The sequence below is a fragment of the Engraulis encrasicolus genome, chromosome 24 (assembly GCF_034702125.1).
Source record: "Engraulis encrasicolus isolate BLACKSEA-1 chromosome 24, IST_EnEncr_1.0, whole genome shotgun sequence".
Classification (NCBI taxonomy): domain Eukaryota; kingdom Metazoa; phylum Chordata; class Actinopteri; order Clupeiformes; family Engraulidae; genus Engraulis; species Engraulis encrasicolus.
In genome coordinates this window covers 14617954-14762132 of record NC_085880.1, presented here as the reverse complement: position 1 = coordinate 14762132, position 144179 = coordinate 14617954, and the positions used below count along the sequence as shown (strand labels likewise).

The following is a 144179-nucleotide window of genomic DNA, read 5'->3' as shown; positions in this document are numbered from 1 at the left end:
ATTGTAACACCATTGACGGTAACATGGTTGACATTTCAGCCATTTTTATGGTGTTGTGCTAACTGAGGACCTCAGAAGTTCCACCACAACACCTTAATCAATTCATGTATCTGTATGCTTTATCTGTGTTTTTCTACATGTGATTTCTAATTCAGATTCTTATGAATATGTTGATAACACAGTTGACAAGCAATTTTCCCGCTATGAGAACATGAAAAAGAATGGATTAAATTATGGAAGGATGGAGCTCAAAACTTACCAAAAACTCTTCCACTATCCTGCCAAAGAGGTTATGACATCAGGTGATGTTATTCGTATGGCCTAAGACCAAACCATTACTGATTTATGGAGGGGGTTTCAGACCGTGACACGGTTAACACAGTTTTCGTGGACACACACAAAATGGCAAATTTCATGTATAATGGAAAGGACAGTGGTCTCTCTGACAGTTTTGTCATATTGTGATGATTACAGTGAATCAACATTTGCAATCGTCCTGGGCAAAACAAGTTTCTTTACATGCTAATATGAAGACTGAATCTGACATTTGGAAAACAGGACGGCATGAAAACGCCAAATCACGGTAGAATTAAACCTCTACTCTCCTGTTTCCACCAGAACGGTCCATTGAGAGCTCCAAAGGGTCAATACAGACGGCCGGTACCCAAATATCCCTTTCAGACAGCTTTCTCTTTCTCTTGCCCAATACAGACTTCTTTATGGATATCTGAATTGACAATTATGGGTAGTAGGACAAGTGTAGTTGCAGATATCTTGAGGACCCTCTCGAAAACAAGATTTAATCTTGAGAGGCTATCCTTTAATAAAGAAATTTGAAGAAAAAAAAGAGATATCTGAAATAATAATTTTGACTACGCAAAACTGAATTGCAGATATCTGCCTGGCTATTAAATATTAAAATTATTTGGAGACTATCTGATTTGAATAACTTTATTTGTCAAAGTTACCCCCACATAAGTTTAAATTTGGTTGGATTTGAATTGGCGCGAGCTGGTAAAGGACGGTAGATGCAGAAATTACACATTCATAGTGTTAAAGAACTGAAAAAGATTGTGGGCAAGAGCGGGCTCTACATCATACCTTGAGCCACTATTGTGCAGGTATGTTTAATTCAATACACGTGGTTTTGTTGTAGCACAGTCATATAAATGTGGCGTCTGTCATGACTATACCATTATTTTGTTCCCTGTGTACTCTCAGGCAACATACATCACCACCCCCTGCTGTAGTCCACAACTATTTGCCACCAACAGAAGATGATCAGGTCAATATTTACATGAATGTATGTGATTATGCAACAACAGGAGACCATGCCAGTGGCTGAGAGTGGTTACAAATCAGGTAGCCAATTTTGATATAACAGGTATTTATTAATTTTGTGTATCATTGGATGTTTGTGAGAAATGCCATTTTTTAATGTATGACTACAGGCCCTTAGAGAGTGGAGACAAGTATGTGCCCAGTGAGATGAGGAATATCATGCAAGTTTGTTGATGGATCAGGAGAAGGTAATGATTCCTTTTATCCCCCTTCGTGCAACTGACATTCTCCTACAGAATGCATACATATCTTAATTTAATTGTATACTTGTAATAGGAGTTGAAGTCACAAGCTTATGAGGCCTGTGAGGAAATACGTCCAAAGGTTTGTGTGGAAAGTTAGTTTGAACTGACTGTGTGTTTGTGCTTATGTGTAACTTCTATTGAGTGAAATCACATTTCAGGTTTTTGAGGCAAGACAGCGAGTGTCTGCATGAGGAACTCTCCGATGGCACATTGATCAATTAAATATCCTGATGGAAACATCCTTATGAGGGAATTCATCTCGTCAGAGCCAGTTCATTATCAGGTAATGTGTGTTAATCATGAAAGAATACCACTGATTCTTGAGAAAGTGGCTAAAACAGGTTGTAATCTTGAAAGAAAAAAACGAAGTGAATTACAAAATAATATGGTATATCCTTGTAGACAAAGATCTTGACTTTTCAGAAATGCACAAGGCCAATCTCCCCATTTTGAATTCTTTTCAGAAATCAGGTTTTTCTCCGATCATACCTTGTTTTTTGTCAACACCGTCAGACACAATTAAAAGCAATAAAAAGTGTATTGATTTGGTTGTGTATCTGGAGTTTTTTTAGTGATTGTGTGTGTTTTTTGGTTCATACATACGCCTTTAAATGTTGAAAATTCACTTTCATTCTATTTTAATACTGCTTCATGTGTTCTTCATGTGCTGTCAGACAATGTTTACTTAATGCCTAAATAGATCAAACAATTTTTTGTAATTTCACAAATATTCGTGTAGGCTTAAATTTGCTCACTGCATGAAAAGAGGAATTTGTGGATGAGTTTTGCACCTTAAATTGCCTCATACCTCAAGCCACAGCATTTGCGGCTCCCCCATGCCCCCCTCCCATCCCCTTCTTAGAAGAGCCTTTAATATGTAAATGCCAGTGATCAGGTCGGGAGCTGCCCCAGTCAATTTCAAGTGGGGTGGGGTGGGATGAGGTCAGGTGGGTGGGAGGGAGTGGGGGGTCGGCAGGCCTGTTTCTAGGATTTTGGGGTCCCTAGGCAACGGGATTGTTGGGGGCCCTAGGGCATTTTTTGGCCTTTTACTAAAATCTGTGTGTCTGTGTGTGTATGTTTTTTCACGTTGCCCAGTGGTGTTTTTCAGAATCACTAACCATTAAACCAGGGGTAGGGAACCTATGTCTCGAGGGCCCTTGAGGCCGTTTTATCCGGCCCCTGATATCATTATAATGTTTTGCAACTTCACATGAAATAGGCCTATGACATATTTTGCAGGCCTAAAGGAATCTTAGAAATTACATTTCCAGGGATTAAAGTTTTCCGTCGCTATGACGGATTTCCGTCAACTGGATTTTCGTTTGGACGGATTTCCGTCTTTATAATTCATGTCAATTAATTTACAATTTTTACTTTCCAACTGAACTCAAATCGAGAGCACTCCTGGTCATGAGAAGGGAAGGAGAGGTGTGTTTGGTGTAGGGCCTACGGATTTAGTTATACACGCGCCATCACCGGTGGTGTCATACAACAGATTCACTCAGTAGTTTTGAGCCATCCCCTTTTCTTCCGTGTTCCAAAAAAAAAAAAAAAAAAGTACACGAGCGGTCAGCAATTCGGTTGCGGCGCAGCGCGAGAGATTAAAAAAACAAATAGCCAACATTGTTGCTGATGGCAGAAAAGAAAATAAGTGTAATACTATGTTTAAAGTGCCATGAAATGACAATCATTAAATGAGTTGGACTGATATTCCAATATGGGCTAATAATGCATATGCATGGAATGCATAGCTTGAAGAAGGTAGGACACGGTTTCCATTATCATTGCACCTGCCGTGGCGGATAGTTAGAAAAAAATGAATAGTTTACTTCGACTGCGCATGATGTCCTTTTCATGAAGGGGTTGCCTTTTAAGCATTGTGACTTTTACTAACATTATTCATAGCTCTAATGGGACGGCTATCATTGGCAGCTAGCTAGGATATGCCATGCGTAATACCATGCCTTTCATCCTCAAAGTTTAGCGCGTTTGACTGGCTACGTGTAGAACTAGCTCTAGTTGTCTTTCTGACAACGGATAATGTACAGTCTCATTTGTAATCATAGCATATTAACTTTGTTGTTGCCGATATATATTTAAGAAATAAGTTAAAAATGGGTTGCATTTTACAGGGGTCACGGAGGATATCCCTGGCAGAGCCAATATTTTATGCCACGTCTTGCTCTGGGAAACAGTGTTCTGATGGGTGGACTCATGGTCAATAAATGCCGTTTCGGTGTTTCTTTCACTTTCAAGGCTTGTTCTAGGCTACTGTGTGATGCTATTTTTGCTAACTGGAGTAGTGTGCAGCAACAGTTGTGTGTGTGCTTGTTTTTGAGTGGCTAAACGTCTGTGCCCATTATCGGACTATACGCTTCGTATGAGTTCAGTTATTTGCGCAATGCGCACTCAGGACTGATGGGTGGGTGGATTGTCTTGATTCGAGTGGAAAGTTGCGCGACAAGCTTGGGAAAGTGTGTTACTTTTGTTAAACGATAGACGTATGTTTGTGACTGTGTCGTGTCCGCTTGTAGGAGAGAACACGAGTGCGTGTAGGAATCGGGGACGTTTTTTAAATCAATGGTAAGCGTGTGCCCGGCACCGCACATCGAGAAGCAAAAAAGTACCGGTAGCCATAGGTTTTCAAAACGGTAGAACACAAGACTACAGGATGAATAGTGAAAAACATACAAAATAACCAACAACTACTTTTCTCCCTCTGATTGCCATGACCAGTGCATTATTTTTTTAAATGTCAGAAATACTGCAAGCAATGCGCACCAGTGCTTTCACCAGAACAGTGTTTGCCCATTCTGATGGGAAAGAAAAATATAGCCTACTACTAAAAAAAACCCATAATGGGATCACTGTATCAACGCATTGCAATTCCAACTCAATAATTCTATGATATCAGCTAGACCATTTTGAAGCAACACTCATTGTGAATCCATTCTGCATAATGTTGTGAACAATTCATAAATAATGGGTAGATATAAGAGGAAATAACCAAAACATGAACCAAATTGCAGTTCAATGTTTGCAGTCTGATATAGTATCCATTATCCCTCCATTCTCGGCCATTTCTAGTCAATCTGGTGGCCTAGGCCTGCCCCTTTCCCTCTTTCCTTTTTCTTGTATTTAGAAATTGGCATCTGTAAACATAGCATTGTAGGCCTACATCTGATTGAGCTCATCTGATCTAGTACCTACAGGTACATTCATACTGAGTGTGTATATAGGCCTACTGAGTGTATAATGAATATTCATTGTTAATGTGAAGTGTAAAGTTTTATGTTGGTTGAAGTTCTGATTTTGTGGCACTTTTTGGTATTAACTGGCGCCCTCAAGACATAGGCCTATTCCGCTCTAGGCGACTGCCCTGTCTGCCTATGCCTAGTGTTGGCTCTGGCACCGTTCCTTGCATAAAACCAGTGTATGTTTCGTTATGAGGGCAGAGCCAAGCTACATTGGTTTTCGTTGGGTTACGGAGTGATACTCGATCGGGTGCCTAACCGGTAAAAAAAGTTCAGTCAGATGACTTTTTTTTGCTTTAATCCCTGCATTTCCAATGCAATTAAGTTATATTCAGGGGACCTAGAAAAGGTGGGGACTGTTTTAAAGGTGTCTACCTTTAAAGATGTCTATATGTCTATATAGGCCTAAAGGTGTCTATATAGGCCTAAATTTTATGGGGAAATCCTGATTTGTGTTCATAGTACGGCCCCCGGAGGATTTTATGACCATGGTAGGAATTTGAAGTGGCCCCTCGAATGAAAAAGGTTCCCCACCCCTGCATTAAACCTTTCTACTAGCCACAGCTTTGCTGTCAGTACATGTTATTATGATACTATAAGCTCAGAAATTAAGTTGATCAAACAATTCGATCTGTGCTATGAACATTTAAATGAACCTACAGAATAGGCTATCAAAATAGAATCATCTGAATGATCTTTCTTGGACATACATTTTGAAGTGACCCTTCGAATTAAAAAGGTTCCTCAGCTGCTTTTGAGGAAAAACATCAATGTGCTTGGCCACTCTGGTTTTTAAATGGTATTCTGAACTAAAGCAAGGATTGTTCAAGTTAGTTGAAAATAGACCGTCTCTGGTTAAATTAGTTCTACACCAAGCCTTTAGGTGGCAGTAAAACTAATTGGCACAATGCGAATTCCACATACAAGCCACAAGAAGCCATCAGTCGCGGTCAACAACACCCTCCTGATTGAACAGAACCACGCGCTGTCTGTGTGGTTTACAAGTTTCTTGGCGATATGGGGGAAAAGTTCCTCACATACCAACGGAAAATGGGCTTCACATACATGTAAGTACATTTTACTCAACTGTGGTTTAAAGTTTCAGTACTCAAGAGCGATTGAATAGCTCCTCTGAACACAGATCCGCCATTGCTAAGTTATGGCCAAAGAGACTTGAGACAAGAGGGCTTACTCACGTCATAACAGCGTAGTAGGAAATGATGGCGAGGGGAGTACGGAAATCAAAGAAAATGGAATCTTGTACAAGAACGACAACTAGCTGGTGTGGCCAGGAGTGGCACTGCAGCTATGTTATCGCAGCCAAGTAAATAATGAATGGGTGCCAATGGGGCTGTACGCTTCTCATAGAACTATCTGCCCGTGTGATTTTTTCCCTGGAAACAATGAAGTCGCGTTCGATAGATATGAGTAAGTGAAAGCATTTGCCGACACGTTTGCATCTTGTCAAGTGTTAGATTCGTGAAAATGACCCTTATTTCAACTATAGCAATGACATAACACGTGACAATCGACTTTACGGCACTACGCCATTTGTTTTGTAGTTTTAAGTCTGTCTTCAGATGTCGATTTGTTTAAAGTTATGTTAGGATTGTTGCGGACACCTGTTATTTATTGCATTTAAGGTGGTGGAAAAGCGGCATGTGTACATGTGACCGTAGATGTCTCTGCTAGGAGGATCAGTCAGAGTACGTCTCTCGTCAGCTCTGGTCGTGAATAGTCGCAGAGATTCCTCAGCCAGCAGGTATTAGCCGAATGCTAGCGTGTTGCAGGACAAAACTAACACGTCTTTGGGAGAACAAAGCCATGTCAGGAACCTTTAACTTCACTTCTAATACAACTTCAATGATAAGGTACAGAATGTGCACACATCTTTACAAACCAGAGAACAGAATCGTCACAAATCCCTGCTGAGCCATTTAGCCCAATAGGCTCCCATTCATCTTTTACTTGGCTGCGTGCGCCAACGGGGCTATAATGGGAGCCAATGACAGATGCCTATCTCATAGCTTAGAACATTTCTGACGGAAATGTTATTCACTGTGGAACAGGTCATAGGACAGCGTGAATGTCTGTCAGCTGTCCTTAATTACCCCCAGCAATTACTGCTGACCAATAGCTGCCGTTACTTGGCCACAAATTATCCATCATGGTGTCGCCCCCACTGACCATGTGCAAGGGAGTACGAAAATGGCATCCATCGCACCCACTGACCAATGACCATGCACAAGGGAGTTAATTTTCCATCCACTCGTGTCCTCAGGCAACGCCCCCGTACTACACCGTGGCCAATGCATTCCCCGCCAAGAGACTGTTCTTTCTCTTGAGTTTCTTTGGTTATGGCACAGCCGCTTTACATAGCTGGTAGCTCAAGTCCCCTCAATGTGACTACACTAGTTGCTGCTGTACGCTAGTAAATTCTGATGACTTGCGAGCATCGTAATGACAAAATGCTGTGGTGAAACAGTGAATATGTTAAGTATACTTGTTGATGGTAAATTGTTTGACATTGCTCGTTCTCAGTTGCCTTTCCCCTGCCTAAAGATAGACAAAGGCTACCGTTAGCATGCTATTGCATTAGCTCATCAACTAGATGCTGGGCACTGCTCATTTTTCACGTCTGCCCGGCATTTCGCTGATGAACTAACGCTTAGACGCCTTGCCAATGTATTTTACAGCGGCAAAAATGCATCTAGGCGACGTTGGCAAGACTGGTGTGCCGTCTGGGTATGTTGGTTTTCAGTGCTGGGCAGTAGCGAAGCGACTAGTTTAATTACATTCTCTAGTAGCTTGGTCGTAGCGTCACTACTATGTATCGAGTAGCTAACATCCCTGTAGTTAAGCTATTTTTCCTCAAGTAGCGACGTAGTCTACAAAAGCTACAATTTGTCCCCCATCGATTTTACTCAATGATTTTTGTTTTACTTTCTCTATCCTGAAACCTAGGCAGTCACACAGGGGTTCCAAGACCCACCTGCGTAAAATGAAGTCAAAGGTGGGATATATTTAGTTCCATGCTACTTTGAAACACCTTGCCCTTTCACCAAACCGACCGATTCTTCCTTGTTGCGTTCTATATTATGAAAGCTAACCGTGAGTAGTTCTGGCGGCAGCTCTCAGTAACGCAAGCCCAATGTATCAGCGCGAGCTCAATGTCGACCAGAGTGGTCAAGTTGAGCACGCCACCCCGAAATCAAAGTGAAATACCCTGCCATTTGCAACAGTAGGCAACCTGTCCTTAAAAAGTATGGGTCCTCAAAACAGCACTTGTTGCACAAATAAGTGTAGATGGCCTCTTCAAGAAATTGAAATTATGTATGGTCACTTTTTCTTATTGTTTCACGTGGAGGTCTACTGACCTTGTCTAAATAATGTAGGCTAGTTTATGTCCATGTATTATATTAGGACCCAAGGTTAATGGGTTATTCTATTTACCAATGTTTTCACAGGCTGCTGTCTCATAATATGGGAAGACGAGTCACCTGAAGGCCTAACTCGCCATAGAAGACTGAAAGAATGTAAGATTAACTTCTTTGTGACCAATATGACTTGCTCATTGATACATTTGCTATGTCAATATGAGGTGCATGGCAAAGTATTTAATTTATTTGTCTCGCTTCTAGGAGCTGTAGAAACAACAGGGTGTTCTTTTTCAGGGTATTCTTTTTTATAGAACTGGACAGGTCATTTATTCGTTCCCCTTGTTTTTTGAAGTGTCCTGCAGGATGCTGTGTCCTGCAATCCTGTGTGCTGTGCTACAGACGCGTGTGGAGGTCAACCCAAAATGGGCACAGTCTCACCACAGAAGAGTGAAAGAGGGTAAGCTTAACCTACAGCCTACGTCAGGGTCGGGGAACGTTTCTCATTCGAAGGGCCGCTTCAAATTCATCCGAGGGGCCGTAAAAGTCCTCCAAGGGCCGTACTATGAACACAAACCAGGATTTTCCCTTTCACTTTAGGCCTATATTGAAGGCAGCCACATTTAAACAAACACCACCTTCTTCAGGTTCCCTGAATATAACTTAATTGTATTGCAAATGTATTTTCTAAGATTCCTTTACAAAATATGTCATATTTCATGTGAAGCTGAATAGCATTAAAATTATATCGGGGGGCCAGATAAAACTGCCTCAAGGGTCGCAAACGGCCCTAGAGACATAGGTTCCCCACCCCTGGCCTACATTGTCAATATGACTTGTGCTACTTTATAGATAAGTAATCAATGCTGTGCATTGCTATGTTTTTATTTATTTTCTTACATCCTACAGATCCTGGTAGGGAGACGGTAGTGTCCTGCAGAATGGTGATGGGACAATCTTACAAGAGACCACAGAAAACTGATATAGTGTAAGATTATCCCTGTTGGGCTCAATAGGTCTTGCTTATTGACATATTTGCTATGTCAATATGAGGTGCATGGCGAAGTATTTATTTATTTGTCTCGCTTCTAGGAACTATAGAAACAACAGAGTGCCTGCTGCAGTATGACGAGGACACCCTGAGCAGAGAGCTCCAATAGACCAAGGTCTAGTGTCTTGGCAGGGTGAAATGGCACTGATATGGGTATGTACTGATGTCAGTTAAAATGAATGAATGAATGAATTCTCATATCTGAATAATGTGAACACTGGATTTACCACACACACACACACCCTAGGCCTAGATCAGGGGTGTCAAGCTCATTTTGGTCCGGGGGCCGCATACAACCCATGTGGACCTCAAGCGGGCTGCATTAGTAACATCATCGCCAAAAAAAAAAAAAAAAAAAAACGTAAAGCAGAGGATTAGTGTTCAGTACTATCACGTTTTAAGTGTGTTGAATATGTAGAAAGCATTGCAATACTGATAATCCTATGCAAAATTTCCTTGACTTCATTCATTCATTGGCAACCGTCAATTAATTAAATATGTGACAGTTCATTTTGGAAGGAGTTCTGGGGGTTTACCCCCAGAAAAAAATGTATTTCTTATATGTAATTTCCTGCATTTTCACGCATTCTAACATCCCGTTTCCAGTTTGAGCTTAATAGGAACCAATACAAATCCTATTACATTTATTATTTAATTACAACCAATACCAATACAATACGAATAAGAAGTATTAACACATTGAGTACCGACGACGTAATAATGCGTTTTTCACGCCCATGCGTTGTATACCAAAACGTAAAAATACGTTTTTGCATTTAAATATCATATTTTGAATCTACACCCTTCAATGGACAATATATGTGATTTTGGTAGCTCTGTGATGGACATAAATGACAACATTTGCAGTCCAAAGTTGTTTGATTGTTATGATGTTTGAGTGTTATGATTTGGATATTTTAATTTAACTTACCAAGATGTCTGGATGCCAACCCATGTCGCCTATCGCGCTGCCTGCATTGATTTCCCTAGTACGGTCACTGTAGCATGTGTTGTCTCTGACTTCACGCAATAGGTAAACACCATTGTATATCGTGCCTGGAGTATCTTGAACTTTCTGGACTTGCTAGACCTTTACCAGATCCTTGGATCCAAATGGCACCCGATATGTGATTGGAGTAATGCGCTCCGATTTGGACGTTTGATCGCCAAAAAGATAAGTTTCTGTGTCTTCCTGTATGTGAGAAGCCAGAAGCTAGCATGGCTACATATCATGATTCCCTGATTGTCGCTCCCAACGCAGGACGCTCCCATGTCGGCTCGCCCACACTAGCCAGACTATCGATCCCACCGCTATATAACGGAGCTAGTTATCTTTTTGATGTTAGTTTTTTGTTTCTAACCCTAACCTAACCCTAACCTTAAATTGCTTGTATGTGGCAGTGTATGATAATACGTGAAATATAATCGGGTGGGACTACACGTCCGGGAGTGATAGAAACACCTGGGACTACACGTCCGGGAGCGATCCCAGTTGGGAGTGTCCATCTGCCACCGCATATGATTCGGATCGGATGGGCTAGGCTACATCTAAGCATCATATCATTTGGATTTGTTGTCAATGTTGGGCTATTATTTCGGGAGTCATCGGGAGCTATTTTAGCAAATGTCTCACCCTCTGCATGTGTGCAAAGAGTTTGTGTTCAGTCCATGTGAAAAACGGGGATTTCAAAGGGCATCGATTGCTGGTGTCGTAGTGTGACAGAGCAGGAGGTGTGCTGCCGTATTCGTGAATCGTGCTATGTTGTTGTTTCCCTAGTAGCCTACGATCGGTAGCGTGTATTGTGTCTGACTTCACGCAATAGGTAAACACAGAGACCATTGTATATCGTGCCAGGAGTATCTTGAACTTTCTGGGCTTGCTACCTAGACCTTTACCAGATCCTTGGATCAAAATGGCACCCGAATTGTAATTGGAGTAATGCGCTCCGATTTGGAAGTTTGATCGCCAACCAGATAAGTTTATTTGATTATTCACCCCCATGTTGAACTGTCTTCCTGTATGTGAAAAGCCAGAAGCTAGCATAGATGGCTACATATGGATCGGATGGGCTACATCTAAGTATCATATCATTGGCATTTGTTGTCAATGTTGGGCTATTATTTCGGGAGTCATCGGGAACTATTTTAGCAAATGTCCGACCTTCTGCATGTGTGCAAAGAGCTTGTGTTCAGTCTGTGTGAAAAACGTGGATTTCGAAGGGCATTGATTGCCGGTGTCGTAGTGGTTTAGAGCAGGAGGTGTGTCTTGACGAGCAGGAAGATGTGTGTCAGAGCTAACCTTGCACCAAATTGTGATTAAAACCAACTCATCCCCTTTCAAACTCGTCACATTCTGAAGAAGCGCACCCTTCACAAAAACCTCAATATCTCCGATTGTAGCCCGCTTCGGTTTAGCGTGGGTTTACTCGGCAATAAAAGCTCGTAGAGACACACAGTTTTCACCTACTAAGAGGGCAGCGTCTCCACTTTCGAACGAGTCATAACATATTTCAGTGGCCCTATCACATAATAAGCTGTGAGTCTACAAAAAAACGTCAAAAAAGGGCTTAGAACGCTGGTATTCTACGACATAATTCCGTGAGCACCGCCGGTATTCAATGTGTTAACATTTTATCTCTATATATGAGGTCTATAATATATGAGCTTTATGAAATGCCTGTTACAGTACAAATTCACTATTTATAATAGAAGTGTGATGTGCACTTTACTACATATATACAGTGTAACAGAGGGACCATTGGGTTAATGTCATGCAGGTTTCGATTTTGCCCCGAGGGCCGTAATTGCGCATTTCGGTTATTTCATTAAAAAAAAAAAATTATTATTTTTTTTTATTTTTTTTTACATCCGGGCCGGATGGTATGTTTGACACCCCTGGCCTAGATGATTTGGACCCAAGGTTACTTTTACCACAGCTCTGGCACATCAATTTTCATTTGTTTAATAACTGGTCAGGTAATTTATTCATTCCCCTTGTTTTTTTGTTTTTTTTTGTAGTGTCCTGCAATCCTGTGTGCTGTGCTACAGACGCGTGTGGAGGTCAACCCAAAATGGGCACAGTCTCACCACAGAAGAGTGAAAGAGGGTAAGCTTAACCTATAGCCTACGTCAGTGGTGGGGAACCTTTCTCATTCGAAGGGCCAATTCAAATTCATCCGAGGGGCCGTAAAAGTCCTCCAAGGGCCGTACTATGAACACAAACCAGGATTTTCCCCTTCACTTTAGACCTATATTGAAGGCAGCCACATTTAAACAAACACCACCTTCTTCAGCTTCCCTGAATATAACTTAATTGTATTGCAAATGTATTTTCTAAGGTTCCTTTACAAAATATGTCATATTTTATGTGAAGCTGAATAACATTAAAATTATATCGGGGACCAGATAAAACGGCCTCAAGGGTCGCAAACAGCCCTCAAGACATAGGTTCCCCACCCCTGGCCTACATTGGCAATATGACTTGTGCTACTTTATAGATAAGTTCTCAATGCTGTGTATTGCTATGTTTTGATTTATTTTCTTACATCCTACATATCCTGGCAGGGAGACATAGTGCATGAGACCATAGAAGACTGAAATAGTGTAAGATTATCCCTGTTGGGCTCAATATGACTTGCTTATTGATATATTTGCTATGTCAATATGAGGTGCATGGTGAAGTATTAATTTATTTGTTGTTTCTACAGCTCCCAGAAGTGAGACTGAGTGCCTGTTGCAGTATGACGAGGACACAGTGACCAGAGACCTTCAGTAGACCCTGCTGGCATGATTGGCGGCTGAAGAACATGAAATCAACAGCAATGTTTATAATGTTGTACATACCTGTATAGTCTGTATTAAAAGGCAGTACCTGTAGTATTTTTCCTCTTACTTTCATATTTACCACATATTTACTATGAATTGACAACTTTTACTAAAATCCATTTTTGTATGTGCCCTGACTAAAACTATCCTTAAACCTAACCTGTCAGAGATGTAACAACAACCTGCTCTTAGCAATGTGGCAGCAGTCTACTTGGATGCAGCGGGGAACATAGAACCCTTTTTTGAAAAAGCATTGTATGTTTCTGAGTTTTATGAATTGTGCCCTTCCCAAACATCATGCATAGGCTAAGCGTATCTATGACACACTGATTTGGACTCACTATCGCGTGTGTCCAATACGCATTTTCAAGTTAAGTCGTGCTCCACAACGCCCTGTGACAGGTTAGGTTTAGGGATGGTTTTGGTTTAGGCACAATTTAGGTAGAAATTCGCCTAATCTCGCTGTTCTTGGCAAAAGTAAAGCAGCAGAAACATTACTTCACTGACAGGTTAGGTTTAGGGGTGGTTTTGGTTAGGGCACAGCAAAGCATATTTGCGTTTAGTAACAGAAATGCGCTGTGACAAAACAAAATCGCAGACACGGCGGGAAAACTGCGCAAACCTCGTCACGTGTCAAAAGTGCATGAAAGCGCTTTACCGTTGCGTTGAGGAGCACGCTTTAAATTCAAAATGCGTTGCACCATGCACTAGCGTGCGATACGTACGCTAAAGCATGATGACAGCCTGCCCAAACTTAACCTGTCGGTAATGAAATGTTTCCTAGTTGTACATTTGTGACCTGAGTGCTGTGTACATCACTGCATATAGAGTATATTGTTTGCAGGGTATGTGTGTAGTTGCATGGTTCTTGTCAAAGTGTGTGTACATTGTTTGGTGTGATATTAAAAGCGTTTAAAAAAAAATCATTTTCATTTCATTCATTTTCATTTTATCAATAAATTCACATCATGCATGCTAAAGCCCCATCACAGTGCAGCCTATAATGATGTGAATATACAAAGTAAAATCAACCTAGGTATATTAGTAATAATAATTTTTGCATAATTATACGGACCTACTGTATACGGTCTGCATAAATTAATCCAACATGACCAATAGAAGGTCGTAGCTGCTGAGTCACGTGTCTTTTTCGTCCAATAAGAGCAAGGCTAGTCCGCGTTCCGGGCTGGCTGTCATTGCCTTTCATGTGGTAATCGTTGGGCCATTAACACCCTGCTGTGAGACCTGTCCGCGGCTCGCGATTCGCTTCCGGGCGAGTTAAGTGTCATCAAAATTGTTAGTTTTGATTCTCTCAAGCGCTCAAAATCAGACGAAAGTTAGGCAAGTCCGTGGACGATTAGGGACGAGTTCATTGTCACAAATCCCCCTTTTCGTGCTGTGGTATTACTTTGATAATTCAACAACTCCAAAGGAAAATTTTGTCAAGGACATCTAGCATAAACACTTTATTTTTGTGTGTGCACAGTATGTTTGTGCATGTGTTTTTTCTTCATTTGTTAGATACTCTAGGAAGTAGGCCTAGATTATTGAAGATGTGGCATAAACAGGTTGTAAGTTGTTCAAATCCAAAATATAGAGGTGTAGTATCATAGATGAAGGTCTTGGCTGTGCAGTGAATGTATTGGCCAAGCTCCCCATGTTTTACATTTTTCATAAAATGGGCTCTTTCTTTGTTTTGTCACCAGCGTCAGACAGAATTAGAAGTTAAAAAATATGTTTACTGTATTTAAGTGAATTACTTTTGCAATTCAACATAATTGTAGATACTTATTGGAAGCATATTCTTAAAACTTGTCAAAAACATGTAAAACACATGCTTTTTTGTGAACTACATCAGATGTCACCACCGTCACGTTTTGTGACAAAAAACCCTCCAAATGCACCTCAGTGGAGGCTGAAGTATAAGTTTGGCTCACAATTATTACTAACATGTCTGGTAATGTTTCATTAACCAACACAATTTAGTAAAATATGAAACAAGATGATGAGCGGAACAAAATCTGACGGTGGTGACATCTCACGGTGTGAAACAAAAAAACACTCTTTTACATATTATGCATTTTTTGCTCACATTAGCCACTTCGTTTTCGCTCCGTTTCTTAGGGTCTTCATGCCGCTTCTGAAAAAGTATATATAATTAACATTAATGTAACATAATACTATTAAAACCCCCGACCATGTTGACAGTTTATGGTTGGGACAGTACCAGTGTCCAAACAAATTAACAAATTGAGGAGAAATTAGTAAACTTACAGGAGCTTCAGTGACGGTGAAGTATTCAGTAGAGCTAAAGGTTTGAAAAGGGGTCCTAAGTAAGTACAATGACCTTGTGCATACCTGATTTTATTGTCTTTTTAAAAAAATCTGACGGTGGTGACTAATATGCTGGACACACTTTGAGCAATCAGAAAATAGTAGTAAATATTGCTTTACATGCACTATGTGCATATCTGCAGAACCACTTCAATATGGACTTTCACATCATGGTGATATTATTCAATAATATCAGTGATTTTTACATTTTAAGTCAATTGAAATGATGATGTCTGTCCTTGGGACAGCTTTTTTTACCGGGTGTGAGCAGGTTTATAGCCATGAAAAGTAATATAAATTACACTTAAATATTTCAAACGACTGTACATTTGTGTAACAGACCCCTGGGTCTTTACCTGGACTCATTTTGTTCATGAAAATGGAGTTTATTTTCAACAGAATTGGCAGTTTATTGCTGAGACATGTTTTAGCCGCTTTCTCAAGAATCAGTGATACTTTTAGATGTTTGGCTTTGTGGGACAAGATGAAACCATTTCATCAAAATCCATTGAGAGCCGTTCCACATTTCAACTACAAAAAGAGGCCCTGGGCAGCTGCACCACTGTTTAATTAATCGACTCCTGCGTAGGAGAGCTGAGAGAAATATGCACTGACCAGTCCGTCGAGCATCTGGTCAAAATTGGGCAGGATCTGGCAAAGAGATGCAAGTCTGACATTAACTCTGCAGTGCTGAGCACGCAGAAATGAAAGCAGTTCCAAGATGAACTGGCAGAGGATGACATGATACAGGACCCCTAAATGTGCTTTAAAGTCGAGTTCTTCTTTCACATATTTGGACATTGTTCATTTTGAGGATTCTCACCAAATTGCCAAGCTGTTTTCAGTGCTGAACCCTCAACATTTTTGCACATCTGAGGCATCAGACCACATCCTCACCCTTTTACGAGGGGGATGTGTCTTCATCGGAAGCTGTTCTGGATGAGTTTTTTTTTGCATTTCGCGCCATATGCAAAGACATAGACATCACAACTTTACCTCCCTTTCATGGTCTGCCACGACATGGTGGAAGGCATTCCCCAACATTGGATTTTTTTATACCAAATTTACAAACCCTCCCTGTCAGTAGAGCAAATGCAGAACATTGCTTCAATTACCTGAAACTCATTAAAAAATATCTCCATAACTGCATAACGGAGGCCAGGCTGCCACACCTCACCTTACTGTCAATAAAGATATTTGTCAAAGACAAAGTGGCTGTTTTAAATGCACTACATTTTTTTTGTTAAGGGTTACAATGCTTAGTTGGCCAGGATCTTTCTAAAAATCAGACTACATTTTCATAGTTTGATGTTAACCATCATGTTTTTTTGAGCCATCCTATACATGGGTTCTAATTTTTTGTTTTCTCCTGACTGCGCGAAACTAGCTGCCCACAAGTCGTGTGGCATGGAGCCTTCGTAAGCCAGTCCCACTAGGAAATCGCGGGCATTTTCTCAAAAAATCACTGAATTGCCAGATGGTGCATGAGGATTTCCAGAAAATCGCGATAAAAGTTGCGGAGCTTCTTACTGTGTTGTTGCGATTTTGTTGCGGCATGAAGTGAAAGGTGCGATTTTTGTTGCGATTTTTAATATGTATGTATATTATTTTCAGTGGTCATTTTGGTATTTTTGAGGTAGGCTTAACTAGGTAGTAACCTCATAAGCTGCGTTGCGGGCTTTCAAACAATAAAATAATGGCAGGCCTATTTATTTGGGTCGAGAATCGAGAAAAAAAAAGAAAAAGACGTGCGTTTGCTGACTGAAGGACTCTTACCGTCATCCTTTGAAAACATGTAAATTCCGCCGACGTATCATAAAGAGTTCAATAGGCCTACTTATTTACTGTGGCCTTCCATCTACAGCACGAGGGGGGCGCAATCGCTAGAAAATGCGGTCGAGCGTACTGTACACCTCTGAACATCCAGCAGCACGTTCACTGGAAGAGGGAGTCTGTGCGTCCGTGACGTGAAATATTTCTCATTCCCTTCCCCCCTTCCATTCTCGAGGCACGCCAAAATAAACCCCACTGAAGAACAGTTGTTTGATAGTTGGGCTGCATTAGTTAGCAATTGACATTGTTGACAGACAGTATTCCGATTCAGATGGCTACAGGGGTGTTTTTTCTTCCTTTTTTTTTTTTCTTCGGAAAAGTTTGTTTTCCAAATCCGAAGCAACTCCATATGAAACGACCCCCAAATAGTTGCAGATTATAGTGTAGTGAGCCAGATAAAATCGCCTCAGCTAAGAGTACCATGTTTACTTCGCTTGTTAGCTTATTATTATTAGCGTTAGAGATATTGAAATAACCTGCCATTGTTGACACTGACATTGGCTAACAGCTGGGTAGCTTACCTCGCAAAAGGTTCCGCTGGCAAAATCGCAAATTGAGACGCAAATTGATGTGACATTATTCCCAAATAGTTGCAGATGACAGTCCATGTTTACAAAACCATCAACAATTGCAGATTTACAGTGTCAATGATTTATTGATAAATGTCCCAATGCCCACTCCTGAAATGCACGAGATGCGTGGCTTCGAGTTAATTTAATGAAACCCTGCAGTAGTTTTCATTTGTCACTTGACACAGCAAGATTTTTTTATGTGTGGTCTGCATTTTATATGAATGTCAATGTAGATTTTGAGACTGGCTCGATTGACAGGACTATTCTAAATTCGAAAGAATAACGAGCACATCCCTAATACAAACGCTGTTCGGTGAACACACGCCTCTGGTCAGGCTATAATAGTGAATGATACATATTTTCCTCCTCACGGCATGTTCACGTACTAAGTTTTGAATCGGCCCAAGACAATTTAAGTGATGAGTGATTCATTTTACACTAACGCTTCTTTGATAACTTGGACAGCTAGATGTGAAGCGAAGAGAGGCGAAATCCAACCGTCATCAGGTCGTCGCGGCGAATCAAATGGAATGGAACAGTTATGTTGTTGATTTGATTGGGCCGCGGCAGGCGAATTCGCTCCTCATTTGCATAACATTAAACTTTCTTTAAAGATCGCCTCTCAACGTTATTTCATTAATACTGCCGTGTTCCCCAATGTTATTGAATGTGTTACGCGTTGGTCCTGTTTTAAAAAACGCACTGGTTGCTTTGTTTCAAGACGTTTTTGCAAGCTGGCAAGGTGGCTTGTGGAGAAACGAGAGAGTGTTCCGTGTTTCTCGTGGAAATGCGTCTCTGATTGGCTCACTCCTCCTGCTCTCGAAGAAACGCGTCTCTGATTGGCTCAGTCCTCTAGTTCTTGGAGGGAATGTAATGGCAAACAGAGTCGCCACTTCCCCGGGTGGTACTGCACTATAGGGGCGCCAGCGGAGGCGTGCAGGCTCCATTCAGGGCTGTGCTCTTTCGACAGCGACCCCTAGGCTTGCTGCAGGCATGGAGCAACCAGAGTGAGTTGGCTTTATATATGAGGCTTTGTGCTGTGTGTGTACCTGAGAGTAGCAACCAGCTGATAGCTAAGCTAAGCTATGTTTCGGGCCACCAGACGTTGCTTGTTTTGAAAACAAGCAGAAAAAAAATACTCGACATGTTTTTAGATAAATGGGTCGATATAAACCTTTGTGGGCAACGCCTTCTTTCGACGTGACGAAACACAGAAAGGCTTTCGTGATTCGCTCGTTTCTCTGCATTATTAATGTAAATTGGGAAACACCGGGAAACACAGCCAGGAGAGTTGACGCACCGCTATGAGAGCCTTGCAAGTGAGTTTAACTTGGGGTGACCGTCCGATCTTCGAAAGGAGTGAGTAAAACTGAGTTTTATCGGAAGTTGGCCTTTAATAATTTCGCTTCGCTTCGCTTCGCTCGCCATCGCCTCTCTCATAGGAATGAATGGCAAAGTTTGCAAATTCGTGTGTATGTGTCCCTACCGTCAGACTGCCAAACATTTTTTTTTCTGTGCTCCCAATGTCACACCCATAGTCTAGCTCAGTGCTCCAATGATGTAGGCTACAATAGAGACGTCAGTGAAATCAGGGCAACACGTTACGGACATGGATTGGTTCAAAGTTGCGGGAAATCGCGGTGATTGGTTTAAGTTGTGCTGATGTGCAGAATTCGCTGGAATTCATTGAAGTTGCGACATCGCGAATTCCTGGAGGGACTGGTAAACCTCCCTCCTGAAGCCTCGTACAGTATCGTAGCGCGTTGCCCCAATTTGGCACTTGCACGACTTTTTGGGAGTCGGGCCGATTTCTTGCTCAATCGCAGGTCAATCGTGAGTCTCGCATCGTGCAGTGTACATGGGGTAACGACAAGCGATTTCACCTCACGATCGTGCAATCACAGGGTGGCAAGAAAATCAAAACTGTTTGAAATCCTGGTCGTGGCTCGTGCATAAATCGCACAGTTAAAGCAGTGCTACGACCCAGTTTGACACTTCACATGCACAAATGAATAGGGCCGTGCGATTCGCTGTTGAGCGCGACCTCATCTCCACCTCAGGTGCGCATGTTCCCTCCTCTGCAGTCCGGGGAAACATGCCAGTCGCGTCGCACAGTGGAAGCATTTGGCTCGCATCCGACTGTCGGCTCGTGTAGTGAGTCGTGAGATGTGAACTTTTAAATAGTGAAATTCCATCGTCCAGTGTGAGCAGGAGCTTAATACTCACAAGTGAAAATATCGCACAGTGTATGCCCGGCTTTAGAAAGAAAGATATGTTAAAACCATATGCAAAGGAGTGTGCTCAAAATTCGGTCTCCTAAGGGGGCGTTGTCCCTTCTTCTTCTCTTTTCGTGGTGTTTTCACAAGACGTGCGCTACCACCATCTACAGCACTAAGGGGACTCTGTTTATTCTCAACCTCAATACTCCGAAGGTCTCCAAAAGGTTCACCCGACGTCAAGTAGATACTGGAAAAGATTCCGCCTGATTTATCTCTCTCATAAACAATTCTCTGATGTCGTGTTACAGGGTGGCCATTCCGACACACCGCCAATCCGACTAGGCTAACGTGATTGCGACGCCTCCTCTGATGTCCCCACCTTGTCTGCCTTGTGCCACAGTGGGTTTACATACAGTGTCCAATCTCACCCTCCCACCCGTGCCTGCAGTTCACCTAGGGAGCGCTGTCGAGACAGCAGAGCCCATAAGGCTGGCGCTAATAACTGACAATTGTGCTCGCTGTCGTTTGAAACTTGACAATAAGTTCTGAGAAACCAATGTGGATTTAAATGAAATGTACAATAACCTGGGAGTTATGTCCTTCTGATTTCTTACACCTTTGGCATTTATGAGTCAGGCTCCGCTAGCATCTTCCTAACAAAATTGCTTTACGGCCGCCGTGATCACAGCAATGCAGCCGGCCGACCAATCCAAACGCAGTGTGTGAAGGCACTCGTGACATCATATTGACAATAAAGACGTATTTTACAAAGATCCAGCGAGTTTAAACATTCAAACTAAGTGCTGTTTGAAAGGATAATTTATCCTGCCTTTGGGAAAAATAAAATGAAACGATGATACCAATTATCTCCCAAAGCAATGACAGCATCTGTGGTTGAGCTCCATGGGACCCCATTCATTCTAACAGCCTCTGCGGTCCTTGGCGCTCCTCTGCACTGTCTGGATGGCGCCACCAGAGACGGTCTTATACGAGACGAATCACTCATGAAACCTTCCATAGGAATGAACGAGAGCATTTGGCTACGCGAACATGGCGTTTGCCGGCGTCACTCCCACCTGTCCGGTAACGAGAGCCAATTGCTTGCTGAGCTGCGCTGTCACTTATCCAATCGTCTCGACGCAAGTGCAAACGTAAACCTTTACGACTGCTCGTACCTAATCGGTTTGTTTGCTGGCGTGGAAACTTCATTGTGAATTGGGCAGAGAGCGCAACTCGACCATTAATCACCTTTCTGCGGCCATCCAAAATGCAGGTGCGAGACAAAGGGACAGATATAATCACGGAAACAAAAGCGGCCGTGTGCATACATGTGCACACCCGTTGTGGTTTTTCTTATGGTTGAAAACAAATAAGTAAATAAAAGCAAAACGGGAGCAAGTCAGACATTCAACTTTGATCAGTTTAGCTTTTTTTCTTATATTTTTCACCGTTGGTCATAGCTATTATCAGTTTAGGCAACAACATGATGTCACAGTTTAAAACACCAATTTTGAGGCAGGCTGGCCTACATCATTAATTTATTCAATAGCCTATTTTTTTTTATTACTGATGAGCAGGGACGACCATTGTGCTTACTGCTTTAGCTATCAGAAAATAAATCCAGTGTCTTTTCTGTACGATGACCGGAGAATGCATGGATGCCCGTTTGACAGCCGGCCGGAAGAGGTGAAGTCCACGCAACTTGCTCCCACCTGCCGCAAAACAGAACGTCGTCGTGGAATGTGGCGCATGCGCAGATCAAAAATAGCATAAAGAAAAACGCTGTTTTAAAGTGTTACTTTCATGTTTCGGTCATTCTAAGACTGCCATTAAACCCAGTTTTTCATTGTGATTCCAACCATATGAGTTGTGCATCGCTGTGTTATCCCACTGTCACACAACATTATTCCCCCCATTCATTGTCATATACCCCATCACTGACTAATCTCAAATAGTCAGTTTGAGGCGTAGCCAAGATGGCCGCAGAGTGATGATGGGACTTATGGGAACAGACTTTGGCGCCACTTAGTGGACAGTACCACCTGGAAAAAGTTATGAGATTCCTCTCTCGTATTACCCATTGATCCTCTCTGCTTGTGCTATTGTTTTTGGTCAGTGGCTTGACCTCATCTGTCTAATCAAGTCTGCCACGCCCCAATTAGTATTGAAAAATAAAATAGACTAATGGCTCCCAAAGGAAACTAAGCCCCGCCCCCACTCAGCTGTATCCTTCTCAACGCACCACTAGAGCTCCCCAACGCCCCCTGGGGGGCTGTAACGCCCCTGTTGAGAAACACTATATTAGGTTATATAAGGGGGTGTTCACTCACGGAACTAGCTACTAGCCACAACTGGCTAACCCTAATCCTACCTAAGTGCAAAATGAATGGGTGTCAATGGAGTTTTCTACTATTCAAATTTTTGTGATTTTTTAAAAATATTTTTTGGCCTTGAAATATTAATATTCAGTTCGAATCGAGACATAATAAGACCTCGTTTGAGTAGCGTTTCAATTATTTTGTGCCACTAGATTATTATATACTGGGTCACAAAGCTCAATTTATGAGTGGTCAAACCCATAAACATTAGCGGGATGCTAGCGAGTACAGGTCGAAATCTTCTTCCCTGCTGTAAAACTAGACACCTGACAGATTTGACAATACAGCCTATCATTAAACACCATCAATAATGCTTACCAGGAATATTTTGTTGATGACATTTGTAACTGGAAACTGGAGTAGCAATGTATTTAGCATATGGGCTCCTTTTTGCATTCCATACATTTTTCCACACGAAAGACTTACCAACGCTCGCCAACTAGTGGACACTCAATAGGAACTGCAGTATGCTAACTGGCTACAATGGGAACCAATCAGTGTGAACTTTCTCCCTATATTCTAATTTCTCTGGTTATAAGTAACCCCTCTTTAGCGTGTTTTGTTTAACAAACACTCGTACATCATCCTTCATGTCTTTTTGACATTGTTCCAAGCAAAGAGGCTTGAGACAAGAGGGCTTACTCACGTCATAACAGCGTAGTACAAAATTATGGCGAGGGGAGTACGGAAATGTTCTTCTTCTTCTAGGTCAGTATTGGAAGCATCAGGGCATGCAATGACACTTCCGCAAGGAACAGGTCATAGGACAGCGAGAATGTTTGTCAGCTGTCCTTAATTACCCCAGCAATTACTGCTGACCAACAGCTGCCGTTAATTTGGCCACAAATGATCCATCATGGTGTCGCCCCCACTGACCATGCGCAAGGGAGTACGGAAATTGTATCCATCGCACCCAATGACCATGTGCAAGGGAGTTCATTTTCCATCCACTCGTGTCCTCAGGCAACGCCCCCGTACTACACCGTGGCCAATGCATTTCCCCCCCGAGAGATTGTTCTTCAGTTGAGTTTCTTTGGTTGTAAGTGTTTACAAGTGTGAACTAACCCACGTCAATGGCGGTATGTAACCTTCGTTCAAGGTACAAATTGGCAATGGTAGCTACTGTTTGGAGATTAAAGCTAATCTGCAGCCCTACCTGCTTAACCGTGGGAAACGCTTCCGATGGCGGCGCAGAGTTACAATTATGTTGAAAAACAATTATTTTGTCATTGAAAATGCACATTTTCAAAAGTCGCCAGATGCACCACATAAAACCCAGATAAAGTCGATGGATGAGGTTTTTAGTTGCTAAATTGGCAAAACTGCATGGCGGAGAGAAAGGCACGTCCTCTTAGGGCCGATATTTGAATAAATTCTTAAAAATATGGGAGCAGGAATACGCACATACAGACATCCGGGTATTTTGCTCGTAAATGTGCGTTACACCTCTTTATGGGGGAAAACAATCTGAATGTCTCATTAACTTGCTACATCGGCTAGCCAAATTAAACACAGTCCATGCTTTAGCCGCGGCTATTTGGCTATATATTATTATAACAGCCGGCAACACAAAAATGGTTCCTGCTATAAAAAATGTAGGAATGGCGGGGTGTAAGCTAGCTGTGGGAGCAGTGGGGACACCCGGCCATTTCGACATACCGCCATTCCAACAGTTTTTGATTGTCATTCCGAGTCATTTGAACATTGTTGCAAGTACGTAAAGGCACGTGAACAACGTTCTAACTCATTGACATTTGCACCAATGTTGCTACATGAGCGGAAGTGGAGAGAGTGACAGCTCAATTATAGGGTTAGGGTATAATTTAGTGTCTTATTTTGTCACGGTCCAAATGCCCTTACAGGTAGGGTCTGAAAACAGTTCCTGCAAGCTGGGTTTTTTTTTTTTTGCAATAAAAAGTCAATGTCGGAATGGCGGTATGTAAGCAGAACAGCTGACCCCAATTTTTACAGTGATGAATCTTGGAGCGGTGTTTTCTGTGGCAAGACTCCTGTGATATCTTGATGTCTCGTGGGGGATCATTTTCCTGGTAGCAGTGTTGCCAATTCAACAGGGGTTTTTCCGGCTAGGTTTAGTGACTTTTGGCCATCCCTGGCGACTTAAGCTGGGCTTACACTGTGCGACTTTTGCCCCGATTTTGCCCCAATTTGGCACTCGCACGACTTTTTGAGAGTCGGGCCGATTTCTTGCTCAATCGCAGGTCAATCGTGAGTCTCTCATCGTGCAGTGTACATGGGGTAAGGACAAGCGATTTCGCCTCAAGGTCGTGCAATCGCAGGGTCGCAAGAAAATCAAAACGGTTTGAAATTCTGGTCATGGCTCGTGCGTAAATCGCACAGTTAAAGCAGTGCTACGACCCGATTTGACACTTCACATGTGCAAATAAATAGGGCCGTGCGATTCGCTGTTGAGCGCGACCTCATCTCCACCTCAGGTGCGCATGTTACCTCCTCTGCAGACCGGGGAAACATGCCTGTCGCGTCGTACGGTGGAAGCATTTCGCTCGCATCCGACTGTCGGCTCGTATAGTGTGAGGACGTGAGTCGTGAGTTGTGAACTTTTAAACAGTGAAATTCCATCGTGCAGTGTGAGCAGAAGCTTAAGACCCACGAGTGAAAATATCGCACAGTGTATGCCCGGCTTTAATGTCTTTTAGGTTAATCTGGCGACTTTGAAAAACGTGCCTTTTTAGTGACTAAACCATTGGTTTCTAAAATAATTGTAACTCTGTGCTGCCCTCAAAATAATTTTCCACGGATGAGGTCGGCTGTAGATTAGCTCTGATCTCCAAAAAGCTAGCACTGCCCATTAGAAGTATGAATGTGGGCACGCTTCCCAGAGAGAAGCGTGCCTTGCGTGATGCTTTGATGTCATCTAGCGACTTTTCAGCGAGCCAATAGCAACTTTTGACAAGTTTTGTTTTGCAACACTGCCTGGCAGTCAGGAGTAGTTGTACTTTTCATTTATAGNCAAGGTCATTTTTCCAAAAAGTTGACACCTGAAGGCAAATCATGTTAATTTTCGGCATACAACTGATTTAGGGGTATTCAAGGGTGCTGAATCCAAATCTGCCGTATGCCGGACGCAAAAATGTACCGAAATGCCTCAAACGGGCAAAATCCAATATGGCCGCCGCCACCGTGTTAAAATCCTGCAATCACTTTTCTTTTGGACTAAATAAGGTATGAATTTGAAAATAGCACTTATTTTTATGTTTTCAGACATGGGGAAAGCCCTTATGTCATCAGATGTAAGCTCAGCTTGGAAGAAAATGCTTATGCCATTGGCTGGCAGCCATTTTAAAAGCAGAGAGCCTCATATTGTCAGCGATTTTTAAAATTTTGACTAATCTTTCAAGATTCACAGAAAAAAATGCTCTTTGTCTCTGTGAACACAAATACTACAGAAAACTACACTGAACTGTCTACTTTCACCTGAAAAAAGAAGTTTGTGTCTACCTTTTTCCATTCTTTAGTTATGGGCAGTAGAACATGGGATGACACCACAAAAAAAAACAATACTGCACTTCTCTCTGCCCATATCTTTAAGGACATATTGTCTTTGATAGTGTTCATGTTTGATGTGCAACATTTTCAGGGGGGTTGAAGGGTGCTTAATGCCAATATGATGTATAAATAAATGTATATTCCCATAGTACATCAAAATGAAGGAATCCAATATGGTCACCGTCACCAGTCTACAGTGTACGTTTCTTTGATTACACAAGGTAAACTCTTAAGTACATTATGTAGCATTAGGTTTTCATACAGGGATAATTAATTTCCATACTCAGATTTAAGATAGATATCAAAGGAAATTATTTCAATGTAGTCTGAATGCATGATTGCAACAGGAACATAGGGTGACACCACAAAAAAACAATATTTTTTGACCCCAAAATACTGCACTTGTCTCATCTCCCACATTTTTGCTTTAAGGACAAAGTGTCTTTGATAGTGTTCATGTTTGATATGCAGCATTTTCAGGGGTTTTGAAGGGTGCTTAATTCAAATATTCAAATATACTGTGTATTACAGTAGGCTCAAAACCTCTCTAATAGGCCTACCTCAAAATGAATTAATCGAATATGGACGCCATCACCAGACATGGTGGACTCTTAATTACATTGTAGCTATAGGTTGTCATACATGGAGAATTCATCTCCATACTCAGATTTAAGATTAGAATCAAAGGACATGATTTCATAGGTTGAATTCATGTTTACAAGTGACAGTTGACTTTCATGTCAATACGCTGTTCTTTTGAATGAAAATGTTTTCTCTACTTCCACTTTTATTTTAATGCTTATTATAACATGATGCAATATGTCCACCTCAATCCACCTCTTCCATTATGAGACATATTTACACACATAAGTCTGAATGTGCCTAAATATAATATGCACATCTACATTTTGTGCAGGAATTCATTGTTTGCCGATTTTATTGCGGTGCTTACATTATATCTTTCGATGGTGGAAAGGTGAAACGTGGATCAAAACAGTTTATGTTATTGTGAGGAATTTACTTGATATATGCTAACTCCTTCCCAACAATTAGGCCTATCAACCTCCTCCTCTCCAGTGATTTGGTAGGACACACAATATCATGCACTGCATGGCACTTTTGCTGCAAATGCAACAAAAGCAAAGTATGGCGTTTTGCAATGATCAGTCCTATCTAATTCAGATGTCACATGGTTACATAAAATGCCCCACATTATCAAATCTCTATATTGAGTCAGGCACACATACCCCTTCCTATCCTCCTGCCAGTCACCGAAGTGGGATGGGTGGTATTGAACAGGGCTTTAGTCCCACTGCTCCTGTATCTGCCACTTATACATGGGTTCTCATTGTTTATTAACACAATGTTATGAAGAGGGGCAAGACACTGGCAGCCAACCACGTGAGCTTTTTTTTTTTTTGACAGACAGCGGTTTCCAACAATCAGAGGCTGAGTTGTGCGCGGCTAGGTTCGCAGTCAGGTTATAAACAAAATTTAGAACCCATGTATTCTCAAGGCACACAAAGACATCACAACTTGTGCTTGCCTCATCCAACACTGCATCTGCAAGAAGTGGCATGGCGTACATGGAGTCAAGCAGTTGCTGCAATTCAGCAACTCCAGGAGGGGTGATTAGGAATAGGTTAACTTAGTATACCAAGTAAACAATTTTGGTTAGAGTAGAGGAGGGTGACTGTATGTGCATATATAGGATTTGGTATATATATAAACTGGTATCAGAAGTAGTGTGGAGTCAAGTCTCTTGGCGGAAATACGTAGGATGGTGCGCAAGGCTAATAGAAATGGGCACCCTCGTCTTTCTCACAGCACATGAACACAATATTCAAAAATGGACATTCCAAGTCAGCAAGGACATTCTGATTTTTGATACCTCCTCCTCGTATAACTTAACCCATTGTGTCCTGGAAACACAAATAGGTTTTTCAGGATCTTGAGATTTTAGCTGTTTTATTAACTATGTGGGTATGTTAGAGCTGAATGAACACATTACAATGCAAGGGGAGGGTATTGGTTTTTAAATGTAACTCATTTTATGTTTGTATGTGCTTCGGAGGCTGAGACATTGCAGATTTAATAGGAAGAGGGCACCCTTTCCCAAAAAGGGCTTAGGACAAAATGGGTTAATTAGCAGTCCATTTTTGAATATTGTGTTCATGTGAGAAAGACAGGGAAGTGCCCATTTCTGTGCCTCGGCACCTTAAAACTACCACTTGCTCTTCTGCCTGCCATTGGCTCTCTCTCTCTCCAGCTGAGCATCGTTATTGATACACTGCAGATGTACATTCCAGTATATTTTAACTAGGCCAATTTAAAGTCTATACTTGCACAATTCTACCAACAGAAGATAACAGACTGACTCTCTTTTCCTCCTGCTCCCCTGTTCAGCAGGGCTGGATCCCCACATGGCTGCATGCTGAGCCCCCCATCTAAAGTCTATCTGTCCATGACTGCAGCATGACCAGCAAAAGGGACTGAAGGTGGCAGCCTGGTGTACAGAGACCGAGACAAATTTCTCTAACTCTGAATAAGGGCAGTCATGGGTGAGCGGTTAGGGCGTCAGACTTGCATCCCAGAGGTTGCCGGTTCCACTCCCGACCCGCCAGGTTGGTGGGGGGAGTAATCAACCAGACAGTGCTCTCTCCCCCATCCTCCTTCATGACTGAGGTACCCTGAGCATGGTACCGTCCCACCGCACTGCTTCCCATGGGGCGCCACTGAGGGCTGCCCCCTTGCACGGGTGAGGCATAAATGCAATTTCGTAGTGTGCAGTGTTCACTTGTGTGCTGTGGAGTGCTGTGTCACAATGACAATGGGAGTTGGAGTTTCCCAATGGGCTTTCACTTTTCACTTTCACTTTCAATGAAAAGAAAACCAAAGAGATTATTGCTGCATTCAGGAGGCACACCTATAGCGAGAATAGACCTAGCCCTCTCTGAACTTCCCACTGTCACAGAGCTAAAACATTGTCTTGGACATTATCCTGGTTCTGAGTTCTTGGGTCTGTACAGATGTATCATTGGCACTACAGATGTATCATCAAAGTAAGGACCAAAGACTAAAACCACATTTCACACACATGGACTGTCTGACTGTTCATTACAATCTCTTGTTCCCCTGATCTCCTTCCATCCTCCGGTTGTTGTGCAATAATTGATACAGTGCAATGTGTTGAGCTGAATTCTTGCCGTACTACAGAACAAAGACCAGCCTTGTAATTAATGGTTATAATTGTCACAGAGTGGCCATCTCAGCTGAAATATGTACATTAAGCAAGACAATCTATGCAATAACTTTGGATGACTGATGTGCAATACCAGCCTGAGTATGTCCTTTATGTATATATTCACACACACACACACACACACACACACACACACACACACACAATGCCACTCCCTTATCTGTACACTCTATTCTATTCTATTCTATTCTATTCTATATATTATTCACATCAGTCTGCCTCTTGATCCCCTTTATAGGCCTAGATATACACTGATCTGAGCACAGCAATTAAACCGGCAAACATGAAGTAATTCCCATTGTACAAAGGATAATATTAGAAAATATTCGATTTAGGGACTTTCAGACTCTTGTGTGCATTTATTTTTTATGGGTGAAGAGGTGTGGAAACATTGTGAGGTGGTTTGAGGTGGAAACATTTTTCATGGTATAATGCATTAAAAGTGTAATTGAAATAGGGAGAGATTTAAATACAAATGGTCAATTTATGGAAAAGGTAATCTGCTGTTGCAAACATGAATTCAGTCTACACTGAAATAATTTCCTTTGATATCTATCTTAAATCTGAGTATGGAAATTAATTATCCTTGTATGAAAACCTGATGCTACATAATGTACTTAAGAGTTTACCTTGTGTAATCAAAGAAATGTACACTGTAGACTGGTGACGGCGGCCATATTGGATTCCTTCATTTTGATGTACTATGGAAATTAAAGCCATTAAGCACCCTTCAAACCCCCTGAAAATGTTGTATATCAAACATGAACACTATCAAAGACAATATGTCCTTAAAGCAAAAATATGGGCAGTGAGAAGTGCAGTATTTTGGGGTCAAAAATCAGTGTTTTTTTGTGGTGTCATCCCATGTTCTACTGCCCATAACTAAAGAATGGAAAAAGGTAGACACAAACTTCTTTTTTCAGGTGAAAGTAGACAGTTCAGTGTAGTTTTCTGTAGTATTTGTGTTCACAGAGACAAAGAGCATTTTTTTCTGTGGATCTTGAAAGATTAGTAAAAATGTTAAAAATCGTTGACAATATGAGGCTCTCTGCTTTTAAAATGGCTGCCAGCCAATGACATAAGCATTTTCCTCCAATCTGAGCTTAAATCTGATGACATAATGGCTTTCCCCATGTCTGAAAACATAAAAATAAGTGCTATTTTCAAATTCATACCTTATTTAGTCCAAAAGAAAAGTGATTGCAGGATTTTAAAACTGTGGCGGCGGCCATATTGGATTTTGCCCGTTTTGAGGCATTTCGGTACATTTTTGCGTCCGGCATACGGCAGATTTGGATTCAGCACCCTTGAATACCCCTAAATCAGTTGTATGCCGAAAATTAACATGATTTGCCTTCAGGACCTTAAATAAGCACCTTTTCAGAAATCCTGCCTAGACTATTATTAAAGACATCTACCAAGCAAGTGGCATTTTCATGATTGGCCACCACCATGGAAATTCCTCTTGGTCCTCCAGCTGTAAACAAATCCACCACTTCCATTGTTGTCAAGTTTGCAACTTTGTTGCTACATTTAACAAGTTTTTGCCATCCCTGGCGACTAAAAACGAGCCTTTTCATTGACAAAATCATTGTGTTTCAACATAATTGTAAAGCTGCACCGCCGTCAGAGGCATTTTTCACGGTGAAGCACTGCTGCAGATTAGCTCTGATCTCCTAAAAGTAGCTAGCACTACCCATTTGAATTATGAATGTATGTATGTGGGCTAGCCTAGTAAACCAGCCCCACCCGCTGGACGGCATTTTTTTGTTTTTGTTTTAATAACACATCCAATCTCGCATTAAGGCTGGCAATAAGGTCACGTGTGGGCACGTTTTCTACAGATCAGCACAGCGTGCATGATGCTGTGACGTCACACGTAACATGAAGATGACGTCATCTACCGTCTTTTCAGCGAGCCAATAGCAACTTTGGCTGTTTTTTTGGCAACACTGCTGCTCTTCTTGCTATTGTTGTTGGTTGGCACCAAGCCTATCAGTGTTCTCTCGGGAGGACTCGCTTATGATGTACAGTACAAAAAGCTGCTTGTATGCTGCTCTAACACGTGCCAATTAGCTACCAGAGGTGGATATATAAAATCACCCCAGCATCTTCACACAGGGGAGAAGCCATACCACTGCAGATCATCAAAGTGATGGTTTAAATATAGTACAGATAATGCCGTTACATAGTATAGGCTACTGTATACAAATATGTTGTCTAGGTAGGGAGGACTCGCTTGTGATGTACAAAACAGCTTTTTGTATGCTGCTCAAACACTGGCCAATTAGCTACCAAAGGTGGATATATAAACTCACCCCAGCATCTTCATTTTTTTTACCCCAGCATTTTCACACAGGGGAGAAGCCATACCACTGCAGATCATCAAAGTGATGGTTTAAATATAGTACAGACAATGCTGTTACATATAGGCTACTGTATACAAATATGTTCTGTCCCTGTGGGTCTCCAAATTGACCACACAGATGAAAGGCCTTATGACAGCTGATTCTTCAGGGGGAAGTAGTCTAGCTTCTTTGTCTTCTTCTTTTTCTTGCTTTCCCCCAAATATTGCTCAGCTAATCCAAACTGAATAATATGTTGATTTAAAATATGACGGGCATATATAAATCTGATCTGCACTTGCTGGCCACTATATCTGAACAACCCCATTAGCTTTACACAGGTGAGAAGTCCTACCACTGCAGATCATTAAAAGGGGGGTTGAAATTCTGAACACTCAGTTAGTCGCTCTCGCAAGACATTCAAAGTAACCCCAGCGGCTTCACACAGGGGAGAGGCCCTACCACTACAGATCCCTCAACCAGTGTTGCCCAAAATTAAATCACAGAAAGTCGTTATTGGCTCTCATCGGCCAGAAGTCGCCAGAGCACGACTCGCTGATCTCCATAAAATATGTCGACTTTCATAAAGCAAAGGGGCAGTGCTAGCTTCTTTTTAGAGCTCATCCAATCTGCAGCACTGCTTAACCTGAGACAAGCTTCTAGTCAGTGGCAGCGAAGATTTACTGCTGTGCTGTCATTGTAAGTTGCCAGATGCACACAAAAAATTGCTGAAGTCGCTAGATGAGCTTTTAAGTTGCTGGAGCCTGCCAAAGGTCGCTAAATCAACATAATTTAAATAGGGTGGTGATAATGGCGTTACACATGTACCATATGAGGACCCCATCAACTTCACACAGGTGAGAGGCCCTACAACTGCAGGTCATTAGTGTTCGGGAGATTGGTTTAAATATGGTAGTAAGAAGATGAACAATCCCTCTGCATTTGTTGGCCACGGGGAAAAAAAAGACTTGTCCACCATTGCCAGAAATGACCCCACCAGCTCCACACAGGTGAGAAGCCCTATCAATGCAAATCATTAAATGTTAATAAAGATAAACAGACACACACGTGATTTGCTACCCTTTCATGATGTGTGTAATGAACTCACAGGTGAGAGTTCCTATCACAGTCAAAAAGTCGCAGAAATTGCTAGATGAGGTTTTTAGTTGCCAGAGACTGCTGAATGTCAGTAAATCGACATCATATTGTGGTGGTAATGGTGTTCAACAAATTAAATTAAGACCCTAACAACTTCACACAGGTGAGAGGCCGTACAACTGCAGGTCATTAGTGTAATGGTTTTTATTAGCTGCTTAGGGTCATTTCAGAAATGCCCACAATTGCCAAAAAATGACCCCACTAGCTTCACACAGGTGAGAAGCCCAATCACTGCAAATCAAAAAATGGTTTTAAAAAAAGATGAACAGACTATTAATTTGCTACCCTTTCGTGTTGGTTATTACCCCACAGGTGAGAGAGTTCCTATCACAGTCTACTGTTTGTTTTGTGCTATGTGGCTGTTTGTCCTAAGGGTACAGTAATGTGGGGGTCAACCGCCATTCCGACATACCGCTATTCCGACAGTATTTGATGGTCATTCTGAGTCATTTGAACATTGTTGCAGGTTCTTAAAGGCTCGTGAACAACGTTCTAACTCAATGGACATTTGTAACCATTTTTGCTACATGAGCGGAAGTGAAGAGAGTGACAGCTAGTGATGGGATTTTCGGCTCTTCTTTGAGAACACACAAAACAATGCATTTGGAAGTTTGTACACAGTCCAGGAGTTTATTATTATCAACACAATCCTTATAGCTTCTCTTCTGCTAAAGCTGCGTTGACGTCATTTCCGTGATCTGGGACGAGCCGTAAAAGTCCACATTGAAACTCATAATATGTCCAAGGAAAAGTGAATACAGCATCAATATTGCTAACTAAAATAGATATGGGCGTCCTTCGAAGTTGAGCCACTCATCATCGCGTTCGAAGCTAACATACTCTTCTGTCTTCTCTGGTTTCTCCTGTCATCTTGTGTAGTCTCTTCCGGCAATATATGCCATGCTGTGGGCAGGATATCGCAAAATCACCCGATGTTGCAGGGGAAGTTTATATTTTTTTGAAAATGTTAAGAATTATTATTATCTTGTAATTGTTGAAAAATGGTACTGCACACAAAATATAACTTCATTCTTGCAGATTGGCGTTATTAGAATGCATGCTTTCTGCTAGATTTTGGGGATACTCAATGAGGACTTGTGTGTTCGTGCTCGTCCCAGATCACGGAGGGTACGTTGGTCGAAAGTTGTGGTTAAGCTGCACTCTTAAGCCATAAAAGGTCATTGAAAAATATTGAAAAAGAAGGTGAATTCTTGTAATAACTTCATTTGGGCAACACATGGTGAAACGATGACAAAACATTTTATTGAAAAGCAACCATATTTCAATTGCTGTCCCTCTGTAACGAAAATACCCTGTCCCACTTTACCGGTGGTGAAGTGACTGGCAAAGTGGGACAATGGAAAATGCAGCACTAATTGTTTGTTATTATTATTTTTTTAATGAACAAAAATGGAATCTTAACTACCTGATACTTAACAGTCACCTTTCATATGAAGAAAATTATTTAGGCCTTATGTTTATATTTAAGACATTGGGCCCTTTAATATTATTTTTGTTTGTTACTGTATGTCATTTGCATACAGCAAGACATCACAACCACACTTAATATTTAAAATCTTACATCCTAGAGAAAAAAATGACCAAAAGGTGTAAGGTGCTTAAGTTTGGCAACAAAACTGAGCTGTCCCACTTAACTGTTGTTCCACTTAACCGTTTTTCATCCTAAACAAGTCATGATATTCAGAGGGTCAAAGAATGAGGTAAATGTCAGCCATACTTAAAAATAAAATACTGCTTTAAGTCAATTGTGTTAAAATGGTGTAATCTCTCATGTTTAGAAATGACACATCATTCATTGGGCTATGATGAGTCAGGACATGTAATATCCCCTTATAACTGTAAGGGGTATGGGGGGTGCTGTGGAGCAGTGCACTAATGCATCTTTACTATGTAGCCCAGTGGTTCCCAACCTTTTTCCCCAGGGACCCATATTTTTACCATTGTGAGCTTTGGTGACCCAGCACCCGCATGACATTGAGTCGCGTGATAGGCTCTGTTTCCTGCGAAAACTCATTTTAGTTATCATTTTGTTCCTCAATTCGTCTTTGTTCAAAAACAGAATAAATGTTTAATGTAGCACTTAAATTTTGTTGCTTCTATGCAATTGTCATTCATTAAACATGGGCTACATATGGTATTAAAATGAAACCCCTTAAAATCAAGAGGGCTTCGCGACCCCCCGTGGATCTTTGGTGACCCATAGGTTGGGTCGCGACCCATAGGTTGGGAACCACTGATGTAGCCTACTGTACGGCCTACAGTTGTCTTTCTTAACTGGTGGGTCTGGACCAAAAAGTGGGTCACACAGGGATCCTGGGTGGGTCGCGGAGCTGTGGTACTGAAAAATGTATTAATTTTATTGCCAGTCTCAAAATAGAATCAAGATGCCGTAATGATCTGGATGCAGTTTAGATGAAGGCAAAGGCGCTAAAGGTGGAATGATGGATATACTATATGTACTAGGCTCTATCTGGCATCATGGCGGTATCATTGGAGCCTTGTCGGAGGTGGTCTCTGAGTCCACATAGACATACTCCTCCATCTCAGTCTCCTGTGCCCCTTCCTCTGTCAAGGGGCCCCCAAAACAGCCACCACGGCCTGATGAACCGAACCCCCTCCTACTGCCACTGCTTCTGGTCCTTGGGGAGGGGGAGGGCTGAGCCTGCAAATAGACCATGAATATCATAATATCATATAATGTAGGATAGTCTAATACAGGCTAATATATCATATATTACTATGGGTAAACAGGTAAAGTTGTTGAATAACATGCTCATTCTGAATGAATATGAATGGTAACAGGCGAGGCCTCATGGTAACAGGCGAGGCCTACCTGCAGGTCTGCACAGACGGTAGGCGGGGGCGCCTGGAGGCGGCTGTTGCTTGGCAGAAATCCACGGGGGGAGAGGGACAGGGTGGGTCGCGAGCCCATGATGACGTGGAAGAAGGAGAAGGTCTGCTCGGTGCTGCCCTCCTCTGTCAGGGCGGTGTCGGTGCGGGAGGGGTCGCAGTACGTGTGTGTGGCCTCGCTGGAGGGGCCACCGTCAGGCTCCGCCTTCTTACGCTTGCTCAACAGGAAGTTCAGGAGGCCGGTGGCCAGCAGCATGCAGCCTGCACACACACTCATGCACACACACACACACACACACAGTGATCAACAGCATTCAGCCTACATACACACACAGTAATCAGCGGTACTATTCAGCCTACACACACACATACACTGTATAATGTTGCCTATATTGGACTGTACACACAGTGAAAAGTGGAATGCCTCCTGGCACACATACACACACACACCTCATGGGCTGTATACTGTATACACAGTTATTAGTGGAATGACGCAGTAGATGCACTCATACACTGAATAGACAAACACACATAGCGATGCAACAGCCTAGTAAAGAATGACACACGTTGTACACTAGAGCTGTGTATTGATTCAAGTTTCAGACTCGTTTTTTTTTCGACTCGCTCAAATTCGATCTGATTTCCTATTCAATCTGATTTCAATTCGATATGGGAGTTAATGTTATTAAAAACATAGGCAATTTGAGCTGTTTCCTTCATTTCATGACTGTAGAAAAGCAATATTATATCGATATTACTGTAAACAGGAAATCTTACAAGTATTGGTAGTTACTGATGGCTGGAAGGCTGATGAAAAGGTCAACCGTGGGGGAAAATATTAATAATAATAATAATAATAAATATATAATAATTATTTTAAAAATCGATCTTTGGACGTACGAATTGATAATCGGAAATTAATTTGTGAATCCATTTAAAATCGGAAAATCTCTTTTTTCAACACAGCTCTATTGTACACATAAGTGAAATGCCACCTAGCAGAAGCACACACACACACACACACACCTGGTATAAGAGCGTGCCAGAGCATGAGGGGGTGGAGGAAGCAGAGTAATGACATCATGGTGTAGTACATGAACTTCTGGAAGCTGCTGACATGAGCCATCCTCTTCCATAGCACCATAGCCTTGCAGTCTGGAGGACAACTACGCACAGACACACACACACACAGACATGAGCCATCCTCTTCCATAGCACCAGAGCCTTGCAGTCTGGAGGACAACTACGCACACACACAGACATGAGCCATCCTCTTCCATAACACCAGAGCCTTGCAGTTAGGAGGACAACTACGCACAGAGAGAGAGATGAGCAATCCTTTTCCATAACACTTATACTTGTTACAATCAGGAGGACAACCACACACACACACAGACATGAGCCATCCTCTTCCATAGAAACAGAGCCTTGCAGTTAGGAGGACAACTACACACACACACACACACAGATGAGCAATCCTTTGCCATAGCACCAGAACCTTACAGGCAGGAGGACAACCACACACACACACACACGTCATCCTCTTCCCTAACACTAGAGCCTTGCAGCTAGGAGGACAACAACAAGAGACATGAGCTATTGCTTTCCACAACACCAGAACCTTGCAGTCAGGTGGAAACAACTACTCAACACACATACTACTGAGCCATCATCTCCCACACAACATGTCATCATGCATAGGCGTATCTATGTCATGCTGATTTGAACCCACTATTGCGTGTCTCCAATACACATTTCCAAGTTAAAGCGTGCTCCACAACTGCGCAAACCTCGTCACGTGTCAAAAGTGCATGAAAGCGCTTCACCGTTGCGTTGAGGAGCACGCTTTACCTTCAAAATGCGTCGCACCAACACGCTGAATGCACTAGCGTGCGATACATACGCTAAAGCATGATGACAGCCTGCTCCCACAATACCACAAGCATACAGTCCGGCAGACAACCAGAGAAAGGGATTAGTATAGTGGAGAGGAGAGGAAAGGGAAGAGAGGATGGAGAGATAATAGGAGAGGCCAGAGAAGGGAAGAATGGAGAGGAGAGGAGGGAGAGAGGGGTATAGGGGAAAGAGTGGAGGAAAAAGTGAGCGATGAACAGGGTTTGGGGAGGTGTAAAAAAGAAATAATAATAATAATAATAATTGTATTTGTATAGCACTGTGTCATACAAGGCATGTAACTCAAAGTGCTTAACAAATGGGAAAAAAAACATTGTTAGAGATAGATTTAAAAGGAGAGGTATAGAGGAGAGGCAGAAAAAGCAGGAAGGCAGAGGAAGAAGAGATAGACAGAGAATGTAGAGTCATAAGGTCAACGTAGGTTAGGACCAGGATTCTTAGATGTGTAAGGTCCATAGTGGCTGGGCCTATCATAAGTCATAGATAGTCACACAGAGATTGGGCGCTCAGGTGCGGCCCCTGGCATCGTTTGTAAGGGGGGGGAAAAAAGCTCAGTGAGGTCTGAGAAAAAAGACCCCCTGTAGTCAGGAAGAAACCTCAGGCAGAGACCAGCGGCCACCTAGGGGAGCCCCCTGCCAGGGCTGGATTGCGAGTAGTAAGGGCGCTGCGGCAGCTGGGACACTATGACGCCTTGGCAGCTAGGAGTTGGCAAGGATGAAGAGGTGGGTCTTCAGCTGCTTCTTAAAGGAGTCGACGGAGGTGGCTGATCGGATCTCGATGGGGAGGGCGTTCCATCTCTTGGGCGCATAGCAGGCAAACGCGGCGTCGCCGATCTTCTTCTGCGGGGGGGTGGGGGTCCTTAGCAGCTTGGCATCAGTGGACCTGAGAGCTCGAGCAGGGGCATAAAAAGAGAGTATGTCTGAGATATAGCTAGGGGCAAGTCCATTTAATGCTTTAAATACTGTGAGCAGAATCTTAAAGTCGATTCTGTATGAGACAGGTAACCAGTGCAGGTCTGCCAAGACAGGAGAGATGTGCTCTCTCATTCTGGTTCTTGTTAGGATTCTTGCCGCAGAATTTTGAATGAGTTGCAATTTGTCAATTAATTTTTTTGGGAGACCAGAGAAGAGAGCATTGCAGTAGTCTATCCTACTGGTGACAAAGGCATGAATAAGTTTCTCAGCGTCTTGTCGGGGGGCCAAGCCGCGCACTTTGTTGACATTTCTAAGATGGAAAAAAGCAGATTGATAGATAGAACTTTTTCTAGTACCTTGCTTATAAAGGGGAGGTTTGATATAGGTCTGTAGTTGTTTAAAGAATTCTGATCTAAATTTGTCTTTTTTAGGAGTGGCTTTACCATGGCTGTTTTGAATGAGCTTGGAAAAATGCCTGTAAGCATAGAGGTGTTAACAATTTGCAGTAAAGGTGCTGCTAAGCAACCAAGTATGTTTTTTAGCAGATATGTGGGGATCGCGTCAAGGCTGCAGGTAGACTGCTTACTTTCCCTGACTATTTTACAGAGGTCGTCCTCTGTAATTGGACAAAACTTTTGGAAGCTCTCAGGTCTCCTAGGGGGGTTTAACCCTCCCCTCGGTGTATCGCCTGAGTGGGCGACAGAGGTTGCTGCGTTTCCACCTTGGATGAGGACAGAGAGGAAACAAGCTAGGTGTGTGTATGTCAGGGCTTGACACTGGCACCTGCCAACCAGCCAAATGCTTCTTAAAACTTGGCTGTGGCTGGTAACAATTTCAGTGTCACTAGCCAATTTGACAGGTAGCTTATTCTATGGTATGACATATGAGAATAGTGTATATTCTGCACGTTGCCCCCTGTGTATCAATTGTTCGTATTGAAGTTAAAAAAAGATCAGTTACTCAGTTTCTATTTGTTTGCTTTATTTCAATGTAGAAACCCATGCACTCATCTTCTTGCTTTAAGCACCTCATCTTCTGAGGTTAGATACAGCATGATGATAAAAAAATAATGAATTTTTGGCTGGATGGCTAGTGACTCAGGAAAACCACTAGCCACAGTGGCCGGCAAGCGAGAAAGTTAATGTCAAGCCTTGGTTTATGTGTGTGTGTCTCTTACGGGAGGCAGATCTCCAATAGTGTGTCGACGAAGAAGGCCATCTCAAACAGCATCATGCCTGCAGAGGACACTCTGACACATACACACACACACACACACACACACACACACACACACACACACACACACACACACACACACACACACAGGCCTGCTGAAGAACACACACTAGAGCTCAAAGCCATACAGATGATCACAGTGTGTTTGCAAGTGTGTGTGTGTACATATGTATGTAAATACCCACACACATATATACACACAACCAGGATGTGTGTGCGTGTGCGAACTTACAGCAGGTAGACGGCAAGACTGTGGTGTTCCCCGAGTCCAAGTGTCTCTATGCCCACCCCACACAGCACTACACACACAAACACACACACACACATATACACACAAATGATTACAAACACAAGCACACAGAATGTGGTGTTCCTCTACACTGTATCATTACTATACTGTACAGGTGAGAGGTCATTATAGCAGAGATGGTTTCAAAGAAGCAACAATCTCTGATTATAGTGTGTATGTGTGGCAAGAGTTTTTGTGGGCGTGGGTGTGTGAGGGTATGTGGGGCTTATTTCTGAGGAAAAGGGCTGAGGGAATGTGAAGTGAACGGATTTAGGTCAGTTTTGCATATTCCGCGGAATTAGCCTGAGCCATTGTGCACTTAAACACACACACACACCCCAACTAACATACACACACAAGCACACTTTATAGAACCACATGTGTGGTACACATCCACACACACAGTCAACATAATTGTATTTTTATATACCCACAGAAATAACAATATTAGCGCACACACACATAACACTCGTTAGTGTACACGCATAACAGTTATTGCCATTCACACACACACACACACACACACACCTAACAATACTACCTATACAACTGACATCAGCAACACTGATACACTGATGGTAGCACTTCTACAAAGTGTGTGTGTTTGGTGTGTACCTGCTGCTGTACAGATGCCCATGACTCGACAGGCGCACTCGACTGCTCCCCACAAGGACTCCAAAGTTCCCATGGCGACAGTGTCAACACGAAGAGCCAAGTAGAACTCCAGGTAGAGGAACACACACACTCTCACTCTCACCTCATCTATCGCACACACACACACACACACACACTCAGTTCCCCACTGTCAATAAAAAACACAAAGCTCCTCAACCCAAGTGTGTGCGTGTGTATGTGTCTGTGCGTCTGTGTATGCACACGCAGTCCAGTTCAAAAATATTCCAGTCCAAGAGTCTGGCAGTTTCCAAGTCCTGATAAAGGGAGACCATCCAGCTCTCACATGGCGGAGAGAAAGATGAGGAACCGTAGTAAAGACAGAAAAGAAGAAAGGTGGATTGAAGGGGAGGAGAGAAGGAACGAAGAGACTGCAGTATGTAGTAGACTGTAAGAGGGCAGTGAAAGAGAAGAGGAATGGAGAGAAAAGAGAAGAAAAAACTGCAGAGTGGACTAGAGCTTATGAGAGAAGGAGAGCACATGCTGGTTTTATCCAGATTAAATCTGCCCAACGTAAGCATACACACACACACACACACATTCTTATCTGCACACATGCTCGCACACACACACACACATTCTTGTCTGCACGCGTGCACACAAACATTCACACAGACGGACTTTTCTACATTATTGGGCATTTATTTATGTGTATATCATTCCCCCACATACAGCAAAACTGGTTTGCTCAAATGGAAATCTCACTTTGGGTGTAACCCATTGACTTTTACAAAGATTTTTAGATTAAGTGGGGATGTATTTGTGTCTGTTATGTAAACTAAAAGAGTTTGCAATGGGAGTGAGGGCAGGGAGATCAGTATCAGAATGGTGGCTGAAGGTGGCTGGTTGTGCAGGAGTCAAGGCTGCAGTGCCTCTTCCCAGAGGGCAGGGGGAGCTGATGAGATTGTGTGCGAGGTGGCTTGCATCCCTCACTGACCTTTTCTCAAAGTGAAGTGTGCTGCTATCCTGAGTGCCACAGCCTTGAAGTCGTGCACTGGCAAGAGGAGGCTCATAGCATCACAATCATCTCAAACGATTATGAACATGGAACATGCTTGGAAGCTAGAGAAGTTCTGTTTTGGCCACTAGTAGTTGCTGATGGACTGGCCCAGGACACACTTGTTTTTAACTGATTTTAAACACACAATCTTTTGGCTGTATTTCTGTAGTGGTGTAAGTTGAAAAGTACAGCAAACTACTAGAATGTTAATATCAATTCATAACAGTCCACAAATTGTCCGCAGACAGAAGCTGCGAAACGCAACACAAATAAAACGTAATGAGCACAAACAATGGCCAAGTTGTTTCTCTCTCTCTCTCCACCATGACCAAGTTGTGTTGAGCTATTTTAAGCTATCTACATCGCGCAAACAACAACATACCATATAGTGCGTATACATGTATGGCTTTACAACACCTGTAATAAAAAGCCTAGCAAGAGTATGGAGACTGAAGGATTCTGGGTGTTTTCTCACGGCAAGGATGTGGCAAGTGCAGCCTTGGAAATTCTATGAATTTAAAGTGTAGAACTTGGTAGATTTTGAAGCATACTTCACTTTGGAACAGTACTTGGTGAGTCGCAATGATTTGAAATCTTGAAGCTCTAAATAATACAAAATTAAATAGCAAGGCCAGGACACTTCACATTGAGAAACAGAGACTATTGTGACAGCTTTGCTGGTGAGGCAAGTGGTGTCATAAAGGTAGAACATTAGACAAGAAGACTAGTTCATTGAACTAGTTTAGCTACAACGCTGCTGGTGGATATATTCATGCAAGGGAGTATATTAGTGCGAGTATGTGTCCGTCCGTGTTTCTGTATCTACGTTTTTAGAGTCGAGGGCACGGTGTGCCATGAGTGTGCAGCAAGGAAGTAGCTCAATTATTCCAGAGAGGACCAATCACAGAGCACATATGATACGTTTACGACAATCCAAAAGTCCAGCCGTAAATCCAGCAAATGACCAAGGCTAGAAAGGCAGTCTACATGTGCAATAATAAGATGGCAATCTGTCATACAGGGCATTTTCCTGGTGGGCTGACAGTCCTCAGGGTCCGATGCTGTTGGTTTTTTTTGTTTGTTTTTGTTTTGTTGTTGATGTTGTTTTTTTTTTTTTAGTCTTGCCCACCAAAGATGAGGCGGCCCAATTGTCTATCTTTAATACATGTATAGACAATGAACTGAGGCAAGCATAATTTTGTAGAAAAGCGTCTGTGTGTGGGACTGGTCTACGCCAAAAAGCCCTGGGCCTAACTTAATGGGGAATGCTGGCTGTTGCCTCTCCAGCCATAAGCATTTTATTCATTTATGAATTAAACTTATTGTTACTAAGTTTGTTACATGTCCTGTCTTTTGTCTGTGTAATGAATCTGATAAATCGATATTTAATATTCGTTTTTGCGCCTCAAGAATAACTAATAAATAGGTTTGTGTGCGTGTGTGTGTGACGTGCGTGCATACTGTGTGTGTGTGTGTGTGTGTGTGTGTGTAGAGTAGAGTAGAGTAGAGTATCGTTTATTGATCCCAGGGGGAAATTAAGGTGTCAAGTAGCATACACACATACATAAAAGAAGACATTGTCCACAAGACGTAACACACATATTACACATAAAATAATCATCATATATAGCTCACTGTTACATATATTTGCCAAGGCATCTCTCTCTCTCTCTCTCTCTCTCTCTCTCACACACACACACACACACACACACACACACACACACACACACACACACACACACACACACACACACACACACACACACACACACCAAAAATAAAGTGTAAAGTGTCCACAGTGTTCACATGTGCCTTAGCTGAGTGGCACATAGAAGCCAAGACGAAGTGGCCATAAAGTGTCCAGGAGTGTCCATAGTCTCTCTGCCTAGTACAATGTCCATTGTATTCCTTGGAAAAAGAGATGAGATGGGGGGGGTTTAACACAAGTCGCCCCCCTGTCTCACTACACACACACACACACACACACACACACACACACACACACACACACACACACACACACACACACACACACACACACACACACACACACACACCAAAAATAAAGTGTACATAGTGTCACCTGTGCTGGGTGGCCAAAAACAAAGTGTCCAGGAGTATCAGTAGTCCAGGGGGTTACACAAGTCGCCAACTGTGTCTCTACACACACACACACACACACACACACACACACACACACTGTGTGTGTGTGTGTGTGTGTGTGTGTAATTGTGTTCCCAAATGTGGCAATACTGTTTTGTCCAGTCAAACTCATAAGGAAGTGTTTCCCGTATTTCACCACCAGGTCACATGACTGACATCCCTTTTTCACCCCATTGGCTGTTTGGGTCTCTCTTGATAAAAACCCCTCCGATAAAAACACACTGTTGCACTCCAGAGCAGCACAGAGACACGTGTTTGTGTGTGACTAACTGTGTATTTGACCTTCTGGGCCTGAATCTGGGACACTAGTCAGCTAGAGTGTGTGTAAGTGCAAGTGTGTCATGATGAAGACAAAAACTCCTGTAGCTGTGCCGCTGCCGCTGTGCTGGTGCGTGTGTTTGTGTGTCGGGGGGGTCGCAGCCGAGAGTGGAGGGGAGGCATCAACAGGACAGGAGTGTGTGCCTGATGTCCACACCGTGCTGAGAGAGATGAGTGCACATATTGCAGAGCAGAAACTGGAGCTCACACACACCAAGACACAACTGGAGAAGGAAATAGAGGAGCTGAAGAGAGAGAATGAAGGTAACACCTGTGTGTGTGTGTGTGTGTGTTAGGGCTGCACGACATCAGAAAAAAAAATCGATATTCGATAACAGCATGCAATACCTCAATATCGATATTGAAACGATATTTAGAAATATACTTGTAGGAGTGTTTTTCTTGTAACTAATTTGTCGGTCTGTGTGGGGAGCGTTTCTTTGGTCATGGAGGGGCTTCATGCGCATTTGTTGACATTCAGCAAGTGGTTGGACTGCGCAGAAGTAATCGCACATGATCACAATAATTAAATCATTTTCGCAATACACATATTGCCACTCTTGATATCGCGATTTCGATACATTTGCAATATATTGTTCAGCTCTTGTGTGTTTGTGTGTGTGTGACAGACAGAGAGTGAGAAAGAGATAGTGTGTGTGACAGAGAGAGAATGTGTGTTTATGTGAGAGTTTTGGTGTGTGACAGAGAGAGAATGTGTGTGTGTGTGTTTACATGAGAGTTTGTGTGTGTGGTAAGAGCAAACATACTGTATATACATGGACTTTTGAGCTGTGCTTGACTTCAACAGGGAAATACAAATGTGTTTCCGTGTGTCCTAGCTTTAGCAGACAGGCTGAGTGCTGCTGAGGCTAGGCTGGCAGCCAATGAGAAGCGAGTTGAAGAGCAGAGCGTCCAATCAGAGCAGCTTGAGGCCTCCAACACAGAACTGAACAACACCCTACTCCAGATTACCAGCAATACAGAAGGTACACATACACACACCTACAACAGTAGAGGACTGTGTGTGTGTGTGTGTGTGTGTGTGTGTGTGTGTGTGTGTGTGTGTGTGTGTGTGTGTGTGTGTGTGTGTGTGTGTGAGAGAGAGAGAGAGAGAGAGAGAGAGAGAGAGAGAGAGAGAGAGAGAGAGAGAGAGAGAGAGTGAGAGAGATAGAAAATAAGGTGGTGTTGTGTATTATTTACCAAATAACCCTCTCTGTCTGCCACACACAGACACACTCAAAATATGAATAAGACATAAGGTGGGCTATAGCCAGCTGCGCAATGGATGATGGTTTCGGTTGTAATTATCATTAACCAATTAACCCAATTATTAATACATGTATCTCATCACATAAAAACGCACGCGCACACACACACACACTGACCTGTTGTTTCTCCTCTGCAGTGAGTAAGGTGGCATTCTCAGCCTCGTTCTCAGTGACGTCTAACAAACACATCGGCCCCTTTGACACAACCATCACCCTTGTCTACGACCATGTTTTCACCAACATAGGCAACGCCTACAACAAACACACAGGTGAGGATGTACAGAGGCACCTACAAACGAGCACACACACACACACACACACACAGGTGAGTACGAACACTCAATAGTTTTTGTATGGCTTTATTTGGACAGGGTTTGACTTTTGTTGATCTTTTGTTGTTGCCTTCAGGGATCTTCACGGCCCCGGTGAGAGGAGTGTACCGTTTCAGCTACCACATCTTTGCAGGTGGCTCTCATGGTGCTGGCGCCACCCTGTGGCATAACAGTGTACACGTGGCTGCAGCCTACAACCACAAAGCCCCCCACGACATCAACACGTCCCAGGGGGTCACCTTGGTGCTGCAGCCCGGGGACACAGTCTACCTGCGCCTGGGGGCCGGGGCTTGGGTCTCTGCCTACACTGGACACTACACCACATTCAGTGGACAACTGCTGTTCCTTATATGATACGAAGACAGGCACATGCACACATGTGCACACACACTCCTGATTGTCATATGATATTTTTCTATGACCAGAACTTGTGTCAAATACATGTATTTGTGGCTTCTTTTTTGTGGTATAACCTAGTGATATTCAAAGTGTGGGATAAGGACCCGTTGAGGGCAGTGAGGTTGTGCTAGGGGGGCCACCATGGGAAATTGGCAGGAAAGGTAGGGGCCTATAGCAAAACACATTTCATCGTAATGATCAGAATTGTGCCTTAGGTTTTACTTCTTTTCCAGTTGTTTTAAAAACTTTTTGGGGGACTATTTTTCATTCACCATCCCGATTCCAAATAAGTAAAAGACATTTTTGTGGCACTTTTGTGAGATATTGAAATTCACTTCTGTCATCAGTGACATCATGAGACCAAAAGCTGGCAAGGGAGGACGGGAGTCAGGATATTAGCAGAGAGGGTTCATGGGTATTACAAGAGACAAAAGTCCTGACTTTTTCCGCGTGGTACTGTCCACCAGAGTTGCCAGATGAGGCTGATGATTCCAGCCCAAAATATGCTCAAAACCCGCCTATAAGCACAAAATACCGCCCAATTCTATTGATTTCTATGGCAAAAATTGGGCGGGTTTTTCAGCTAAATGTCATTTTTACCCGCCCAGCCCATCTTTACCCGCCCAGCCCAATTGGACGGGAAACAGCCCAATCTGGCAAGACTGCTGACCACTAAGTGGCGCCAATCAAGGAGCGCAGATGCTGTCATGCCGTGTCCAGACCAAGAGCGAACGAAGCGACGGAAGTCATTATTTCTCTATGGAAGGCACACGACCAGTGCTACCAAAGCAAATTCGCCAGGAGCGAAGCGAACTGAGCGACCAAAGCGAATTTTAACGATTAAAAGTCATCTTATCTTATGGTAATGAGCTATGACGCAATTTGGCGAAAACCAATTGGAACTTTTATATCTCTGAATGTCCCAGGCTGTCAAGCCAGAGCCGTTATGCGATTAGCAAGGTGAAACTTCTTCTGCTACCCACGCTGCCAGGCAGCTCCGTTCGCTCTTGGTCTGGACACGTCATTAGAATGAATGGGGTCCTATGGAGCTCAACCACAGATGCTGCCGTTGCTTGGGAGAGAATCATATTTTCTAAAGGCAGGATAAATTATCCTTTCAAACAGCACTTAGTTTGAATTTTTAAACTTGCGTGATCTTTGTAAAACATTGCTGTGATCACGACTGCCGTAAAGAAATTTCGTTAGCAAGAAGCTAGCGGAGGCTGACTCATAAATGCCAAACCTATAAGAAATCAGAAGGATAACTCCCAGGTTATTGTACATTTGATTTAAATCCACATCAGTTTCTCAGAACCCACAGTAATATTGTCAGGTTTCAGCCGACAGCGAGCACAATTGTGTGTGAATAGCGCCAGCCTTATGGGCTCCTAGGTGAACTGCAGGCACGGGTTGGATGGCGAGTTTGGACACTGTATGTAAACCCACTGTGGTATATACATGTGTGTCTCAGTGTTTATCAACACAATGTTATGAGTAGGGGCAAGACACTGGCAGCCAACCACATAAGCTAATTTTTTGACCAACAGCGGTTTCCAACAATCATAGGTTGAGTTGTGCGTAGCTAGGTTCGTGCAGTCAGGTTATAATTAACAAAATTTAGAACATGTATTAGAGAGAGCCTGTCGAGTTTTCCTGTGACATTGCCTGCCCCACCCCTCATTTGTCTCACCTGTCGCAATTGATCCCATTTTAGTTATATTAGGCTCGTTCGTGACGAAGCAGTGCTGCTTTTGCTAAGCAGTGAGCATGCCCACTGCCTAGCAAAAGCAGCACTGCTTCGTCACGAACGAGCCCATTGGTTTCCGGTTTGACCAGTTTTTGTCTACTTACCAGTACTGATTTCACCTGTGCTCAATCTGCTTAACTTGTGTCCCCACTTTTGTTAATGACATTATTTCCCTCACCTGTGTTCTTGTCTGCCCTGGTACCTCGTTATCTTGTCTGCCTTTAATTATAAGTGAATTGATCATGCACTTTTGAGTAAAAGCATGAAAATTGGTACACATATACCTCTTCCTATACTTATTAATATAAGCGTTGGAGGCGTCGCAAAAAATGAAGAATTTTCAAGATGGCCGCCAAATCCAATATGGCCAACCCAAATTAATGAAACTACCTGACACGTTGTTGTAAAAGCATGGAAATTGGTATATATATCCTTCTTGATATGCTGATTAATATTAGCATTGGAGGCGTAGCGAAAAATTATGAATTTTCAAGATGGCCGCCAAATCCAATATGGCCAACCCATATTAACGAAACTACCTGACACTTTGTAGTAAAGGCCTGAAAATTGGTACACATGTCCTTCTTAATATGCTGATCAATGTTATTGTTGGAGGCGCCACGAAAAATGCTGTATTTTCAAGATGGCCGCCAAATCCAATATGGCCAACCCATATTAGTGAGAAACCATCATGCACTCCGTCATAAATGCCTGAAATTTGGTAAATACATACTCTATGATGTACCTATTAATGTTAGAAATGCAATTGTTGCGTAAAACCAAAATTGAAATGTTCAAAATGGCCACCAAATGAAATATGGCCGACCCATATAACAGGAATTGTATAGCAGATGAGTGAATCCATTATGCACGTAGTAAAAGCATGAAAATATACATTTCCTTCTTTTCAGCTGATTATTAAATGTGAAAAACACAGAATTTTCAAAATGGCCGCCAAATCCAATATGGCCAACCCATATTAACTACCGGGCACTTTGTGGTAAAAGCATCATAATTGGTAGCCTACACAGTTACATCTTTATGTGCAGATTAATATTAGGAATGGAGGTATGAAAAAAATTCTGAATTTTCCAGACAAATCAAACATGTTTGACCCATATTAGTGAAACCACCATGCACTTTGTAGCAGGAGCATGCAATCAGCACACATATACTTTGTATAATAATGTATTGATATATATTGATATGTATAATAATGTAGAAGGGTTCACGTGAGAAGTGCGTGAACGCACACAGACACACACACACAAGTAATAGTCCTAAAAAAGATTACTCTGGAAGTGATCCTAACATAGCCTAATTTCGAAACATCAAACCCTACCCTACTAATGTTATATATAGATATGTAGTGTTACATATTGTGTTACAGTACATTAGTGAAACCAGGGCACAATTTGCTGCGAAAGCATGAAAACACATGTATCTTTTTATTGTGTTAACATCATCAAAACATCAAAAGAATTTTCAAGATGGCCCCACTTCAAATATGGCCAACCCATAGATGTATAAATGGGCATAAAATATCCTATATTTATCTCAGTATAAATTTCTCTGTACTTGTAGTAGAAACATATTTGTAGTCTTTGATGAGTCAATAAATATTTTAGTCACATTTTCAATGGATTTGAGCCATTTATCATTGAAATAAATGTGCACAACCTTCATTCAAGTACTGTAGGTAACAAAACAAAATCTTGTCCCCCCTCAACATGGGGGTTACATCAAATCTTATCAACTTCACCATGCTTATGTTGTAGTTTGCATATTACCTTGAACTACAAATACAGAAATGGGGGTTCACCATAAGCCAAATCTTGCACACCATTATTATAGCCAAAAAAATGAATCCTAATACTGTACAGGTAAACTTTCACTCAAGGTTACTCAAATTTACATACCCAGAGTTGACTTTGCACCAACTGTACCATTCACCATTTATTCAAAGTTTGTGTGTATCTTTTAATTAGGCATTGTTGGCAGTTTGATTGATGTTGGCCATGGGATATATTACAACCTGGGGAATCCCATGCTGCTTTGCACACTTTCTGATCTGAAAGACAGCATGGATTCCATCCCTCAGAAATTGCATATGTAACCTTCAGAGTATCTCACTTGTGAGATCAACTGGTGTTAACCAGGCAAGACATACCCATACAACATGCATGGGACAGGATTGCAGTTTGTTTGAAAACCTTGAAGTACAGCTAGAAATAGTAATTAATTATTGGTTTCTTTTCTTAACCATGTTTTAACCATGTCCATGAATTGACAAATCTTGACCCTTTTGAATTTGTGGTCATGAGAGGCATATTAAACACAAGGCCTATGAAGTCGTCACTAACTGCTAGAGGTACTGTATATCCCACAATGTGCCTGGAGGATTAATGTATATGGGTTGGCTACATTTGATTTGGCGGCCATCTTGAAAATTTGGGTTTTATTTGCTATGCCTCCATTTCAAATATTAATCAGCATATCAAGAGGTAAATGTGTACCATTTTTCATGCTTTTACTACAAAGTGGGTGTTAAATTCATCAATGGTTCCATTAATATGGGTTGGCTAGATTTGATTTGGCGGCCATTTTGAAAATTAAACTTTCTTTGCAATGCCTCCATTTCTTTTATTAATCAGAATATAAATTATATATATAAATTTCATGGGCTTACAACAAAGTTTCAGGTACAGTAGCTTCATTAATATGGGTTGGCCATATTGGATGTGACGGCCATCTTGAAAATACAGCATTTTTCGTGGCGCCTCCAACAATAACATTGATCAGCATATTAAGAAGGACATGTGTACCAATTTTCAGGCCTTTACTACAAAGTGTCAGGTAGTTTCATTAATATGGGTTGGCCATATTGGATTTGGCGGCCATCTTGAAAATTCATAATTTTTCGCGGTGCCTGCAATGCTAATATTAATTAGCATATCAAGAAGAATATATGTACCAATTTTCATGCTTTTACATCAACGTGTCAGGTAGTTTCATTAATTTGGGTTGGCCATATTGGATTTGGCGGCCATCTTGAAAATTCTTTTTTCGCGACGCCTCCAACGCTAATATTAATCAGCATATCGAGAAGGATATGTGTACCAATTTTCATGCTTTTACTCAAAAGTGCATGATTAGGCCCTTTTGTGTGTCTAATCCGCCGGACTAACTCGGACAATCAAGAATAACTCAATAAATTACCATAGCTATGCGGATGACACCCAACTCTACTTATCTATGTCCCTCAATGACTACGCCCCTTTCAAATAACTCATTGCACTGACCAAATTAACAATTGGATTCCCTCCAGCTGAACACAGAGAAAACTGAAGTCATTATATTTGGGAAAAGGGAGGAAAGGGTCAAGATTGCTACTGTCCTTGAAACTAAGGGTCTGAAAGCAACTGATACAGTCAAAAACCTTGGTGTCCTTATTGATACCAACCTAAACTTGAATAATCACATGGAAGCCGTTACTAACTCTGTATTTTACCACCTAAAAACATTTCTAAACTCATGATCAAAACATGATCTGGAGTAATTGGGCACAATTGTGATGAAGCAGTGCTACTTTTTACAGGCCTCCCCAAAAAGACCATCACACAGCAAGGGTTCTTTCGAAAACAAAGATTGACCACATGACTCCAATTCAATGCATTGGCTCCCAGTGCTACATAATCGGTTTTAATACATTACTTCTTGTGTTTAAATAATTAAAGGTAATGTTTCAGCGGTATGCACCAACTAGGTCCCTAAGATTACATTACATTACATTGCATTGCATTTGTCAAACAAGAGCAATGGAGAAGAGAAGAACTTGCTGGTAATCCCAATGTTCAAAACAAAGTGTGAAGAGGCAGCCTTTTTAGATCCTACTACGCTGTAAAGCCTTTGGACCAGCTTCCAGATGATGTAAAAGAAATGCACACAATACTGATCATTTTAAATCTAGACTCAAGACTAAGCTGTTCTCAGATGTCGACCCCTAGCAGCTCTGAATGATAGGCTATGTATTTTTTTTTATTCTAATTTAATGTCTTCATCTTATTTTTTTCAATTGTCTAATTATTTTTTTTTGTTTTCTTTCTTTTTCTTTTTTTTGTGAGGCACATTGAATTGCGTCTGTGTATGAAATGCATTTGCCTTGCCTCGCTTTTTCTGTATATTTAAGCTTTAGTGTTTCTCTTGTTCCTGGTTGCGTCATTATCACACTTGTCTTTCATGCAAACCTCTTGATTTCTTGACCTGATTTTGCCAGGAAGTGTTCTTTACTGTTCTTTAGTGTTTCTTTAGTTGTACTGCCCCCTGAAAAAAACTGTGTAAGGGGCTTGGTCTATGCCAAAAATGCCCAACTGCCAATTGCCTCATAATAAATGATACTCAACTTTCTAGCCATAGACGTTTGACTGACTTATGATTTAAACTTTTTGTGACTAAGTTTGTGACATGTGCACATGTCCTGCCTTTTGTCTGTGTCATGCATCTAATACATCTTTTTTTGCGCCTCAAGAATTAGTAATAAATAGGTTTGTGTGCAAGTGTGCATGCCTGCGTGTGTGTGTGTGTGTGTGTGTGTGTGTGTGTGTGTGTGTGTGCACGTACATGCATGTGTGTGTGTGTGTGTCTATGTATGTGTGTGTGTTATTACCAATGTAGCAAAACTGGTTTGCCCAATGGAAGGAAGTGTTTGTCCATATTTCATTACCTGTCATCCCGTTCACCCCATTGGCTGTTTTGGGTCTCTCTTGATTTACGAAAAAAAAAACAGATAAAAAGGAAAATCTTTTGAGGGCACAACCACTGTTGCACCTCAGAGACATCTGTGCGTCTATGTGTGTGTGTGAGTGAGTGTGTGTGACGTGTATTTGGCCTGCTGGGCCTGAATCTGGGACATTAGTCAGCTGGAGGGTACCTAAGCGTGTGTGTGTACGTAGTGCAAGTGTCTCATGATGAAGACAAGAACTCCTGGAGCTGTGCCGCTGGCCCTGTACTGGTGTGTGTGTTTGTGTTTGTGTGTCAGTGGAGTTGTGGCCGATCATGGAGGGGAGGCATCAACAGGACAGGAGTGTGTGCCTGATGTCCACACCGTGCTGAGAGAGATGAGTGCACATATTGCAGAGCAGAAACTGGAGCTCACACACACCAAGACACAACTGGAGAAGGAAATAGAGGAGCTGAAGAGAGAGAATGAAGGTAACCCATACAGAAAAAAATGGCTTAAAACTTAGAATTATTTATATAAAATATACATATTCCGTGTATGATTTTCTCTTGAATGCGGCCCCTTTTGGTGTTTTCTCATAGAGAATTATTGTATGAACAAAACATTATATGAAGACAAGGAAAGTAATTGTATCATACACATTATCTAAATGCCATCTACAATTTGTACTTTATTCATACTAGTTTCATCTAATAATTCTGTATGAGAAAAGGGGCCAATCTTCCCCTGTAAGGTAACTTAAATCTACCCCCAAAAATTGTAGGTTAAATGTAGGTATCTGTTTTCACTGTCATAGAAATATTTTCGAATTTGTAAATCTTGAAATGATTTTACAATATCCTTTCCATATGGGAACACCTCTGTGTGTCTGTGTGTGTGTGTGTGTGTGTGTGTGTGTGTGTGTGTGTGTGTGTGTGTGTGTGTGTGTGAGTGTGTGTGTGTGTGTGTGTGTGTGTGTTGGGGCTGCACGATATCAGAAAAAAATATATAATAGAATCTAAAATAAATAGATTAAATTAAATAGATATTCGATTACAGCATGCAATACCTCGATAACAATTCAAAAAAGGGAAAATCCAGGCAACTCCAGGTGAAAAAGAGGAAGTCCATTAAAAAGCCCATCTTAGGGCTAAAACATGATTAAAAAAGCCAACATGTTTCAACCGTGTGCGTGCGTGTGTGTGTTTCCTTGTGTCCTAGCTCACAGGAAAATACAAATGTACTGTATGTGTGTGTTCCCGTGTGTCCTAGCTTTAGCAGACAGGCTGAGTGCTGCTGAGGCTAGGCTGGCAGCCAATGAGAAGCGAGCTGAAGAGCAGAGCGTCCAATCAGAGCAACTTGAGGCCTCCAACACAGAACTGAACAACACCCTACTCCAGATTACCAGCAATACAGAAGGTATACACACACACACCTACAACAGTAGAGGACTGTGTGTGTGTGTGTGTGTGTGTGTGTGTGTGTGTGTGTGTGTGTGTGTGTGTGTGTGTGTGTGCGTGCGTGCGTGTAAAACAAATAAGGTGGTGTTGAGTATTTTCTACCAAGTAACCCAAAATATTAATAAGACATAATGTGGGCTATAGCCAGTTGTGCAATGGATAACAGTTTCTGTTATAATTATCATTAACCTAATTATAAATATATCATCACACACTCACTGACCTGCTGTTTCTCCTCCGCAGTGAGTAAGGTGGCATTCTCAGCCTCGTTCTCAGTGACGTCTAACAAACACATCGGCCCCTTTGACACAACCATCACCCTTGTCTACGACCATGTTTTCACCAACATAGGCAACGCCTACAACAAACACACAGGTGAGGATAAGACACATAATACACACACACACACACACACACACACACACACACACACACACACACACACACACACACACACACACACACACACACACACACATACAGGTGAGTATGAAGCACTCTTTGTTTTCTGTATGCCTTTATTTGGACAGGGTTTGACCTTTGTTGATCTTTTGTTGTTGCCTTCAGGGATCTTCACGGCCCCGGTGAGAGGAGTGTACCGTTTCGGCTATCACATCTTTGCGGGTGGCTCTCGTAGTGCTGGCGCCAGCCTGTGGCGTAACGGTGTACACATGGTGTCGGCCTACAACCACAAAGCCCCCCACGACATCAACACGTCCCAGGGGGTCACCTTGGTGCTGCAGCACGGGGACACAGTCTACCTGCGCCTGGGGGCCGGGGCGTGGGTCTCTGCCTACACCGGACACTACACCACATTCAGTGGACAACTGCTGTTCCTTATATGATACAAAGACAGGCACACACATGCACATATACACTCCTCATTGTCATATGATACTTTTCTATGACCAGCACTTGTGGTCCGTGTACCATTCGTTCTTTTGTTTTTCGATTCAGAACCAAATAACAAAAAACGAAAAAACGGCTGGTTATTTCATTATTTCGTTTTAGTGAAAAACGAAAAAAACAAATTTTGACCTGTATTTCCAAATTTTATTTTCTACTTCATTTCAAAATAACGCCAATGAAAAAAAGGTTCACGTGCTATTTTTATTTTTTGATATTTTCATTTCTCGGCCGCATGTACCCCGGAAGTTATAGCCTACAAGCCGACCTCGATTAAATAGGTTAAAATCATAACTAAATCCATACTGGATGTTGTCAGAAGAGGTGTTTTGAAACATATATGTGAAATTCACAGTCTAAAGCAAATCCAAACGACAATATTTTTCATGAAAATGTATCAGAAAAGCTTTCATGTCCTTCTACATGGCCTGACGCGCCTTGCCTGCGTGGACGGGCGCCCTCTGTCCATGGTGCTGAAATCGCGGCACCAAAGATTCTTTTAATTCTAACGTCTCTGGCGGCATTATGTGTGAAGCACGTTACAGTTTCATGAGTGAATACGTACAGACAGTCTACAAAAGACCAAACAATACAACCAAACAATACTGTTGTACCCTTAGTCGACATAAGGCTCTCACATGCACGTCACAAAACAATAATCCACGCGGCGGGACTATTTTGATTATATTCCTTCCAAAAAATGCCAAAATGACACAAAACTCAGTAATTTGCATTGTCCGTAATTATACCAAACTAAAACAAAAGTATACACGTAGAAGATAGTCCACGTTACAAAACTTCAACAAAAATGCGAGCCATAGCCTATCACAAATGAAGGCCGTCCAAAATGCTGGTTTACAGTAAAATAAATGGAGGCAATTACCACAAAATCAATAGCATCAGTTTTACACTGGAACTTGAAGTGAAGTTTAAAACTTCACCCCCTCTCATCAGTACAGTAGGTTACATTTCTGAGTAGCTCTAGGTGCGATCAGTCTCTCTGGCATTTGCAGCTGGTGCAGCCCTTGTATTGCACTGCGAGCTGTCCACGTGTGTGGTGCTAGGTGAAATGTGCACTGGCAGCACTCATCGTTGAGTTTGGGAGATGTCTTTAGTGGGAGTATTTGAATGTGTAAAAACACGTTGAACACAGTTAGCTTTGGGAAGAATAGCCTTGCGCCCTATTTGTAAGCCTATGCTTATTACTTGCATCAGCACATTACACTTGCCAAAATAACGTTGATGTGGTGCTGACATTTTACCGAAGCCTAATATCTCAACCAAATCGGGAGTAAATTGAATTATATTAAAGTCTCTCAACATGGCTTACCATTCCATTAGGGATAAGGAGAATGCAGCTCACACACGCGGTGCGTTCCTTTGATAGATGCCTGCTGTGTTAAGTGCTGCGCACGCATTGTGTAGGTTTAGAAAAATGACAGTGATAAACATATCCAGGTCAAAATTACTAACAGAAAAAGAGGGACAATGACAAAGGGAATGAATTCGCCAGGAAGACCGATTTTATTTGGCAAACTAGAGACTTTCTAGGGTTCATGACAAAATAATGCTTGGCATTAGATCTGATGGCTAGTGGGGAAAACGTCAGAGGGCAATTATTTCCGAGAGTCCAACAACAACACAATGTCAAAATGTCATGGTGGACTCGACCACCTGCCACCAAAAGTCAGCCTTAAAAAAAAAAAAAATCCAGATCCCATTCGGCTACTATAGGCTATCTCCACATAAGACAGCTTCGCTGATAAGCCTAGCTAATAGCTGTAGTAAGCCCACAAGACACCAAAACAGTGTTCGGTGGTCGTTGTCTATTACAAAACTGTTAATAAAACCTGGGGTCTTCAGGTAGCCTAGGCCTACGACATTTAAAACTATGTCAGTCGTGCGCGCTGTCAAATGAGAGCCACGAGAAACGCGGTGGAGCGCAACATCGTCCTGTGTTTCGCAACATCGCCAACGGCAGGGGCAAACGCTATGTACTTCCGGGGCACATAAGGCTGAGAAATGAAAATATCAAAAATAAAAAATAGCACGTTGGCTTTTTTTCATTGGCGTTGTTTTGAAATGAAGTACAAAATAAATTTTGGAAATTCAGATCGAAATTTGTTTTTTCTTTTGTCACTAAAACGAAATTATGAAATAACCAGCCGTTTTTTCGTTTTTTGTTATTTGGTTCTGAATCGAAAAACAAAAGAACGAATGGTACACGGACCACTTGTGTCAAATACATGTATTTGTGGCTTCTTTTTTGTGGTATAACCTAGTGATATTCAAAGTGTGGGATAAGGACCCATTGAGCGCAGTGAGGTTGTGCTAGGGGGGCCACCATGGGAAATTGGTAGGAAAGGTATAGCAAAACAAAATAGGCTTAACTGATTAAGTATAAAAACCTAAAGTGAACAAAAATATGTTTAGCAATATTACTACTATTAAGAATAATCTATTGCATCTCTGAACATCACTACTATTATCATTTTATCTAACTAAATAACTAAATCAGATTTTTGGCACCTTAACAACATAGTTAAGATTAAGAATATTGTATGTAAACAGGATATAGATAAATTAAATCGTGCTTTTATTGCCTGTAGAGTTGACTTTTGTCTTCCCGAAAGTCACTCAGGCAGATGCAAAATGCTGCCGCTAGAATTTTAATTAAAAAGAAAAAAGAGACCACATCACTCCAGTACTTAGGTCATTACACTGGCTACCAGTGAGATTTAGAATTGAGTTTAAAAACTCTTTTGATAGTCTACAAGTCACTAAGGTGCTGTTTCCACGTAGCAGGATATTTTTATATGCGGATATTTTTTTTCTCCTGTTGAGGTGTAAACGCAATGTGTGGATAAAAATAAATCCTCCATTGTAACAAATGCGTTTCAGCCCCCTAAACAGGATATTTTTTTCTCCTGCTTTTTTTTTCTCCTGGATTTTAAATATCTGCTAGTGGAAACGGGAGGCCAAAACCAATGCAAAACCAATGCAACCAGGAGAAAAAAATATCCACATATAAAAATATCCAGCTACGTGTAAACGGCACCTAAATGGTTTAGGCCCTAAATGTTGTAGGTACGCTAGAGCAATATGATCCTACTAGATGTCTTAGGTCTTCTACTCGTTGTGCCTAGGGTCAAATCCAGACGGGGTTGAATGGCATTTAGTCATTATTCGGCCATATGCAGAAATCAGCTTCCTGTCCAAATAAGAACTGCCCCCAACATTATCTTGTTTTAAAAAGAAATTAAAAAACAGCTTTATTGTCATCTGCCTTTGGTAATAGAGTTATCCACTATCTGTAATACAATCTACAGTATATTTGTTCTTCTCTCTTCTCTTTCTTTACTCATTGACTCATTGAATGACGGTCAGTCATGTATGATAATGTGCTATATATACAGTAAATAATATTGATTGATTGATTGATGGATTCATTATCAGACTTTATTATATGGTTGTGACGTCATTGGTCGAATGCTCCATTCATTTCAACGGGGCTCCCCAACGTTCGCACGTCTGTTATTTTTCGATAACGGACGGGTTGGTCTATAACAGACCGCTGTCAATGGCAACAAGACTTTTCACTGCTAAAGCGACTTTTCAACAAGACTCTAATCAGCTGCTGTGATAGACAACACCTGTTGTCCTGGCTAGGCTACCTAGCTGTTAGCGGTGTTCCACAACGGCACTGTTTTGTTTTGCGCAGCAACAATCTTTTGACATTAAAAACTATAATAGCCTAGCCTTCACATTAAATAGGCCTAAAGAAATGTCCCCGCCATGTGTGAATCATTTAAGTATATCCATATAATAAGCGGGTTAACTTTCGGCGAGTCGGTCGCTTTGTGGAATAGCAGCACTTCAGAGAGAACAAGACCCCTCCGCTCCGCGTCGGGGTCTTAAAATTCTCTCTGTCGTGCTGCTATTCCACGGTAGCGACCATCTCGCCGAACGTTAACCCTTACGTAATGCATGGAGTTAGGTGGCATTGAGGGTCTAAAGCTGGGCTTACACTGTGCGACTTTTGCCCCGATTTTGCCCCGATTTGACACTCGCACGACATTTTGGGATTCGGGCCGATTTCTTGCTCAATCGCAGGTCAATCGTGAGTCTCGCATCGTGCAGTGTACATGGGGTAACGACAAGCGATTTCGACTCACGACCGTGCAATCGCAGGGTCGCAAGAAAATCAAAACGGTTTGAAATTCTTGTCGTGGCTCGTGCGTAAATCGCAGAGTTAAAGCAGTGCTACGACCCGATTTGACACTTCACATGCACAAATTAATAGGGCCGTGCGATTCGCTGTTGAGAGCGACCTCATCTCCACCTCAGGTGCGCATGTTCCCTCCTCTGCAGACCGGGGAAACATGCCTGTCGCGTCGTACGGTGGAAGCATTTCGGCCGCATCCGACTGTCGGCTCGTGTGGTGTGAGGACGTGAGTCGTGAGCATGTGAACCTTTAAACAGTGAAATTCCATCGTGCAGTGTGAGCAGAAGCTTAAGACTCACGAGTGAAAATATCGCACAGTGTATGCCCGCCTTAAGGAGTTAGGAGGCATTGAGACTCAAATCAACTGAGTGTTCATATGTAGATTTTGGATGTTTTCCTAGATCTTCTTCTCCAATAAAAGTTGAAGGATGAAAGCTATGTGTTGTGTTTTAACTCACTTGCCAAAAATAGAATAAGTCTTGACGTCATTATTAAAAGGGTCGAATAGAATTTTTTTTAGAAAAAGAGAGATTACAAAAAGATTAAAGAAAAGTAAACGAATTGACTATGAAAAGCGTGTAGAATAGTGTAAGAGTAAAAATGACAAAGTCTTGTAATCAAAGAAAATCTGCTCTTGGGCAGTGTCTCACTAACAGCATGGAGTATCCCATCTCACGCAAATGACAAAATGGTGGCAAAGGTTTTAAAACTCTTCCTCATGTCAGCAGGTACGTATGCAAAAGATATTAGGCATGGTGAAGGAAGACACTGTCACCTAATCTACTGTAATGACGATCATAAAAACACATATCACTTATGGATAGCATATGGACGATTCTGGTATTGGAGATGAGCCAGGGCACACTGTTGCTGCCAAATGGCCGTCAACGGGCAAAGGCTCCAGCACTGGGCTCTCGAGATATCAGAAACGGTAAGAGCAAACATACCACATTCCTGTGCCAAACTAGTTGGAACACAGACACAGACACCAAGCAAAGTTTCACACTAAAACTCCTCAACAGTGAGCCGATTTATAGGCTATGCACATCAATCCAGTTTGATCAGGTTTCTGGAGTAACCGGTTTATTCAAGTGCTCATATAATCGGAATAAACTTGGCGAGAAATCTGATTCGCACAGGTAGGTTTTTGGCTTATAAACTGATTTCTCAAGACATGTTTACAGTACACCTTAACAGGTTATTATCGGGCGCATGACATTCTAGAACAGGGGTGCTCAACTGGCGGACCCAGGTCCGGATGCGGACCCAAACGCAATGTCATCCGGACCAAGACAAAATCCATCTGTATTTAATATGTATAAATTATACATGAGATTTCGCTGCCATGCGATCTATAGGTGTATTATGACAAATAAAAGTATCATCACTATGACAACTCAGTGAGTGAGCAAGAGGCCAGTGCGGCCAGCGAGTGAGGCTATTTTCTGCATCGGTCCGTGCGACTTTTTTGGACCCTGGAAACATACGAAATTTGGCGAGTGGACCTTTTCAGTTTCTAGTTTCTAGCACCCCTGTTCTAGAATGATAGCCAATCACAAGCCTTGAATTCCAGTTTCGTGTCGCACACTTGAGTGGAACACATGCAACCGACAGACTACATGTAAAAGACAATAAACAGTTTACTCCAATAACCTGTTTATTTCAATAACCCGATTATTGTGGTAATATAAATGGGCTCAATGTATGGTCAACCTTTGTTTGTCACCGACAAATGCAGCAGGAAAACCACTCAGTTGTGTTACTGACTTTCAACAACACACTATGACGATTGGTCTGCCGGTCTGTTGGAAACTTTGCTTGTTGGAGGGTTAGGGTTTGTAGGTCTGTTTTCAATTTAGCAGTGGATTTTAATTTGCAAGTTTAACCAGTTTCTAATGTGTTACACAGTGGAGGCATTGGTTTGATGGTTATTGGGGTGTGATGTGTAGACATTCTCACTTCACATTTCAGATGTGAGGTATAGCCTACGTGCACTATACACATAATATAAGTTCTCATTGTTTCATAAAGCTGTGGCCTACAGGGATTTTTTTTGGTCATTTTTTAACATTTGTCCTTTAACGCTGGAGAACACTGGAAGGTCTGACTGACTTCCGTACAAGACTGTTGCACAGTGTCATTAGCAATAATGTAAACCCAAACAACAGTAATTAGGTTACACTTAACTTGATGCCGGCGTCATACAGGTACGTATGACAACAGTGTCGCAAAAGTGTGAAAACAGTGTCGTCATGACACAGTCCTTGATGAGTTATGAAAATGATGTCAGTGTCATAAATGTTTTATGGTCATTACGGACATTATTATGGCTGTCTTTACCATAACCGAATGACGCTAATGACAGTCATAACATGTTTGTGACTTTGACAATGTTTATGACACATGCATGACTGTGTTACGACAATGTTATAACACTGTCATCTCACACGTATGACACCCACGTCAAGTAAAGTGTTACCAATAATTATAATGCAAGTGTAAATCCAACTATAAAAAATATAATGCAATAAAGCAAATCCAAGCTATAATAATAATGTAATGTTGGAAATCCAAACTGAAATAAATTCAAAGGGCTTATTCTTAACATTTGTTTTAATTGTGATGAATTAGGCATACAATAAAAAAAGGTCCATCTTTCTAAAAAATAGCATTGCCTATATAAAAAGAACTGTTTTAAGTACAGAAGTGGTCACTTTCTCAAAAGCATGTCAGAGAGAGAGAGAGAGAGAGAGAGAGCGAGAGCAAGTCAGTGTGGTCCAAGTGCTTATTGTCTGAGTCCACATCCTGTCAAAACTGACCCATCTATTTGAATTAATTTTGCATTTTATTTCTAGTACAGTGTGCAAATCTAAAATTCCAGTCAGGCCTCATTATCGTCCTTGCGACGTGAGGCTTGACAATACCGCTGACAATCTCAACATGATCCGTACGATTTTATTCAATATTTGACAAAAACCTAATTCACATAGCCTAGTGAATTAGGGACAACACTGACTTATATGCTGGTTACACATAGACTGGTATTTTGATTAATGATCTTCCCTCCATTTTCCAAAATATATTTGTTCTCACACATAGGTGTAGCTGCATAAATATGCTGTCAAGACCAGTCATGAATAGCGAGAAGGAGAAAGACATTCATGTCTACAGGTTTACATGCAAACAGGAAACCAAAGTTTTATAGAGTTTTTGAAAGACTCTTTTTCAGAGGATGTGTTCTGTATGTGTGAACGAAAGGCCCAAACAAAGTCTGTTGAATTACCCGGGCAAAGGGTATGTGGAAACAGCATGAAAACGGTACCTAACTGGTACCTAAAACTTTTGACACATTTTTGGAAACGTGTGTGTGCGTGTGTGCGTGTGTGGTCTTCAGGCCATCTTCTCTGGGGGAACCACCTGCATCAGCAGCTGTAGATGTGTAGTGATTGGCCCTGCAGAGAGACACATGGTGGTCAAGCTCTCATGTGATTGGTCAAGCAGCTCAAGACATGGCAGTGAGAGTAGATGTTATTGGTTGATGGTGAGAAATTGGTCTACAGGCTGTCATCGTTTCTCAAAGTGAAGTGTGATGCCCACAGATATCCTACAGGAAGACTAGATACGTCATCGCGTATCTCAAGCACGTCCGCACAGGTCGGCCATATTAGCACAGCCTAAACTCTCCACAGAGCCTCCGTTACACCTGAAGTTAACTGAAGAATTGTTATGTTATTCCGCTGAAATATTGACACGTGTATATAAAAGGTAAAACGCCCAGGTGAGTAATATGCTTCCCACTTATTTATTAGTCCAAAAATAGAGATAGACCAAGAGCAAATACACATTTTAACTAGAGATGTCCGATAATATCGGCCCACTGATGTTATCGGCCCGATAATACATAAAAATGTAATATCGGTCAATATCGGTATCAGATTTTTGACCTATTAAAACCGATATAATAATGCTTGAATTACTGTACACTTTTCTGATTAATTATGTATGGAATAGCGGACGACGAGGTCTTCCGATATCAAGGGAAATAATGGATGAGGCGGAGCGTTCTAAACAGCCCGACGGCGCAGCCGAAGGGCTGTTCGCTTCGCCAAGTCCATTTTCCCTTGATATCGGGACACCTCGAAGGCCGCTATTCCGCTTTAAGTATTAATTTATTAATATGTTGATCTAACGCTTCGTGAGAAAGTAGATTAACCACTGCGCTTGGTACGTTGCTATGGGCACCACTTCCTAATCTAGTGAGACGCGCCTCTATCGGAGGCATGTAAGGACGCGCGCAGAACGCTGGGGTGACTTGACAACCAAATACGATAGAATTGACGGCTAGGTTTTTGACTTGACAACCAGATGCGATAGAATTAGTAACGGGGTCTTGACTAGACAACCAGATGCGATAGAGCTAACAACGCTGTCTTGACTAGACAACCAGATGCGATAGAACTAGTAACGGCACTTCGCCTGAAAGTTAGAAAAGAAGCAACTTGGACGCCCGCACGCCCGCATGACATCATAGGTGTCCTGCTACCGGGGAATAAAGGACACCTGCTCAGCCAATCAGAAGACGTACCGTCTGCTCACCGGGTGATAATTTTCTATTTTGCACAGACGATGTTAATATTTGGAAAGCTTTGTTGCATTCGAGAATGCATCTAGTGGGGCGTTACAATAAAATGAAGCATATTTTGTTCCACAACAGGAGATGTGTAATGTTACCTAAAATTTGTTTTGAGGAAAAATAACCCACATGTATCGACATCGGTATCGATATCGGAATCGAAAATTGAGAGTTGGACAATATCGGCATATCGGATATCGGCAAAAAAGCCAATATCGGACATCTCTAATTTTAACCGTTGTTGTGCATTACGTTGATGGAAGGGATATATTAATTGCATTTGCACCAAATTAAAGACGACAGATGACGTACTGGAAGAGAGATTTACATTGCAACAATTTAATTCTAAGCGTCATGACTCATTTTGAACACAGGGTAGAGCTGTTGAACCCAAAGCAGAATAGCCCACATGGAAACGTTTAATTGTTATTTTACTGAAAATATAAAAGAATACGTTGTGCATTTGTTTATGGGATCTATTTAATTACTTGAATGAGCCTACTAAACCATATTATACATGATTGTAGGCCCATGTACATTATAATGTAATATAATATAATATAATATAATATAATATAATATAATATAACCTGAATATTAATCACTATGCAGTATCAACATAACATTTACGTTCGGATTTTTTATACTGTATAATAAACCAAGCCTTATGAAAATCTACATACATTTGAGGGAATTAGTGCCATTTGAGTATGGATCACCAAAAACTCACTGCAACTCGTTGAGCCAGCAGGCTGTGCTAACATGGCCGCTATGCGCGGACGTTTGACTTGCATGACGGGATCGCGGATGACGCATCTAGTCTTCATCTATGATGTCTGTGGTGATGCCACTGCCAATTTTTGAGGATACCACATCATTGCGACTCTCCCTTGACTTCTTGTAGTTTCAAGGTTGCACTTGCTGCATTCATGCCATTACAAAACACCCAGAATCCTCACGCTAAGCTTTTTATTACAGGTTTTACAAAGCAAAATATGTTTGGTATGATGTTGTTACCAAATTGTAATAGCTTAGAATAACTCAACACAACTTGGTCATTGTTTGTGGTCATTAGGTTTGTGTTGCTCTTCAGAGCTTTTGACTACGAAATATTTGTGAACTGTTAAGAATTGGTATCAATGTCCTCGTATAGTGTTGTTCTTGTCAACTTGCACCACAACAGAAATACTGTCAAATGATTGTGTTTACAGTTTAAAATCAAGTAGGGAGGGGCCGAAACAGAGCCTCTATTGTGTTCACTTCCACGCGTCCCAGCCTGTCCATGATGATGCATTTGAAATACTTGTTAGGCTTTGAGCCTCGTCTTGCGAGTGTACGACTTCAAGGCTGTGGCACTACCAGGGACACACATTTCACTTTGAGAAGGAGTGCTTTTGTGTGTGTGTGTGTGTGTGTGTGTGTGTGTGTGTGTGTGTGTGTGTGTGTGTGTGTGTGTGTGTGTGTGTCTATCCTCACGCATGATGCTGTGGCTCCAGGTGTGTGAGAGGTGTATGAAGAGCAGGTATATGAGCAGGCCGCTGAGCATGAAGGCTGTGCAGTACAGATATTCCACCGCCGGCTTATCGATGATGGGGGCCAACACCAGATAACACGACACACACACAAATAGCCCTGCTATCACCACAGGCACCTGTAACACACACACAACACACAGAGTTTACTCCATAAATGTGTTTTTACTTTGTCCAAGTAATGAATAAAACAACATAACAACTAGATATGTCTTTTTTGAACCCAATAGGCATCTATATATTTTTTAACCTTTTCTTCTACTTTTAACACCTTTTGACACCCAGCACTGGGTCTATCTACACTAACTGCCAGAGCTGTCAATGGGTCATGGCAGCTGGACAATTTCCCCATTTGACCCAATCAGATCTGTCTGAAAAAAAATGGGATGGCTAATGCATCCAATATATCATATCCACAATTGCACAGTCACAAAAAAATCTGCAAATAAAGACCCACCGTCACCCCTTTTTTTGTTTTGAAGGAGAGCAAGTTAACCAGAGACGATGCACAACTGTGTGAATAGACTAGAGCATGGCAACCCGACCGAAGACCGACTGGCCTGGTCGGAACCCGACAGACCGGGCCGGACTTGGACAAAAAAAATAGAATATCTGTCGGACTCGGGCTGGAAGCAAACAGACATTGTGAAAATTATAAGCAACCGGAGGAAACGTTTCAGTTCATGCAAAGGAAGTTTTGCGATTTAAAAATAAGTAATTGAATATGCATAAATGAGAATGTTGGTAGGCTACTCGAGAGATTATTATTGGCTGTATGCACGCGCCAGTTACCAGTGGCAACATTTGGACACTCAGTCCAAGTCAGACGAGCAGGGATGTGTCAACTTGCTTTCTTAATAAGCGCCAAATCAACAGTTGTCAGTGAACGCGTGGTCTTTTGTTGTAGTGTAGGCCATGTTTTAGTAGGCTATGGCTTCGAGACTTGAAGGTTGAACATAAAATGAAGAAGTTTGTCACTGCATTACGTGCCAAGTATCACAGTCTCAGCATGGGCTAGCAAGGAGCATAATATGGATAACTAAGAAGGCGCACACGCTACGTGGAGTAAGGTAGGGGCGGAGAGGTTTCCTGTTACCATTTTGTCCACTGTGACATGTCATGTCCTTCACGTAGGTTCTTAATTATTGTCACTTTTACTGTACAGTTGTAACTATGCGCGTGCAACCTTTCCTGATATTATATTGACCGCATGGAGATCAGGGGAAATTGTATTCCAACAGCCGAACAGGCTACTGTTTTTCGGGGTTAATTTATAGCCTATCCTTCTTAACTATAAGGCGGCAGCTTCACGCAATTCGCAGGGATTTATTTGCACCAACAGTAACGTAACAAATGCTCCGGTAGCTGCGCTGACTGCATCCCAAACTTATTCGCTAGTTTACTTTTCGCCTTTCTTATCCTCTCACGTCCCTCCCATGCATTCGATCACTGCACCCAACATCTCTGGTTAGTCCGAAAGAAACATAAGGTGCGCCGTCACGTGTGTGTGTGTGTGTGTGTTTATACTTACTGCGTGTGTAACTAAATTAGGCTACTGCAAAGTGCCTCATCCTAACGTATCTGCCTATTCCTGGCTATCTGCCTATTCCTGGCTAACACGTGCTATATTGAATATGGAGCCCACATAGAAAACCTTGCTTGCGCTCATGGTTCTGTTGTTATGACAGTGGTCTCGGGCTTCGGACGGGCTCGGACACAAACATTTTAATCAGTCTCGGGCTCGGGTCGGATTCGAACACGTTTCTGTCGGCTGAGGGCCGGGCTCGGACTGAAAAAAACGCCCCGAGCCACACTCTAGAATAGACCACCAGTGTTGAACGCATGGAAAGTGGCGGAAGTAATTGACTTTGTATGGAAGAGCAAGCGGCAGAAGCGCCAAAAGCTGCAAAAGCGTTTCTAGTGCTGAGGGCGCCAAAAGCATTAAACGAGAAGTTGAACTTCGGCTAAAAATATGCACTATAATGAGCTCGGCACCAGCTGGCGGCATTTGTCTAAACACGAGCTTCAGTTGGTCACTCCCCCTGATCGAACGCTTCAGGTTGAATCGTTTTCTGAGTTCAACGCCCCTGATCTCTGCTTTCCAGGTGGGACTCAGCAGCATTTTGGCTCTTTCAACGCCGGCTGTCTGTCCGCATGGTAAGGAGGGGACATTTGGTAAAAAAGTACCCTAACTATAGAATCAATTATGGCGGCCACCTGATCAACTATCTTAGACCTCTCTATAGCCTTGCGTTAGTCAACTAGCCTACGTAACGTAATGCCACGTGACAATGCCAACAATGTAACTTCAACCATACTCCGGGTAACACAGTTTGTTATGGAAACACAAACCAGGCTGGCTTAACAACACCACTCAGCTCGACACGACACAGCATGACACAGCCGTGTTGTATGTGGAAATGTGCCTTAGGCAGTGACACCGAAAACAGGGTAAGGGGTTCTTTATTTAGAGATTGTTTTTAAGTACTGTATGTGCAGCTGCAATGGTGGATATGATTAACTGGATGTACAAGCCATCACATAGATATTTTTCAGACAAATCCAAGGGGGTTAGGTGGGGACCATTTGCTAATTCCAGATGGAATGACCTATAGTGTAATAATGATGGGCACTTTTAACACTGGCTACCAATCGAAACATTGTCACCAATCAGCCACTAGAGAGAGACAACAGTTTCCTGGAATGGAGACTTGCAGCCGGAGCTCTGTGTGTGTGTGCGTGTGTGTGTGTGTATGTGTGTGCGTGTATGTGTGCTACAGGTGCTTGTGGTGATAGCAGGGCTATTTGTTTGTGTGTGTGTGTGTGGGTGTGTGTGTGCGTGTGTACGCGCGTGTGTGTGTGCGTGTATGTGTGCTACAGGTGTCTGGTGATAGCAGGGCTGGTTATTTGCGTGTGTGTGCGTGCGTGCGTGTGTGTGTGCGTGCGCGCGCGTGTGTGTGTTACCTTGACTGGTCTGTGCAGGTCTCTTTTGGTGTACCTCATGACTATGAGACCGAGGGCTGTGAGTCCACAGAATAACCACTTGGCAAAACTGAAATAGTTTATCAGAGTGCTGATGTCCGCTGGGAGGATGTATATGATAGCTAGGACCCCCTACAAGCACATACACACAAACACAAACACAAACACAAACACAAACACACACACACACACAATTTTGCAAACTATGACAAGCCACAAGTCAAGTGCAAATAAACGAGTCATTCTACGTTTCGAGTGCGCTTTTGGCAAACGCAAAATGACAATTATCAGTATTTTTTTTAATACATGACCTAGATGTTTCCATAGTGTATACATTTAAGTTTCCAAACAAACAAATTGCCAAGCTTAATCTTAAATCATTTGTTAAATATTCTTATGAAAGCGAACATTTGCTTGATTATTTTGTCAACAGTGTTATGGACCAAAATACTACACAGTTGAAACAACATACGTTTGAAAGTGCTCATGTCCCTTAACTCATTGGCTGCCAGCCATTTTCATAAAAGAGTAACTCGGAGTGCCAGAGATTTTTCAGCATTTTGGGTGTTTTTTGGAGGCTCACAGAAAATTGAGTTCTATGTCTATGTCAACACCATACCTATCAAAACACAGATTAGACGCTCATTTGTCATCAGAAAAAACTGTGTCTCTCTACCCCTTTCCGTTCTTTCATAATCATCTGTTGAAAATAAGTGGAATTCGCCAAAATGCTGCTTTCTAGCCAAAAAGCTGAGAAAACGCCATTTGAAGTAGAACTATAATTGCAAACGTTTTTGCCCATAATGACATCGTCCTAACAACTCCAAACCTATCAGATGCTATTGGGAGGGAAAGTGGAAAACAGCGATCCTAGCGGTTACGTTCCAAACACCAGGGTGATCCTATTGAAACTCCCATAGACAAGTTTTTAAAAAAAATCCCACAAAGATATGACTTGGAACTATAACACCAGACACATTTTTCAGGGTACACAATAGCATGAACTACTACCTGTGAAAATCTTGAGTCATTTTTTGCCCTTTTAAGAAAAATAGAAATTGTGCCAATCTGGTCGGAAACGGACTACAGCTCCCAGCATGCTGTGCTTCGCGCCTCGTTGACAACACAGAGAAACAAATGAACGCGAACGAACGCAAGTTCTTCGCATATCTTCACATTCTTGTAATCCTATGAGTTCCACATTGTCTTCTTATTACACATATATACACGCGATCATTTTGGTATGGTTTTAAATTCTCTAGTAGATATGATGGCTTCTGTGGTGACTAGGGTTGCCAACTGTCAATGAAAAAAATACGGGACACTTCATCGTGCCGGGGGTCTGGGGGTCGTCCCCCAGAAAATTTTGCATTTCTTAGATGTAATTTCCTGCATTCTAACGTCCCGTGTCCCGTTTCAGTTCAATACGGAACCCGTACTTTTATCTCTAAATACAGGACGATTCCGTATTTCAAGGGACGGTTGGCAACCCTAGTGGTGACGAGTAACCACCTCTCTGGCTCATGTTTGGCTATGCTAATTTGGCTATGCTAATTACATGGAGTAAACAAGCCACACATGCCAGTCAGTGTAGTTCTGTATTAGCTTTTTAAAGAATATTAAAATCAGCTCAGATCAGTGAAAAACCGAACATTTTACCACCTGATTCGATAAAACGGGCCAACATGTCTATAAATATGACAGCCACTACTTCTACTTTGTCGTCAGGGCCGAGATGTAATTTTTCAAAGAAAAAAAACATTCATTTGTTGCAGGGGCTTGGAACGTTGCCAGCAGGAGGCGATGAGATTACTTTCCCTCCCTATTACAGAGTCTTCTGTCATCTGTAGCCTGAACAAAAGATCGTTTGTATGACCTTTTCAACCTAATAATGTACTGAAATATAACGGGGGTGGGCTCGAAAACAAGAGTGTTTTGTTTTGTTGCTGGAGCGCACAATGGATCATGACAGCAGGTGCATGTAACTCCGTGAACTCACAGAAATACTGTCTCATCGTCCTCCCTCTGTTTAGCCTCTCGTCCGGGAACGAATCACAGCTGGTTTGTTTCCTCCCATACCGTGTGTGTGTGTTTCCTCCCATAACGTGTGTGTGTGTTTCCTCCCATACCATGTGTGTGTTTCCTCCCATACCGTGTGCTTACTGCAGCTTCTTTTGCAGAGCGGACAATTTGCAGATTGATGATTACTGTCATCATATTTCTGCTATAGTGATCTTGTCATATGTTCAATGAATTTTCTTTTGATAAAGTACTGATCACATATCCAACATTTCACAAGCCGATTGGAGTGGTGAAGGCTAGCTGGTCTGAGGCTAAGTGCAATGCTTTCTCATGTGAGCTGAATGCATCTGACCAGACACAAAGGCTACTCTGTTCCAAGAATCTGCAACCCCCTGTCTTTTTTTTGATGATACAGTAAGCTGATCATACTATACAGATCCATAAAAGTAACTGTAGAATGAGTAAAAATAGTTGACTTACCAAGGCTCCTTTATTTAGGCTTAGTTGTAAGTTGTTAGCGATTTCGTGCTAGCTAACTAGCGTAGCAAACTTTATAGCCAAGCATTCCCACAACTGAGGTGACTACACATCACCACCAGTCCCATACTGTTGTATTTTCCTGTTAGATGATCTTTTGTACGCATCATCCTGATATTGTGTAGGCTGATCACATATCCAAAATGAAACGGTTGCCACACAGATCATCTCTGGTTGAACATGGTGTATTTTGGGCAAGCTAGCTACAATGCCTACTAGCTAGATAGCAACAGGGGGTTGTATTTTGGTCATGAGAGGAGTTTTTTTGTCAGGCTCTGACAAAATCAGTAGCCTACCTGTGTTAAAATCAGAAGGCAAGAAAGTAGACTACTGTCACAGGTGATTTACTTTCACAAATGATTTTGCTATGCTACTTTTGAGATTATAATAGTAAAAAGGGATGTTTTTGTCTTGACATTTCCTCTTGCTCTGAGCTAATGCCCTGCCCTGACTATTCCTAAGGACACTTCTGCCACCTACAGGAACAGTTAGAACATGCCTTGAGGCGTGAAATTTATACACAACATAGGTCAGACCGTCCTCAATGCGTGCCTGTAAAAAAACGCAATTATCGGTGAACGCCGTCAAAGGCAGGGGGCGTCACTATTCGAAATGACGTCATTCGCCGCCAAAGGCAGCCAATGAGTTAACAATAATGTTGCCATTAGTCTGTGCAACTGATATAGAAAATGTGATTGTTAAGCTTCATAAGTAGGATTTTATGATTCACTGTGATACAGACACATTTTTCGTTATAAATCCCTGTAACGTCTGATTTGAATTTAGTCACCCTCCTTACACAAGACTTCCCTCTCCAGAGGTAATCCCTACCCAGACAGCACGAAGCATCTTGCCGACGTCGGCTATTGGGCGGCGACATCGGGAAAACGTCGAGGCCCTTTTTGCCTTATAATCGTCATGCCAATTAGGTTGGTTTTAGATCGGCACAATAGCGGCAGAAGAGACTGTTTCCTGCTATGGTTTGCCGATGGTTTGCCAACTTAACCCCGACATCGGCAGTGCGACGCTTTGCCGATCAATTCCCTGCAGTTCCCTTCCGATGGTTTGCCAATGGTTTGCCAACTTAACACCGACCATCAACTGACGAATGTCCCAAACACAGTTTCCGACCATCGGCAACGCGACGCTTTGCAGATCATTTGAAGACCCCAAAACCAAAAGCCAGCGCCTGCTTGCTTGCAACCTGAGCAGCGCGAGTCCTGTTTGAAATTATTTCTGTTGTCAAGGGAACGAACATTTTCTGTTTACTTTACTGGACGTCGCAGCAGTAGCCACCTCAATCGTTTTTAGTTAGACGGCATTACCATTATTTCTGTTGAAATGTAGGTTTCAACATTACAAGTCAGGCTTTATTAAACATTTAATTAGGTTGCTGAAAATAAATCTCTCCACCTGTAATGCTGTCTCGAAGGACATCCTCGTCGAGTTTCTAATCGATATCCGACCTCTTTCCCTTACCGTTAGCAAGTTAGCTAACGTGTCAAACGTACCCAGCAACCAGGTGAGTTTTTGTTTGGTTTTACAAGTTATAGTTTTGAGATGTCACATTGTATGTAGGTCGTGTGTAGTCTAACAGCGTTTTCTATTGTAATATAATTGTAGGCATACTACTCCCGTAATCAAGTTTCCTGCTGGAGTGGGGCTGTTGATTCTTGTCTAGCCCTGCCCATGATGACTGATTGAAAGGACATTACAAAATAGACTACGGTATGTAACACAACGAGTATCTTTGTTGAACTTGCAATGCACAGGAAACACACACTACGTGAAGTGAGATACAATAATATTGCATCACATTCATAGCCCTTACTATAAGTAACTTCATAGCTTTCACTGCAATGTGTTGCTCTCGTTTTCACAGTCAATTCACCACAAGTCAAAATCAGATCAACAGACAGGGACCTTCAGCCTTCTCTTGGGAATATGCCAGATAAGCCATAACAAGAAAAAATGGTAAGTCTATCCCTACATAGGATCCATAACAAAATACTCTTAGTTAAATCTTAAATGTGACCTGGTGGCATTATTGCGTGAATGCTTATGTTGCACACTTAATGAATAAGGTCCTCAAGTGTGTAGAGTTTCGCTGAGTTCGTTGTTTATTTACATTTGCCTCAGCATAACTGTACAGCTGATACCGCTGCCTTCTGTATCATAACAAAGCCTGTCACTTCCACGTTTTGTTCTTCTTATGTGACCGAAGTCACTGGCTACTGCACCAGGGAGGGCTTCTGCACTCATTGCTGGTCCTATGATGCCATCTATTGGCGAAAACGTGCAACAGCATAATTAAACTAAGACAACTTCTGACAGGACAACAGAAAGACAGGGAATGAGAATAAAGGAATAACAAAAAGACAAAAATGGGGGGTCCACTACACTTGCATACAAACTGATTGTGATGCTGTCACTCATTTTCTAGTCTATATCTTTGACTGAAAAAGGATTACATTATTATGTTTTCAGGTGTTATGCCCCTGCGGTTGTGAAGAGGATGCTGTGGAGGTGGCAGCATGAACGTGTCACACAGACATTGGCTAAACTACTCGGTAGGTATAACAAAATAAAAGAAACCACCCCCTCAACCCTGTTTATGCTGCACTGTACCTATTATAACCAGTTTTTATATAGACCATTATTTGAAATACTATGAGAGCCTTTCTGTTAGGATACTGTACAGCAGGGATGGGCAACTGGAGGCTCGGGCGCCAAATGCAGCCCAACTTCTCACTTTTTTTAAAAAAAGAAAAAGGACAGTTTTTAACCCCCTATAAATCAATAGTGTAAGCATTCAGGTATAAATAAAGAAAAAGTGAAGTATCCTTTTGTAAATTCTCTCAAATGCGTGGTGATGTGGCCCACCGATTGTGGTAATTAAAAATGTTAGCCCACCTTACAATGAAAGTTGCCCACCCCTGCTGTACAGCCTACATCCCTTGTACATGTCCTTACCAAACATGACATTGTTAATGCCTAAAAGTTATATGTCTAAATGTAAACCATAATATTAAATTGTGATGGACAGAAATCAACTAAACCAACATATTACATTCTGAATGTAGTTGTGCAGTGATACTGAGGCCAACTATTCCTGTCTTTATTTGCCAGGCTTCTACACTTGCCCTCAGAGTTCACATATGGTTAAGTGCACAGGTGTCCATCCAGGTTCATGCTGATGCTGGTAACAAGAGGAAAACATGCTGATTGGTAAGTGAGATCCCTGCTCAACAAAAATCCACACAGCACAACAAGTAAGCCTAGTTTGTGGTATCAAATGTAAAATGTAAGTTTCATCAAAAAGTTGTAGAACACATCTGAATAAATTGCAGGCCATCAAAGTAGTGAATGGGCAGGGAAAACACAACCAGTAGGTTTATGAATTACTTTGACTCAGCACAGCACAGCACAGGCGATGCTACCATTCCTTGGGAATATGACACAGAGGTCTGCTATTCCATTGTAAATATTGACTGGAAATGTTCATGTTTCAACTGTTTAAAAACATTGGACTCGGGGGGGAAAAATATCTAGGTGTATATAAGTGAAAGCCCACCTTTGCCATTGTGACACAGCACACAAGTATACACTGCACACAACGAAATTGCATTTTATGCCTCACCTGTGCAAGGGTGCAGCCTACATTGGCATCCCAAGGGAATAGTATGTTGCAGTGTGGCGGGAAGGTACCATGCTTGGGGTACCTCAGTCATGGAGGATGGAGGAGACAGCACTGGTTAATTACTCCCTCCACCAACCTGGCGGGCTGGGAGATGAACCAGCAACCTTTGGGTTGTTCAGCCCTGGGCTACAGGACACCCTAACCGCTTACCAATGACTGCCCCACTTATCCATGACTGTATAGGAAATACCACAGAGTAGCGAGTACACTTTTAAATTAAAAGGGTCAATATAGATGATAGACTTTTCATCCACAGGCAGGACTTAGGCTACATACAGTAGAAGGTGAAATCCTGCTTACAAAAACTGTTCTCAATAAATAGTTGTAAACTTTTGACATGTCAAAGTCATAGCCTAAACTGTAGGGTATGTTCTCATGTAAAGGGTGACTTTCACATCCAGCCCATGTTCACAGATTTTTTTTTTCTCCTGCAGGAATGATTCAACGATGGACACTTTGCTTAATTGTGGAAAAAATAAATGGGAAAACGTCTATGATTTCTTGTGTTTTCATTGGTGAGGCATATGGGATAAGCACTGATCAGGAAGACCTCAAATAAGGCGGAATTCCACTGCAGCGGTGAGAACATTCAGGCGTCTTTTTTGTTTATGGAAAGAGCTGATTTTCTAGCATGCTAGGTTCATAACTGCAACCTAAAATCAGCTGTTCCTCGAGACGTCAGGATGCTTTCCTCGCGCAGATGGGGTACGTCGAGTAGGTCGTAATTAAATCGGGTAAATGTTGGCTCATGGGTGGATATAAGGCGGCTAAACGTCGGCGAGATGCATGTAAATAAATGCATCGGCAAGACGTCTTTGAAAGAGCGGTTGCTCATCGGCCAGATGCTGGGCAGACGTCGGGATAGCCAATGCATCGGTAAAACGTAGGCATTCCATCGGATGCCGCTCTTTTGCCGCACGTCTGCCCAACATCTTGCCGATGAGCAAACGCTCTTCTATAGACGTCGTGCCGATGTATTTTACATCGGAAAAAATACATCTTGCCGACGTTGGCAAGACATAAGTGTGCTGTCTGGGTAGTATCTGTTCATATGATTTTTCCGACACATAAGAGATCAATAGCACAAAAACACTTCCAAAACAGCCAACCGTGTTACTCAACTGTGTTACGGTCAACAGTGCAGGGGAACAAGTCAGCACTTTTTTAGGAGAAAAAACAGAGCAGACAAACCCATCTCCCTAGAACACAAATTATTTTGTTTGTTTGTCTATCAATATGGAGATCAATTGGCAAAAACATACTCCTCCTCAACTGTCATAGCTGATGTGTAACACAATTGACGGTGACACAGCTTGACATTTCAGCCATTTTCAGGGTGTTGTGCTAACTGAAGACCTCAGAACTTCCACCAAAACACCCTAATCAATTCATGTGTTTGTACGCTTTATCTGTGTTTTTCTACTTTTGAGTTCTAATTCAGGTTCTTATGATTATGTTGAGAACACAGTTGACAGGCAATTTTCCCGCTCTAAGACCATACAAAATAATGGATTAAATTATGGAAGAATTGAACTCAAAACTTACCAAACAGTCTTCGCATCACCACCCAAAGAGGTAATGACATTTTATGCCGTTGGTCAGAGGACTTAGGACCAAACTCTTACTGATTTATGGCAGGGGTTTCACTGTGTGACACGGTTGACACAGTTTTCTCAGACGCACACAAAATGGCCAATTTAATGCATAATGGAGAGTACAATAGTCTTGTCATATTGTGATAACTACCGTGAATCAACATTGGCAATGATCTTGGTCAAAACAAGGATTTTTACATGCTAATATGAAGACTGAATCTGACATTTGGAAAACAAGGACAGCATGAAAATGTCCAAAACCAGTATTAAATATTCATTCCTGCTGAGGAAAATAATGTTATGTCTTCACTTTCTGTATTATATGAAAAATAAATGTGTGCTAATGTCCAAAACATCATTGGATGCAATTAATAGTTAGTGGAATTGGCAAATAAAGTCCATGGACCTAAAAGCGCACTCGAATCGTAGAATCACTCAAAGATATTTTTCCAGTGTTCTTGTGATTTTCTCTCCCCTGCAGAATCTAGCAGTGTCTGATTGACTAATAGTTGAGTGTCAACCAAACCCAGTAGACAAACACGCACACGCGCACAAACACAGGACTCACATTGAAGATGAGAGCAGGAGATGGTGTGTAGTACTTCACACTGATGTAGGACAGAATCTTAAGCATGTGACCCTCTCGTGCAGCTACATACGTCAGCCTGGCAACACACACACACACACACACACACACACACAAACAGCTAAACAAACACAAACACACACACTGTTCTAAAGTCTTCGGGTTGATTCAAAATGGAAGGCAGTGACTTGATGACTCCTCCTACATAAACAGGTCACTGATCAGATAGGTGAAGTTAGCTGATGAGACAGCCGTTACGAACGGCACTAACGTGCTGCCCTGCGCATTTGATGTTACAGCGATTCATTGGCAGGAGTTACGTTCATCACGTTAGCGCTTAGCTTACGCATGCTATTTGAACGGTGAATGACCGGCAGACGGTGGAATCGTAAAAAATAGGCTATAAATAGATCTAGCAACCGCATATTTAGATACTACAATGTTGATTTATCCCTTCGATTCTCAATATCTACATACGCAAGTGTCAGAATAAAGAGTATGATAAGGTAGTAGCCATGTTTGTTTTTCAGGTTTCCGGTTGAGAGGGAGGTGGCGCACAGCATTTTGGGTACCAAGGCAGCGCAAGTCAGCACCTGATGCTGCCCTCAAATATCCCCGTTACGCCCACAAATGCAGTCAGCTGCCAAGGGAGGAAATAAAGCAATTTTTCGTTTCGATCCACACTTCATGACTCGATGTCCAGTTAGCTCACTGGAAGGACAGCTGCCTTCCCTGTTTCTAAAGGACTGTTCATACAATTTCTGTTGCATTCCTATGTTCCCACAGTCCTATCTTTCTGCAGCTACATGTTCCCAGTGTTCCCACATCTCTATGCTCCCACAGCCTTCTGTTCCCACATCTCTATGCTGCCAATGTTCCCACAGCTCTACACCGCATTCCACATTATTACGCAAATTACATTTTTCGCTGTTTCCCCAAATAATCAATAGAAATGACAGTCGTCATAATTTTCAAGTCATCAGCCATTAGAGTACAATTTAAAAGTTTTTGAATGAACCCTCCAATGATGACGGTATATTTTTAAATAATAAAAAACTTATAATGGCGAAAAAGGTTTTGTTCCAAATTATTACGCAAAACAGTTTTGTAGTGCTTTGATGGTATCGACATTCTAACTCACCAGACATAAAACCCCATTGAAAATGACTGGGATGTTATGTGAGTTAGATGTTATGTGAGTTAGAATGTCGATATCACCAAAGCACCTAAACGTGGCATTGAAATCTACGGGTATATTGAGGAGTGAAGTGGGGGTCACCAGACCAAACAAACGGAAACCGCTAAGAGCAAAGCATCAAGGACATCTGGGATTCCATAACTCCCATGCAATGCCTTGCCATTGACTTCAATGTTAAAGATGGCCTCTCAACGTCATTTAATTAATATTGCCGTGTTCCCAATTGTTATTGAATGTGTTACGCGTTGGTCCTGTTTTAAAAAACGTTCTGGTTGCTTTGTTTCAAGACGTTTTTGCAAGCTGGCAAGGTGGCTTGTGGAGAAACGAGAGAGTGTTCCGTGTTTCTCGTGGAAATGCGTCTCTGATTGGCTCACTCCTCCTGCTCTTGAAGAAACGCGTCTCTGATTGGCTCAGTCCTCCAGTTCTTGGAGAGAATGTAATGGGAAACAGAGTCGCCACTTCCCCGGGTGGTACTGCACTATAGGGGCGCCAACGGAGGCGTGCAGGCTCCATTCAGGGCTGTGCTCTTTCGACAGCGACCCCTAGGCGAGCTGCAGGCACGGAGCAACCAGAGTGAGCTGGCTTTATGTGTGAGGCTTTGTGCTGTGTGTGTACCTGAGAGTAGCAACCAGCTGATAGCTAAGCTAAGCTATGTTTCGGGCCACCAGACGTTGCTTGTTTTGAAAACAAGCAGAAAAAAATTACTCGACATGTTTTTAGATAAATGGGTCGATATAAACCTTTGTGGGCAACGCCTTCTTTCGACGTGACGAAACACAGAAAGGCTTTCGTGATTCGCTCGTTTCTCTGCAATATTTATGTAAATTGGGAAACACAGGGAAACACAGCCAGGAGAGTTGACGCACCGCTATGAGAGCCTTGCAAGTGAGTTTAACTTGGGGTGACCATCCGATCTTCGAAAGGAGTGAGTAAAACTGAGTTTTATCGGAAGTTGGCCTTTAAATGCAGCATTCCAGTTACAGCTTATAACCAAGTTTTGAACATTGAAATGTAATTGAGAGGGTACCAAATGCCAACTGTTTTGATGTAAATGGGGAAAAAAAAATAAAAATTGGATTACACACTACAAAACTGTTTTGCGTAATAATTTGGAACAAAACCTTTTTCGCCATTTTAATTTTTTTATTATTTTAAAAAATACCGTTATCATTGGAAGGTTCATTAAAAAACGTTTTAATTGTACTCTAATGGCTGATGACTTGAAAATTATGACGACTGTCATTTCTATTGATTATTTGGGGAAACGGCAAAAAATGTAATTTGCGTAATAATGTGGAATGCGGTGTATGTTCCCACAGTCACATGGTATCTATGTTCCCACAGCTCTATGTTCTTTATCTTCCCACAGTTTTATGTTCCCACAGCTCAAGGTTTCCTATATTTACACAGCTCTATGTTCACACAGTCATATGTTATCAATGTCCTATGTTCATGTTATCCTATGCTCTGAGTCATGTGTTTTCTATGTTCACATAGCCCTATGTCCTCTATGTTCTCAGAGTTCTATGTTCCAACAGCCCTATGTTCTCTATCTTCCCACAGTCCTATGATGCCACAGCTCTATATTCCCACAGCCCTATGTTGTCACTACGTTCCCAAAGCCCTATGTTCCCGATGTTGTCACTATGTTCACACAGCCCTATGTTCCCGATGTTGTCACTACGTTCCCAAAGCCCTATGTTCCCGATGTTGTCACTACGTTCCCAAAGCCCTATGTTTCCGATGTTGTCACTATGTTCCCAATGTTGTCACTATGTTCCCACAGCCACCCTATGTTCCCACAGCTCTATAACCCCAGAGTCCTCTGCTCCTATATTCCACATATGACAACACAGCTCTATGCCCCATGTGTGCCACAGCTGTACTCCTGGTAATGTAAGTACGGCCCTATCTCTCACCAAATGGTATGCGGTGATGTCTTAGTAGCCATAGTGGCGTCATGATGATGTCACTGACCTGCCAGCGGTGAAGGCGTTCCCATTGGCTGCCCCGAATGTGGAGAAAACGACGAACAGGGGAACCACCCACGACATGGGGTACAGCACACGATCACCAAACGTCTACACACACACGCACACACACATATTAATAGAGGCACCACCTACAAGATGGGGTACAACACACAATCACCACGTCTACACCCACACACACACCATAACTCACCACTGCGACGGCAGGCGACTGCAGCAGTTCTGCTGGCGTCATGATGGTGAAATACGCCACGTTGATCAGAACATAACACACCGTTACCATGGGGATGCCAATCACAATCGCCAGAGGCATGTTCCTACACACACACATACACACACACTCAATAGGCAACAAGGTGATACAAAAAATGATCCTGTAGGTGGCGTCTTGAAAAAATCTTGACTGAAAATCATGCAAACCCTGCACCGAGGCTGGCCATGCCACAACGCTGAACGCCACATCTAGTGTTGTATGGTGCAACATTGGCTGTATTTCAAAGTCAAGGATCCTGGCCTTACTAGGATGTAAAATGCCCAGTGATTGGCTACTCCGCAGAGTTCACCCAAGAGTATCCAATCACTGGCCGTTTCACATCCTAGCAATGCCAGGATCCTTGACGTTGAGATACAGCCATTGTCAGTAAACTGGAAATACTGGCGATGCTCGTGGATGACCATGCCAAAACACTGAGCACAACATTATATCCATCAACAACAGCAAGCGAGGAAAAGATTTCTATGGAGGACCCGTCTCCATTCATTACTCAGGAGGAACTGTTCCCACTCATTCCTATGGAGCCTTTTAAAGTTCTTGGCCGCCTCCTCTAAAATGTCTCGAGGTTTGTCACCTGTTTGGATTTTTCAGCTCCTCCGTGATGAAGTTTAGTTGACTCCTGCAACACACACACACACACACACACACACAAGAAGCACATACATGTACTATAAACAGAAGAATCACACACAGTATACCGTATGTAGTAGATACGTTCTGTATGCACCTATAACAAACCACACATTTAGGCAAAGTAGAACAGATGTGAAATTGGCTTTGCGTTTCTGTGGGCAGTATATACTGTATGTGTGTGTTGTATATTCTGTATGTGTACTCTCTCTCTCTCTCACCAGCCTCCATACGCCCAGAGTCCGTTGTAAAAGGCCAGTCCGATGTCTCCAAACGATGTTGTCGCCCCTTCAAACCCATTCCTGAGATTCTGAGTGTTCCCTATTGGGATACACACACGCGCGCACACACACACACACACACTTTGAACATTTTGTTTTGTATGAGTGGAGATTTTTTTGCTGCACATCACACAATAGTAATCTGACCTTCTAATATAATCTAAGTAATCTAACAGTCTAACTAGGCCTATGCAGTTGCCTCAGACTGCTGAAGGTATATCCCCAAAACGCAACGTTTCCAGTCCTCCATCATTCCTACCACTCCCGTCCACCTATTTATAAACGTATGTTAAATACAAAATATAAAAGAAGTACATTTAATATCTATACATAGATCAGTGCCGTGCATAGGCTTAAAACCAAACGACTAAAAACAAAAACGAAAACATAGCTAAAAATGTTTGGGGCAAATCCAAAATCTAATCAGTTCATGAACGTACCCTAGAGCATCAGCACACCGAATCTGGAAGTTATGAACCAAACAAAAATTTGGCCATCTTGAATTCAGCCACCTTGAAAGTGTTGACATAAAAAATCTAATCAGCTCATGAATCTACCCTTGAACATTAACAACGCTCCGTGTTTTGGGGATATAATAACATCCAAATAAATGTAATCAAATCATATAATATGATCCAAATTCTGTAAATGTAATTTAATCTAGTTAATCCAGTTCATTTGTAGGAGAGATGGTACAGCATACTGAAGCCTTGGTTACACGTGCAGATTTTTTTTTTTTTTTAAAGGCCAACTTCCGATAAAACACAGTTTTACTCACTCCTTTTGAAGATCGGACGGTCACCCCAAGTTAAACTCACTTGCAAGGCTCTCATAGCAGTGCGTCACCTCGCCTGGCTGTATTTCCCGGTGTTTCCCAATTGACATAAATAATGCAGAGAAACGAGCGAATCACGAAAGTCCTTCTGTGTTTCGTCACGTCGAAAGAAGGCGTTGGCCACAAAGGTTTATGTCGACCCATTTTTCTAAAAACATGTCGAGTAATTTTTTTCTGCTTGTTTTCAATACAAGCAATGTCTGGTGGTCCGAAATCTAGCTTAGCTTAGCTATCAGCTGGTTGCTACTCTCAGGTACACACACAGCACAAAGCCTCATCCATAGAGCAAGCCCACTCTGGTTGCTCCGTGCCTGCAGCTCGCCTAGGGGTCGCTGTCGAAAGAGCACAGCCCTGAATGGAGCATGCACGCCTCCGTTGGCGCCCCTATAGTGCAGTACCACCCGGGGAAGTGGCGACTCTGTTTCCCATTACATTCTCTCCAAGAACAGGAGGACTGAGCCAATCAGAGACGCATTTCCACGAGAGCTGGAAGAGTGAGCCAATCAGAGACGCATTTCCACGAGAAACACGGAACACCCTCTCGTTTCTCCAAAAGCCACCTTGCTGGCTTGCAAAAACGGCTTGAAACGAAGCAACCAGAACGTTTTTTAAAACAGGACCAACGCGTAACACATTCAATAACAATGGGGAACACAGCAATATTAATCAAATGACGTTGAGAGGCCATCTTTAAGATATTTTTGATCTATTTAATTTACACATTTTGATCCCATTTGTACGGCATATGAGTTTTAAAATTTATCATAATGACAGTCCTAGAAATCTCTGGTTTTAAAAATACCTGCCCAAACAGATGTGTTTACAAAAATATCCATATGTGTAAACATGGTCTTATCATACAAACACACCAGAAGAGACAAAGGCTACAAAGAATGGCTGGACTGCTTTCAAAGCAAGAGCTACAGTGAGTAAGGGGTCTCTGCAGAACACATGGTGGGCGGTTTTCAACCGCTGGGCGGATTTCAACCCAGTGGGCGGATTTCAACCGTAGCATCTGATTTGTGTGGCGCGTCCGGCAGCCTGTTCGAGTTGCGTTGCGACAGAGATTTCACCGGCACTTCATGTCACAACACAAGCGGGACCTTTCAAAAGTACTGGATGGATTTCACTGCAGCTATCACTCAATTGACGGTAAGCTTTCGATATAAATGTATAAATATGCATACTGTTTGCTTTACAACTTCACTTTCAGTCGGAGAGCGAATATTTAACCACCTCGGACAACCAACTAGCTCATTTGGCTAATATTTTTAGCTTCAAGCTAACGGGCTTCACTTCGTAATGTTCTGTTTGTTTCAGATGTTGTGTTTATTTGTCATACTGTACAGTTCTAAGTTATGGGCAGACAAAGTAAGATGTTAACATGACAAGGGTGTTGAACATTTCTTCTTTTGGAAGCTACACGAAGGCAATGGCAATGGCAATTACACTAAGGGCTGGCTTCCACTCGTTTCAATTAATCTTTGTAAAGCTAAACGTGTTGACAAGTCTTTGCAAAGATATGCAGATGTTGTGATTGCTTGCTTTACATCATTGATGATGTTTGTCACGAAGCCATTAAGAAAATACCTCTTATTAATCACTACGAGGGGCTATCTAGGTTTGCTACTCGTTTGAAATGTTCTAATACTGTTAGATGACAGTCGGAGGTTTGATTGCTTGTTTAACCACGACACGATCATGAAATATGTTGTATTTACCCCATAGTTACACACTGGGCCAATAAGTATGTTGTAAACAACGATTTAATCTCGTGGTGTGTTGTGCACGTCTGTGTGAACTGAACTGTCATTAGTGTTTCTTCATGATGTAATGGGAAAGGCTGCGCTCATGTGCCTGTTGACTACACGTTACCGTAATGACGTATGAGCTGACGTCCTCCTGACACACTACCGTAAGGATGTTACACCCACGGCGGATGGTAATCAATTAGTGATCAGGAGAGCTTTTATTCTTTGTTTAGGCTGTGCGACCGTGATGAGTGACACTGGTTGTGTTTGACCATTCGCTTGATCCGATCTGATTCGGTTTGTGCTCCGCGTTGGAAGTGGAGCTGGAGATAACCTCATTGTGTGGAAGGTATGTTGAATCTTTGTGCGCCTATCTGTTTAGCGTGTAAGCGTATGGATCCTAACGTGAGTTGTTTGTGGCAGGGGTAACTCAGCGCTTCCGTCTGCTTGTGCTCCGCGTTTGAAGTGGAGGTTGAGGACATCTCCCGTTTGTGAAAGGTATGCTCGATGCCTTTGTGTTCATGTATTTTAAGTGTTTAAGCGCACAGCTTCATGCAAATCCTCTGTTTACGGCAGGGGTTGCTCAGGTGGCTACCTCCCCTGTCTCTGGTTTCTCTGCTGCGTGTGGTGGTCGCATTGACTCGTGGTGCAAAGCGAGGACTAGGCGTCCGTGACCTAAACCCGATTCACGGTATGTAAAATGGATGTGTTAACTTAGTTGTTTTTAATTTTCTTTACGCGCATTCAACTAAATCGCCCTCACTCCACAGGTTGCGTTGGGGCGGAGCGCTCGTTCTCTTCTTTCTGTGCTTCAGCGACATCATCTGCGGTGGTATGTAATTAATGATGATGATTCCACCGGTATGTCTTAAATCATGTTACTTCTAGTAGTAATTTGCTTCCACATTCATAGGTGCCTGACTCCTTGGTCAGTTGGAATCCTCAGTCTACCAGCTGATAGCTGTGCCGCTGTTTTGTCTCTGTCCAATCCGTACGTCTGCTGCTAACTTTCGCTGCCCACAGCTTTGGGCCAGTGCTCTCTGGACGCGGACGTGTGTGTGTGTGTGTGTGTGTGCGTGCGTGTGTGTGTGATCGTAGCTTTTTGTTTGTTTTCCTTCTTCTATTTGTATTTTGTTTTGTTTGTCTTGTCAATCCAGTGTTTGGCTCTGTCTGGCCTACTTATGCATGGCTTTTGGCTGCGCTTATCTGGGTGTGCTGGGTTAATTTAGCTTGCAGTGCTGTAGGCCTATTTCTTTTGGGTTTGCCTGGTGTGACTTATTTTTGCTTTGCTTGCCGTGCCATTATTTTGCTTGCTTTTATTTGCTTTGCCGTGCTATTTTGCTTGCTTGGCTATCTGCCTTACTTGTCACAATTTAACCCTTGCATGCCAGGTGAAGTGCATTGGTCCAAGTGGCCTATGTGTTTTTGTTTGTCCCGCTTCATGTGTCATTCTGTCTCTTATTCCAGGAGTGGAGCGGGTTCTCAGAAGGGAGGCTGGTTACCTAGTGGCAGGCGCCCTCTTGTTGTGGTGTGTTGCACTCTTTACAGTGTGTAGTAGTGTAGCTTGCAATTGTGTGTTTGTAGTATCACTATAGTCCACGTGTGGCCTCTTGGGCCTCTGTTACTGAAGAGACGCCTCCCTCTGGTGGGTCCCTCCTCCACTCCTGTGAATGTTGTATGTATACATCATGTCTGTCTGTGTCTTGGCCTAATGCCCTATTGTCAATAAACTATTAGTTAACTGCATATTCCTTCCCTCTCCTTACCATACCAGGTTTTGATTTGTCTTTAAATAAATTATATCATGTGAATGGAATTCTGTCTCTGCTCTTTAATTGCAACGAACCTGTGTGCTTAACCTTCTGGTATTACCAAGTGATTGAGGTTTTGGTTGGTTGTTGGGGCTATTCCCCATGGCGTAGTCGACTACTTATTGAACTTTACTCCGCCCCACTACAATGACAGAGAAGGTGAATAGAATAGCAGCCTGTGTAATCATCATACAGATGCAATGATATTCAAAGCTTCAATAGTGCACACAAAAACAAACAGAGGGTGTAAAGTAGGCCACATTTGCACAGTGGTGGCCCCAGCACAGAGTCTAAACAAATATCTAGACAAATATCTTAACAGACTTGGGAATATGGTGGCCAGAGTGATGGAGGTAGAAATGGAAATTGCAGACAACTATGTTCAGTATGTAGGTGGGCTTTTTATGTATCATAAACCCTGTATCTCTCGTGTGTGTGTGTGTGTGTGTGTGTGTGTGTGTGTGTGTGTGTGTGTGTGTGTGTGTGTGTGTGTGTGTGTGTGTGTGTGTGTGTGTGTGTGTGTGTGTGTGTGTGTGTGTGTGTGTGTGTGCGTGCGTGCGTGCGCGTATGTGTGTGTGTGTGTGTGGTATCTGTCATGTCACACCTTTTGATCTTTTCTATTTTCTATGGTGAAGACCAATCAGTATCAGGACCAAGACAGCACCATGCCTCTCGAGCAGAACCTCCTACCCTGCTTGTCCATCCTCAATCTTCATTCTTCCTACTGTGCACACCTTTCTAGGTAAGGCCAACTGCAGAAAACAAAACAAAACATTGACTCAAGGCAAAAGATGGGTGCGTGTGTGCGTGTGCGTGTGTGTATGTGTGTGTGTGTGTGTGTCTGCGCGTGTGTGTGTGTGTGTGTGTGTGTGTGTGTGTGTGTGTCATAAAACCAAGACAGTGTATGTCTGCCTGCCTTTGGTTAAGGGTATCCTATGGTGTCATTTAACATTATTTTTTTTTCTGACAGATACAGAGGCAGTTTTCAGAAGGAGGGTTGATGTCACCACTAACATTTTGCACACAGTGGTAAGTAAATCACTGAATCTAAAACTGTGTGCTTTGTCCTACACTGGACCAACACGTATTTCATACAGTAATTTCTTCCTGTGCTGCTGAATTTTGGACATCTTTTGATCTTATTGTGTTTATAGCAGAGGTGCTGTATAGAGGATCTACTGAACAGTTGCACAGTAATGACCCCTGCACAGGCTAGAAGCAGTTGTATCGCTTCAGCCTCGTGTTCTGTATTAAAATGATGAGTGTGATTTGTATGTAGTGCAAAAAAAAAGCATACCATTGACTTGAGGCAAAAGATGGAAAGGCGTGTGTGTGTCTGTCATACAGCCAAGAGAGTGGTAGTGTGTGTGTGTCTGTCTTTGGTTAGGGGTGCACACAGACAGACAGGATGTACAGTAGGCCACAGGTGCACAGTGGTGACCCCAGTACAGGACAGAAGTGTCTTGTGTTTGTCATTAAAGTGATGGGGCTGATTTTTAATATACCATATAACCTTTATCTTTCCTGTCGTGTGTGTGTGTGTGTGTGTGTGTGTGTGTGCGCACGTGCGTGTATGCGTGCGTAGATGTAAGAGATTCTTCCTACTCAGAGTCGTAATTGGGTTGATGATCTACATGATGGTGATGAACCAGGACAGCTCCGGACCCCCTGTCAGGCAGCTCCATCCTCAACCACACATGTGCAGGTAAGGCATTTAAAGAAAAAATGCTGCATTCACTTGAGGCAAAGGTTGGGGAAGAGGTGTGTGTGTGTGTGCGTGCACGTGTGTGCGTGTGCGAGAGAGAGAACGAGAGCGAGAGAGAACGAGAGCACCAGGTCATTCTACATGTGAACTTTAAAGTGTGTGTGTGTGTCATAGAAGAAAGAGTGGAAGTGTGTGTCTGTCTGCCTTTGGTTAAGGGGATCTTATTGTGTCATTTAACATTATTTTGTGTTTCTGACAGGTACAGAGGCAGTTTTCAGAAGGGTTGATGTCACCGACAATATTTTGTGAAGGAGAGTTCCACCTACGGTTCGACCTATGACACCAGCAACTTTGGATCTGAACCTGATCAACCCAGCACCAACCACTGTGCCTCTCCTCCTCAGCCAACTGCACCACATGACTCCACCATATCCAAAAGGTGCAGACACCTGCGAAGGATAAGAAGAGCCGACCTCCCCACATCTGCACTCGCCACTTTCTACGGGGGTGCCTTTGAGAGCATCCTCCTCATCAGCAGCTTCTCTGTCTGGCATGACGGCCATCTAGCTGAAGACTACAAGGCGCTGCATAGGGTGGTGAGGACGGCAGAAAAGATCATAAGATCACCCCTACCAGCCATTCAGGACCTGTACACTTCACACTGTTCCAAGAGGGCAGTCAACATCATCACAGAAACACCTCACCCACCACACATTTATTGTATGAATCAGTCTGTATTTTTCACTGCTTGTGTGAGGGAATGTGGCAAAGAAAGAGTTTGTTTACTCCATGTTGTGTGTGTGTGTGTGTGTGTGTGTGTGTGTGTGTGTGTGTGTGTGCGCGCGCGCGCGTGTGTGTGTGTGTGTGTGTGTGTGTGAGAGAGAGATTATTGTCAGTGTCTTATTTCTATGTTTAGTTTAACTGCACATTGGAGACTGGTCAAACACAATTCCAAACTTTTGTGCTAACCCTGTTCCATATGTTTTTGAACAAGTACACTTGACTATTTTTTATCATTTTAGTGTCTGTACCTTCAGCTGTAGGCAATACTCTTAGTCTGCATCTCTTCACGGATATGTTCCATGCATATTATGTATTCCATCTGCCTTTGTACAGTTTTGTGGGTGTGCATTTGATAGTGTGTGTAATGCATTGCAATGTCTGTTGTGTTTTAGACTGGTAGAAACTTTAATTCCACAGCCATCAACACATCAGACAAATGAGTGCTGCTGTAACTGTGGTAGTTGAGTGCTGTTCTACTGCTATTTCACTATGAATTTGAGGAGAGGGTAAGGTGACTGTTTAGAATGTAAGCTTGAAAATAAATTGTTACATTTCATTCCTGTCTGATTCATTTCTTTCAACAATATATAGTCTACTTGTACAAAGAAACAGTGGTTATGAATAGAAGGCTTACTTTTCCAAGTTTTCTGAGGGCCTTTAATTGTTGGAAGCTGAGCATCTTAAAACAGGCCAGGTAAAGGTAAGTAGTGTGGCCACTTCGAAACCATAGATAGACATGGAAGTAGGCCAATTGTTATGAACAAGAAATATTTTTCTCTCCATGTTTTCTGATGGCCTTTGAATTATTTTTTTGCAAGCTGGGCATAGAAAGACAGGCAGGTAAAGGTAATAGTGTGGTCATTCCTAAACCTTAGACGTGGGAGTATGGTAATGAACAATGAATTGTTTTTTTTACTCTCCAATAAACAAACAGCTTTTGCTATTCAAAAGTATTTCAAAGTCAAGAATATGATGCTGCGGTTTTACATTGTTTCAGACATTTCTAACTATATCATGTCTTACCAAGTGAACAACGGTGCCATAAAGTTTGTATTATTATTACTATTTGTCCGGGTGTCCTGGAAAGAAGCCCGATGTTTAATCAATGTGAACGTCGTGTTGAAAAGCATTTTGTCGACGTGATCCGTTGCTATGAGAAATTTGTTTATAGCAACATGAGTCATAACAGTACAATGTGCGAGGTACGGGAAGACAAATTAAAAGACATATTGTGATAAAAACGTGTGCTTTATCTCTCTTTCTCACATAATATGTTGACGGTATATCATTGGAATGTTTAGTGAAACGTTTCCCTGGAAAATAATAACACTTTGCACGGGAATCGATGGTGCAATTTGATGAACTGCTACGTAAACTGTTTTAAACAAGCCTGGTAGCCGCGCAGTAGCCTTTCAGCCAATCAGATGCAATGGTTGGTATCCACCTACTCTCGTTCAGGCAATCAGATGCAATGGTTGATATCCGCCTACTCTCGTTGACTTGCACTGGTGGAAAAACGCCCACCTCGGTTGATATCCGCCCCCTGCCCTGCAGAGACCCCTACTTGGCTACAGTACATGAGAAATAAAAGCAACAGAGTATGAATGTTAAAAGCAGAATGCAAGCACTCCGACATTCCAATTGGCTGCGGTCAGGGCTGGAGTGGGGGAGAAAAAGGGCCCGGGCACTTTTGGTTTACAGTAAAGGGCCCCCTCATAATTATACGGCGGGAATTTCCTGGTGGGCCCTGCACCCTCGTGGGCCCCTATTTTCCGAAATGTAAATATAAATTAATATACTTTTTAATTACATTTCTGAAAATAGGGGCCCATGAGGGTGCGGGGCCCACTGGGAAATGCCCGCTATGCCGGATGGCCAGTCCAGCCCTGGCTGCGGTGGCTGTCGCTGAACCATCCATAATATTTGTTCAAGTTCAACTACAACCTGTCGCTCGAGCCGCTCAAATCGCCTCGTCACCCACATCACTTGTGTCTCTTCTGTTGCCAGCTCCTCCATACAAAATCAGTGACTTTCTTCACCACTGTCACTCTTGTTGAGGTCGGTGTGTTTGCATGGTTAGTCTGACTGTAGAGCCTAGTGAGGTCCAGAAGTAATAGCTATCCTGTGTCAATCTGGCTTTACTCTGACTCTACAGCCTAGTAGTCAGCTATTCCTCATTGTTAAATTTCCACATGCACTCGCACGCACACGCACACACACACACACTCTACCTTGAGCCAGTAGGATGATTCCGGCCACTATGATGATGAAGATGATGAGGAGTTTTGCTGCCGTGAAGAAATTCTGGACGTATTTGGCAAGCCGCACACTCAGACAATTCACCAGTGTGATCAGTGCTGAAGACACACACACACACACGAACACAGACGCACAAAAGAGCGGGCACACAAAAATTAACAGACACACATCAACTCATCAACTACTGACCCCAGACTCTGTATCATACTGACCATACTGCCTGAATGTCCTCCTTGTATGTTGCTTTGGTCAAAATCTTTTGCTAAATGTAATGTAATGTAAAATTCTATTCTACCCTACCCTGCTCCACTTTGCTACTCTACACTACCCAATTCTAGCCTATATTACACTATCCAATTCTAAACTACACTACTCAACTCTAAACTACACTGATCAACTCTACACAATTCAACTCTACACTACTTTACTTAAACCTAACTATTCACTACACTAATAAACGCTAGACTATTCAACTCTACAATGATCAACTCTACACTACTGTAACCAACTCTACACTACACTACCCAACTCTAAACTACACTTATCAACTCTACCCGACTCTACTCTGCTTTACTCTACCCTACACTAATCAGCTCTTATTAAAATGCTTTGACTATGGCTCAAAGAAACACAAAGGAAAAATGTCTTTTATAGACATATAACTCCTTTAAAAAGTGTTAATTAAGTGCAACTGAATAATTTTGCAAGGCACACCTGTCCATCGCATACAGCACACTTGTGGTTAAAAACACTAAACACTCTAAACAACTGTATGGTTCAGAGAGAGAAGAGAGGAGGGAACTACGAGAGGTGTAATTTACTGATAAAGGCGGCAGCGAGGCTCTTGATGACGAGGCGAGGAGGTGTGCATCCTGGGTAAAAGGGCGTGGCCGCGTACTCTGCACAGCTGAGGGCGATGATGGCGAAGGCTGAGGGCTTGACGACTATGATGGAGGCCCAACAGAAGAGGAAACCCAGAACTGGACCAAACGCCTCTATCAGATACGGGTACTCTCCACCCGACTTCGTAATCATAGTACCCAGCTCAGCATAGCACAGAGCCCCTACACACACACACGCACACGCACACGCACACACACAAACTTTCATCAAATAAGAGCAATCACTTCCTGCTACGAACAAAGCTCTGTATATCACATACAAACACACACTAACACACACACACACTGACCGAGAGTAGCCAGTATTCCGCAGGCGGCCCAAACACACAGGCTGGGTCCCACAGCTCCAGTTCCTTCCAGCACGGCTTTGGGAGAGATGAAGATTCCAGAACCAATCATCGTCCCCACGATCATAGACACAGCACTGAGCAGACCCACCTACACACACACACACACACACGCACAGACACAGCATCATCCCAATGGACATCATGAGATAGTTGTAACTGGAGTTCTACTTATTAGAACTTGAAGATGTGAAATTCTTCCAAGATATGAAGATATGTCGACTCGTCTCATCCACTGAGAGACTTCTAATGCTGTTCAGTTCTAATGCTGATGTGGAAATCATAAGGCATCTTCGTGTCTTGTGGGTAACGTGGACATTGAATTCAGGATCTATGGTTAGGGTATCTTGAAGGTTATGTGAACATCAATGATTCAAGATTCTAGAACCCTAGTAACTTGGACCTGGCTGTGTATATATGGCGCTCTTTTCGCCGATTGGAATAGATCTGGGGTCCGTTTCTCGATTCTTGTCGTTGCTAACCGTCTTAAGACCGTCTTACCATTCCCTTGGATTTAGTGGTGAGCGTCGCTCGTACGAAGGACTTTGCTAACAACGACAGTAAAGACGCTTTCGAGAAACGTACCCCTGATCCGATTTTTCTGGTCGGAATAGCTGTGTATATATGCCGCTCTTTTCACCGATCGGAATAGATCTGATCCGTTTAGTCTGATCGGAATGAAGTGTAGCCTATACATTAAAATGACTTCGAAGGTTCCAATATCTGTCAAGCGCACTTTGCGCAGTTACCAGCGGTTAGTAGGCCTAACAGTAGTAGTTATTAGGCATTATAGAGACATGCAGACATGGACGTTTTCCTTACTTTGTTTATATGTTTAGTGTTTATAAAAGTGCAGCAGGAAGTGGCACTGCTGTATTTGATGATGCACGTCAGAAGGGCCAGTCAAGAAATAGCTGCACTCCGAAATGAGGTCATTAGATCAATTAGGACTGTATGAATGGTCGGGTCTGTCAGGCTGGGTAGACCGTAAGAAAAAGCATTCCGCTGGCGATGCGTGTTGCCATGGTACTTTATAAACTGGGAAGTTACGCGGAGTATCGTTTAATAGCCAACCAGTTTGGGCTGCACAAAACAACAGTTAAAAAAAATGGTGTAGGCCTACCTGTTCTGTAAATTGATGGTTAGGGGGCCTATCTGCGCATTGATACGGGCACCAAATGAGAGGAAAAGAGGAAGCGCTGGACATTGCAGCACAGTTTGAGACCAGCTACTACATCCTAACCCAGATGCGGCCGACGTGATGCGTCACTTTTAAAACTAAAATATCGTCACTAGTCTCCAAAAACTTATATGCGTCTAATAATTTGCAGAATATTAATACATTGATAATGTTGTAGTAATTATTTAGCACTTTTGTCATTTTGTAGGCTAGTTATTAACATGCAAAGTTATTATTAAAATACAAAGCAAATTATGCATTTTCAATCAAGTGTCGCGAGAGCGTGAAGAGTGGTGTGCAGCAACGAGTCCCTAGCAACACACTGCTGCATGTGTGTTAGGATTACCATTAAAATATAAAAGAAAGAAAGAAACATGTCTCTCTCTACACTTAAAAGAAAAATTGACCATGAGAATCGTCGGTTCAATCCAGCATGGACCGACAAATATTTGTTCACTTTGCCTACTGCCAACGGCAAACCAATGTGCTTGATTTGCAACGAAGGTATTGCGGTAATGAAAGATTACAATCTTCGGAGACATCACGTCGAAAAACACCCCAACTTCCGTGTGACCTTCCCGGAGGGATCGACAGAGAGGGCTGAGAAAGTGCAGAGCCTGATCGCCGCCTACACTCGCAGCAGCAGCACTTTGGTGAGAGCGTGCACATCTCAAGAACGAGCCACAGCTGCATCTCTCCGCGTAGCTTGGATCTTGGCCAAAAAGAAAATGCCCTTCACTGATTCTGAAACGGTGAAAGATTGCACGTTGGCCATGGTGGAGGAAGTGATAAGTGACGAAAAAATTAAAACAAATGTCCTGTCAGCTATTAAAAACGTCCCCCTGTCAGACACTTCTAACAGTCGCAGGGTTGAAACACTTGCTACCCAAGCCTTTGACTCGCTGCTAAATGATCTGAAGAAAGCTGATGCGATGTCTGTAGCTATAGACGAGTCAACAGATCGAACTGATGTTGCACAACTGTGCATATATGTGCGTTTTTATGATGGCAAAATATTTCGAGAGGAGCTGCTCGCCCTCCTGCTGCTGGAAGAACACACAACAGGCGAGGTGATATTCGAGAAAATTGCATCTTTTTTCCGCGACAACGACCTAGACATGAAACGTGTGTGCTTGCTTGTGACTGATGGGGCTCCATCCATGGCTGGCAAAAAAAGTGGATTGGCTGCGCGTTGGTCCGCTATCAGCCCCGACTTGAAATTTGTACATTGCATTGTGCACCAGACAGTGCTGTGTTCAAAGCTAAGCGGGGAGCTTAAACAAGCAATGGATGACGTGATGGCAATAATCAACTTCATTCGATCCACCTCAAGCCTCCAACATCGCTTGTTTCGCCAGCTGTTGGCAGAAATGAACGCAGACCACTACGACCTCCTTTTGCACAACGATGTCCGGTGGCTGTCCAAAGGCAAAGCGCTGGAGCGCTTTTGTGACCTCCGAGAGGAGATAACGGTTTTCCTGCGCAACAGCAAGCACCGAAAAGCGCATATCCACCTGAATCGCATGCATGATGATGCCTTCGTGTCTGATGTCTGCTTTCTAAACGACATATTCAAGCATCTGAATGACCTGAATTTGACATTACAAGGTCGAGATAAAACGGTCATTGATCTTGTGGAACAGATGAGGGCATTCCCCGTCAAGTTGGATCTTTTCGCGACTGACCTAACAGGCAGAATGCTACACTTCCCGACACTCCGAGATAACATCTCATCCCCGGCACAAATCACAGATGTGATGAGGGATTTCATTGCGAAGCTACAAGAAAACTTTGCTGGTCGGCTGGACGGACTTGATCTGCCCACGGAGGTTATGGCATTTGCCAGAGACCCATTCACCGCAGCAAAAGAAGGCGACTTATCTGCCAGAGCAAAGCAAGCAGTCCCCTCCATCGACGAGGGCAAATTCATTCTTGAACTTGTTGACATGCAGTCATCTGCTACCATGGCTGTGGCGCTTCGCAACGATGGGCCAGCAAAGTTCTGGAGTGATGTGAACAAACACCAGTTCCCCAACATTAAGAAAGTGGCAATCTTTGTGCTCAGCATGTTTGGGTCAACATACACTTGCGAATCGAGCTTTTCTCACGTGAATGCAATTAAGAACAGTTATCGGTGTTCCCTAACAGACGACAAACTTCACCAGTGCCTTAGGATTGCATTGACATCTTATGAGCCAAACATCACAGATCTTGTGCAAAACAAGAAATGCCACTTCTCTCATTAAAGTTACCGGCAGCAGTGGGCTAAAATAGCCCTGTTCTGTTTAGCAGCCAGCCTCATGAGCAAAGAGAAATGTTGATTTAAATGTTCTATTTTTTGTTTGTTTTCGCCTAAATAAAAGAGATGGAGCAGAGAGTTGTTTGTGTGCATTTTTATAGGCCTATTGAATTTTGAAAGCTAAAAAGGTACTGTAAAACAATAATAATAATAGGCCTAATAATAATAAATAGGCATAGGCCTAATAATAGGCCTAATACTACTAGGCTACTACAACTAGGCATATTCATAATAATAGGCATAATAATAATAATAATAATAGGCCTAATAATATATATATATTTTAAAAAGGCAGCGAAACGTTTGCGGCCCAGCTCAAGTTCTGGGATTCAAAATGTGGCCCACTTGAAAAATTAATTGAATAGCCCCGGCCTACAACAAGGGAGTGCCTACCTAAGTCTGTCTTAGTTTCCAGCTTCTGGAATGTCAGCTGCAAGATGCCTGGAAGTGCACACGATGCCACCGTGCTCCGTGAATCATCTTCTGCCCAAGGTAAGGCCATACTAGACCAGAGATGAGGATCGCTCATAGGTGACGGACAGGAACATACAGTGCTGTGTGGATGCTGTTGCCCCCAAACTGATCTTTTTTTTTAAAAAACCCTTTTTGCACATTTGGCACAATAACATTTTCAGGCCTTCGGCTTCGTGTCTATGGCCGAACCACACCAGGGAGGATTTCGGTGCACATCCTCCCTCCCACTCGGGTCATATTGCTTAATTAAACAAAGATGACCCAAACAAACATGAAATTCATTTTCATTTGATAAGAGAATAATACCATAAAACCTGCATGAGCCATGTGTGAAAAAGTAACTCCCCCCCTTGTTAAATGAGGAGGTATCTGTGATTAATCATATTATTTTGGACAGCTGGGTTAGGCTATACAGGTCCTTCTCAAATAATTAGCATATTGTGTTAAAGTTCATTTTTTTCCCCATAATGTAATGATAACAAATAAACTTTCATATGTTTTACATTCATTGCACACCAACTGAAATATTTCAGGTCTTGTTTTGTTTTAATATTGATGATTTTTGGCATACAGCTCATGAAAACCCAAAATTCCTATCTCAAAAAATGTGCATATCATGAAAAGGTTGTCTAAACAAGCTATTAACCTAATCATCTGAATGAACCAATTAACTCTAAACACTGGTAAAAGCTTCCTGAGGCTTTAAAAAGTCTCAGCCTTGTTCATTACTCAAAACCGCAGTCATGGGTTAGACTGCTGACCTGACTGTGTTTAACATTGAAGTCAATGGCAGTGGCATTGCATGAGGGTTATGAAAGCCCAGATATCATTGATGCTTAGCTGCCAGCTGTTTTTTGTTCTTTGATCTGGTGACCAACACTTCCCTCTTCATTATACTCCATAGATTTCCATACCAAGTTTTTCTATTTTTGTTACAAATCTAATTCTAATTTGCCAGACAGAACATTCCATTGACCTTCAACGGGGTTTCATTTCTGGCAAATTAGAATTAGATTAAATGGTTGTTTTCAAGGTTGTGAACTAGTGGGCAACCTATTTAAAGGTGCTGGAAAAATGAAAATAAAACATGAGTGGTTATAGGGCAATTCCATGTACATGTCAACCAGACCATGAAACAATACATTATTAATTAGTATTATTATATGGTGTGACGTCATCGGTCGAATGCTCCATTCATTTCAACGGGGCTCCCCAACGTTCGCACGTCTGTTATTTTTCGATAACGGACGGGTTGGTCTATAACAGACCGCTGTCAATGGCAACAAGACTTTTCACTGCTAAAGCGACTTTTCAACAAGACTCTAATCAGCTGCTGTGATAGACAACACCTGTTGTCCTGGCTACCTAGCTGTTGCCTAGCGGTGTTCAACTTCCACAACGGCACTGTTTTGTTTTTGCGCTGCAACAATCTTTTGACATTAAAAACTACAATAGACTTAACATTAAATAGGCCTAAAGAAATGTCCCCGCCATGTGTGAATCATTTAAGTAGCCTATATCCATATAATAAGCGGGTTAACTTTCGGCGAGTCGGTCGCTTTGTGGAATAGCAGCACTCCGCTCCGCGTCGGGGTCTAAAGATTCTCTCTGTCGTGCTGCTATTCCACGGTAGCGACCTTCTCACCGAACGTTAACCCTTACTTAAATGTACAAACCCCAACTCCGATGAAGTTGGGACGTTTGGTAAACAGTGAATAAAATCAAAATGCTATCATTTTCAAAACATTCAATCTATTCATTAGATGGAGAATAGAGAAAAGACAACATATTAAGTGTTAAAACCGAGAAAAAATATTGTTTTGGGGGACATATGTACTCATTTCTAATTTGATAAATCCAACACGTCTCAAAAGAGTTGGGACGGGGACAATAAATGGCAGCAAATGTCGAGGAAGACTAAAAACAAAACAAAAGACAACACTTAACAGTTAAATACATTAACCGATGAGATGATTTTATATAAAAAACAGTGTTAATTCCTATCTTGGACATGATTTCACCAGCTTAAATGGTGGGTGTATTCCTTGTCATGTTTTGCAATGTTTTCCTTTCTGTAGTGCTTACAGTGTGACAGGTCTTGACCAAAAACCCACCATTTTATCACCTGCTGGTCCTTATGATGGAGCCAAACTCTTAAAACATAGTAGAGAATGCAATTTGACCTTACTATGTGGCAGTAATCGAAGATCTCCCTTCAAAATATAATGCATGAGTGGCTTTTCATGCTGTTTAAAACCCATTTATACCATTCAGCACTGTATTTAACTCTACAGATGAGTGAGAACATCTTAACCAATGCACTACTGCATCCGCATGCCATCATGGAGGCTGACTTTTGAAGCTAGCACTAACACAAGTTGGATGGTCCATTTTCACTGTAGCACAGGATGTGCAATGCTCTATTATTGTCAAAAAGAATGGACTTCTACAACTTCTGCTGACTTCCGTAAGCAAAGGACAGTTTCCCATGTCTTCTGGGTCTATTTCAAGTGAGCTCAGGTGCTTAGGAGAATGTTAAACCCCTGTATCATTTTCATGCATTAAGCATTCTTAATATGGTCAATTTTCAATAGCTCTAGCACTCCAGGAATTAGAGTGAGACTACAGCCAATATATATTTCATGCTGTCATGAACCTATACAATGATTTTATTAACAAAAATATGTCTTATATACACTCAATCGTGGTAAATCAAAGGGAATTCAAAAATGTATGTAATAACTATGGTAATTATTCCCTTTGCATCTTTAATTCTGAGTGACTCAGCCTCTCTGTGATGATCTTATACCTGGACACCTATATTGTCCGTCAGTACAATTCATTTTGAAATGTTCTTCTTTGTTGTTTTATCTTATTTGGATGTTTACTAAATTTCACTGATCCCCGTCCCAACTCTTTTGAGACGTGTTGGATTTATCAAATTAGAAATGAGTACATATGTCCCCCAAAACAATATTTTTTCTCGGTTTTAACACTTAATATGTTGTCTTTTCACTATTCTCCATCTAATGAATAGATTGAATGTTTTGAAAATGATAGCATTTTGATTTTATTCACTGTTTACCAAACGTCCCAACTTCATCGGAGTTGGGGTTTGTAAGTGAAATGTTGAGCTGCTGCAATAAGCTAAATGTATAAGTTCTGTCTTTCAGGGTGAGAAAATCGAGGGCGAGAACGTAATGATCCGATTAGAATATGAATATTTTTAAAATCCGATCATGAATCCCCTTGTATTCGACCCGATCGGAATAGCTTTCTTTGATCGGATCAGAATTCTAATCGGAATAGAAAAGGTGGTGTAGTCCGATCAGATGGTCCATGTATACACTCTATTCCACTTGGTTTGGTTGGGTGTTTGTGACGTGTACTTGTGTAGTGTCCGCGCCCATCCTTATAACTACTACTTTTGAAACCTAAAATACCGTTAAGAAAGAGCAACGTTGAAATGGATGCCGCAAATAGGCATTGGTCGGTCGGTGGAGGAGACAAATGTATAGTAGTCTTATTGTTAAATATAATGGAAGAGGAAAACATTATAAGACAGATGGACCAGCGAAAAGTCCGTAAAAGTGAGCTGTTTAAGGTGGTTTTAGGTAAATTCAAGGAGGCTGGCTATGACAGGACAACTGAGCAACTGCAAAATAGGTGGAAGGCCTTGAAAGCTGCCTTCAGTAAAGCGAAAAAGGGCAGTTGATAAGAGCGGTGCCTGTCCATCCCAGTTCCCTTACTACGATAAAATCAACAATTTCATGGGAGAGCGCCCTATCTTTAACGTCCAGGAACACGGCATCGGTTTCGATGAAGTCAACGTAACATGTGGTAAGTTTTTGAGGACTACGACTAGCCTACATTAACCATGGTTGGTTTCTATATGTCACAAAGTCTAAGACTAATATGATGTTATTATGACGGTAGATTATGACGGCGATGACAATGCTGGAAACATGGAGGAAGAAGACGTAGAGGTTGAGGTCTCTGACACAGCTGCCCCTGGACCTCTAGCCCCAAATGCGCAACGTCCTCAAGCACCAAGGAAGAGTAAGCACTGCACTCTGTGCAACATTGTATCTAGGCTATATTTGTATGTTATTTTTTGTAAAAAGTGTGGATATGTCGGAGTGGATGTCTCCTTGAAAACTACAAACTTTGACCACCCTTGCGCAGCCTAAAGCGAGCCATTATGCCAATAGTTGTAGGCTAAAAAAAACCCAAACGTCCTCACAAGTATTTCACAAGATATCATTACCACAGATCTAGATGAAATAGATTAACAGATCATTATAGGTCTGATCATTATTGTCGATTATTTCCAGGTCAAAACAAACACAACAATGCTTTCTCGCTGATAGCTAGCTTTCCAACTGAGCGTGGACATGCGCACTAAACTAAACTTGACCGGTGCCCGGATTGTCTTAAAGATGTATTATACACCACCACCTACATGCAGGCTACAACTGCCCCACAAAGGTAAAGTGCAGTAGGCCTACGCCAACTTTAAAACAGAACAAATGTCTTCAAAGCCTTGGTAGGGGAGGATGGGGTTGGTTGTCACTTTAGACTTCTAAAAATGTTTATTTCATGTGAAAAACACATTATGTTGTTGCACCTCAAGGATATTATGCTTTTACCTCCAATATCAACATAGTAGCCTCGTGAGCCATCCTACGTACTTCCGCCAAAGGATTGGCTCCACTACTGTAGTCTGACCGTGCTTCTCTGTGGAGTGCCTGGAGCAGTAGAATTCAGATCGCAACGACCCCCCCAGAAAATTGTCAATAAGCGAATACGCCCCCCACGTGGGGGCGAAAGGGGGAGGACGCTCGTGACAAAGACGTACACATCTGCGCCAGAGCCATTGGTCTGCGCTATGTTGTTGTTGAGTAACTGCCAGCGATTGGGTGAGAGGTGTCCAATAATTTCAAACCATAACTGAGTGCAAACTTCCTGCTTCCTACAATCGCCTCAGAGCAAACAAATGCCAGACCATGAATACGAAATGAAATTATAGTATTTTGGGATGGTCAGGACCAGGCTATCAACATAGATGTCATGTGACACTAATTACAAACAATTCTGTATAAATTCAACTTTCACAAAATATGTAGTGAGGCCTACTGGTTGAGGCTGAGGATTCTCTGGCATTTCACCTGAAAGCCAAGCATCAATAACCAATTATTAGCAAAGAATTTCTTATATCTCTGTGTAGGAAAGAAGCCAGCTGCCTGGTATGGCAGATTCCTCCAAAGCTGGAGTGAGGAGCAGAGGTCCTCCATGGACAGACTAGAGAACATGGCAAGACTAAGCGAAGAGCGGGATGAAAGACTTATGAGAACATTCATACAAGAAAGCATGAGCGCAACTGCGCGGCTGGTAGGGCAGCTCTTTGAGGGTCTGAGGTCTTTGCAACCTCCACAATATGCACCCACCTAATATCCCATACACACCCACATTCATACCTGGATAGGCCGAGGTCAAATGAGGGTGCCTCAAATTATTTACACAGGCCGAGGTCAAATGAGAGTGCCTCCGAGTACAGTCTTTTTTTTTGAAACAGGGAAAGGTGGGTTTAGGGCGCTCAAAGAGGAAAACTACGTCCGTATGGAGTGGCTAGATGGTAGCGCCAAACTGCAGAAGTTATTTTGCTGGCTTGCTTTTGCTTCTCTTTGACAAAGATAGATGCAGTAAAAGACACAACGATTGTGCTGTGAAACTTAAATACTTTGGGCGCGTGAGAATCGATGAGGCTTTGGACATGGCTAGGAGCATTAGCAGGCGATAGCACAATGTACAGGGAAAAAAAACAGGGAGGTACTGCAGAGACTAAGGGCTTCCGCACACTGGCTCCAACAAAGTGCTGAGCACTGCTCCGCAAAAGTTCGATTCCATTGTTTTCAATAGAACCCCGCACACTAGCGCCGATGTCCATGGACATTCGCGGATGTCGGATAGCGATTAAAGAGAAATTCTATTTTGTCGACGCCGCCCATTGACTATCAGTGCTATGTTCGTGTGAAATTGGGTTTGCTGGTCGGAATTGTGTCGGAAGTCGAAGTGCTGCGCAGTGCTGTCGGAGCCGGTGTGTGGAAGCCCTTATTGTTGCAGCTGTATATCTTGCACGGCAAGAGATGACATTTAGGGGCCATGACGAGACGGCTGGCAGTACTAACAGGGGCAAGTTTGTGTAGCTTATCAAGTCATTTGCGAAGTTTGACAGCACGACATCCGACCATTTGCAGACGTCAACAGTGTTCACTGGCATGTCTAATCCCATACACAATGAAATTGTGGAAAGTGTAGCAGCCGTCATCCACGAACGGACAGACACAGAAATAAAAAACTTGCATTTATTGCTGTGCATGTGGACGACACATCTGACATATTGAGCAAATGCCACCTTGCAGTCACTGTCCGATATGTTAATGACAAAGGTAGTGTGTGCATGGGCGCAGATAGCGGGGGTACGAGGGGGACTTGACGTACGCAGATTTCCATCCACCTGGATCCGTCCCCCTCAATGTGCTAAATAGCGCCTCCCTGGACAATTCACTTTCATATGTGGTGGGAAACGGTATTGTACTCCTGTGTTTGTGTTGGACTGGGCTGTGTGTGTGTGTGTGTGTGTTAGTCAATGGCAAATTGCTTAACGCTTATTGGTTATTGCCATGGGCGCAGAGAGTGTGTACGTCAGGGGGGTTCTCTGTTTTCAGTGCTCTAAATATTACAAAAGTGGAAAACCAGCTCAAGCCAAGAGCTTAGATCCAGCTTTTGTAAGCTCCAACTTTAAAAACTGGAGGAAAAGCTCTGGAAAGATTCTCTAACCACGAGAAATCAGCTGGTCACAAAGTGGCTGTCACAACAGCTGCATATGAGAGTAAACCTGTAACGACACAGTCAGTTGAGCAGTGCAGGCAGAAAGCAGAGAAAATCATAGTGGGTGTTATGCTGCTGGCAAGGCAGGGAATGGCCTTCAGGGGGCATGAACATCATTAAGGCAACCTTAACCTCCTCCTGAAGTACAAAGCTGAGGGGGATCCAGCTTTTAAGAGATGGCTGTCTGGAAAGAGGGGGGTGCACACATCTTGGGATTACCTATATGGGATGCGTTGAGATGAGATGAGTTCCTCCATCATCAGGGAAATTGCGGATGAGATCCAGTCCCTCCCAGTGTTGCAGGGTTACGTGGCGCTATTCCAACATGTCGCTATTCCGACGTTAATGTCTATTGTCGGAATACTGACACGTTTTCCACCATCCGCCGCTATTCCTACATGCCGCTATTCCGACATCCCTAACTTTAACCCTAACCCAAACCCCTAAAAAGTGTCGGAATAGCGGCATGTTGGAATAGCGATTGCCCCCCGTGTTGCAGTATGCCATCATGATGGACGGGACAAGGGATATCTCAGGTGTGGAGCAGGAGGCCCTGTGTCTACGTTGTGTGGACAAAGATTTGGTGGTGCATGAAAAAATCATTCGAATGTCTGAGGCAACTTCAACAACAGAAGAAAATCTTGCCAGAATCATTTTGGATGTGCTGTTGAGATTAACCTGCCAATATCAAGCCTAAGAGGTCAGGCATATGATGGAAGAGATTTGAAAGTCGATGATAATCAGGCTAGTTCTGTCTAACTTTAAAGAAAGCACATACACACTTCTAAAGCTGGGCTTACACTGTGCGACTTTTGCCCCGATTTTGCCCCGACTTGGCACTCGCACGACTTTTTGAGAGTCGGGCCGATTTCTTGCTCAATCGCAGGTCAATCTTGAGTCTCGCATCGTGCAGTGTACATGGGGTAACGACAAGCGATTTCGCCTCACGATCATGCAATCTCAGCGTCGCAAGAAAATCAAAATGGTTTGAAATTCTGGTCGTGGCTCGTGCGTAAATCGCACAGTTAAAACAGTGCTACGACCTGATTTGACACAAATTAATAGGGCCGTGCGATTCGCTGTTGAGCGCGACCTCATCTCCACCTCAGGTGCGCATGTTCCCTCCTCTGCAGACCGGGGAAACATGCTGTCGCATCGTACGGTGGAAGCATTTCGCTCGCATCCGACTGTCGGCTCGTGTAGTGTGAGGACGTGAGTCGTGAGCTGTGAACTTTTAAGCAGTGAAATTCCATCGCGCAGTGTGAGCAGAAGCTTAAGACCCACGAGTGAAAATATCGCACAGTGTATGCCCGGCTTAAAGAAGTGTGGCAGCAAAGAACAAGAAGTTGAATCCTTGCCCAGGGATGAAAACAGTATACTACAACCTGGAAAGAAGGACACAGTTGGTTGAGTGACCAAGATGCAGGGAAGAATTCTTACAGAATCTCTTCAAGACATCTACCCTGATTACTGCAAAGATCCTGGACGAAAGCATTCCATGTTTTACAGGCAGTTTTTATGATACAGGCCATTTTCCATCAGCGAAGCTAAAACCACTGACTGTAACACTTGTGCTTGTTACCGGCATGAGAAAATGTGGCATCTCATCAATCGTATGACTCATAGGGGCATCATTCCAACACGAAACTTTTCTACAATGCTTAAAACCATAACATGCAGACCTGAAAACAAAGAATGCATGGATAGAACATGCACAAAGTGTTGTTTTGAAGAGATTCTACAGAGAACACAACCCTCTCAAGGCTGCCACATGGGAACACTGGGCAGAAGAAGAGGTGGCTGTTGGTGAGAAGACGTACAAGAATTGCTTTAAAGGGGCACAATGTAGGATGACAATGTTTGCGCCGTGCCCGTGCCATGCCTGTCTCAAAGTCTACACAGTCATGAAAAAATGCTGTTTGACATCACAGAATGCCAGCAATTGATATAACTCTGAATACGGTATGTAAAGCGATTTTTCGTATGAGAAGTCTTTCCCAAGACACTCGTAGCGGACCGCTCTGTCAAAAGCTGCATTTAGGGTTCTCTGACAGCAGACCATGAAAGTCATCCTTCACTTACTAATGACTCAAATAAGCACCGGCTGACTCGGGACAGTGATTAATTAAACTATTAATTCTACCTCTAGCCCTTTTAAGAAGACAATGAGTGGGTCTGTTGAACAAGTCATAGAAGAATTCAAACATGAGCGTAAATCAATTGAAGGCCACCAATACAACTGGATACCCCAGGCAGAAAAAAATCAGTGAAATGAAAGAAAAAGCGGTAGACATTTAAATTGTTTTACACATAGACTTTTCAGAGAACTATGCATGCAAACTAAATGCAGAAATCCAGGCCTTCCATTTTGGAGAGCATCGGCCGCAAGCCACTCTCCACACTCCTGTTGCATACACCACACATTTAACACAGAGCTGTGCAACTCTATCACCATCACTATACCTAACTGGAAAAAGTAGGCCTATGTTCTTTTAAAACCTCTGACAACTTTGAAAAGTGTGTGTGTGTGTGTGTGTGTGTACCTCTCTCTGCAGTGCGGTGGCTTTCTCCTCCTTGGGTGTGTGGGAGGGGGGGGCAGGGGGCTTCGTGCCATTCTGGACACCGCCCTTCTTTAAACTCTGATCATCCATCTACACACACACACACAGATATGATCTTTATCAGTCATGCCCGTGCACCCCACACACACACAGAAACAGACATTGGTCAGCTGCAGAAACAGTTAAGTCGTAAATGCATTTATGGACTGCATTCCCAGATATGGAATATGATTTTTATCAATAATGCACACACATAGGCCTCCACACATACACACACACACAGACAATGGTCAGTTGCAGAGATTCTCTGATCGTAAAAGCCTTTAAAGACTGCCTGTTATTGACTGTAACTTTCTTTCTATCTCTCTCTCTCACTCACACACACACACGGAATATATATGGAATATGATGCACATATAACGGAGGCTAAGTAGCATAGTTGGCGTGGGATGTTAGTAAACCTCCCTCCCAAAGCCTCATACAGTGTCGATGCCGTTGGGCTGGGGGACTGGTCCTTTAGTCCAGCGGTATCGTACTGTGTCTCCCATTGCGGGAACGATGTAGTTGACGAGGTTGCAGGTTCGCAGCCCCGAAGGGGTCGAACAGGTGCAAGATGACCTCCGTCACACGCATGCATACACACACACACAAACAGCAAAATATCCACTGACCTGTAAGAGTTGAGATGTGCGTTCCACCGTAACCTCCACTGAAGACACACACAGCCTTTTCCACTATCTTGACACACTCTCACCCTCTGACTTCTCTCCACACATAACATCAACCTTGACATTCCTTTCCACACACACACACACATACAGTACGCACTCGCGCACACACACACTTCTCATTCTCTTCATACACACACACTCTCTCTCTCTCAATCTGACTTAGCCACACACATAGGATAAGCCTTCACATTTCTTTCAAAACACACACACACACACACACACACACACACTGCAAGACATACTGTACAGTACTCACAGTGTCTCCGATCTGATATCCAGTAAAGGAGACAGGACTTAGAGTGCTGGACAGGAAAAATGTATGATCCCTGACAAAAAACACACACACAGGTCCAACCGGCGTGTGTGTGTGCACATGTGGCGTGTGAAGGTGAGTGTGTGTGTGTGTGTGTGTTAGAGAACAATAAAAAGTTAATTATTTTCGTGGTTGGGGCTTGGTAACTGAAGTAGGCCTACACTGTGTTAAACACTAACATTACACTGTGGTTTTACAGTAACACCTGGACTAAAACCATGCTGTGGTGTTAAAGCTGCACTAAAATTACGCTGTGGACTTGTCTGGACAAGGCAGGACTGGACTGGTAGTCTGGCATACAGGGCATTTTCCCGGTGGGCCGACAGTCCTCTTGGGCCGCCGCTGTTGTTTTTGTTGTTGTTGTTGCTGTTGATTTCCCTTGAAGGAGAATTTTGGCAAGATATCTGATTCTGGCCAAGGGATAATGGCTAAAGGGGACCCTGCGAGAAATGTTCATGCGCACTTCGCAAAGTTGTTCAATTGCGCTGTTTACAGCTGTTTTCAATGAAAGCGGGAGGCAGCGGGCAAACATTTCATCTTCTATGAAGCTTTTAGCATGTATCAAAATGCTGCAGAGTAGGGCTGGATTCAAAAGATCGAATCGCGATTCAATATCGATTCAAGTTCGAAAGGTGTGATATCGATTCACAACTTTGTGGATCGATCTTTTGCAGATGATTACAGGCGCCATTTTCTCAAGCACATCCTGTGGCTCTCTTCCACATTCATATAGGCTATCGTGGTATTTCATGTTTGTGTGGGCATCAAAGGCTGAGATATTTAGGTTTTTATAGCCAGTCATAAAATTCTAGGCATAAATGGGTTGAAGTAACAACTCAGCAATACAGAAGATCGATATCGAATTGAATCAGATCTGATTGTGGATCGAATCGGATTGTAACCTTCTGGAATCGGATCGATTCCCAGCCCTACTTCAGAGTGAATTGGCTTGCTGTTTGTGCACATACAACGAACCCCAATGGTCATTTTAGCATTAGCTAGCACAGACATGATACATTTGGAGATTTCAGAAATGGCGCACCTACCTCTCCCAACTTCCGTCTTCCACAGACGTCCTTAGAAATTGATCGCAGAAGTCATACATTATAGTAATCCATTTTCTTTTTGTCCACCAAAAACGACCCTCAGGAACTGTTATTGTTTCGTAGCAGACAGCTGACTGGTTTCAACACCCATATTTGCCGCGATGTCAGTGTCACAGGGGGCCTCATTTCTAACAGGTGCGTACGCACAAAAGACTGCGCACGCCAAGTTCACCGCAAGGTTTGGTATTTATAGACAAAGAACTTGGCGGTAAACATGCGCAGCTCCACGCAAAGTTTGACCCATGCGTAGGCACTAAACAAAAGACCAAACGCGGAAAGCGCGACCTCGGGAGGTAGCTGGAAGAACGACCCGAAATTGGTTGAAGAAAAAAAATCAAAGGTCACGTGTCACGATAGCCACTTTAACATTATTTAATCCAGTTCGCAACGAAAACGCGGTTGTTTGTTGTTTGGTAATGGTGGAAAATAATAAGTAGGCCTACCTGGCCTATCCATAGCCACATGCATGTAATAGACGCTTCAAATTGTACGTTTAGGATAGGCCTACGTTACATTTGGAAATACCCTACATTATATTAACAATAACCACGGACCTTTCCAGTATCGGGCTATAATCGTATCGGTAGGCTATAAAGTGTTCCGAGTCTGCAAGGAATTACGTCAACATTTAAGCCAGTTGCAGAATCATCTGCTCAAGTCCCAAGTGCATCTGTAATGGTTGATTTTCTCAGCCATACAGGCAAGCGCAAGTGCCAATGGACAGCTTCGTTTCTCTTGTTGCATGTCATTTCTTTTCCATGCGGTTATTTGTCATCAAAGCAGAGGTGTGCATTTGACAGCTGGTCTTATACACTGATAATGTACGTTTATAATACACACATTTAACAAATACAGACTAGAAAATGCCCATATGTCATGCTGTCTGTGGATATGTCGATCGACAGTTGGGGCGTAGCTTTGAACTGAAAGCAGACAGCTGCGCGCAGTGACCAACGGCAATTGTTGAAAAAAGTTTAAACCCGGTGCATATGAGGTGCGATGAGACAGCGAATAGATTTTCTACCGGTGAATTTCACATGGGGACATGCCATGTGAGATGTTTCCTTGACGCAGCTATTTTTGCCTTTGTTCACAACTCAATTAATACTAGCCTACATGTCCATGACTTGGCAGGTTCATGTCCATGCCATCCTTATTTTATTTATTTTTTTTACTTCTGGTATAGCGTGATTTTTGTCAACATAACCATCCACATGCTGCAATTCAAGGTTTTTATTTTTGTAGCCTACGACTTCCCAAACTTAACCGCTCCACTTTGCCCAACGTTCTCTAGGCCTATCTAATAGAACTCAAGCAGGTAATTGGAGCGCTTCTGGGTCTTCACCTTTTTTCCTTGGTGCTCATCAGTGTAGGGGCTCTCAAACTTGGTCCAGGAAGACAGATGCTGAGGCACTCAAGGTTGCAATTTTTTTACTTTTTTATTTGGCTACAATGCCTACGCGTTTCGGCCCTTATGGCCTTCTTCAGGGCGTATCGATACGCCCTGAAGAAGGCCATAAGGGCCGAAACGCGTAGGCATTGTAGCCAAATAAAAAAGTAAAAAAATTGCAACCTTGAGTGCCTCAGCATCTGTCTTCCTGGACCTATCTAATAAAACTGTTTGCTCCACATGTGGTAAATAGGCTATCGTGTCTGCTTTCCGCACGCCGTCCACAGATAGAAATATTCATTTTGAGCGTTTCACTGAATATTCATAGATAATTATGGGTGTGTCCACCAGTGATGCGCGGGCTGACCCGAAAGCAGCGGGCGCTTGCAGTTAACTGCGGTCGACCGCAGGCACGGGTTATGAAATATTATTTTTAATGAAATTCGGGTCGGGTGCGGTCGGTCAGGACCTTTGAAATGATGCCGAATTTTAAAGTAGGCTATAGGCTAGCCAATAGGCTATAGTTTACTTTAGCAGACAGGGACATTTTTTGCGAAATAGATCAAAGTTTATATGGCTGAATAACTACGATGGTGCCACGCGCTCTGCAGGAGACTTAATGAGGCTCCTGCATCGGCCGAATATCTTCTGCGCGCAACTGGTGCAGCAGGTGCAACCATTGAGTGCATTTTGAAGAACACAGAGGGTGCTCTCTAAACAGTGCAGTGATGGATATAGCCTACATATTTTCTTATACAATTGTAATGGTTTCGCACTCATGTGTTGCTTACAGAGTTTGTTTTCATTTCCTGTGTCGTACCATGACTACGAGGCAATCCACTTGACGGCTGGCTCCGTCTCCTCACCAACCTACAGATTCATTTTCTCCATGTAGGCCTATCCAAACGACGATGTTACCGAAATAAACAGGTGACAGTCGGCAGTCGTCATTGCATGGCCTCGTTCAAAAATCCAACATGTCCTGTTGAAATGCACAGCTGTCTTGTTCTTGACGCAAATTCCTTGACGCTAGGGTGTTCATAAAGACGCACAGCTACTATTTTCAAAGGCGGGTCGGGAAGCGGGCCGGGTCAATATTTTTCATGAATAATTCTTGCGGGCAGGGCAAGCGGGCGGACTAGGGAAAAAAGCGGTCGGGTGTGTCTTGTTTTTTCGTCGACCCGCGCATCACTGGTGTCCACAGGTGCGCACATTTGCCGCAACTTCAGAGTCAGTTGGGATTTATAAAGGGAAGTCGACGTGGAACGTGTGTGCGCCATGCTTTATAAATCTGAATATTTTCTTGCGCACACACATCCTGAGTTTCGTGCGTGCGCCATCTTTTGGCGCATTCCTTCCGCAAAGTTTTATAAATGAGGCCCAGGAAGCGAGTTGGGAGAGAGAGAGACGGGGAAGGGCAAAAGACCCGAGCCAGACATACCAAAGCCGAACGGAACGGACGCGAGACGAACACGGTCTTTCTGCTTAGTTTCGGCCGGTATATTTTTCTTCGCCTTTCACACTGACAGCGTCGGCGTGCACGGCCAGGCCTGTTAAAAACCCTCCCCACAGCCAAAGCTAGTACTTTGCCATTCATTTGAATGAGACAGCGCTGGTTGCCGGCGTGAAAAACACGCTCGAGTTCTATTTTCCAAATGCAGCGCGGATGCCGGCTCTCGTGCCGCTGACGCCCGACTACCACCGGTTGGTGTGTAAGGACAGATATGTTTCAATGTATTTTCACTGACGCCGGTAAAAATCGGCTGTTCCGCGACACTTTACCGCCCTAGTGTGTAAGACCCCTAATGGACGAGTGCCCTGCCGTTAGCACCATGGTAGGATTGGTCTATCTTAAAGACAGAGGAATTAGCTAATCATAATATCTTAGAAAAGCAGTGGGCTGTGTTAAGGGCTGGTCAATGCCAAGAAATTCTAAGGCTGTTTTTCTGTCCCTATCCAGGCCTGCATTGTGGCGTTAAACTTACACTTAAATGTCACTGTGGTGTTAACCCTTTAAGTGCCGATGTTATTTAGGTGAAAATGCTGGGTTTGGGCACAGTGTTGCCAGATTGGGCTACTTAGGATGGCCGTGTGTGGGAAAAAATGGCATTTAGCAGAAAAACCCGCGCAATTTTTTGCCATAGAAATCAATAGAATTGGGCAGGATTTTGTGCTTCTAGGCGGGTTTTGAGCATTTTTTGGGCTGGAAATCATCAGCCTCATCTGGCAACCCTGTTTGGGCATCACATTTTCAAAAGGCTCTGGCTGGCTGGACAGTGGTAACAGATACAGCCTAACTGTAAATTAGAAAAATGTTGAGGAAGGCCCAAAGTTTATTTTGGGAGTACCTAATTAGCATATTATGACGTCATATGGTGGCGGCCATTTTGGTTTTTTAATTAGTAATGGAAAATATTGATAGTTTTCAATAGATTGTTGAATTTATTTATGAATATTTGGCATCCAATTACTGTCATGTTGTGCACATACATTATGGTCAAGTAAAAAAGTAGTTGTAAGCCTAACATATTGTTAAAGCATTTCTCAATGCACATCATTAGGAATGCATCAGGCAGTATGTCTAATTACCATTAAAGCTTAAAGCTTTAAAGCTCTATAATAGATTTGCTTCCTATATCACGATCGCCTACCCCAATTTACCACATTGTGCACAACAGAAATTCCACAGCCGCAGTTCTTCATTTAGGAGCTTCCCTCCTTCACCTGCTACCTCACTCTCTCTGTATCTCCTTCGGTCGCTAGTGCACATGTGAAGACCTTCTCTGGGCAACTTTTTTCACTGCATTCAATCAATGTGTCATATTTCAAGGTTAGAGAGGTCTGCATGAGGCCTAATCACCATGGTTACAGAGCTGTATGCAGCCTAATCACCACTGTTGCAGAGCCCTGTTGGCTAATCACGACTGTAAAAGAGCTCTGTGGGCTAATCACCACGGTTACAGAGCCGTATGGATCCTAATAACCACAGTTACTGTAGGCTACGAAGCCTAATCACAGTAGCTTATAATGACTAATAAACATGAGACTTATTATTAACACTAATTCTTGAAAGTTTGTCAAAAACATGTACCAGCTATGAAAGTGCTAATTTTGTTAAAATCAATTACATTTTCATGATTAAAATTAATCCAGGTAGTTATCAAGGGGTCTGTTACACAAATGTAGATTTTATTATTTTTCATTGCTGTAAAACCTGCTGTCCGAAGGACAGACATCATCATTTCAATTGACTAAAAACAAAAACAAACAAGGCCGACAGACGGACAACAGTATGCGTCCCTCTATGCCAGTTCCAACCTTTTTTTCCCCCACGCCCCGCTGGCCTCCATCTAATCAACTTGAAGCCTCGTGGTGCCTTTACGAATAGCCTCGTTTCTCGTGTTTGGGTGACGAAAGGGGGAACTGACAATTGGGGTAGTTTGGTTCTGGGGGGGAAGAATAATTCATTTGGCACGCATTCGCTCTAGGCCAAAACAAACAGGAAGGAACAATGGAAGGAATGCGTTTCAGAACTCCCCAAGGGAGCACTGCAGTGGGACATTACCAGGGCACAGGGTACCTCACTCATGGGCTCAATTCGAAACAGGGAAGGCAGCTGTCCTTCCAATGAGCTAACTGGACATCGAGTCATGAAGTGTGGATCGAAACGAAAAATTGCTTTATTTCCTCCCTCGGCAGTTGACCGCATTTGTGGGCGTAACGGGGATATTTGAGGTCAGCATTAGATGCTGACTTCGCTGCCTTGGTACCCAACATGCTGTGCGCCACCTCCCTCTCAACCGGAAACCTGAAAAACAAACATGGCTACTAGCCAAGCTACTACCTTATCATACTCTTTATTCTGACACTTATGTATGTAGATATTGAAAATCGAATGGATAAATCAACATTGTAGTATCTAAATATGCTGTCACTAGATCTACTTATTTTATTCTATGATTCTGACGATCATTCACCGTTTAAATAGCATGCGTAAGCTAAGCGCTACCGTGATGAACGTAACTCCCGCCATAGAATCGCCGTAACATCAAATGCGCAAGGCAGCGCACTCGTTAGTGCCATTCGTAACGGCTGCCTCATCAGCTAACTTCACCTATCTGATCAGTGACCTGTTTACAGTATGTAGGAGGAGAGTCATCGAGTCACTGCCTCCCGTTTCGAATTGAGCCATGGAGGGGGATGGAGGAGAGCACTGGTTAATTACTCCCCCAACCAACCTGGCAGGTTGGGAGTCACACCGGCAACCTCTGGACAACAAGAGTGCGTTGCAATATGCGACCTTGCCTCCTCCACTTGCTTCTCTCCTCGTACCAGGAAGTAATATGTCATGATGACATCACTGACAACAGCATTATATTTCAATATCTTGCAAAAGAGTCTTTTTCTCATTTGCAATGGGGATGGTGAATGAAAAACAGTCCCTCAAAAGTTGTTGTGGCTAGGCTGACAGCTGGGAAACTTAATCGTTTTCTCCACGGAGGAGGGGCCAGGAGGCGGGACGAGGAGGCAAGGTCGCATATTGCAATGCACTCCAAGTCTGACACTCTAACCCCTTACCCATGACCACCCAGTCAAGAAGTGGCATTTTAAGTCATGTCCACCTCCACCCCCAGAGGTTGCCGGTTCGACTCCTGACCTGCCAGGTTGGTGGGGGGAGTAATTAACCAGTGCTCTCCTCCATCCCCCTTATTTTCATTTCAGCAAAGTGACCTGGGCTGGCAGAAATGTGTGGCCACAAGACGAATGCTTTCTTTTACTGCAGCCAAATGCACTGGACCAAGTTTTGCCAATCGTTCTTTAAAATATAGCATTTGAAGCCCTGGTGTTGTTTGTAGTGTATGAGCGAGGGTAGAGATTTGTAGTCTTCTGAGTGGTCCTCAGTCCATCTTCTCTGGGGGAACCACCTGCATCAGCAGCTGTAAGTGTGTGGTGATTGGCCCTGCAAAGAGACACATAACTGTCAGCTCTCATGTTATTGGTGTAGTGGCTCAGAGACATGGCAGTGAGAATAAATGCAGCCAAAGTCGCTATTGGATGGCTAAAAAGTCGCTAGAAGACTTTACGTATGACGTCACAGCGTCACGCTGATCTACAGAAAACGTGCCCACACAGTAAATATGGGTGGTGCTAGCTACTTTTTGGAGATCCGAGCTTATCTGCAGAGCTAAAACGCTTCTGATGGCGGCGCAGAGTCCCAATTATGTTGAAAAACAATGATATTGTCACTGAAAATGTGTTTTAAAAAGTCGCCTGATGCTCCAAAAAGTCGCTAAAGGTGCTAGATCAGGTTTTTAGTCGCTAGGGATGTCAAAAAGTTTGGCAACATTTGGCAACACTGCATGGCAGTGGGAATAAATGTGGTTGGCTAATCGAGAGTAACAATAGCTGAGTGTCTGTGTGTACCTAGCTACTTACAAGTTGATGCTGTGACTCAAGAGGCAAATTCCTCGTTATGTCTTGCACAAGCGCAATTTCAAAGGCCATTTTCTCATTTGCAATCGGGGTGTTGAATAGGGAAATGTCCCCCAAAAGTTGCTGTGGCTAGGCTGGTATTACGTTACATTAAAGTGCATTACATTAAGCAGACACTTTTGACCAAAGCGACTTACACGGAGGGCATTCAAGCAAGTACAGAGTAAGGGATGACTACAGAATACAGCAGTATACAAGTTATGTAGAACGGTTACATGCCGCCATTCAGATATACCGCCATTCCGATATTCACTTTTTATTGCAAAAATATTTTTTTCCAGCTTGCAGGAACTGTTTTCAGACCCTACCTGTTAGGGCATTTGGATCATGACAAAATTAATTATTGGATCAACACTAAATTATACACTAATCCTGTAATTGAGCTGTCACTCTCTCCACTTCCGCTCATGTAGCAACATTGTTGCAAATGTCAATTGAAAAACGTTGTTCACGCGCCTTTACGTACTACTTGCGACAATGTTGAAATGACTCGAATTGGCTCAGAATGACAATCAAATACTATCGGGACGGCAGTATGTCGGGATGGCATTTTGCCCTCATGTAGAACAGATAGACAAGTGGGAAACTATATTGTTTTCTCCATGGACATGGAGGCGGGGCATCACCAAAGTTGACAGTGGGGAAACTAGTTTTCTCCATGGAGGCAGGGAATCTCAGCAAAGCCACAGGTGCACGTTAAGCACGGGAGTTTGGATGATTGAATGTACGGTGTGTGTGTGTGTGTCCATCCTCACGCATGATGCTGTGGCTCCAGGTGTGTGAGAGGTGTATGAAGAGCAGGTATATGAGCAGGCCGCTGAGCATGAAGGCTGTGCAGTACAGATACTCCAGCGACGGCTTATCGATGATGGGGGCCAACACCAGATAACACGACACACACACAAATAGCCCTGCTATCACCACAGGCACCTGTAGCACACAGACAGAAACACACACAGCCTGGGACATTCAGAGATATGAACATGGCAATTGGTTTTCGCCCAACATCATAATTGATTACCATAAGATTAAATTTAAATGAATAGTTCAAATTTGCTCTGGTCTCTCAGGTCGCTCCTGGTGAATTCGCTTTGGTCGCTTAAAGCTGGGCTTACACTGTGCGACTTTTGCCCCGATTTTGCCTCAATTTGGCACTCGCACGACTTTCTGGGAGTCGGGACGATTTCTTGCTCAATCACAGGTCAATCGTGAGTCTCGCATCGTGCAGTGTACATGCGGTAACGACAAGCGATTTCACCTCACTATCATGCAATCGCAGGGTCACAAGAAAACCAAAACTGTTTGAAATCCTGGTCGTGCCTCTTGACTTAATTAATTCGCTCTTGATCGCGTCCTCATCTCCACCTCCGACTAATCGATGAATCCCCCCCCCCCTTTTTTTTTTAAAAACATCCCATTTTGACCCAGATAGCCCTACTAGATATAATATAATGATTATTCGAAGTTCGAATTCACATAGTTTTCGCCTATGAAACACAAATAAAAAATGAATTAAAATTAATATTCCGTGACGGAAACAAGCTGCGCATGGTAGAGATGCCACTCGCTACCTGAAAGCAGAAGTGTAGCCCAACTGGAGGGCAGAATCAATATCCCTCCGTTCAGGGTGTCCGCAGAGTCTAAAGCCGGGCATACACTGTGCGATATTTTCACTCGTGGGTCTTAAGCTTCTGCTCACACTGCACGATGGCATTTCACTGTTTAAAAGTTCACAACTCACGACTCACGTCCTCACACTACACGAGCCGACAGTCGGATGCGAGCGAAATGCTTCCACCATACGACGCGACAGGCATGTTTCCCCGGTCTGCAGAGGAGGGAACATGCGCACCTGAGGTGGAGATGCGGTCGCGCTCAACAGCGAATCGCACGGCCCTATTAATTTGTGCATGTGAAGTGTCAAATCGGGTGGTAGCACTGCTTTAACTGTGCGATTTACGCACAAGCCACGACCAGAATTTCAAACCGTTTTGATTTTCTTGCGACCCTGCGATTGCACGATCGTGAGGCGAAATCACTTGTCGTTACCCCATGTACACTGCACGATCCGAGACTCACGATTGACCTGCGATTGAGCATGCAATCGGCCCGACTCTCTAAAAGTCGCGAGAGTGCCAAATCGGTGCAAAATCGGGGCAAAAGTCGCACAGTGTAAGCCCAGCTTTAAAAAGTCTAAAATTAGAAAATGTCCATTTTAGGCTTAAAAAAGTCTAGAATATAGAGATATTTGCACTGTAAGTCTAAAATTGGGTGTGAGTAATTTAAGGTGCCGTTTCCACGTAGCTGGATATTTTTATATGTGGATATTTTTTTCTCCTGCTTGTATTGGTTTTGCAGTGGTTTTGGCCTTCCGTTTCCACGTAGGAGATATTTAAAAATATCCTGTTTAGGGGTCTGAAACGCATTTATTACAATGGAGGATTTTTTTTATCCACACGTTGCGTTTCCACCAGCAGGAGAAAAAAATACCCTGCTAAAAAAATATCCTGCTACGTGGAAACAGCACCTAAGACCTACGTTTCAATGCAAGATATCAATAAAGGACTAATGATTCCCCCCCCCCCCACGCCGTTTTGCTTTTTTCTTTTCCTGTCATTGTCGCTGTTAGAACTATGGTCCGTGTAGTTCTACGTGACATGTTGCTCTTAGTGGAACGTAATAAAAAAAACTATGGGTGTGAAACGGAAATGTACTGTCGTCACAGGATGCAGTAGCAATTATTATGATTCTGTGTGCGTGCAGGCGCGAATACGATTGAAGTAGACTTGGGTATGGCAGAAGAAGATGGGGAAGTGCAAGTTTAATGACAATTGGCTCTCAAGAGCAGAATTTTCGGACTGGCTGAAACGCGTTCCCGCTGATGACTGTGAGGCATATTGCATGTTCTGCAAAAGAACTCTTAAACTCGGGACCCTTGGGATCAAGGCACTGGAGTCTCACACAAAATCAGGCAAACACCAGGGGCCTCATTTATCAAGCGTTCTTTAGCCGGGCATACACTGCGCGATATTTTCACTCGTGGGTCTTAAGCTTCTGCTCACACTGCACGATGGAATTTCACTGTTTAAAAGTTCATAACTGACGACTCACGTCCTCACACTACACGAGCCGACAGTCGGATGCGAGCGAAATGCTTCCACCGTACGACGCGACAGGCATGTTTCCCCGGTCTGCAGAGGAGGGAACATGCGCACCTGAGGTGGAGATGAGGTCGCGCTCAACAGCTAATCGCACGGCCCTATTAATTTGTGCATGTGAAGTGTCAAATCGGGTCGTAGCACTGCTTTAACTGTGCGATTTACGCACGAGCCACGACCAGAATTTCAAACCGTTTTGATTTTCTTGCGACCCTGCGATTGCACGATCGGGAGGCAAAATCGCTTGTCGTTACCCCATGTACACTGCACGACGTGAGACTCACGATTGACCTGCGATTGAGCAAGAAATCGGCCCGACTCTCAAAAAGTCGTGCGAGTGCCAAATCGGGGCAAAAGTCGCACAGTGTAAGCCCAGCTTTAGGCACTGATCTGTGCGTAAAGCGTGTGTGCGATCATTCCTGAGCAAAGTATGGGATTTATGAACATGTACTTGAACGTAAAAATGTGCCTAAATCTACGCACACCTCAGACCATGCGTGCGAGTGGAAGAAACACAAAATTGCAAATAATATTGACCGTGCAAGGTACAGTTTGCTTTGAATGACAACGGAGAGTGAGCGTGCTATTTTACAGTGTTTTCGTCCATGTGGGTCTCCTTCTTTTACTTATTTGAAACGCTGTCCTCCTCCTGTCGAAAGCATCTCCACTTCTGCCGTGGAAAAGTTTTTATCTCCGCACTTCCCGCCAGCGCTTCGACTGGCGCGTGTGTCAAAGTGTGTTCATGTGTGTCCAAACAGGGTGGCGACTTTGAATTAACATGGCATTTGAATATATTTTAATACCATAGGCCTATATGGTTACTTGGAGGCGTTTCGGGGTGCAAATTACCCCGAATACGCGCGTGCACAGTGATTTGGAAGGTGTGGGATTTATCATGCAGACGTGTGCTTTGGCTGCGCGCGTGCACAGTGATTTGGAAGGTGTGGGATTTATCATGCAGACGTGTGCGTAGGAGCAGCCAACGCACGTTTGATAAATTCCGATTTTTCTGTACGTGCGAACATTCTAAATTTCACTCATAAGACACAATTTAGAAGACATTCTACGAATGGATGATAAATGAGGCCCCAGGAGTCAGCAAATGCAGCACGCAATTTCCATGGAATTGCCCAGTTCTGTTCAGCAGCAAGCGGCGCGTCGTCAAAAAATAATACCGGTAGCTCTAGTAGTTCTACCATAGAAGACTCGATAGACAAAATGAAATGAAACATATTTATTGATTTACAAGGAGGTAATTGTCTTTGGCGCAGGTCCCTGACCTGTAGAATAAAATTGTAAAGGGGCTCATATCCTGCCGATGAAAAGGCAGGGGCGAAGCCTACCCCCATTACGGAACAGGGACCAACTGGTGACGGTGGCTCATGAAGATAAGGCAGAAGGTGGCTGCAGCGGAGCAGGGAACCAGGACATCTGGAGAAGGAGGTCGAAGGAGAAGGAGGCCGAAGGAGATGGAGGTTGAAGGGGATGGAGGCGGGGCGTCGGCGTCGGCTTACTCTGAGTAGCAAAGAGCGGAAACAGAGAGTTTTAAAACAAACGCGTATGCATTCCATTGGCTGAACGCTGGGGATGAGCGAGTGACATGGCGGGATTCCCCAACCGGGAACTGTAATTGGATAATTAAGAGCAGTGATGAGAGTGAGGTACCGTCTCGTCTTCCTAGCAGAACTTAACGCCACAGGCTTACATTTCTACCATAGAAGACTCGATAGACAAAATGAAATGAAACATATTTATTGATTTACAAGGAGGTAATTGTCTTTGGCGCAGGTCCCTGACCTGTAGAATAAAATTGTAAAGGGGCACATATCCTGCCGATGAAAAGGCAGGGGCGAAGCCTACCCCAAAGAGTGTGTATGAAATATAATTACTCACCGGATCCCGTAGGGAAGATCGCAACAGAAATGCGCAAGGTGATATTAAAGTACGTGCTTGCTAGGGATGCCCGGAAGGGGCGCAATGGTTATGGAGACTGCAATTAGATAATCAGATGTAACAGTTGAAGGTTAACGGTATGACATGGAGACTGAAGAGTGTGCTCATATCCTGTCTAAGAAAGGCAGGGGGCGAGAGCCCACCCCCAAAGAGAGGGGATGTGTACACAAAAAGGGGGGGGGGGGTTAGGATACTCACCCAGGACTGCGGACGAAAGCGGGACCTGGAGAATTAGGCAAGGACAAAACAGAGAACAGTTATGACAACAGGGAGAGACGTGCGCAATTAGCAAGAGAGAGGCGGACGGAACGTGAGACGGGCAAAAAAAAAACGACAAAATTCTGAAGAAGCGACCTGCGTAGGTCGAGTTGGGCCACCAACTCTGAGCGGGCCAGGCCAGTGGCCGGGCTGGGCAACCAGCCGCGAAATGAGCTGGGCAACCAGCTGAGAACTGAAGCCGGGCCACCGGCTAAGCTGGGCAACCAGCTGGAAATCGAAGTCTGGCCACCGACTGAGCTGGGCAACCAGCTGAAAATCGAAGTCGGGCCACCGACTGAGCTGGGCAACCAGCTGAAAAACCGAAGCCGGGCCACCGGCTGAGCTGGGCAACCAGCTGAAAATTGAAGTCGGGCCACCGACTGAGCTGGGCAACCAGCTGACAATCGAAGCCGGGCAACCGGCTGACAACCGAAGCCGGGCAACCGGCCGAGCAGGGCCACCTGCTCCACGGAAAACGACTTGCAGTGAATGGTGCGAGAGCGCTTAGGTGCGAGGGTGACGACTGTGAGCGTAGGACGATTAGACTGAGTGCTGGGCCACCAGCACGTGCTCGAGTGCAAACCGAGCTGAGACGATAAAGCCAGGCAACTGGCTAAGCTGGGCCACCAGCTTCGTGGAGCGCGTACGACGGTCGATCGGGCCACCGATGACCGAAGCGAGGCCGCTGGCCTGAGTAAAAAACCGAGCACAAAAGAAATAAATAATGAAAAATAAGTAAAACACAATAAAACACTGAGGTCGGGCTACCGGCCTCTGCGAGATTACCGGGCTGACCCGGGCCACCGGACTCAGCAGGCGAGAATAAAGACGAATAATAAAATAAAAATGTAAATAATACAAAAAAGACCAAATTGCTCGCGGAATGATCACGGAATGCGATGATCATTGCGCGAGTCTCGGAACGAGTAAATAATGAAATAGCGACAATAACAACGGTGACAATAATAACGTGAGTGACAAGTATAATAACAATAGGCTAGGCCTAGCCTAAGAATAATATTAATAATGATAAAAAATAATAATAGCAACAACACAACAACAACAATAATAATAATAATAATAAAAAAAATAATAATGAAAACAATAATAGTAATAATGATACCACATAATTACACAATAATAATAATAACAAATAGTAACAATAACGATAATAATAATAAAAACGACGAGAACAATAGACCCAATAATAACTACAACATTACAAAAACAGGAATGAACAACCATGGAAACAAATGACGATGCATGAGAGAGAGAGAAAAAGGAAGAAACCAGAATACGAATAGCCTACAGAGGAAGAGAGGGAGCCACCGCCACCACATATGTGGCGATCACAGGAATAATGATGCGATCGGCGTGTGCAAAGTAAGATATCGATCATGCACTGATTAGACATGCATGCCGGAGGGCTTAAGACAGATATAGGCTACAACAGCCTACGTTCATAGAGACTGGATACGTTTGCGTTAGGCCGTCGAGACAATACGCTTAACAATACTCGAGCCTTGTCGACCACGGAGAAAGGGAGAGAGAAAGAGAAGATAGAGAGAAAAGAGGAAACACTCTTACCTTACATTGAGGAGATAACGCGCTGAGCGTCCAGAACCTGGCTGCGAGACGGACGGATGTACGAAGCGTAAGCTTCGGACGCCCATCTTCCCAGGAGTTTGATCGCTGACGTGGAGAGACCCCTGTGGGCGGCAGTAGTCGCCGCTCCGATCCTGAACGAATGAGCCGTGCATTTCTCCGGTGATAGGTTACACCGGACAAGCACTGAGGCCAGATGGCCGCGAAACCATAGACGGTGCAGGGGTGAACCATCAGATAGGAGGAACAAGGGGGAAGAAGCAGACCTATCGCAGTGAAGTTTTAGATAATCCACCAACGAAGAGAAGGGACAAAAATCCCTGTGCAATCTAGAAATGGAAACAGAGGTGCCGCGGCAGAGAGAATCAGATTTAGAGTGTTTCAGGAAGATGGAGAAATGAGAGGGGGAAAAAGTGAGATCAGATAGGGTGAGATCAGTGGAAGGGTCAAATACTGGTGAGGGCGAAGTAAATTCTCCGCAGCGCAGAAAGCCATAGAAGGCGACGAGGAAGACGGCTTCCAGTAATTTATCAACGTAAGGTGAAAAGACCCCAAGCCTTAAGGCGGAAACCAGCTTGTGGAGAATATCGAGTGTGATGGGAAGACGGGAGTCGGGGGAAGAAGGGGAAGATTTAGAAATGCCTCTCAGAAGGAGTTTAACCGAGGGATTGGAGAATAAACTCGGGGTTTCGGGGATACTGAGTCTGGCGTAAAATTGGACGCCGGCTAACAGTTTGTGAATATAGGCAGGTTGGAGTTGGCGGGTGTCGAAACAGAATACTATAAAGGCTCAAACGGATGGGACTTGTAGGGGAAGAGGAGAGAGAATATAGGCGCAGCAGAACGCAGAGAACAGACCAAGCTGAGGCATAGCATTTGAGAGTAGATTTAGCGAGACTTCGTTCCATATAACCCCTCGCCGAAGCAGACAGCGATGAGAGGGGGGGGGCCTAGAACAGGACGAGTTCTGAAAAACTCGGGCATGGGAGCGCGGTCGAGCTGGCCGAGGGGCATAGCCTGCGGAACTCCTGCAATTGGAGACGAGAGAGAGAATCAGCCATAACATTAGAGTGACCAGGGACATGAGCAGCAGAAAATACAAAGTTACCAATAACTGACTGCCAGGTAAGGCGCCTCACGAGCGCCATCAGTTTAGGACACTTAGAGCGGCCTTTGTTAATGATGGCCACGACGGCGGCATTGTCGCAGAAAAACGTAGTGCGCTTCCTACACCAACTAGACCCCCAAAGGATGCACGCGACGACTATTGGGTACATCTCAAAGAGGGCGGAGGATTCGTATCCAGAGGTGAACACAAGGAATTCCTCGGGCCACTTGTCAGCGAACCACTCCCCCTTGTGGAATACGCCAAAACCGACGGACGGGGCGGCATCAGTGTACAACTCGAGGGAGGGAGAGGACTCGGCTAAATCGTTATAAAAGAATGAGATGCCATTCCAATCATTAATGAGCTTTAGCCAAAAGCTCAGATCAGAGTGGCATCCTTGGTCGAGAGTGATTGGGTCCGACAAGTTAGGGACGGAGTGCGCCAAATCTAGAATGCGGGCAATAAACGAACGGCCGTGTGGAATGATGCGCATTGCGAAGTTAAGGTGGCTGAGGAGGGAAAGGAGATCCCTCTTAGTCATGATTTCGTTGGCAGATAACGAGGCGCAGATATCACGAATGCGAGAGAGCTTTTCCTCGGGGAGCGACGCCCTCATGGCGACTGAATCAAGCACTATGCCCAGAAATTCCAGGGAAGTGCATGGACCCAGGGTTTTCTCGGGTGACAGGGGGACGCCCACATCGTGAAACACCGAGCGTAGAGTGTCGAGGGCAGTGGAATTTGGTATCGAGGGAAAATCGATAAGGAGGAAGTCGTCTAGTAGGTGTAGGACGAACGGCAATTTACACACATTCAGCAGTATCCAGCACAGAGCCTCAGAGAGGTTGTTAAAAATGTGAGGACTGCTACGACACCCGAATGTGTGCCTGACAGCAAAATAGAACGAGGACTGCCATTTAACGCAAAAAAGCGGCCAATCAGCGGGGTGAATGGGCATAGTTTTGAAAGCGTCGGTTATGTCAGCCTTTGCCAAATGCGCACCCCTACCTGCAATCTTAATTAGCCTAATGGCGTGGTCCACGGTTGCGTAATGCAAGGAAAACGGTTCCAGGGGGATAGTTTCATTAACGCTGGCCCAGGACTCGGAGTGGGGGGACGACATGTCAAATATCAACCTCTTTTTTCCGGAGTATTTGCGAGTGGCCAAGCCGAGGGAGTTTACGCGGAACGGTTTGAAAGGAGGGGCGGAGAATGGACCGACGATATAGCCTTTATTTAATTCTTTGGACAGCAGATCGGTAACTACATCGGGTTCTGACAGAGCGGACCTAAGGTTTTGCGCGACATAGGAAGTGGACAAGGGAGAGGAGACGCCCACATGAAACCCTTGCGACAGACCAGTTAGGAGGTAGTCAGTGAACACGGGATCTGGGTGGGTAGCCAGAAGGCGAGAGAGAGAGGGGACAGAGATGGGGGTAGAGGGGTGGGATTTCAAAATTTCTTTGAAGAATCCCGTTGAAGGCAGAGTCGGCGGGGGCAGACGTTCTTCGGGTGGGGGTCCTTGCAAAAGCTACATACATGGGAAAACATACAGTTAGAATGGGAACAGACAGCTTCGTTAAAATCATTACAAATGGCGTAGAACGACACTGGACGGCCCAGTCTGTCCTTAACTGCCCTTACAGGCTGTGTTTTCCGGGAATTCGACGAGATGGTCGTGGTAGTGGATGTTTTAGTCGTGGTGACGCGGGGGACACTGAACACAGTTCTGGGGCACATGTCAGCTGAGTGACCGTGGGACGAGCAGATGTTGCATGCGAGTGTGCGCTGGCCGCTGAAGTGGCGGATGAGTAGTTCTGTGTCTACGATCGACCAATCCAAGCGGAGATTAAATAGGCTGACATACGAGGCAGCCTTGGCGGAGAAGGATTTGTGATACTCGTAAAACAGTGTGCCTCCGTATCGGAGGTGGAAGTCAGCTAGCATAGCGAGGTAGGTGTCCATTTCGGCGCGACGGTCTGGGTATACCCCGCACAGGACATCGCGGAAGACCCCAAACGCCACCACAAACTCGCCGAACGAGAGGTTTTTAAGGAGACGAGGGTCAGATGTCTTCAGTATCACAGAGACGTCGCCGCAATTAACCAGTTGCCGGTCAATGGGGGATGCAGGGATCAGGAGGGAGGCAAGGTTGACGTCCTTACCATTCACGATGTTGGTGCGCACCGAGGGCGAAATAGACGCGGCGGCTTGGGCTATGAAACTCCTGCCTTGGAGGGGCGCGGGCTGCGCAGATGCCAGGGTGAATACCGGCGTGGAAGCCGGTGCAGCAACGGGCGGTGCCGAGCCGGGGAGGCCCGGTTGAAGGAGGGGGGGGACGAGTTGAGGGAGGAGGGGGACGTGTTGAGGTAGGGGGGAAAGGAGAGGTAGGGCGGCGGGGAGGGGTACGTTGGCCACTCCAGCCGCAGACGAGGAGGGCTCAGGGCGCGCGCCGCGCCTTTCCAAGGACCTGATCCTGGCGTCGAAGCCTTGTATGGTGGTAGAGAGGGACTGGAGAGCCTCGAGGATAGGGCCCTCCGAGGAAGCAGGTTGAGCAGGGAGCTGAGCGGCGCGCCGGGCAACCGAGGCGGCCGCTGGCGGTCTACCTCTACCCTTGGGCCGGGCGACGTGCTTGGCCTTGGCCTTCCTCTTGCCAGACTGGCGGGGGTTGGGGTTGGGCTGCGGAGCCGAGTCAGCGGCCGCTGGGTCGCCGGGAGCTTCCGGGTTCCCCAGAGTGGAAGAGGCGAGCCTGACGAGGTCTTTTCTGCTGAGGTCGTCTTCGGCCCGTATCCCTGCCGTGAGGAGGGCCGCTGAGATTTCTTCAGTGGAGAGGGAATGCCACCCGGTTTCTGGGCGAAGCAGGCGAGCACTCTTCCTGAGAGTTGGCTGGGACGACCTCTCCGGTTGAGAGGAGGGTACAAAATCCACATCGTTCTCCGAAGAGGACTCCTCGTCAGGGAGATGAGGATCGGCACCGCCGGACATCATAGCGAGATGCTGGGCGGCGGACGGTGGAAAATTTGCTTTCAAGTATACGCGAGACGAGAGCGATATGCGTCGGCGTCGGCTTACTCTGAGTAGCAAAGAGCGGAAACAAACAGAGAGTTTTAAAACAAACGCGTATGCATTCCATTGGCTGAACGCTGGGGATGAGCGAGTGACGTGGCGGGATTCCCCAACCGGGAACTGTAATTGGATAATTAAGAGCAGTGATGAGAGTGAGGTACCGTCTCGTCTTCCTAGCAGAACTTAACGCCACAGGCTTACATTTCTACTGTTGCGTCCGGTATTCGTGATCTGTTGGCCTCCTCTGACACAATGAAGTGCAAAATTCTGTGGGCGCTTAACACAGTGGCTAAACACCAGTCATTCAGATCCAATGACGGCATCGGAGAACTTTTTCAAGCAATGTTCCCGACTCCACCATTGCCAAAATATTCCAATGCGGGAAAGACAAGACGTCGTATAATCCTAGTTGGAGTGGCAGAGTTTGTCAAAAAAGATCTGATCTCAAAGGTGTCCGGGCCCTACGTTATGATGTTCGACGAAAGTCTTAGCCGTGTAACAAAGAGAAAGCAACTGGACCGTCACGTAAGGTACTGGGATGACGGCCAGGTACAGTCCTGCTACCTGGGCTCACAATTTATGGGCACTGCCACAGCAAACGACTTGCTAGGAGATCAAAGTAAGTAAGTGTGTGTGTGTGTGTGTGTGTTTCATATTACGTTTATCCACTGGCGTCGGTGTGACACTATCTGGCTACGTGACAAGTGGTTACCTCGATGTTAGAAACAGTGGTGATGGGTCGTAAAATGCCACTGATGAAAATTAATAGAAGTAGCCTAGCTTTGGTTAAACACTGCGTTTCTTTCATCTGTAGTAACATCTTGTTACGGTGTAGCTATCAAGTTGTGTGAATGTGAGTGTGTGTGAATGAATGAATGAATGAGGGCATCTTTGTATTAAATTACATTCTCCTTATCATAATTAAAAAATGTCATTGCCCAACCTTTACTGCGCCCATAACTTGTTTGTATGCTATCTGCACATAACTGTTGCCCTCCAAAATGCTTCAAATATTCCCTGATCATTCCTTGTATACTCACATTTTCTCGGTGTAAATGCCGGCACAAAATGTGTTAATATAATAATAATTAATATTAATCTGTGCATACATTGCTTTGGTGATTTGCGCTTCTTATTGGATGGTTAATATTCTTAACAATTTAATATAAAGAATGTGTTGTGGAGAAGATTCTCTGTGTGTGTTTGTGTTTAAATATATGCCAATTTAATTGACTGGTAGATTTCTTTCCTTCCCTTAGGAATGTGTGGGCCAATTGGACCTCAGCAAGCTGATTTCCATATCAATGGATGGTCCAAATGTGAATTTTAAGTTCTTTGAGCTGTTCCAGGCAGAATATGCTGACCTCTACGCTGGTTCTCAGCTCATATCTGTTGGTAGCTGCGGGTTACACACCCTACACAACGCCTTTAAAACAGGCTTTCTTTCACTTTCAATTAATGTAGGCCTGTAACAAAGGCACATTCATAGCAAATCTACAACAGTCAATAGTATTTTGCATACATATGTAATTGAAATGTTTCTTTTGTTGTCGTCCAACAGAGTCTGATGCGTCGTTTTGTGAAACGAGAAGTTCTGCAGAACATCACCACCGCCCAGTTGACCAAGCTGGACATTGACGACAAGGCGAACGTGATGCCGGTGCGCTGTGTTGACATTGGCCTGGGTGCTGAGAATGCCCTCAAGGTACTATTAGCTTAATGTCAAAGATTATCAGGGGGAAGTCCATGTGTACAGCTTTTTTTTGCTTACATTCATTTTGCATTTCTCTGTACAGAACAGCAAATGTTCAGACCTCAGGGTGCTTGAATTTAAAAGGGACTGCATGCAAGGACTCTCGCGCATCGTGAAGAAAATACAGGAGAAGAGCCCTCTTAAATACAGTACTGTTAGGCAGATGGATTGTCTAGACCCCACAGTGATGAGCAGAGATCCAGATGGCTGCAAGGCAAAGATGAAGGGAGTTTGTGGAGTTTGTGCTGGTAGGAGTTCTAGACAGGGCTGAGGAAAATTATGTGTGCCAGTTTCAGATAATCATGCATGTTATATTTAGCATTAAGCTGATCAGTATTGTATGCTTGCTCAAAATATGATCACAATATATTTTAGTGTAGATCTCTTAAGTTAGGTTACTCCATGCCCCCGCTTTGTGTGGTTTATAGACGGAACCCCCACAAAACTGTAAGCAAAGCCACAATGTTTATGGCTAAATGGAAGCTATTAGTAAATTTAGCCACATATTATTGGACAATTAGTCATTAAAGCTTGTTTCTAATTTTCCCCTTTTATTTTTACATCTTTTTGTCACAGGGGACACTATTCTCCAGCAGTTTGATGCAGCGTTGTCTGTGGAGTGCAGACATGAAGACGTCCTCTCCTTCCAGCCAATGCGAGGGAGTCTAGATGTATTTCTACATGGCGTAGTCGGGAAGGCGTACCCGAATCTCTGGGCATTTTGCCAGCGCCTTTTGCTGCTCTCACATGGGCAAGCATCTGTGGAGAGAGGCTTCTCGATAAACAAAGAGATTGAAAGTGAGAACATGCTGGAGGAATCCTTGGTCGCACACAGGCTGGTGTACAACTACATCACAATACATGGGGGTGTTACACATAGGGTTGCCAACCGTCCCGATTTGTCCGGGACGTACCGAATTTTAGGTGTATTTTATTTGCCCCGTGAAGAACGGCTCCCGTCCCGCATTTCAATGAGTCTTGACGTTTTTTTTTTTTTATTATTATTTTTTTTTTTACGGAATGCTTATGAAGCATTTCGTCCAATGATATACTGGTGATATGTGACACATTCTGATTTAGAAATTTTGATAGGCTACCTACTGTGCACCAAAATGAAAATGTTTACATTTTGTCCAATGATCAGAGCAGCTGGCATTTGATGACATTCTGATCAGGCAGCTGATTGGCTACGCCAATTTACGTGTGTGTGTTGCTATGGGAGACGGTAGTAGCAGAGATGTTTTGGTAGTGGTGAAGTGTATTCCCTCAGTAGAAATGGACGAACCGGTAAATAAAAAGAGGCTTTGCAGCTACAACCGAGACTGGGAATTGAAAAGGTCATGGGTAAAAGCCACCACCGACCCGAGGAGAGCATTTTGTAATTTATGCCGCAAAGAAATATCCATTGGCCACGGAGGCGAGCATGACTTGTCGCGCCACGAAGAGGCAGAATGTCACAAAAAGGCTGTGCTAGCCAAAGGTGCTAGCAACATCTCATTTATTGCAGGATGAGAGGAGCCCATATTGAAAAGAAGCAGCACCTCTACATACCCTCTTAAGTTTTAGTTAATAAATTGCATACTTGAGAATACATATTTGTCGTCTGGCTTCTCCTTCAAAATATTTCTCTCAAATTGAACATGTGACAGCAGTTGGTTCAGGCCTAAAACTATAAACACAATACCATTTTACAATAATTAATTTCACAAAATCCTGAAATTAGTAAGATTGCGGTCTGGATAAGAAACCATCATGATTTCTGTCATGGGTAGGTTGAAAAAACCTTTTCAATACATTAAAATGCAGGAAATTGCATCTAAAAAACACAATTTTTTACCCCCCCTCCGACAAATGTCCCTCTTTTCAGGATCAGGGAGTTGGCAACCCTAGTTACAAAGGTTGCACTCACTCCTGACCTCCTGAAATCAGTAATGGCTGCAAGGTCACGGTACTGTGTCCATTTGGATGAACAGCGGAAGAAGAAGGAGAGAGAGGAGCAAGGCAGGAAAAGGGCAGACATGGAGGAGGAGCTGCATGACCTAAAAGTTAGGAGAGACAGTCTGCAGAACGTGGCGGAGAGCCTTGGGAAAGAGGCTGATGATTTGGCGGAGCAGGCGGAGGGAAAGGCTGGTAGCAAAATTGCCCAGCCCTGAGGAGGGCTGCAAAAGAGAAACTGTCCCAGCTGAAGTCTCTGGAGGAGGACATTGCCTCAAAAAGTGCACTGCTTAGAAGCATGTGAAACTAGAATTGCACTCAGACTCAAATGTTCTAACCAACATCTTCCTTGGCAGAGCTTTGTGCTCTATGTTACATCCCATGCTCATTTTCAGTCTTTCTAGCTCCTTTTCGTGGAGTTAGAACTGTTACACCTTATGTTCATTTTAAGTATTCCTGCCTCCTTTTTGTGGAGTTAAAACGGTTACACCTTGTGTTCATTTTAAGTATTTCTGCCTCCTTTTTGTTGAGTTAAAACTGTAGTGTCCCACAATTCATTTTGCCGTCACTAGGGGTCTCCAGATTTGTAGGCTTAGCAATGGTGAAGAATCTTCAAAAAAGTCCTGGTTCCGGTTTGTGATCTGGATCACCACCAGAATTTAATATCTTGTTCATTGAGTCATTCCCTACAGCTCCACAAAGTTTCAGCCAAATCTGTTAATAAGTTTGGCGGAGGTTATAATTGATGTATAATTGTTTCATTGACAAAAAATGTCAGTTGACCGCAATTTTGGCTTCATTTCCTTTTTTTAATACTCCGCGAAGGTCTAAAATTTAACCCATGATGGTCTAAAAATGTCTAAAATTGCACATGTTAAAACCTGCAGATACCCTGATGAAAAGGGATTAAAAGGGAGGTCATCTGTGTGTGTTTCAACCTTTCAGTATATTGACATTGTACATTTTGAGTCTGCATTTGGCTAAAATAGATGGGTGTGAGTTTTGAATGAAATCCTGTGGAGAGTATCATGATCTGCTTCTGTAGTCACAGTGCATGTTGACATGCATGCTTCTTTAGGTGTAATTCAGATTTCCAATGTTGACGGCATCCATACATCGCCAAACGATGTCAGTCCCACAACCATGCTTGACTAGCCAGATGATGCACTTTTTGTGTAAAACTCACTTGTTTACCACCACACATGCTTGACGCCATCTAAAGCAAATTTGTTTATCTTGGTCTCAAGAGAAAAAAAACAGACCAAGGATAAAAAGTGCATCATCTGGCTCGTCAAGCATGGTAGTGGGACTGACATCGTTTGGGGATGTATGAATGCCGTCAACATTGGAAATATGAATTACACCTAAAGAAGCATGCATGTCAACATGCACTGTGACTACAGAAGCAGATCATGATACTCTCCACAGGATTTCATTCAAAACTCACACCCATCTATTTTAGCCAGGTGCAGACACAAAATGTACAATTTCAATGTACTGAAAGGTTGAAACACACACCAATGACCTTTCAATCCCTTTTCATTTCGAAATGAAAAAAATGAATGTAGTTGCTGCCAAAGGTGGTTGTACAAAGTATTAAGCAAAGGCTGTGAATACTTTTGTAAATATGATTTCTTTGTTTTTTATTTTTTATAAATTTTCAAAACTGTCAAGACAACTTGTTTTTCTCATGGTCATAATGGAATAATTTGTGTGGTGAAGTGAAGCGCTGTGAGTACTTTTTGGATTGACTGTATACTGTATACACCCCCACCTCTTGGATCCTTTCTCAGAAGAGGTAATTACACTTCTCCCCATCCACCATCCCTCTGGCTGTTAGGCCGTGTGTGTGTGTGTGTGTGTGTGTGTGTGTGTGTGTTTGTTACCTTGACTGGTCTGTGCAGGTCTCTCTTGGTGTACCTCATGACTATGAGAGCGAGGGCTGTGAGTCCACAAAACAGCCACTGGGTGAAACTAAGAGAGTTTATCAGAGTGCTGATGTCCGCTGGGATGATGTATATGATACCTAGGACCCCCTACACACACACACACACACACACACACACACACACACACACACACACACACACGTACTATTGATGTCTATTGGGCGTATAGCTGTAGTATTAGTCAGACATGTTTATAGTAGTGTATGTTATTTTTGTTTTAATTGGCTAACTGTAGACTGTCAGAGACTATAATTGGTCCATTTTATTGAAGTTAGGTTGGTTTCATTTCCTCGGGAATCCCGAGATCCCGACTTTAAACTGCAACTATAGACTTTGACGCAATGTTGGGTCAGGATTTTTTATTGATCTCTTGCAGAAGTAGCAAAGCCCTAGATACTAGGGATGCAAATTATCGATTAATTTATTAATCATTAGTTGATAGCCTTATCGATCGACTTACGATTAATTGATAAGCGGCGTTTCCCCCCCGAAATCTCAATGTTTCTCGAAAAAAAACTAAGAAATCTAAAAATGTAATTCAATATTGAGATAAAATACTACATTTAAATTAATTCTATTTCAATTCTTTAATCCAAAGGTGATTTAAATATTCCCACTATTCACACCCCTCTTCACACACACTCTTCATGTACCCATTTCACCTGGTTCTCTTGACAGTTGAATTGTCGATTAATTGCGATTAATGTTTTTTAATCGATTAATGCATTGAAAGTCGATTAATCGTTTGCATCCCTACTAGAAACCCAAGCACACATCATTTTTAATGCAATTTACATCATGGCCATGACCGCTGCATGTGCTTCTGCTGAAACAACTTCAAGATGTACTTTAAGATTCTTTGGCGATGCATGCAATGTTGTATGATGCGTTTGGCATTATAATCACAATCAAAGAAAGACACCAGCAAACAAGTCCCTGAGTATTTAATTTCACAGAATGTAGCCCTGTTGTAGCAGTAAACAATAACAGAAGTGTGAAAAGTCTCTTGGCACAGTGATTGGCCCTGCCACATTGTTCCATGGTAGCAGCACCAGTGCTTTCAGCAAAGAACCCAGAAATGTCATCAGTGGCAAGATTTTTTCAGAGAAAATGAAGGCAGCATTTACGACGGAGTATTAGTGCCACATTTGAATTTTTTTTTTTTTAAATGATATCACAATTTTGACATATCTCACAATTGCTAGATATGATCTCACAATTGTGAGTTAATATCTCACAATTCTGAGATATATTGCGATCTGATTGGAATGAAGTGTATTACATTGACCTCGAACGTTCGAATACATGCCACGCGCGGCAGGGGCCGGGGTTAGTAACAGGCCGGGTTATATGGCTGAAACTGTGATAAACTTATAAAATTTACTTTTATTTCAAATTTACTTAAACTAAAATTTTAGTGTTTCTGAAAGTGCAGCGGGAAGCGACACTGTGCTTAATCTTGCGCTTATGGGCAGGTGCGTAACAGCAGCACTCTGACATGCTGTTGTCACCAGTTCACTTAAAACACCTCTCAAACAAGAAAGAAGACTGTGGATTAGAGTACAGACCCAGGATTGGTGGGAGAGAGTTGTTCTGCAGGAATTCAGCGACCAATGTGGCGTGAAAATGTTACGATAATCAGAGCTTCATTTGTTTAAATATGTGACTCGATTGCGTCACAAACAAGCAGGTGGAATAGAAAAAACCATAGCCGCCTGGAGGAGGTGATTGCTTTTGTTCACCATGAGCTTCAACAAACCGCACAGATGCAAGGCTAGGCTACAAGTGGTTGCATTTGAGGGCAGTTCAGATGGGCTTTGACGTTCCGCAAAACAGTACAATAGTAGTCTTCCATCCATAACATAAAGCGACTGAAGCCGTCAATGCATCTGTATGTTCCAACTGCCTCCTCCAGGCGGCTATGTTTTTTTCTCCGAAACAGGCCAAGTCTCTTGCAGTGCCTCAGAGTCCGAATGCTCATGACGATGTGGCGATTCTGGGCAAGACAATGAGTAGCCCATCTCATTGTTTGAAAAGTATAACTTGATGAGTTCGTCCGTACCAGCCATTTCATTCATGCCGAAATGCGCCTGGGCAATCTATCTCAGAATTGTGAGATATTAACTCACAATTGTGTGATAGTATCTCAGATTTGTGAGATTGTAAGTCAGAATTGCGAGTAGTAAGTCAGAATTCTGAGCTAGCATCTCAGAATTGTGAGATCCTATCTAGCAATTATGAGATAATATCTCAAAATTGTGACGTAATTTTTTTATTATTATTTCAAATGTGGCACTAATACTCCGTTGTAGCATTAGTATAACATGCGGTGTCACTTGTGTTGTGAGCAGTGTTTAAATTGGCTTTCGGGAGGTGGGGGAGCCCTTCACTCGCGGTCAAAATAGCTTCTTTTTTTCTTTTTTTTTTAACATCGCCCCATCAGGCAAATACATGTATTCTATGAAGTTATTGCCTACAATTAATATCATACAGAAATCAATGTATTACTCATTTATAAGAAAAACAGCAAAGTATCCTCATTCCTTCTTCATTGTATTAGGTTGCTAAAAAAAATAGGTAAACAGTTAGACCAGTATCGCACCTGATGTATTTATGTAGCATACTTTTTAATATTCTCTCCTGTCAGTTGGCAACAGCATGCTGTTAGACTGTCAGTACTGGGACAAAAAAGTTTTAGTTCTGACCACAGTCACTGCACATCAAGCTACAAATGCAGGGGTGATAGCAGTCCGGCGCCGCGCCGGAAATCCGGCGTAGCGTGGCTGTAGAAAAAAATAATAATAATAATTTCCCCAATATTAATAAAATAATAAACTATCGCGTAGGCCTTCATTAATGTATGGTGAAAATAAATGAGCGCGCAACAGCCTGTTGTAAGAGACGCGAAAGGAACCCAAATGAGCAGCAGCCCATAATTGTATCATCCCGACATCTTACTGAAAAATGTATTGTTACGTCTTGCTCTTGAGTCACTCACCACAGCACTGGCGGCAGTCTTCTAGTTCTAGTGAAAGGAGAAGTAGATTGGCTGTCAGTATGCACAGTAAAGAGAGTTCTAGGCCCCTACTGGTTACCCTTCTCAGATATTTTCACTGTCGACGGAGGCAAATCCAAAAATGGCATCTCGTTATACTGAAGAAACGGAAGAAAGTACTATAGGCCAAGTCTAGACCATTTGGATTCCGATAAAAATTAGCAACTATTGTTAGCACAAATCCACATGGCTTGCTAGTTGTGATGGGTGTGTTGAACCGTGTGGATGTCAGTGGAATACTAGTGAAATTCTGTGATCAAGAAAAACGTTTGAAGGTAAGGCCATTTAGTTATTAATTTGCCCACTGTGGCATGTTGGCTTGGGCCCGAATGATTTTGCCTTGCGCAGGTTACTCCAAAAACCTGACCATAAACGGCTTATTGATGCGCATAAACGGGCTCAGTGAGAGTATATGTTTGAAATAGGTTCGTCTATTTTCCTCATTTATGTGCGCTAAATGACTGCGCAATGTTGACAAACTTTGATGGAGATAGAGTTCTTTCAAAAAAGTCTGTATGCTCAAAACGGTAGGCTATGCTATGCCCGTCATGATACTTTTTTTCTAGGTGTAGTGCGTAAATGTGGTCTGCATTGGAATAGCGGCTACCATTGCGACATGTCCAAATGACAATGGAATGCTTGGATCGCTAATGTTTGGCAAGCCTAGTTAGCCTACACCCCTTGTAGGCTAGTGTGAGCTGAGTTCGTGGATTTTGGTCTACTGTTGATTGAGGGATGGTGTTTTGCGTCCATTCCTGACAAACCACGTGTCAAACTGATTTCAGGGAGATGTTTATATTAGTTATGCTGACTAAACCAACGCGCTCTGTGAAAACCCCCAAACAGCCTCGCACAGGTTCACACAGCCTTTCTCTCTCGCGCGCTCCCTGTCGTAGCCCTTCTGCGTAATCGAATCCAGTTATTCCACGCACGATGCACAGGTTGTATTGTCTGCACGCTCTGGGCTACTTAATCCCTACTCTCGGGCAGGGTGCAATTATCAATATCAACTCTCATGAACTTCAAATACTTGGCTTGCGTTCATGTGGCCACCACGGTGTCACCTAGACATGCAGTGAATGTTCATCTTATCTTCACGCCCTGTGCTATTTTCATGTAGCTTAATGCGGTCCTGACTTTGTTTTTGTTGCTTTCTGTTATCTTTTCAACTCGTACATTGTAATGGGCGTGTGTACACGCGAGTGATTTTCATGTATTTTAATTGACTACAACCCAATGCGAAAGTCGCGCAGTAGTCACACAGGCTATATATACTGTCCTGTCCGTAATAACCACTGGTTCTGTCATCCGTGGAGTCGAAATATGCGATGTGAACGTGGGCCTGCATGTAGCCAATCATGCGCTTGTGCCCTAAATATCATGTACCGGTAATTAAAGGGCGTTTCCCTACAACGGAAAGCCAGGGGTTATAGCACAGCCTTAAAACAATCTGTGGTTATAGGTAGACCATGGGGCCACGAGTAGGCTATCTAAACGTATGTCCAGTAGCCTATACAAGTTATATGAGCAATGTCCCAATGAAAATGAAACTTATCAGCTTGCAGCAAATGTCATGTCATTTAAAAGTATTGCTCAATTATTTGGTAATCACCTCCTCTATTTTGGACAGAGTGTAGTTACTGTACTTTGGAGTAGTATTGCCTCCTACTGACCTGTCTTGGTATGGCTGCTACATATGTAGCTTTCAGTTAATTCAATGTGGTAAAAAATATGCACCATGTTTTCAGAAATGCATTCTGGTGTTGAAATGTTGCATTGGTTCAATACCCACCTCAATAACTTTAGTGCAACATCACAAGCCTAGAATGCATTTCTAACTGCATACGTTGGTATTCGTTTTTACAGCTAGAATTGAACGTGGTGGTCAGTTTCTTTCAGCCAAGTGCTGTAGCCTACCAACAGGGAAATGATCTGTGTTTTCGTGAATAACACTATAGAAATAATGCAAAAATGAAAACATTATCTTAAATGTTTGAATAATGTGTTTGAATAATAATAAGGCCTACATTACGTCTCATATGCAGTATGTCCCGTCGTCCCCCGGCCCCCCCTCCCCGACCAGGAAAAAAGTTCAGGCTCAGGATTTTTTTTCACTATCACCCCTGCAAAGGTGTAAGACATTGTAAATAAAACACCACATCAGAAGCCTATTAAGAATTCATATTAGGCCACTGATGTGAATAACAATTTGTTTTAAAAGATCACAAGTTTAATTTTAAGTCTCATCTAATGTCATGGGTTTAGCATGCATTTATTAGCACGTTTTATGCTTAATAAGTAACAAAGTTAAAAGAATAAAAATCAGGGTTCCCACTCTAATTCAACTATAAAATTCCATGATTTTCCATGACTTTCCAGACCCAAAAAAAAAGAATTTCCATGACCACTTCCGGAAAAAGAAATGACTTAAGATTATCTTCACCGCCAGACTTAAGTGGGCTCATTGCACATTAAAGCACGATTGCACATGTTGCACATTAAAGCACGAAACCAAAAGGTCTCTGGCGAAGCGTTGTAGAAGGCTATAACCAGTGAGAAACAATGTTATACACGAAACAAAAAAACTTTTTCTTCTACTCAAATGTTAAGAAAACTCCATGATATTCCATGACTGCATGCAAAATGGCAAAATTCCATGACTGGAAAAAGTTTCATGAAATTCCATGATATTCCAGAAATTCCATGACCCGTGGGGACCCTCAAAAATGCATGCTTAGGCTATGCTGTTCTCTTACATGGAGAGAAAGTGTGCACTGTCACTTTAACCCTATTCAGACTGGGCTTTTTTGGCATTCCTGCCACCCCCCCTGTGCTACATGGATGTATTGACTTTCACTAGCTTAGCGACATACTCCCTCTTTTAACTTGTCATAAAGCAAGACAACTCTTCACATGAAAAATAAGACACTTTACCACCTTTATAAACCCCAGCCAACGCTTTTAACTGTATTAAGCCCCAAAATAGTGGCATACCCCTTTAAGTCGTTAAGGAATTATACAACATCAAAGTTGGTGCGGGCACTTTTAGCCCCCCCCCCAGTCTGGATAGTGTTAAATCAGGCGGAGTCTGCGGAGAATCTTCTGACTCGGGCAAGTCTTTTCTTCACAGATTATTCCTTGGCTGACTGATTATTAGGAACATTCTTATTTCAGTAGTAAAGCTCTAGGCCTAGTTAGTTCCGTATCTCGTTCCGTGCATATGTTTTAATTGCAACCTAAGACCGAGGAACTCATTTTCCATATGCTTACAAAACCTTCCACCAACTCAGCTACATGCTTTCGCCCTGAAGTAGGCTACGGTCCCTCTCTGCCTTTCCATGATAATAATAACACTTCAGTCGCGTCAAGTATATGCTTTTTTTGCCGAATAACTTTGCAATAACTTTGGCAAAAGGCGGCAATAGATTGGAGCTTGTTGCAGCTAATTTCTTGCGCGAGAGAGACGGTGCACTGTTCTACACGCAAAGCTAGGATGAACACGCAGGCATCCCTGTCATTTGCTTACTCTCTTAAAACTTAAAATACGTTCCTGGCATTTTTAAGCCCTCATAAAAGTATCCTACAATCAAATGGCTGCACATTCTGACAGAACGATGGACGGAAATCCCAAACTTGATCGTGAATTCCCCCCCATTAACAACTGCTGTTTAAGTAGACAGACACCACGCTATTCTGCATGGCTGTTTGGTTAACTTCGCCTGCACCAGTGAAACAAATGAAATGACAGCTTCCTCCATTTAGTAAAAGGCATTGTATCTAGCCTAGAGTAGGCCTACTAACTTTGCACATTGAACATGAAAGCATGAGGACAGGCTGAAAGTAGTGACAAACTCGATGCGTAGTTCTGGCCGCGAGAAAAGGCAAGCGCTCCGCTCAACTGTTGCAACGTTGCAAGATTGTCTGCTACAAACTCAAATTGTGGTGTCTCGCAGCACATGTGCAGAATGCAGATGCATAATAACTCAAATAATGTGGGAATCCCTTAATCTAATGTTATGTTGCTATCGTTGGAGAATATTCATAATAATTAGGGGTGGGCAAACTTGAAAATCTTTCATCGCATTAACTCAATGACGTTCTGTGATTAATCGCATAGCGCGCGGAACCCAAATATGAATTCACAAGCCGCTTCAAAAGCGCCAATATATTTCAAAATGTCAGATTACCAAATCACTGATTACACCGTAATTATCATATATCACAGACGACCACAGAACAGAAAGAAATGGAATCTTTGCAGTTTTTTTAACAGGCTATCTACATTGACATTTTCTAAGATGAAGTAGACAATCATAATCATAATTTGCATATGTAGGCTACCGTAACCTGTGTAATAGGCCTATATCTATCTTTCAAAATAGAAATGAGCCTATTTGCCAATCTAGGCCTACATATCACACTAAGTTATAAAGCATGCCCATAACTAATGAAACACATTATTGTAGAGGAGAGGGTTTTTTTTGCATACAATTAGGCCTACTAGGCTATTTAAGATTAGAGTATCACCATTATTGCATACAATTATTAAACTATAGGCTATTTAGATTGAACTGAAGCTGAAATATTAGAAACTCAAATTAGGATAGTCTACATGGGCCTACAAGAAACAAAACTTGTCACTTGAAATGAATTAGGCAAGCAGACGTGTCTGAAATGCCCCTCCTTCCCTCTCTGTCAAGAGCGTGGAGTAGCCTAGAACTCTACCGTCCACTCTCCGTCCTCATCTGTCGCTATTATTTTGGTGTTGCAGCGACTAGAAACTAATTGACTGACTGCTGGCAGTAATTAGGCTACAACTTTCAAATCAATAATGTTGGCATGACAAAACAATAACATAAACGTTGACAACGTGAGGTTGCTGATGTCAGGTGAACTTTTGGGCACGGCGAAATCATACTATGTTGGTGCCGATATGAATGCTGAATGTAACTTTGTGAGGCGCAGAAGTTAAACGCAATTAGACTTCGGCTTAAGATGCATTCTTTTACCGCAGATTTTTCAACTGTGCCTCTTCTGCTAGCCTACCATGCATGCGCAACGGGGTGTTTCTCCAACTAGGGTACATATTGACCTGTGCATTTTCAGGAATTTTAGAAACATGTTTGGATGAAACTATTGGTATACTTTGTATTCACAATCTGTCTACATACCTGCTAAGATGTTGGCAGTGATAAATTCATAGAATTAATATTATATTTTAGGCATTTTTTTCAGGCCAGGCAAAGAAATTGTCATTTCCATCACCAACCAAAAATGTGTTTTTAAGAAAAAATGAATTAAGATTATTTTTTCCCTAAACAGATTTCATATACAAGCACACTGGCATCTATTCAAATCTTACATTTATATATATTTCAAAAATGGCAGTTAAAAGATTTTATTATATTTACTCAATGTGGCGCACATTATTAGGTTACTGAAACATATACTTTAGCATTATATATATTTTAAATTGAATATAATTAAATCCATACACCTTTACCCCACCATCAGGCATACAGCTATCTGCATAACAATAATTATTGAATAAAATGTACTTCTAAAATGTATTTTTATGTTAAATATGTGTGGTTGTGGAAATGACATATGGTAGTGGAATAGACGGGGCAGTTGTGGAAATGAACATTACTGCATTTATTGTTATTTTTCTCACAGAACAACAATTTTTACTTTGTGGAAAAATGTATGTATGAACATATTAAATGAACATAATGATATTACATACCATTTTTTTTAGCAATTTAGATAGGCTTGTAGTCTACACAGTATTTCATACATAAGACACTTTAATCAGATAGGCCCTACAGACAATAAAGCACAGGCTTTGAAAATATAACACTACTCTATCAGGTAAAAATATATATAATACATCCATGAGGCCATTGCCATTTTATTTTCATTTTTACACTATATGAGCCAAAATATGCAATTTGTGTGCAAGCAAGCAACAGGCAAAACTACAAAAGGCCAAGCTACACCATGCAATTGCTTTGAACTGATCTGAATCTCTCAGCTGAAATGGTAACGAACAGAAGAACAAAACAATGTTAAAATGTTTACATTTCATTAAAAATCTCCTTCCAAATGGAAGGTTCCAGCATCATGTGCCTCTTTGTTACAGGCACTGGCTCTGGAACCATCCTAATTAGGTCCTCTGGCCGATACCAGATGACATCATCGCGCATTGGCCAGAAAAACCTGTTAATGCCAACACGGCTCATGGTCTTAACCAGCAAACAGCTGTCAGAGCCCACGTCTATTACAATCCCAGGATACGGATCCCCAATCATACTTGACGATGCACCATCTCCCAACCAGGCCCGTGTGCACATTTGGGATGGGCTGGCTGCCAGATGTACTTGGGCCTGATGAAGGCAAAGACATCTGTACTTTTTTTAGACCGCAACACTGGCACGTGTTTGGCTCCTGGCAGAAACAGCTTAGAACTCGCCAAGCTATCTCTCCTGGTTCTGTGGATACAATCTGAAAGAAAAAGAACAATCAAAACTTGGATGCTGTCATGGGAATATCACAAGTGTTACAGTTATAGTTACAGTTAGCAAGCTGACACTTTTATGCAAAAGTGAATTATTACAGGGAATTTATTTCTCCTTGCAGCCTTGGTGATTAGGTGTGTGTGTGTGTGTGTGTGTGTGTGTGTGTGTGTGTGTGTGTGTGTGTGCGTGTGTCTGTGTGCGTGTGTCTGTGTGCGTGTGTCTGTGTGTGTCTGTGTGTGTCTGTGTGTGTTTGCGCACACATACCTGGTGTATAGCCATTGTCCCTTTGATGGTCTCAAGGCGATCAGGCAGGACACCATCCATCTCCTGGACTTCTTCCTCACTGACGTACATCAGTTTGATGGACGAGGGCTGGTTCATCAACTGCTCATAGACCATTTTGGCATTGGGCAGGTCAATTCCCTTTGCGACGATGGCATCCGCCTGTCGTTTGACTGCAGCACCGACTCCATCTGCTGGGCCTTTTCCATGTCCTGCTTCCAGGAAATTCCATGTGACCCTACTGAATCCCATCTCATAAGGGATCTGGCTTAAAAAGAAAAAGTTCTTTTTTGATCTATATTGGGTCGTAGGGCCATCGCTGATAACATGTAAAGTGGTCGCCTCCATGTGCTTTTCTTTTAGGTATGCAAGTACCTTTTTCAGATGTGCCCAAATGGCAGCCGGGTCGTGGCGCATGCATGCACTCAATGTACACAGAGACACCACACCATCCGCGGTGTGTGCAACAGCGGTGTGGAGGGTCGTCTGCTTATGAGAATCTCCATAGAATGTGGACTGTACCTCTTCTCCATATTTGCACACATAGTTCTCTGCGAAATCTATATGAAGGACAATGTTCTGTCCATTCCGCTTATCCTTGAGAGCAGTAAGGGAGGCATGTTGATGGCAAATGTTGTGGACATGCCTCGCCATCTTCGCCTTCAGGGTGGTGCTGAAGTCCTCCAATAGTGTTTTCAGGGTCCCATGGACCTTCTCCTTGGTTGTCAAATGAACTTTTATTGTCTCCTTTGTTCCGTCTTGTTTTTTTTTCTCCCTCTCCTCCACAACACTTTTCCACTGAAACCAAACTGTTCCCTCTGCTGAATCATAGGCAGATGTTGCAAGCTGCCTTTCTTTGCATTTTTCACATTCTCTGTACATGCACTCTTTTGTTGGACTTGCACATGTTATTGATAGAATTAGATCAGTAAGCTTTGAAGTTTGAATTACCTTGTGGTAGAATAGTCGATTGGCCATGAATTGCATGTTGGAATGTAGCTTGCACATGCACGTCTCGCGATCTTTAATGCTTGGTTTCACAATCCAAAAGGGCCGCTGTCTACAAAACTCTGCATAGGATATTTTCACATTAGGGTAAGCCTGCCTGAACTTTGCATGCAAGGCACTCAACGAGTCAATGAGGAAGCGCTTTTGTTTTTTTTCCCTCTTCCTTGTAATTGTCTCCTTTTTTCCCGTGGTTGCCCTGCTGTTGCTGTCTCTCTCCAAAAATTCTTCAATCATCTTTCTCACGTCTTGGCCAATTTTGTTTTGTTGTTTTTTTCGTGTATACTCCAATTTGTTTGTCCTCATCACATTTGCCCGCTGAAGTTTTGAGGAAAAGCCAAATTCCTTCTTCAACATGGAAGCTACACGGTACTTTTTAACAATTCTCCCAGCCACAATTTTTGAAATAATTTGGCGACCCTTGCGACTGCCTGTGTCATATTTTGCCTTTATTTCTGAAATAATGCTGTTGTGAAATAACAGCGTTCTTCTTAATTGTTTTGGACCTTGCTTCAGCTGTTGTTTAGTTTTGATTTTGGGGTTTCCACTTTGGGCGTTCCATTTTGTTCCATTTTATTTTGGAGGACGATGACATCTTTTCTTGTATTTTTCTACTCGTCTAAGGGCTTTTCTCCAATTTTGCTTTTGCTTCATTAAGATCATTGTCTTTGCACCTTGATTGTCTGGTCCTCCTCTTCCTCTTTTTCTTCTGTGTCTCTGGCTGACAGGGTCGCTCGGGTGCTGTTGTTGCTGCTGGTGACGCTGTTGGTGTTGATGATGCTGTTTCAAGGACCTCTTTCAGCCTGTCTCTTCTATTTCTTTGCGTGATTCGCCATTGTCTTCTTAGTTTTCTTTGCTCTCTTTTAGGTAATTCCTGTACTTGCTTCACTATCCCTTTCTCTTTTTTCCTTTGGTATCTTTCTCTGTCTTTTCTCAAGAACTCTGCGTATTTAACAGGGTCGGATTTTATTCTATCCCTGTACGATCGGGACTTTTCCTTTGCCGTTTGTGGGGCCATCTAAAAGAAAGAGAGAGACCAATTATGAATTGTTTTTTATGTGACAAACGTCCAACTTAAATGGTCAGGGATAATGGTAAGGATTTCATGTAGCCTGACGCATTACACCCGACTCTCAATCACACGCACACCACCACCATACACATAAAATATCTTATTACATATAGTAATACCATCCCCCTCCACCACCACCACCCTCACTATCACCCTATTGCACTTTAATAACCTCTTCCTATTCCTGTTTTTGTATAATTGCACTTCAACATCCCATACCCCCCACATAATTACACATAGTTTACTATCGTACAACACAACCCATACCCTGACACTTCTGCATTTCACGCACTCAACTTATGGCATTTACTGCACTTTAACAGCCCCTCCCCCCCACCCCCGACACCCCCCACCCCCCAATTCCCTACAATTTGGTACTACTGCACTTCAACATCCCATAACCCCATCCACATGTCATTTCCAGAACCAACCTGTCTTTTCCACTACCATGGAGGCAGTAGTGGAAATGACGGTTGTGGAAATGACATTTTTTCACTTTCCCTCCAAAATCTCAGGCTAGCTAAGCATTCTATCCATAGTTTTAACCAGAGCATTGCACAATCATATATTACAACAAATACACTTCTAAAAGTCCTGTTTTTATCTTTCCACCATGAAATAAGAGTGGTTTGGAAATGACATACATAAAGTGTCTGATGCGTTTAAGCCATATTTACCTTGATTTATGTTATTTTTCTTACTCCCATGTGGGGAGACCTCTGGCATCAATCCATGGGAATCCTTCTGGAGATTCCGTTGCTGTGGTTACTGAGTAAATAATTCTGAAGCAAGGTGCCTGGGATTGTAGTTTTTTACAGAGTTGTGGAAATGACGCTAAATCCAGGGGACAGGCGTTCAACATGTGAAAAATGTAATATTTTCCAAATATATTTTTTTAATACAATACACATTCACTTAAATGGATCTTAATTAACCACCTTTGCTTGGATTTAACATTAGTTTGCATTTATATCATGATGTTAAACAAGGTCAAAGGTCATACTTATGGCTTGGGGACAGAGGCAAAATGCCTGTAAACACATACAAAATGGTCTATTTTTTTGTAGAAAACAACATAATTTAGTCATAATATTTTTTTTCTAAGTTCACTTTACTGAGTAATAACTGTGGGTGAAATAATATTTAGGGTTTTTTTTTCTTTTAAAACAAATATGGGCCAGGGACATAAAATGTACCATAGTTGGAGAAACACCCACCGGCAGATGTAGGTAGAAACCAGAACGTTGCCTGAGGAATTAATATCTCGCGGTTGGCTTTTTGATCAAGGCTTTAGTTATCAGCTATGCACACTGGCAGTCCGCGTGTCGTTATTGACAGCTGATACATTTTTTTCATAACCTTGCGAGTTGCCAAGGCGAGCCACATGCTGTTCGAGAGCTACGCAATGAGGGCTGTAGAACTTTGTACCGAAAATGTCCATTCAGAAGTTTTGCCAACTTTCTAGACCCTTCTCTGTCAGCTGTCACTGGTTCATGAGAGGGGCAGGGCTTAAAGAG

General features: G+C 43.0%; 5 protein-coding genes and 2 long non-coding RNA genes across 8 annotated transcripts in view; 4 read left to right on the top strand and 3 right to left on the bottom strand.

Moving 5' to 3' along the window:
• Positions 1-34483: 34483 nt before the first annotated feature.
• Positions 34484-41020, bottom strand: tmem72 (transmembrane protein 72). The gene is made up of 6 exons (XM_063191366.1): positions 40559-41020; positions 39887-39953; positions 39596-39667; positions 36617-36756; positions 35574-35851; positions 34484-35402 (listed from the first exon to the last, which is right to left on the bottom strand). Exons 1-6 carry the CDS (start codon positions 40629-40631, stop codon positions 35217-35219), a joined length of 816 nt encoding a protein of 271 aa, XP_063047436.1. The 5' UTR covers positions 40632-41020; the 3' UTR covers positions 34484-35216.
• A 3006-nt stretch (positions 41021-44026) lies between these two features.
• Positions 44027-46446, top strand: LOC134440813 (collagen alpha-1(X) chain-like). Its single transcript, XM_063190957.1, has 4 exons — positions 44027-44360; positions 44936-45082; positions 45502-45633; positions 45773-46446. Exons 1-4 carry the CDS (start codon positions 44120-44122, stop codon positions 46048-46050), a joined length of 798 nt encoding a protein of 265 aa, XP_063047027.1. The 5' UTR covers positions 44027-44119; the 3' UTR covers positions 46051-46446.
• Positions 46447-52697: 6251 nt separating this feature from the next.
• LOC134441682 (cerebellin-1-like) lies at positions 52698-54867 on the top strand. Its single transcript, XM_063192078.1, has 4 exons — positions 52698-53053; positions 53835-53981; positions 54266-54397; positions 54590-54867. Exons 1-4 carry the CDS (start codon positions 52807-52809, stop codon positions 54865-54867), a joined length of 804 nt encoding a protein of 267 aa, XP_063048148.1. The 5' UTR covers positions 52698-52806.
• A 6898-nt stretch (positions 54868-61765) lies between these two features.
• LOC134441681 (b(0,+)-type amino acid transporter 1-like) lies at positions 61766-105002 on the bottom strand. Its single transcript, XM_063192076.1, has 12 exons — positions 104895-105002; positions 91451-91598; positions 91080-91322; positions 90231-90356; positions 81055-81154; positions 80778-80822; positions 80123-80246; positions 79916-80019; positions 76723-76819; positions 68283-68432; positions 65263-65437; positions 61766-62605 (listed from the first exon to the last, which is right to left on the bottom strand). Exons 1-12 carry the CDS (start codon positions 105000-105002, stop codon positions 62544-62546), a joined length of 1482 nt encoding a protein of 493 aa, XP_063048146.1. The 3' UTR covers positions 61766-62543.
• On the top strand, positions 72268-75051 carry LOC134441869 (uncharacterized). The gene is made up of 6 exons (XR_010033217.1): positions 72268-72381; positions 72483-72587; positions 72742-72833; positions 73347-73429; positions 73989-74087; positions 74994-75051. It is a non-coding gene; the product is annotated as an uncharacterized LOC134441869 (long non-coding RNA).
• On the top strand, positions 83040-87514 carry LOC134441870 (uncharacterized). Its single transcript, XR_010033218.1, has 5 exons — positions 83040-83101; positions 86147-86253; positions 86482-86540; positions 87097-87216; positions 87476-87514. It is a non-coding gene; the product is annotated as an uncharacterized LOC134441870 (long non-coding RNA).
• Positions 105003-111620: 6618 nt separating the features above from the next.
• The window catches only part of LOC134441512 (b(0,+)-type amino acid transporter 1-like), a 50334-nt gene continuing 17775 nt past the window's right edge, over positions 111621-144179 (bottom strand). For both annotated transcript variants that reach the window (XM_063191864.1, XM_063191863.1), the window contains exons 11-13: positions 130668-130817; positions 114701-114875; positions 111621-113412 (exon numbers count right to left, since the gene is read on the bottom strand). In XM_063191864.1, coding sequence (XP_063047934.1) covers positions 113351-113412; positions 114701-114875; positions 130668-130817 — 387 coding nt within the window. In that variant the 3' untranslated portion in view covers positions 111621-113350. The remainder of the gene's footprint in view (positions 113413-114700; positions 114876-130667; positions 130818-144179) is intronic.

What these genes read in the sequence shown, in the direction of transcription:
- tmem72 (XM_063191366.1), bottom strand. Translation starts at nt 40,631, where the DNA reads ATGGGAACTTTGGAGTCCTTGTGGGGAGCAGTCGAGTGCGCCTGTCGA. An exon ending in CTATTGGAGATCTGCCTCCC is followed by an intron (nt 36,757 to 39,595) that starts GTAAGAGACACA and finishes GTCTGTGCGTAG; the next exon opens with TTGTCCTCCAGACTGCAAGG. An exon ending in CTGGCACGCTCTTATACCAG is followed by an intron (nt 35,852 to 36,616) that starts GTGTGTGTGTGT and finishes GTGTGTGTGCAG; the next exon opens with GCTGCATGCTGCTGGCCACC.
- LOC134440813 (XM_063190957.1), top strand. Translation starts at nt 44,120, where the DNA reads ATGATGAAGACAAAAACTCCTGTAGCTGTGCCGCTGCCGCTGTGCTGG. An exon ending in GCTGAAGAGAGAGAATGAAG is followed by an intron (nt 44,361 to 44,935) that starts GTAACACCTGTG and finishes CGTGTGTCCTAG; the next exon opens with CTTTAGCAGACAGGCTGAGT. An exon ending in CGCCTACAACAAACACACAG is followed by an intron (nt 45,634 to 45,772) that starts GTGAGGATGTAC and finishes TGTTGCCTTCAG; the next exon opens with GGATCTTCACGGCCCCGGTG.
- LOC134441682 (XM_063192078.1), top strand. Translation starts at nt 52,807, where the DNA reads ATGATGAAGACAAGAACTCCTGGAGCTGTGCCGCTGGCCCTGTACTGG. An exon ending in GCTGAAGAGAGAGAATGAAG is followed by an intron (nt 53,054 to 53,834) that starts GTAACCCATACA and finishes CGTGTGTCCTAG; the next exon opens with CTTTAGCAGACAGGCTGAGT. An exon ending in CGCCTACAACAAACACACAG is followed by an intron (nt 54,398 to 54,589) that starts GTGAGGATAAGA and finishes TGTTGCCTTCAG; the next exon opens with GGATCTTCACGGCCCCGGTG.
- LOC134441681 (XM_063192076.1), bottom strand. Translation starts at nt 105,002, where the DNA reads ATGGATGATCAGAGTTTAAAGAAGGGCGGTGTCCAGAATGGCACGAAG. An exon ending in CCTCGCTGCCGCCTTTATCA is followed by an intron (nt 90,357 to 91,079) that starts GTAAATTACACC and finishes GTGTGTCTTCAG; the next exon opens with CACTGATCACACTGGTGAAT. An exon ending in CTCCTGCTCTCATCTTCAAT is followed by an intron (nt 68,433 to 76,722) that starts GTGAGTCCTGTG and finishes ATGTGCTTGTAG; the next exon opens with GGGGTCCTAGCTATCATATA.